This window comes from Tursiops truncatus, chromosome 14, assembly GCF_011762595.2.
Source record: "Tursiops truncatus isolate mTurTru1 chromosome 14, mTurTru1.mat.Y, whole genome shotgun sequence".
In the NCBI taxonomy this organism is placed as follows: Eukaryota; Metazoa; Chordata; class Mammalia; order Artiodactyla; family Delphinidae; genus Tursiops; species Tursiops truncatus.
In genome coordinates this window covers 58,383,030-58,527,208 of record NC_047047.1, presented here as the reverse complement: position 1 = coordinate 58,527,208, position 144,179 = coordinate 58,383,030, and the positions used below count along the sequence as shown (strand labels likewise).

Here is a 144,179-nt window from a genome sequence, read left to right as displayed (position 1 = left end):
GAGAACCTACTAGATTATATTATGTTCATTCCTATCCCTGTGCCTCTGTTCATGCCGATTTCTTTGCCTGGAATTTCCACCCTGTTTCTCATTTAAGGTCCCACTACACGTTCAATTCCTTCGTGAATCCTTCCCACAAATTCTTGCCCACAAGCCTCTCCCCTTTTTCTCTTTCTTAGTATCACTAATTACTATAACGCCTTCTTTAATACTAGATCATACAGTAAGTTTTGTTTTAGTACATATGGCTCTCTTTTTCCCCCCAATTATTTTTTAAGTGTTTCTAAGGCCAGAATTTTTTTTCCTTCTCTCTAAATCTCTCTCCTCCGGACCTCTCATTCCTGTCTCTCTCTTAATTTTCTGTGCTAGGAAACTAATGATAACAAATATTTCCTACCTATGTACTATGTACCAGTAAATGTACTAAGTGATTTACATGCTGTATCACAGAATACATGTAGGATAGTCACCAAATTAAATTGAGTTTAGTTGAGAAAATTTAATATGGTTTATACGTCCTTGGTCAGTGAATCACTTGCTCCAATCTTCAACAGTCCTCTTCCTTTCCCTTCCACTACTCTGGGAAGTAAGTGTCACCTCCAGGGATACTTCACAATCCCACCATCAATATCTCAGGGATTGCAGTTAGGGCAGCTCAAAAGAAAATCAAATTCAGTTATTTGAGTACCAAGTACATGATAGCAAGATGACCTTCTGACTGGGATGGTCATTAGGTTCTGGACTAAACACCCCTCAGAGAAAACAATAAGAGAGAATACCAAGTAGGTGCTGATATCCAGTCTATGACATGACAAAGCAGCCACTCACAATTCAGCTCCCCATCCTCCCTTCCCAAGCCATTCTTGTCTTCTTCGTACACCCTCACCTGGTTTCCCCTGACCCTAAGTCCTAAAAGAAGCCTAATTCACTTCCAGATCCTGCTTCCCTCCATGAAAATAAAGGACGAGACAATAACTGTATCTAGTTCTTCTTTAAGATGTCACACTGACTTGATTTCCAGCTGAAATGAAAACTGGCCAGATGAGGTGGTTTTAAGGAAATGTTAATTCTTATTTTGACCACCAATTCAGCACAACAGGCCACTGTATATATAAATCCACCCAAAGTCAGTCAGTTAAACAGACAATGCCTAGAGCTATAGAACACTATCTACATGACTCCTTCAAATGAACCTTTATCCATTTGTTTAGTCTATAGCAGAAAGCCAACTGCCTTACTTCAGTTCAGAGGGGGAATGCTGAGATATTGTACAAACTACATGCAGTTTTCCAAGCTTCAGGAAATTTGAACTGAAACATGGACTAAAAAAGCCCATAGTACATTTACATGTTGAGCTGTTGTTTAAACCCTTTTCATATGTGATGAGCTCATATTCAAAATGTTTTGACTCAACATTCATAAGGGCTTGGCAAGGACTCGTGGGGAGGAGTGCCCTGTCACGGGAAATAGGAGAAAAACAAGGCCGCCTCAGCACATTCCCAGGCCTTCATGGGCCAGGGTTTCTGTTATTAAAAAAAAAAAAGTCAAATAGAGACTCTCTCCTCTCAATCCAGCAGTAATTCCAAGGTTACAATAAGTCAACAGTCACTATTCCCATGGCTTCCCACTACAGAGTGTCTCAACAAAGTATATACTTAGTATATTAATATATTAATATATGTTTTAAAGAGTAGAGCAGTTAGACATTAACTAATATCTGTTTTGGTTATGCTAAAGTCACACATGTTTTAAAAAGCCACCATTTCAGAGTGGACCACATGCAAGATACACATTGCCTTAATAAATACATTTAACTTCTGAAAGGGATTCACATTTTCCTAGGACGCACAGTTCTGAGCGAGTTTATAAAGGCCCAGAGTTGTTAGCTCTAAGGGTGATAGGTCTGGTATTCACCAGCATATATGCCCCACAGCTTGGGTCCAGCCACAGATTTACTCTCAGATGCCAACACTTCTTGCAAAAGTCTTTGGAAGGGACTATCAACACAGTTCATGCATAAAGTTTTCACCCTCAAAAAGACTTTCTGTTCTTGTGTTTCAGTTGAACCTGTAGGTAATCCAAGTTAAAGAGCTAAAATGGCTGCAGTGAATGGACCACATGGAATGCCATGCTGAGCGATATAGACTTCATATTTCCATTAATGGGGCATCCAGTAAAGTTCTAAAAGTCTGTTTGAGGCTATTAATCCAGCAAGAGTAGGAAGATGGATTCAAGGGAGTAGACGCTCTGGGGAGATGTAGGGAGCAGATCAAGGCAGAAGGGATGCTTAGGAAGAAGAACTGAGAAGCCCTGATAACTGAGCAGATATAGAGCATAATGAAGAGAGGTGGAAGGACTTCCCTGGTGGCTCAGTGGTTAAGACTTTGCACTCCCAATGCAGGGGGCCCAGGTTCGATCCCTGGCCAGGGAACTAGATCCCACATTCATGCCACAACTAAGAGTTCGCATGTCACAACTAAGGAGCCCTCAAGCCGCAACTAAGGAGCCCACGAGCCGCAACTAAGGAACCCTCCTGCCGCAACTAAGACCCAGTGCAACCAAATAAATAAGTAAATATTTTTTAAAAAATAAAAAAGAAGAGAGGTGGATGGGATACAGGGATGACATCAAGGTTTCTATCCAGAGAGCTGGGAGTGTGATGCAATCATTGATAGAAACAGCAAACCAGGAGTAGGAGCCAGTTGGCAATGAATTAAGAAGAGGGTTGAACTCAAAGAATCTTAAAGCTGGGACATATCTTAAAGGAGACACCAAGCCCAACTTTCTACTTCCTCTATGTACCGATATTTCAGAGACAAAACTGAGGCCCAGAGTGGAGAGCATAAAGACTCGTTGAAGGTTTCACAGCCAGTTGGCATGAAGTACACACTAATACCGACTCTTTGGTCTCTTGGTTCTTTCTGCCCTGTGATCGTTCAATTGTCCTGTGCAAAAGCTAGAAATCTTTCCGTTGCAAGTGATAGAAAACCCAACCCAATTTGACTTGCACAAATAAAGAAATCTATAGGCTCATATAGCTTTAAAGCCCAGAAGCTTCATGTGACACTTGGTTCAGCAACTCAACAATGTCACTAAGTACCTAGTTTCTTTTTGTCTAGTCTCTGCTCAACATCCTGGGTGGTTCCAAGATGAGTGTGAACAAGTCCCTGGGCTGTGGGCTTACTCATTCATATCCAGCAGGAAGGAGAGCAGATATTTGTTCTGGAATTCCAAGTAAAAGTCTTGAGACTTACTCCGATCAGATCTGCTTACTCACCTGTCCACCCAGAACCAATCACAATGACCAGGGAGTCAACTATGCTGATCTGGTTCACATGCTTCACCCCTGGAATCAGATTTCATAGAGCCAAATGGATCCCCAAACTGAAATGAGGGCTATAAAGAAGAAAATGATAGGACCAACCAAAAATGTCTATGACACATTGGTTGTCTAAATCTCTCTCTTTTTCTCCATATCAAGTTTATAGCTTTTGTGTTAGATACAATGACTAAGTGGTTTGCTCAAAGTTTCAAAAATATATTATACAGAAATCAGAATCTCCACACTCACCACAGTATTGAGAAAAGGGAGCAGGGGTTTAACAAATATGTTAAAGGGAAAGAAAAGTAATCAGAGTCATTAGGCTCAAACTCTAGGCAAATGCAGCCAAGTCTTTCCCCTGAGATACATTTTAGGCAGCATTCTCTAAAGCCAAGTAAAGTCTGAGGCGGCTGTGTGCTGGGGCCTTTTCCCCTCACTTCAGTTGTGGGCTGGCTTGTTGATTGGTGACCCTACAATATGAAGCCTCTTGTCACTCTGACATCAATGATGAGTGGTGTGGCAAGCCTTGGTATACCTTTGGTAATTACTTAAAAATGACTCTAAACTACCCAGTTGTTTTTTTTCCTACACCATTGCCTAAGGAAGTCTTTAGCAACCACTGGTACATGCTTCTGAGAAATATTTGACCACAAGTATCTTAGATTCAAAACACATTAATATGTATGTATTTATGTATTACGTTTGGTTCCCAAGCCCAGTATCATAGAGGTAAGAGGTGCTCTGGTCCCAGGCTTAGACTCCTGATAATGACCCCACGTGGGGAAGAGCATCTTGCAGCTTCTGACACGGGCAGTTCTTACTTGGTGAAGGGTTTCTTTTTCGGGAAGCCAGAGCCACTATTCCGTGGCCTCTGAGGCACCATTCAAGAATGGGAGGTTGATTTTATGGTTGGTTTGCTTTCATTTGTTTTCATCTGGTACCTGGCACCATAGCCATCATTCCATGTTTGTCTTGGCTCGTGACTCCATCCAGTTCTTTGGGCACCAGTGGTTTCTGATGTCTTTCTCATGTCATTTCCCAGTATGGCTCAAACTGCCTTGTGAATTAGCAGAAAGAAGAAATGGCCCCAAGGGACGTGATCTTGAAGCCCCATGAGGAGAGACACAGCCACATGATTCCCTGTAAATGAGGTGTGAATGAGGCCATATGTTCAGAAGAGGGAAAGCTAGCATGGGTCTAGCATGATCAACTGCTTTGTATTCCAAGGTGAACATGCAGCTGTTGCAAGAAGGGAATGCTACCATGTTACTCTCTGAGTGAATAAAGTTCACTTTTGCAGGAAAGAAGTTCAGTGTGTATTTAGGAATGAACGTGTGTGCATGGATGTGTGGGCACATGCGTATTTGCTTAATTTTTTTTTTATTGAATTGTAGTTGATTTGCAATGCTGTGTTAGTTTCTGGTGTACAGCAAAGTGATTCAGATATATAGGTATATACACATATATTGAGTATCTAAAATAATATATATTATTCTTTTCCATTATGGTTTATTACAGGATATTTAATGTAGCTCCCTGTGCTGTACAGTAGGACCTTGTTGTTTATCTATTTTATATATAGTAGTTGGTATCTGCTAATTCCAAACTCCTAATTTATCCCTCCCCCACCTTCCCCTTTGTTAACCATAAGTTTATTTGCTTTAAAATATTAAATATTTAAATTATTAATATTAAATTATTTTAAAATTAAATTATTAATATTAAATTAAAATATTTTCTGTTAACTGCTGACAACAGCAATCCCAGAAAACCAGACCCCCTGTTTCTGCCCACTTGGAAATGGCCTGTTTGCCTCCTGGAGCAGGGGCTGAGGTGTTCCATAGGCTCATTTTTGTCCTCACTGGCCTGGCCTCCCCAGTCTCTGAAATCTGCATGTCCTGAGCCTTCCTTCCCAGCTTCATCTTCCCAGACTCTCTGCTCCTGTCATGCAAAGTTACTCAACGCCCAATAGTGGCTGTTCCCGCCATGTTCTCTTTGTGCGTATGGGCCCCTCTGCACTGCCACTACGCGGCAAAGAAGGGGAAGGGGCTCCACGTTTACATCCCCAGCCTTGGGAACCAGACCTTCCCCCCTCCCCTGCCTCGCACCAACCCTTGCTGGCCGGCTCGCTGTAGTCCAGCACGTGCCATTTCTCCTCTTGGCCAAATTTCACGACACAGACTCTACACAGTTAGAAATATCAAGAGTAGTGCTTCATCTGGTTCAATCCACTTCAAGCTTAGATTTAAATCTACCAAACCAGCTCTTCTTTTATCTTTTATCTGCTTTATTGTTAAGATCCTTTTCTCTTCGGGGCCTTTGTTAATACTGCTTGATACGGTATACGAGTCAAGCCTTGTTTATGACAGTCTGATTTACCGAATCTTCTTTTATTTTCTCCTCTGTGAAATAGTGATAATGCTGACTCACTGTCTGCTTCCTGGAGCTGTTGTGAGGAGTAAGAGAAATTACATGTGAAATTCCTCACTTGGAAACTGATTCATAACTGGGGCTCAATAAATGTTAATAACACTCGCCCGCCACCACTAACCACGTTTACTGTGACTAAAGTAGATTCAGATTGGCAAGTCACACTCTACAACAGTGCTTCTCAAGCCCTGGTGCACAATGCAATCACCTGGGGAGCTTTAAAATTACTTGTGTCTGGGAGCCACTCTCCTGTCCCACCTTTAAATATCTGAAGCGTTGGACCTCCTTATTTCTTGGTAGGTAATATTTCTGCTGCCACACCAGACATGTGGTTTTCTCCCTCTGGCTCCTCTCATTCTTCCCTTTCCACTAAGCTTTGGGGAAGTTTGTTACGCAGCAATAGAAGCATACCTCAGAGATATTGTGGGTTTGGTTCCAGACAGTCACAATCAAATGAATCTCACGGGGTTTTTGGTTTCCCAGTGCATAGAAAAGTTACGTTTACTTTATACTGTAGTCTATTAAGTATGCAATAGCATGATGTCTAAAACAACATTGTACATGCCTTAATTTATTGCTAAAAAATGATGACCACTGTCTGAGCCTTCAATGAGTCATAATCCTTTTGCTGGTGAAGGGTTTGACATATTACAAGAGTTACCAAAATGTGACACAGAGACACGAAGTGAGCAAATGCTGTTGGAAAAATGGCGCCCATAGACTTGCTCAATGCCGGTTGCCAGAAACTTTCTATTCATTAAAAAATGCATCATTTGCAAAGTGCAATAAAATGCGGTGTGCCTGTAGATAGCTAACATACTCCTCTTATCACAGCACGGCACTGCTATGTCCCTCACTTTCAGATAGATTTTCATTTTTGTGTGACTTTTTTCTCAGGAATAAGGTGGTCATTAAATTCACACGACTGGATATATTAGTGGGTCCCTCTATGACTTTGATATATGTCCCTTGTCTGTTAGCTTTATTAAAAATGACTGTCTTCTTTATTAGTAGTTTATTCTCATTGGTGGGCCCATCTTGAGATTCCATCTCTGAAAAAATGAAAGATTACCTCCCCTCCCTAGGATATTGGATAATTCATCAGTGTGGAACACATCCTGGAGCCCTCCTGTTCACTAACCCCTTCCTACCTCATCATTAAACATGATCACAGAGGCTGATGAGTCCTTTCTGTTCTTGGAACAGGTTCTACTTTTTCAGGGACACCTTGCTGACCCCCAGGTCCCTGTGTTTATTCTCTCCTGCTTGGGCAGAGAGGAACAAATACAAGTCAATACTTTAAAACAGACATGTATTTAATATTTTTAAAAATAATACCTACATATTGTAATATACTCTTCTATTCACCTTTCTTTTATAACTATATTTTTATGCATGTATTATTTTGGAGTATTATTATGAACTCATAGCCTTTCACACACTCACCCTGTACCAATTTGCCATAACTGGTTTTATTAGTTGATATTCACATCTGCACATCTAGGCTAATAGAAATTCCTCAAGCGTTGCTCTGATAGTCTTGAAAGATCCTTGTTTTTAGAGCACAGCAATGAGATGTTTCAAGCCTGACTGTTTTTCCTGTCCCAAAACTGGAATCAACTAACTTCCAAGAAATTCTGATTGCTTTGAGCATTCATAAAAGAATAGTATTAGAAATGACAATCCAAGCTTCTCGCTGGTGCGTTGTAGAGGGGAGAAGTGCTAGGCCCTTGGCCATTGCTGCTTGGGGCCTGTTCTGTGACAGAGGCAAAGAAGATGTTTTTTAGGGTAGGAATTCATACTGATTTTCCTGATACAATGTGTTATGTTGCTATTCCTTGTTCTAGAAAAATAGAGTGAATATTCCCAGAAAGCCTAAAGGTAGGTCGTTTCCCAGCCGGGCAGTGAGGCGGAGGCCCCCAGAGACACTGGCTCCTCAGGACAAGGTTACACAGCTTTGTCCTCAGGAGAGGAGAGCTGTGGGGCTCACAGCTTCCTTGATGGCAGCGCCTGGCCACCTGGTTCCTTCCCAGAACTGCGTTTCTTTTTATCAGAATTAATGCTTCATCTCCAATTTGCTTCTTTACTCCTCCAAGTTCTTTCTTTGACTCCAAGCAGCCCCACTGCACCACTATACGGTGCCAACTGCCCGGTTTGCTGAAGACTGAGAGGGTTTCCAGGAGGCAGGACTTTCCATTTTCAAACCAGGATAGTCCGGGGCCAACCAGGATGAGTTGGTCTTCCCATCGCCTGTGGGCAAAGGACCTTATCACTTCTGTACAGAGTGAGAAAAAGATGCTTCGAACTCTGCTCAGTAGAATCTTAAAGGATGGAATAAAAACATGTTTAGGATTTCCATGTAAGGCAATATTCATGTGAATTTAAGAGTCAGGCTGCAGTATTCCTCAGCACATACAGCCAAAATAATTACATGAAAAACTGGAAGAAGCTGAGCTGGTTAAGCTGGTAAACACACAGCTGTGAACAATCTTCTTATTCAAAAAGCCCTGGTCTTTGGGCTGCAGAGCCTGGTTTTCCTTCCCGATCTCAGAGGGCCCTATAGAAGGTAGGTGTGAAAAACCAGTGGGACAGAGCAGATTCTCAAGGGGGGAAAGGTGTAGAGAGTAAAGCCTTTGTAAGTCCATACTCTGAAATTGGGCCCCATGTCAGTGGTCAAGAGTTTACGTGAAGGTATATTCCACTGTACTCTCATGAATATTGGTCTTACAAACAACACTGCACTCAGAGCCTTGGCCTGCCCAAGAGCTGAGTGTGTTAATTAACTCTGAGCAGCTCCCAAGAGGGCCAGAGGACAGCTCCTGGGGCCTTGTATGAAGCACAGATAGCTTGAGTTGGAAGAGCCCCACCCTCTCCCACCCCTGGGATAACCTGGTCCAACCTCCCCTTACAGATGAGTAAACTGAAGCCTAGAGAGGTCAAGAGACTTACCCAAAGGACATAGCTGGACACTGTTAAAGCTGGAATTTAGAATCCAAATTTCTTGACTCTTTCCACTAAATAAATCCCACTGCCCTCCTGCTGCTCCAAATGTGTGTCTCGTCTGTCAGAGAATTCCGATAAAGGAACCAAAGAGAGTTTGAATACTGGACTTCTAATCTCTGAAGAACACATTTTACCAAAGGAAGAGAATTTTGAAATCATCTGGTCTATTACATGGGGCTTCAGTAAGATTCAAATAATTTCAGCTGAATTCTTGCTAATCAACAGTACAGCCTTGACCTTAGCAAACACATCAGGCAAATTGAGTGGATTCAGTTACACAGTTATCTCCTCTTTGGTTTCTTTAGGCGTAAATGAAAGGAAATTGCTTTACCACCATTTCTAGTGAGGAAATTCACATCACAGAGAGACAGAAGCTGCCACTCTTTCTAAACTCTGCACGTATTCTCATCTTAGGATCTTCGCTCTTGCTGTCCCTTCTGCTTGTTTATCCCAGAGCTTCAGATAGCTTCCTCCTCATCTTTGGGTCTCAACTCAAATACTCTTTCTCCAATAAGCCTTCTCTTGTTGCCTCAATTAAAGCAGTTCTGGGGCTTCCCTGGTGGTGCAGTGGTTGAGAATCTGCCTGCCAATGCAGGGGACACGGGTTCGAGCCCGGGTCTGGGAAGATCCCACATGCCGCGGAGCAGCTGGGCCCATGAGCCACAACTACTGAGCCTGCGTGTCTGAGCCTTTGCTCCGCAACAAGAGAGGCCACGATAGTGAGAGGCCCGCACACCACGATGAAGAGTGGCCCCCGCTTGCCACAACTAGAGAAAGCCATCGCACAGAAACGAAGACCCAACACAGCCAAAAATAAATAAATAAATAAATAAATTTTAAAAAAAGCAGTTCTGTGCTCAGCCCCAGTCACGCAGCATCTGTAGTAGGTTGAAAGTGTCCCCTCAGAATTCATGTCTAACCAGAATCTCAGAATGTGACCTTGTTTGGAACAGATGTAATTAAGGTAACTATTGAGATAAGATCATACTAAGATGAGCCTTAAATCCAATGAGTGCATCCTTGTAGGAGACAGAAAAGTACACACAGAGACACAGAGAGAAGGTCATGTAAAGATGGAGGCAGAGACTGGAGTGATGCTGCCACAGACCAAGGAACACCAGGAGCCACCAGGAGCTAGAAGGGGCAAGGAGAGAGTCTCTCCTAGAGATTTTTGATAGAGTGTGGCCCTGTCGACATCTTGATTTCAGACTTCTGGCCTCCTGAAATATGAGAGAACATCCTATTGTTTCAAGCCACCAAGCTTGTGAAAATTTATTACAGCAGCCCTAGGAAACTAATACACCATCATTCTACCACCCACATTATCTTCTCCACAGCCCTTAACCACTCGTGGTTTCTTCACAGCTGTTCCCGTCTTCCATCTCTTTCTTCTTCATAGAGACTCCTGCTTGTTTGGGGTGTTTATCCATCCTGTGTGTTCAGAGAAAATGAACCCAACCCTGACCTGGGGGCAGAAGAATGACTAGTCTAAATCCAGTATAGTCATTTCACTCCTCTGACCCATGATTGATTTCAACATGGGCGTAAAATAAACCCCTGGACAAGCAGTAAGAGGAAGTCTGTGGTGAGGCCTCTGATTGTCTTAGTCTGCTGGGGCTGCCATAACAAAATACCATGGATCAGGTGGCTTACATAATAGAAATTTATTTTCTCAAGATTCTAACAGCTGAGAATTCCAAGATCAAGGTGCCAGCTGGTTTGGTTCCCAGTGAGGCTTCTCAACCACCATCTCACTGTGTGCTCACTTAACCTCTTCTCTGTACACATGAAGGGAGACAGAGAGAAAGCAAGCTCTCTGGTGTTTATTCTTATAAGGGCACTAATCCCATCCTGAGGGCCGCAGCCTCATGACCTCATCTAACCCTAAGTACCTCCCAAAGTTCCCGTCTCCAAATACCACCCCCATTAGGGTTAGGGCATCAACATATGAATTTGGTGAGGGCATAATTCAATCCATAGCAATGGTCATAAGAGATGCAATGAGGAGAAGCAACCATTCCTGTTTTGGACATAACTATGTGAAGAGGTGGTACTTGGAGCTACAGGAACCAAACTGGTTCATGAGAGATAACCCCAAGGAGGAAGCCAACATCCTAAGGGTGGCCGTGCAGTGGATGGAAGAGCTAGGTCTTCAGTTACACTGTTGGGTCTATGGATTAACCATCTCTGGAATGGCCCTCTCTGGGTTGTTTCTTGTTTGGGAACGCGTGTGTGTGTGTGATTATCGTTTAGGCCACTTGTAGTTGGATATTTTGTAACTTGAAATCATCCTAAGTGATTCCTTGGTATCTATAGTTATGGGATATTATCTATCTCATTTCTTTGTGTGTTTCTTGTTCCACACGTTGGGGTGTAGGCTCCTCAACAGCAGGGTTTATCCGCCTTGCTCCTAGGACTCTCTAGTTTTTAGTCTATGCTTAGCATGTAACAGATGTTCAGAAAATATTTGCTGAATGGTCTTACTTTGACAATTCTTCCTAAATATGTTCCCTTATATTCCACCATCACCTTAGCATATCTCTATTAGCCCACACCTGGACTATTGCTAAAGGCTTCTAACTCATCACCCGCCCAACTTCTTCCCACATAGGAGCATATTAAACTCCTCTATTAGATTAACTTTACTACAATCTCCAGTGGATATATCTCTTGCCTTTTTGGAAACATTTGGTGGCTCCCCAGCGCCTGCAGAATAAAATCCCCAATCCTTCTATCTTCCTTTAAACCCTCCATGACGTGACTCTCATCTACCTGCCAGCCTTAGCTTTGTGGACTGTCTACACTGACCGTCCACTCCTGGCAAACTGATCTTTCTACTGCCCCCAAACTTGGCTTTCACTTTTCCTCATGCATGTCTCTGTCACATCCATTTCTCTGCTAGGGAGCTTCTCCTCCTCGCAATTGAACTTGTCCACATTTTACTCATCCTTCAAAGTATGGTTCCCATCACAAAAATCTCACCTCTTCCATGGAGTCGTTCCTGACATGGCCCCACAGGACGTAATGTCAGAGAGACTCTAGCACCATTATTTGCACACATACTCATGTTGCCCTGGTGTGTGTGTGTGTGTGTGTGTGTGCCCCCATTGGGATTGTGTGCTCCTGGAGAACAGGAGCCATGTTTCAAAGTTGTTGGTTTTTGTTTTGTTTCGCTTTTTAAATTTATTTATTTATTGTTTTTGGCTGCATTGGATCTTTGTTGCTGTGCGTGGGCTTTCTCTAGTTGCGGCGAGCGGGGGTTACTCTTTGTTGTGGTGCACGGGCTTCTCATTGCGGTGGCTTCTCTTGTTGCAGGACACAGGCTCTAGGTGCGCAGGCTTCAGTAGTTGTGGCACTCGGGCTCAGTAGTCGTGGCACACGGGCTCTAGAGCGCAGGCTCAGTAGTTGTGGTGCACGGGCTTAGTTGCTCCACAGCATGTGGGATCTTCCTGGACCAGGGCTCAAAGCCGTGTCCCCTGCATTGGCAGGCAGATTCTTAACCACTGCACCATGAGGGAAGTCTCTGGTTTGTTTGTTTGTTTTATTTTATTGAAATATAGTTGATTTACAATGTCATGTTAGTTTCAGATGTACAGCACAGTGATTCAGTCATATATACGTGTGTGTGTGTGTATATATATATATATATATTCTTTTTCAGATTCTTTTCCCTTATAGGTTATTACAAAATCAAAGTTTTTGTTTTGTTTGTCTCTTTATTTTAGTTTTGTTGTTAGTGTCGACTTTCCGATTTATCCTTCCAGGGCCTTGAATGATATATAGAATAAGTGACGATATGTGAAATAAGTGACAGATTGCCTGTGTTACACAAATAGATGCACAGCATGCTTCTCTGCTGGCTCTGACCATAAAGCCTCCCCCAGTCCCCCTGGGAGTCTCCCCTGGAACTTAGGTGTGTTCTTACACAAGTCCTCTCAGCCACCACCCACTGGAATGCAGTCATCATGTGGCTTCTTGGACAACATTACCAAATGGATTCAGAGGTAGAGAAAAGGGCAGAAGGTGGGTCCAGGTAGGACTGAGATAATTTGAGAAGACTCAGGAGATACCTCTTTGGGACTCCCAGAAACAACTGGGGAAACATTTGGATTGTCCCACACAATCAAGTGAGGAGAGTCAGAAGAATATGCTTTCTTACTTTGGGGTCCCCACTACTGCCACCCTCACTCCAGGACTTGTTTCCTGCTGTTGGCTGCCTGGAGTCACAGGGAACCCAAACCATATGTCACTGACCTACCTCTGCAGACAGAGAGCATACACCTTCTACACACACACAAACACCTAGATCATTCTCTGAATCAATAATCCTAAGCAGGGCTTAGGTCCTCCCAAAGTCTCAGAGATTTTGCATAACCACAAATTCAGTTCTGTGAGCTGCACCTCTGCCCCAGGACTCAGATGAAGCCAACAAGTGCTGACTCAGAATGAAATCTAGCCCAGACGCCTTAGTGTCCTGCATTCCTCTGCCCGTCCCTTAGAAGTTATCTTCTTTACCCCCAAACAACCTCCCTCCTTGCCCCAAACACCCTACTTTCTCTCACCTTTGCATGCTCACAGGCCAATCAGTCATTTCAATACAAGACTTATTTTTCACTTTGAAACTTTAAAACTTGAAACCCAGGGATCAAATGTTTACCCACTGTCAGGTTGAATCTGTTCACTGCGAGATGCTGCACCACTGAATTTTGCCCGTGCAACCATCTGGTTGAAATACAAGTGAATGTGAACGTTCTATCTAAAATACTTCTTCAGGGCTTCCCTGGTGGTGCAGTGGTTAAGAATCCGCCTGCCAGTATAGGAAACAGGGGTTTGAGCCCTCATCCGGGAAGATCCCACATGCCACGGAGCATCTAAGCCCATGCGCCACAACTACTGAGCCTGTGCTCTAGAGCCCGCGAGCCACAACTACTGAGCCCGTGTGCCACAACTACTGAAGCCTGGGCACTTAGAGCCCGTGCTCTGTAACAAGAGAAGCCACCGCAATGAGAAGCCTGCTCACCGCAACGAAGAGTAGCCCCCGCTCACCGCAACTAGAGAAAAGCCATGCGCAGCAACAAAGACCCAGTGCAGCCAAATAAATAAATAATTTTTAAGTGGGTAGGTTTAAAAAAAATAAAATAAAATAAAATACTTCTTCATGAAATACTCAAGTCATCAAATAATTGAAAGCCTAGACTGCTGATCAGGTTGTAAAACTGTGAAATTCTCTCAGTTGTCAGAAGTAGTTTGAAATTAAACTGAAAAACGTCTTATGGTCTCTAAAGAACAGATGTTAATTGTGGGAAGAGCTACAGAGAAAATGATGTCCTCCTGTAAGGTGCCAGCATTCTTCCTTAGAGTTCTTCCAAGGTCAGAGGGCTGATCACCTCTTTGCTGCCATCCATCGTCCCCGTGTGGCTGTGAAGAGCTCGTTCACCACCGAGTTTATTTCCAAATAGTAGTTTACCATAACATACATAATTTTATTTTCTGAAAAAATACTTCAACCTTGTATATTGACCCAAGCTAACTATAAACATACCAAAGAAAAAGGTCCCATATAATTTGGCCATTTATGGACATAGTACCTGGGGGGTAACTTTAAATTGTGTCATAAATTAAGAAATTTCTCTATAAGAGCTCTTGTTGAATTACAGCTGACAACAGTATGAGTAGCACAGTCACGCCACTGAATTCTTTCCAGCTCCAGCTCCGTAATTCACCCACTCCCACATGTCCTCCCTTCTTGAACTTAGAAATTTTTTCTTAATAAGTGTCACTTATGTGATCCTAATGGGAGATATAAGAGGGGAAAATTTCAATAGCTATTCCAAGACTTACAACATTGTAGGGAACAAATGCTGGATTTAAAGACTAAAAATATAGGATTGAGTGCAGCTTCCACCAGATACTGGGTGTGTTACCCTGGGAAAGTCACTTGCCCACTTTGAGCTTCAGTTTTCTCATCTGTTAATTGTTCATAGGTTCAGTCATTCGCAATCATTTTTGTTATCTTCTCAAGTCCCCTTCAGCTATTGTGATAGAGAGAGAGATGACTGTATAGATAGATAGATAGATAATGGGTGGAAGAGATGGGAAGGTAGATGGAGGGATAGAAAGCATTACGAGCTGAATTGTGTCCCCTCAAAATTCATATGTTGGAGTCTTAACCCCAGTACCTTAGAATGTGACTGCATTTGGAGACAGGATCTTTAAAGAGGTAATTAGCTTACAATGAGGTCCTTCGGGCGAGCCCTAATCTAAAATGACTAGTGTCCTTATAAGAATAAGAGGTTGAGACACAGATACACACAGAGAGAAAGCGGCCACTTACAAGCCAAGGAGAGAGTCCTGAGAAGAAATCAACCTTGATCTCAGACTTCTGGCCTCCAGAACTGTGAGAAAATAAGTTTCTGTTGTTTCGGCCACTTGGTCTATGGTAATTTGCTATGGCAGCCCTAGCAAACTAGGATAGATTGATGATGATGATAGATGACAGATAGATAGGTAAGTAGGTAGATACATAGATAGATAGATAGATAGATAATCTGGACCAGATAGAACAATCGTAATTAAGACTCTGGTGTTCAAAGTGAGCAAACCCAAGTAAGGAGCATCCCTTCTTGTAATGCTGTTCTGACAGAGTCAATAGTCTCTGTGTGGATGTGCGATAAATTACAAAGACTTGGGTTGCATTTTCAAAATGTAAAGAGCTAGAGAGTCAGAGGAGGACTCCAAATCCACATTTTTTTTAATCCATCAACTGCTTCCAAAGGCGCGTGGGGGAATTATGAAGACAGATGGCTCCAAAATGATGTAAATTCCTTGCTGCCAACTGGACCTAGGGCCTGAGCCCTAGCCGTGCTGATGTGGGCCAGACATGTAAACAGGGAGGACTGCTGTTGCCCAGAAGGCTTGAACAGCCCAGATCAACAGCAGCATAGTAGCCAACTTGGCCTCTTCCCTATGGTTCACACTCTCACCTTGGCGGGGGTGGGGCAGCGCGCTATGGTCTTAACAACTTGGAAAAGGAAGGAACGATGAACCCAGGAAACGAGAGGAAAGAGAGCTCTTCTCCCTGAGGCTGACAGCAGCTGCTCCAAATCATCATTCCCTGTGCCCTATCCTATTCCTGCCTGGCCTTCCCAGAACAAGACGCTCCCCCATGTGAAGCAGCTGCATGCCCTTTGTACTGCTCCAGAGGCCTGGGGAGTAGGACTCCAAGTGGGAGGAAAACGATGCAAGAAAGAAAAACCAAAGAGTCAACAACATAAATATATAAGCGCCTTTAAACTCCCCTAAAATCTCAATTGTATCCTGTCCCTGGATGTGGGTCACACGCCAATTTCCCAACAATGGAGTTGTGATGGGGGGATGGGGAACAGAGAAAGTAGTCTGGAAAAAGCACTTTATGAATGCAAATAAGAAGGCATAGGGCTTCCCTGGTGGCGAAGTGGTTGAGAGTCCGCCTGCCGATGCAGGGGACGCGGGTTCGGGCCCCGGTCCGGGAAGATCCCACATGCCGCGGAGCGGCTGGGCCCGTGAGTCATGGCCGCTGAGCCTGCGCGTCCGGAGCCTGTGCTCCGCAACGGGAGAGGCCGCAACAGGGAGAGGCCCGCATATCGCAGAAAAGAGTATGATAATAAGGTATAGGACCTCAGAGCCTGGCGCTAACTCGTACTCTTACCTCTCTTCTGGTATCTTATTGTCCTGTCCATTCTTTGTATCATTCTTTCTGTGTTGCCTGAAGTTGGCACCCTCAGTCCATTTTTGCCATTTGAAGTCCTCTGGGAATAAGGCTGGGCTTCATTCACTAGTGATTGTCAACAGCTCCCAGCCCAACACCTACTCATAGAACAAGCAGGTTAAATGTTTGTGGAAGGAAAGAAGGAAGAAAGGAAAAAAAGAGAAAGAGAACTTCTTCTGGCTTTCTTCTGGAGACTTCTTATTATACTTATTCAAGGAAGAATTAAGTTTCAGTTATTATTGGTCATACATTCTGAACTCTTCACCTCACAACTGCCATACGTTTATACTGTGGACCAATCCAACTGAAACAAACTTACATTTTAAATGTGTCATTTTTCAGAGCAAAGAATAAATCAGCAAGGGGCTCTCAGAAACAGGCCATACTGCGGCATCACCAAGAGTGATTATTTCAGCAGCAGGCCCTAGGGTCTCTGACATTGCATGTCCTTAATTTATTGGAGGGGCTTTCCCAAGTGTTATTTTCATAAACAGTCAGATTAATATAGGGGCTTTTTCTTGCATTCATTTGGAAAAATCTTATCCTGATGTAAAACATTCAAGCTCCACTGCCTACAAAGAAGCTAAAATCTTTCTTCTGAGTTGTTGCCCCTGAGACTTCAGTCTCATCTTGTCTGAAGCATAAAATGCAGGCTTAATTTTGTTTTGTTTTCCTTAAAATGTAGAAAGCACTTCAGGTCAAAGAACTGGAGAGAATGTGAATGCTGACTCTATATTATGCTTTTAGTTATTTTTGGTTTCCTTCTGTCCCTACTTTACTGTGGACTTTTTCCCCATTCATCCCCTTACCCCCTGGGTATCGTTCTGACCTTGAAGGAGCAGCTTCTTAACCTACCTACAGCCATGAGAGGCCCACCAGATTCTCACTACTGTGGAATTCCATCAGGAGTCAAGATTTCCCAATCACAAGTCCGAGGGGCCTTCCTGGGTAACTTGAGCTCCATGCTGCCTCCTCAGAGGCCCCCATGAACCACCCAAGATGGCTGGTTGTCAGTGTCACCCTTTTCCTTTTCCAGCCAACTATCTTTGAAAGAAAGGAAAAAAAAAAAAGACCTCTTTGAATGCACCCATTTCTTTCCCAAATAATTCTGTTTAATGAATTCCCTATTAGGCCAAATCCAATGCGCTGAAATTTCTGCCACGCGTGTCATCCTGCACAAAAGGGGTTTGAAAATAGCCAGAAGCTAGTTCGAGGAGAGAACATGTGAAGGGACTCGACGAGGAGTTTCCCATCCATGGTTGGAGGTCCACCACTGCCTCGCTGTGTGCAGATTTGGGCTGAGCTATGATCACATTGTTCCCGTAAAGAAAAAGCAACTGTTCTCCCCTAGCGCCCCTTCCCTGCTCCGAATGGCTGCGATCAACAGCCCCAAGACCCTAATTGCCACAGCCTATTAGAAATAATGAGACTTACATGGCAGAAGCCAAAGGTAAAAGCGACATCTCACAACACAAAAGGTTAATATCAACATATACTGCTAGTGAGTGCAAAGGGCACATCAACTGGTGACTCATTACTGGGGGTTGACCCTTGGGGAACGTGTCATTCAGCAGAGAGGCTTTCTCAGGATGTGGCAGCAAAAGTTACAAAAGATAAGGACTTGCCTGTGGAACACGCTCAACTAATGAGAGCTGAAAATTGTTTGAAATATCCCAGTGACCTCACAGATGGGGGATGCTGATTAAGGTGGCTACATGAGGCTCCTTTCTTGTCTGACAGCCCATTGAGAAGCTTTGGTGAGATGTGACTAACAGGCCGTGAAGGTGTCTCCATCTTTTCCGACATGGTCCACGCCTTGGGGAAAACAAACACGAAAAATAAGTCCAAATTGACACGCATGTTTGAGTTTAGTTTCTAGAGACATGTTTTGGGAAAAGAGCACTGGTGGGGCCGTCAGCTAGGATTTCTTTATGGCCAAGGGGTTTTGTGACTCCTTGCGTGACTAATCGCATGACTGCGCTGGGGGTGAGCCAACGGCAAATTTAGGTCTTGAACACTCGACAAAACAGCCCCACTGTTCTGTGGGTGAGATTCTGTGGAGCTTCATGTGTAATTAAATGAAAGTCCCACAAGGGTCTACACCTTAATCATCCTCAATGCTGATATGTGGCACAAAGGAAGGATTTTTTTGCCACATCAGAACGCTTCCATGGCACAATGGAGAAATGGAATCAGATTTTTGTTTGCTTTGTCCAACATTTTCTGAGACAGAGACATTTCACAGAAGAAACCCTGAAGTTCTCTGGGTCTTCATTTAGTGCCTGGGACTTTGAAAAGAGACCACTTTTATGGATGCCCTGCCCCTATCTCCTGATGAGGACGCATCTCAGACTGTTCATCTCAGCTTTTTCTCCAGCAAAACCAGAAGTAATACCTGCTCATTTGCCACCTCATTTAAAATGATAAGAATCACTCATGTCTTGCAAAAATAGTCACATCATCTCATAAAAAGAACTTATCACTGCGTTAAAGAAGATTATACAAGGGTTTTTTTTTTTGTTTTTGGGTTTTTTTTTTTTGCTGTACGTGGGCCTCTCACTGTTGTGGCCTCTCCCGTTGCGGAGCACAGGCTCCGGACGCGCAGGCTCAGCGGCCATGGCTCACGGGCCCAGCCGCTCCGCGGCATGTGGGATCCTCCCGGACCGGGTCACAAATTCGTGTCCCCTGCATCGGCAGGCGGACTCCCAACCACTGCGCCACCAGGGAAGCCCTATACAAGGGTTTTTATAATAACATTTAGGAAAAAAATTCTCAAGCTTTCCTAACTAGTTGTACTAGTTATCAATTGCCTCATAACAAATTATCACAAAGCACAGTGGCTCAAACAACAATTAACTTTTATTATCCCACATAGTCTCTGTGGGCAACCTCATAAGGTTGCAGTCAAGATGATGACCAGGGCTGTGATATCATGCGGAGGCTTGTCTGGGGCTGGAGGATTCACTTTCAAGCTGGCTCACTCACATGTCTGGCAAATTAGTGCCTGCTGTATTACAGAGGCCACAGTTCCTTGCCGCTCAGCCTCTCCGTAGAGCTGAGTGAGTGTCTTCAGGACATGGCAGCTAGCTTCCCCCAGAGCAATAATCCAAGAGAGAGAAAGATGGAACTTCCATGTCGTAGCCTCAGAAGTCATGTACCATCATATCCACAATATCCTAGTGATTACACAGGGCAGCCCAATTCGATGTGGGAGGGGACTACCTATGGGTGTGACTCTCGGGAGGCAAGAATCTTTGGGTACTATCTTGCCTCGATAGTTAAAATATTAAAAGTATACCAGCCTGGGGCTTCCCTGGTAGCGCAGTGGTTGAGAATCTGCCTTCCAATGCAGGGAACAGGGTTCAAGCCCTGGTCCGGGAAGATCCCACATGCCACAGAGCAACTAAGCCCGTGCACCACAACTACTGAGCCTGAGCTCTAGATCCCATGAGCCACAACTACTGAGCCTGCGCGCCTAGAGCCCACGCTCTGCAACAAGAGAAGCCACCACAATGAGAAGCCCGGGCACCGCAACGAAGAGTAGCCCCCGCTTGCCGCAACTAGACAAAGACTGCTCGCGGCAACGAAGACCCAACACAGCCAAAAATAAATAAATAAATAAATTTATTTTTTAAAAAATGATATGAACTGACTCCTCACCAAAGAATAGATGTAAATAGCCAATAAATACATGAAAAGATGTTCAATATCGTTAGTCATCAGTTGTGACATATGTATAACAATGCAAATTAAAACCACAGTGTGATACCACTACACACCCATTAGTTTGACTAAGATTAAAAAGACTGAACGTATCACCAAATGAATGAATATGAAATGAGTGAATATGTTAAGGAATTGAAACCCTTATACCCTGATGATAGGAATATAAAATGATATGAGCACTGCCAAAACAATTTGGCATCTTCTTAAAAGTTGAATATACACCTATCATGTGACAAAGCCATTTCACTCCTAGGTATTTAACCAAAAGAAATAAAAACATATATTTACACAAAGATTATCCATGAATGTTCTTAGCAGGTTTATTTGTAAAAGCGAAAAATTGGAAACAATCCAAATACCTATCAACAGGTTAACGGGTTAGTAAATTATAGTCTATCCATACAGTGGAGTACTACTCATCAATTAAAGGGATGAATTAGCAATGCATACGACAACATGGCTGGATCTCAAAATCACTATGCTGAATAAAAGAAACTAGGCAAAAATAGACACCTGGGCTCAAGTCCCAACTCCACTTGGCTATGCAACATTGAGCAAGTGACTTAATACCTACCTGCTTAATTTTCTCACCCATTAAATAGGAATAATAATAACTGCTACCACTTACTGAGTTCTTACTATGTTTCAAGGCCTTTACTTTCAATATCTCATTTAATCCTCTAAACTCCATCATATTTGAGATAATGCACGTTTAGTACTTACCATTATATGCAATAAATTGTAGTCATTATTATTACTTTCTTACTAATTTCTTATTAATAATAAATAAATGAATCAATATATGTTGATATATGTTTAACACAATAGATTAGTTTTTTCTGTTTTTGAACGTAAATGGAATCATATTTATGTATTTTGTGACTGCCTTTTTTCATTCATCATGTGAAAGACCCAGTGGAATGCCCTGTAGAGAGATAAAAAGATGAATAAGACAGAGTCCCTATCTTCCAGAATCTTATAATCTAGAATTGGAAACAAAACATACACAGATAACTATAGCACAAGATAGCAATAACTAGAAGCAAATATGGTATTATAAGAGAGGGTCGTGGAAAAATCTCATAGAGAAAATAGTGCTTAAGCTGAGCCTAGAAGGATGGTGGCATCTCACCAGGAAAAGCGGCTGGAGATAAAGAAGCTCTGGATATAATAGCACAGAGAAAGAAAGCAGGAGCGTTGAGAACAGCAGATAGTGCATCATTAGTGGAGCACAGGTTGTGTGAAAGCACGTGTGAGCAAGGAAGGTCAGATCCTGGAAGGTCTTGGATAGCAGGCAAGGAGTTTGGACTTCATTCTGAATACATTAGGGTACTTTGGTGTGTCTTGAGCCAAGGAGTGATATCGTGTTGTGTGTAAGCAGGATTACCATGGCAGCGATATGGCCAAAGGAGAGCTGAGAGGTGGGAAGAGTGACTTAGAAGCTTTTGTGATGAGCTAAGTGGGGCCTGAACAGAGATGGTGGCTGAAAGAATGACAGGTCTGTAAGAATTGATTTTAAGGTAGCATCAAATTAATATAGGGACTAATTAAATTGGACCAGAGGAGAGAAACAAATCAAAGGGACTCCAAAATGGCAAACTTGCTGGACTGGAAAAATGGAAAGACCATTATTAGAAATACAGAAGTCAAGAATAAAAGGACATTTGAACAGGATAAAAGGAGTGATAACAAGAAAGGGGGAAAATGAATATTTGGATTACATTAAAATTAACAGTTCTGGGCTTCCCTGGTGGCGCAGTGGTTGAGAGTCCGCCTGCCGATGCAGGGGACACGGGTTCGTGCCCCAGTCCAGGAAGATGCCGTGGAGCGGCTGGGCCCGTGAGCCATGGCCACTGAGCCATGGCCACTGAGCCTGCACGTCCGGAGCCTGTACTCCGCAATGGGAGAGGCCACAACAGTGAGAGGCCCGCGTACAGCAAAAAAAAAAAAAAAAAAATTAACAGTTCTGTTCATCCAAAAAACACCATTAAGAGAATGGAAAGCAAACCACAGAGTGGTTGAAATATCTAACAAAGGAATCATCTCCAGGATATATAAAGAACTGGTACAAATCAATATGAAAAAAACAAACAACCCAATAGAAAAATGGACAGAAAGACATGAATAGGTACTTCACAGGATGCTTTGCAAATGGGCAGTAAACATATGAAAAGTTGCTTAATTTCATTAGTCACTGGGGAGATATAAATTAAAGCCTTAATGAGATAACATTGCACACCTACCAGAAATAACTAAAATTAAAAAAAAAAACAGCCAATACCAAATATTGGCAAAAGTGTGGACCAATTGGATTTTCATACATTGCTGGTAGAAAGGTCAGTTGGTATTGGTATAGCCACTTTGGAAAACTGTTCAGCAATATCTACTAAAAATGAACACGTATCCAGAGACCCAGCAATTCCATTCCTAAGCAGAACAGAAGAGAAAAGCATATGTCCACCAAAAAAACTTACAAGAATGTTTAAAGCAGCATTATTCATATAACAGCCTGAAACTGGAAACTACCCAAATGCTTTTTAACAACAGAATGGATTTTAAGAAATACGGTATATTTGCATAATGGAATATTATTTATTAATGAGAATGAATAAACTATCTCTACATGTAACAACTTGGAATGATATTATAAAGATGATGCTGAATGAAAAAAGACAGTCACAAAAGACATAAATATGATTCCATTTAAGTTCAAAAACAGAAAAAACTAATCTATTGTGTTAAAAATCAGGATAGTCGTTATTTGGGGGTGTTTATTTGGGGTAGTGACTAGAAGCAGGCAGGAGGGGCATATCTGGGGGTGCTGGTAATGTTCTGTTTCCTGATCTTGGTGCTGGTTACAATGGTGTGTTCCCTCTGTGAAAATTCCTTGAATGTGAATAAACTTCTGTTATACATTAATAAAAAATGTATTCCTACAAAAAGCAAGTTTGGGGGTTAGATGATGCAGTCAGAATTAGAAATGATAATTTTTGCGGAAATACAGATATTAAACAAGGAGGAAATGTGGATCTATGTTAGGAGTTGACAGGATGTTACTGGAGATAAATGCATTTGTCACTCATTACAATAGTCATAGATAATGATAAAGAGAAAGGAGAGAGAAAACTAAAGAAAGAATCTTGGGGAATGTTTACCCATAGGTGTTGGAAAAAGAAAAATAGAGAAGAAAACAGATAGAAAAGGATAAAGAAATGAATGCACATAAGCCAACCCAGAAGAATGCTTCATAGAGAGAAGAGGGGCAGCTGATCAGCAACTACAGATGCAGGACAGGGAATTCCCTGGCGGTCCAGGGGTTAGGACTTGGTGCTTTCACTGCTGTGGGCCCAGGTTCGATCCCTGGTCAGGGAACTAAGATCCCACAAGCCACGTGGTATGGCCAAAAAAATTTTTTTAATAAAATAAAATTTTTTTAAAAATGCAGCACAGTGGTTAAGAGCATGGGCTTTGGAGTCAGAGTTTCTGGGTTCAAATCCTCCATTTCCTTGTCTGTAAAATGGGGCTACAAATGGACATTACCTCATTGGGTTAATGCATCTGAACAGTGGCTAACGGCCAGTGATCCGGAGAGCTCCAGGAGGATGAGAAAAGTGTGAGAAAAGGCTGTTTGACTTAGTAGTTAGGACTTGAGATGTTAGCAGAGTAATGGCAGGGGGAGGGCAGAAGATTCCAAAGTATGGTGAGAAAATAGATTTCAGAAAGAGTGAACCAGTGATGAGCAACCAGCAAAAGGCCACAAGTGGATCCTCCAGCTTTCTAGCGCAACACTACTGTCAGCCTCTCCAGTCCCCAAGTGTTCATTCACTCACATTCCAGCCAGGAGGGTGGAGGCCAGAGGTTGGCCAGGTTTCCCATTAGGCAGAGACCTCCAGGCATGTGGCCCAGAAAGAATCATTGGTTTTCTCAGTTGCCTGGACGTTTGAAAGCAGCCATAACTATCCTACAGAAACGATGCTTGGGAAGAGTTCCTGTTTCTCAGATTAAGAAGCCTCCCCAACAAAACCCACCCGGGAAGGAGAGAAGAGCCCTAGACGATTGTCCACAAAACACCAACTCAGCAGTTCCATCTCAAGTTTCTTTTCCAGTGGGCCACTGATTGGCTGCCCAAGGGATACAATGCATATATGATTTGGCAAAAGACACAAACCCACTTCTGAAAAATAAAGACAAAAAAAACAACCTTAAAAGCAGCCAGAGAAAACTGACATTTTATCTATAGGGAGGAAATAATTAGGATGACAGCACACATTTCTCTCTTCAAAAATCATGGAGGCCAAAAGAAAGTGTTACAATATATTTCAAGTGTAGAAAGAAAAGAATTGTCAACACAGAATCCTATATCCAATGAAGATGTCTTTCAGGAATGAAGGGAAAAATAAGACACTCTCAGATGAAGGAAAACAGAATTTGTTGCTCAAAGACCTATACTAATGGATAGATAAAGGAAGTCTTCTTAACAAAAGGGAGATGGGGAAAAAAAGGAAACTTGGAACATCAGGAAGGCAGGAAGAACTCAGTAAGTAAAAATGTGGGTAAATATAATAGATTTTCCTTCTTTTGAGTTTTCTAAATTGTTTGATATTTGGAGAAAAATTATAACACTGTCTGATGAAGTTCTAGATGTACATACAGAAAATATTTAAGGCAATTATATTATAAGAAGGTAAAGGGACATAAATGGAAGTAAAGTTTCAATACTTCACTCAAACTGGTAAGATGACACTAGTAGCCTGTGATGCGTTATATATACATAATGGAACACCTAGAACAAGCCACTTTAAAAGAGAGATACTTTAAAATACTACATATAGGGCTTCCCTGGTGGCGCAGTGGTTGAGGGTCCGCCTGCCGATGCAGGGGACGCGGGTTCGTGCCCCGGTCCGGGAGGATCCCACATGCCGCGGGGCGGCTGGGCCCGTGAGCCATGGCCGCTGGGCCTGCGCGTCCGGAGCCTGTGCTCCGAAACGGGAGAGGCCACAACAGTGAGAGGCCCGTGTACCACAAGAAACAAAAACAAAAACAACAAAAAAAATACTATATATAAATCAATATAGAATTCTTTAGAATATTCAAGCATCTCAAAATGCAAGAAAATGAAAACAAAGACATGAAAAACAGAGAGAATAAGCAGAAAACAAAATGGCACATTTAAGCCCTAAAACATCAATAATTCCATGAAATGTAAATGGTTTAAATACACCGATTAAAAGAGATTGGCAGAGTAGATTAAAAAACATGACCCAACTGTAATCTGTCTACAAGAAACTCACTTCAAACATCCTATAGACAGGTTGAAAGTAAGTCACACATGGGGTGTCACTACACGCCTATCAGAATAGCTAACATAAAAAACAGCAATGACGCCAAACGCTGGCAAGCACGTGGAGAAGCTAGATGACTCACGCTCGTGGGAACGTAAAATGGTACAGCCACTCTGGAAGACAACTGGACGGTTTCTAAGAAACTAAACACTTAGTTTTCTTGTAAAAACTAATCTATCATAAACCTCAGCAATCGCACTCTTGGGCGTTTATCCCAAAGAAATGAAGGCTTATGTTCACACAAAGGCCTGTATACAAGTGTTTATAGTAGCTTTATTCATAATAGCCCCAAACTGGAAACAACTCAGATATCCTTCAATGGATGACTGCTTTAAAAAACAACAACTGTGGTACATCCATATGATGGAATACTACTCAGAAATAAAAAAAGAATACACTACTGATACCCACAACAACCTGGATGAATCTCCAGAGAATCATGTTGAGTGGAAAAAGCCAATCCCTAAAAGTTACATACTGTGTGATTCCATTTATACACCATTCTGAAACTACAAAATTATAGAAACGGTGAACAAATTAGTGGTTGCCTGGGACTAAGGAGGGGGTGAGGGTGAGAGGGAAGTGTGTGTGGCTATAAAGGGGCAACATGAGGGATCCTCGTGGCGATGGAAATGTTCTGCATCTTGACTGTGTCACTGTCAGTGTCCTGGTAATAGGATTGCATTGTAGTTTTCAAGATGTTACCTTTGGGAGAAACTGAGGAAAGGGCACATGGGATCTCTCAGTATTATTTCTTACAAGTGCATGTGAATCAATAATTGTCTTAAAAAGCATTTCTTATGTCACACTCTTTTTTGTAACAAACACTTGATACTGAGGATAACATATCCAAACCTTCAAGAATCCCCAAATATCAGAAAATGGATGTGTACCTACAGGCCTGCTCCCATATCACACTTCCTCTGGAATCACAGGTCCGCTGGAACATCTTCAGTTCACCTCACTACATTTTCAACTTTTGCTGGAGTTTTACCCTTCTCTTTATGTTTATTTCCACGGAGCCATCCTTATTTCCCAGAGTCACTGCACCCAAGGATGAATCAAGAGCCATGGATCTGCTTCAGGGGGCAGCAGATGCCAGGTCTTGGGATGCTCAAATCTTGGCAGAAAATTCCGAATTGCTGCAAGCATTAGTGAGGACCATAGTGCCAAATCTGGAGATGTCTAGGGCAAGCCACGCCACTTTCTCTTTTCTGCGTGAAAAAGAGGGGTCATTAATATCTATTCAGAAGTGCCAAAAACACATATGATGGCAGAGAGCAATTATTCAAAAGTGAAGATAATGAAGGCCTTCTGTTTATGGCATGATTCTCTCAACCTGAAGTTTGAATATTTCAAGGTAGTGCTACATCCTAGACCTTCATCTCACACCATTCAACCTGCAAGTTAACCGTTAATCACACCCCGCTGAAAACATTTATGTAAGGTGTTGTCTTAGTCAGCTCGGGCTGCTAGAACAAAAATACCATAGACTTGCCATCTTATCCACAAGAGAAATTTATTTCTCACAGTTCTAGAGACTGGAATTCCAAGATCACAGTGCCAGCATGGTTTGGTTCCAGTGAGAGCCCATTTCCTGGGTTATAAACAGCTGTCTTCTCACTGTAGCTTCACATGGTAGAAGAGGCTAGAGAACTCTCTGGGGTCTCTTTTATAAGGGCACTAATCTCAGCCCGCTTTCTAGATATTTATTTTTATACGAGAAAAACCAGGATCTGTGCCTTGCTGCTGTCAGAACCTCACCATAGCATCCAGAGGGGTGATACTTGCTGGTGGCAATAGGGAAAAAACTGAATGGTTCTCCCTCCTGACTCACACTGACTGGGGGTGGGGTTCTCAGCAGGAGCAGGCTCAGGAAGACTGCTTAGCGGGCACCCGGGGCAGCTGTTCATGGGGCCCCATGGCTGTTTCTGAAGGCCCTCTGAGCACCTCCCCAGCTGAAGTCCCAGCTGGACGCCAGAGCTGTTTTTTTAACCCTAACAAGATCTGTCATTAAACGTTACCGGAGCCTGACTTTGCCTCTTTCCCTCCGGGCCTTGCTAGTGGAGGTCAAAGGTCACATCATCCTTCCACACAGACTCCTGGGAATCCGGCTTTTGTTTGCCAGACCTCATAGTGATGACCAGCAAGCATCTTGGTCCTTGGAAGACACACAAGAAACCAGCGAACCATGGTCTTTAACGAACGGGGCCCCTCCGAAGCCAGCCGGTAACAACCACTTATGATATTTACAGCTTTCTGTCCGTGCAGATTAAACATAGGGAACGAGAAATGGAACTCTTTTGTCTGGTAAACTTACGTCATTCCTTGTTAAGACAAATCGCGAACAAACCTAGATTTTGTTGGGAAACAACGTTTGCTTCTAAAGGCAGTCTTGGATGACGATGGGAGTGTTTCTGGGGACGAGGACATCCTGTACAATATTATTCTTAAGTGACAGTGTTTTTTGATAATTTCATAAACGCTTTAGCTGTATTGTTTTCTAGCAACAGACTATATTTTGGCCAAGAGCAATATTTCTCACTCGTTCATTGGCAATTATTGTTGAAACAGATACCTTTTGGGTGCATTCCTCAGCAGAGAAACACCACCAGAGCAACAAGAGCTTGGCAGCCTGAGTTATCACTTTTTGTTTGAATTACGGACATTTTTCTAAAGATAAATCAGCACTTTGGGTGCTGAGGTCGAGGAAAGTGTTCAGTTTACTGTCTTTGCAATCTGAGAACCACGGAGTTAAGGGCAATGGATTTTGGCAGAGAAACTTTGCTTTTTTTTCAAAGAAGGCATATGTGCAAGCCCAATATGTCAATTTAAACCCAGAAGTGCTTTGATTCAAACCAAGTAGGAGACTAGAGTTCACCTGATCAGAACCCTACTCCTCATGTCCACCCGAACCCACTGTCCCACCAATGGGGTCCCCCAAAGAGGCTCTGTAGAGTATGGCTTGAAAACCACAGGTCTGTCAAATGTGCCTGCACTGGTCGCTTGAAGACCTTGATGCCTAACAGACCTTCTGCAAAGCTGTGTGAGCTCGGGGAAGCTCCATGGTCTCACTGTGTCTGGCTTTCTCATCTGGTAAATATGGATCCCTTATTGCACCTGCCCATTGGGGCTGGAATGGATTTGGAGTAGAGAGGAAAATCTGCCCATAAGCCCATGACACCCCACCACTGCCCATAAGGGTTGTTTCTTTATTTTCTTTTTTTGGCCACAGCGCTCGAACCCATGCCCCCTGCAGTGAAAGCACGGAGTCCCAACCACTGGACCACCAGGGAAGTCCCTTAATGGTTGTTTCTTAAAATAACTTTATATAAGTCACCCATTGAAAGAATACAACTCAATGGTTTTAATATATTCACAGAGGTTTACAACTATCACCACAGTCAATATTAAAACATTTTCATCTTTGCTGTGCAAAAGCTTTTAAGTTTCATTAGGTCTCATTTGTTATTTTTGGTTTTATTTCCATTTCTCTAGGAGGTGGGTCAAAAAGGATCTTGCTGTGATTTATGTCATAGAGTGTTCTGCCTATGTTCTCCCCTAAGAGATTTATAGTGTCTGGCCTTACATTTAGGTCTTTAATCCATTTTGAGTTTATTTTTGTGTATGGTGTTAGGGAGTGTTCTAATTTCATTCTTTTACGTGTAGCTGTCCAGTTTTCCCAGCACCACTTATTGAAGAGGCTGTCTTTGCTCCATTGTATATTCTTGCCTCCTTGGAATCTAAAAAAAATAAACGGTTCTGAAGAACCTAGGGGCAGGACAGGAATAAAGACGCAGACATAGAGAATGGACTTGAGGACACGAGGAGGGGGAAGGGTAAACTGGGAAGAAGTGAGAGAGTAGCATTGACATATATACACTACCAAATGTAAAATAGATAGCTAGTGGGAAGCAGCTGCATAGCACAGGGATATCAGTTCGGTGCTTTGTGACCACCTAGAGGGGTGGGATAGGGAGGGTGGGAGGGAGATACAAGAGGCAGGGGATATGGGGATATATGTATACATATAGCTGATTCACTGTGTTATACAGCAGAAACTAACACAACATTGTAAACCAATTATACTCCAATAAAGATGTTAAAAAAAAGAAAATATTTTTAAAGGAAAAAATAAATAAATTAAAAAAATAAAACATTTTCATCATCCCCAAAAGAAACCCTGCTCTCATTAGCAGTCACTCCCCATTTCTCCCCACCTCACATGCAGCCTCAGGCAACCTCCAATCTAATTTCTGTCTGCACAGATTTACCTATTCTGGACATTTCATATAAATGGAATCACATAATAGAGAATCCTTTGCGACTAGCTTTTTCCACTTAGCATGTTTTCAGGGTTCATCATTAGTTCATTTCTTTTTATTGAAGGATAATATTCCGTTGTATAGATATACCATGTTTTGTTTAGCCATTCATCAGTTGAAGGACACTTAGATTGTGTCCATGTTTCAGCTATTTTGAATAATGCTGCTCCGAACATAATTGAACATTAAAAACATGTACAAGTTTTTTGGTTTTTTTTGTGGACCTGTATTTTCATTTCTTCTGGATATGTACCTGGGAGTAGTTCTATGTTTAACCTATGGTAACTCTATATTTAACATTTTGAGGAGCTGCCAGACTTTCAAAACAGCTACACCATTTCACATTCCCACCAGCAGGATATGAAGGTTCCAATCTCTCCACATTTTTGCCAACACTTGTTATTATTTGTCCTTTTGATCATAGCCGTCCTAGTGGATACAAAGTAGTACCTCATTGTGATTTTGATTTGCCCTTCCCTGATGGCTAGTAATGTTGAACATCTTTTCATGTGCTCACAATGAGTCTTTATTTTTTAAGATAGTGGCAGGAAATTTAATAGTGTAAGATGTCAAGATAGATGAAACTCTGTAAGCATCAATTGTTTTCTATGTCTGTCAAGTGTACTTCTCATTTGAAGACTGAAAATATTTTTACTTAAGTTATGGGAACTATCTCCCCCAGCGCTCCCCACAATTCACCTAACTTCATTACTAGGCCCTGAACTGAGCCAAACTCTATTGCAAAACACGTATTTCTACAAAACTCTGAAAATCAGATGAACTCCAAAATCGTGCCAATAATTCACTTTCTCAATAAATCCTAGCATGCCAGGTGACTTGAATTTCACAAGGCTGACGCTCTGCAAAGCCCTAGAGTGCCATTCACAATGTGCCTGGAGCCCCCTGGAGCTGGGCAGTGCCCACCTTGTGAGGCAGCCTTTCCCAACACACCTCTAACAGGAAATGTCCTTGAGAGTTGCTCTTTAGTCAAACATGGGAGTGATTTGCACTGACCTAAGGGGCATCTGCAAAATGGCCAAGTCGGGTGAAAGGCGGAGTGAGATCTGTTTTGTTCATCTAACTGTTGATTTCACAGCCTTGCTTGGAGCAATGGCCACCCCAGCATCCTCAGAAAGCTCTTTCTCAGCCACAGCCAGTTACTAAAGGCAGCTCTGTACAGAGGTTAGGAGAGAGCACTGGCTCTGGTACCCAATGAGTCGATGAAAGCATCTACCACCACCTGTCAGCTCTGCGATCTTACAGAGATTCCTTCATCATTCTGAATCTCAATTTCTTTATCTGTACACCTAATAATACATTGCTCAAAGAGCTGTGCCAATTAATAACACAGTGTATATACAGAATTTTGCAGCATGCTTAGGACACAGTAGGTCCACAACAAATGTTGCTATTATTGTTATTTTTATTACCAACAGTCCATTAATGCATAAGGATTTCTCACTTCCAGGTACTTACTTACACTTATGGTTTCTTCTGTCCAATATACTGTCCCATACACTTTGCCCAAGTAATTCGTGTTAATCCTCTGACCTAGGTTTATAGGTACCTTCCCTGTACCACCAAGAGTAGGTGCCCCTTCCATGACCTCACAAGCACCCAATCTTACTCATAGTACGGTCACTATTACCCTGTCTCCAATTGCCTGTGTGCTCGTCTGCATCCTCCACCAGACCCTGGGCTCCTGTACTTGCTGGGAATTTCATAAATATTTGTCCAGTTTCTGCCTGTGTCCGACTCTGAGTTACGGTCTCTTTGCCATCCTCAGTACCTCCATGAAAGGAAAAGAAAATAACAGTGATTGAGTTCACCACGTGCCAGTACTGTCCATATGTTAGTTCATATAATCCTAACAGAAGACTAGGTGAGGCAGGTGTTCCTTCCTCTAAGGATAAGGAACGGTTGGCATGGGAGTTAATTGACTTGATTAACTCACCTTAACTTGCCTAAGGTCCCACAGGCACTGGGCTGGGGTTGGCATCCAGAGTGCGTGCTTCCTGCACTGTCCCCACAAAGATTCTCCCTGTCTTCTTTAAGATCTAGTTCCCAGTACTCCACAGGGCTCAACTCAGCGACTGCTGGTTTGGTGCTGAGGAACCAGGAACCATGTTGTGGGGTGGGTGGAAGAACACATTTTTTCCCTTTATCCTTTATTACAAAAACACTCAGTTATTTACTAATATCTGTTCCATTTGTTTAACTGATTTTGAACGTTTAGAAGGAGGTGGAGCAAACCCTCTCTGGGGCCCTTTCTCAGGGAGGAGAGCTCGGGTAGGGTTAGAAAGGGGGCTGAGGTCCGGAGATCAGGGATGGCTGCCTGGGGGCCAAAGATGGGGTGGACTGGCCAGAGGAAGGCAAAGGTTTGGTAGGAGACTGAAGACAAAAGCTCTGGTTGTGCATCTGACCAAGCCTGCAAACCCCACACCCATTTTCTGAGAGGCTTCGTGGTTTGAGACGATCGCACATCTGTGGGTCTGCATGCCACAGCATCCTGGGACCTTCTCTGTGCTGTCCCAGCCCTGCTCAGCAGACAGGACTGTGCACGCAAAACTGCATGGAATTGTAAAAGCCTGGGGTTCAGGGGCAACCTCCCCTCCTTATCTGGAGACCCTTGTAGAGGTGGCTCCTCCCAGGGAAAGACTGTGGATATAAACAAGGACTCTTTTTTTTTTTTTGGTCAAAATGAAGGACTCCAGAAGCAGCACATCAGTACATCTATATTGGAAGCACATCTGCTACGAGCCAGCATCTGCTTTGTGCGATGTGATTGTTCACGAACTGAAAAGGATCCTGCTGCTCTTACTTCCAGGGCACAGGAAGCAAAGTGAGGAATTTATTCGTTCCTTAGTTATTTTTTCAACAAATCCATATTGAGCACTTCCTCTGTGCAAAGCAGAGAAGAAAACTGGAATTAAGTTATGGTCTGTACTCTCTAGACCACGTGGGAGGAAAGGCCATGTGGTTGAGGAATTATACCGTTGATGTGTCTCATGCATGTTGAGCTCTCAGCAGGGGAACTTATATTCTGCAAACTATAAGACATCGTTGAGAGAATTTATAAGATCTAAATCAATGAGAAAACATCCATGTTTATGGACTGGAAGACTTAATATGGTTTAGACAGCAATAGCCCCCGAAATGATCTACAGATTCAATGCAATCTCTATCAGAAACCCAGCTGAATGCTAAAAATTCACATGGAAACAAAGGAAACCGGAACAGCCAAGACAAACTTAAAAGAGAACAAATTTGGAGGACTTACACATCCTGATTTTTAAATTCATGATCAACAGTAATCAATACAGTGTGTTACTGGCAGAAGGACAGCTATATAGACGAATGAAATACAATTGAGAATCCAGAATTAAACCCATGTATCTACACAAAAACTTGTACATAAATGTTTATAGTGGCATTATTTACAATAGCCAAAAGGTGGAAACAACCCAAATGTCCACCAAGTGATGAATGGATAAACAAAATGAGTTATATCCGTACAATGGAATTTTCTTTGGCCATACAGAAGAATGAAGTACTGATACATACTATAACATAGACGAACCTTGAAAACAATACGCTAAGTGAAAGGGAGAAGTCACACATAACAAAACACATATTATAATATTCCATTTATATGAATTGTCCAGAATAAATAAATATAGAGAGACAAAAGTAAATTAGCTTAGTGTCACACTTAGCTTAGCAAGAGGAATGGAGAAACTGAAGTGTGACAGCTAGCGGATATGGAATTTAGTTTTGAGTTGATGAAATGCTCAAAAATTGATTGTGGTGATGCACAACTCTGTGCATATACTAAAACCATCGAATTGTACACTTTAATCGAGTCTGTGAATTATATCTCAATAAAGCTGTAACAAAAAAAGCCAGAAATGAACATTGCCTTAGAGCACTTTATGCTCTTTTTAAAAAATGTCTTCAAATCGCATCTAGCTAAATTGTACATTAGGACCCTCACATCCCACAGAAGGACAGAAGTGCACAACTGACTTCTCCTGGCTTCTGTACCTGTAAAAGGGGTGAGAAGAATGTCTGCACTACTCTGACTTCACTACCCAGAGCCTTCCTCAGGGTTTATCCGTCACACGCAGTGGACTCCTGAGAGTCCCTGTTGTCTTGGGTGAAAAGTGTAACAGGGTATTTTTGTGGCGTCACAAGGACTGCTGTTCCCAAAACACACTGCTTGGTACAGAGCTCTGGGGGAAGGAGATGGGAAATGTTAATGGACCCAAGATACTTCTAAGGAGGAAACTGACCAAGACTTAACACCTGTTCCCTCGAGAAGATCAATGATATTAGACCTGTGTAACACAATGGGTTTTAACAGAGGTTCTCTGTTAAGAAAGGAGTCAAGAAAGGACACCAAAAAGAATCTCAACAAGAAGGAAGGAGAATCTAGAACAGAGACTGCCTCAAGGGCAGGCTCTTGGTTAGGGTAGGGGTAGGGGTGCTTGTAGAGCCCATCCAGGTATCCCTCACGGCCCCAAGACAGGAGCAGGCAGAATGATAAAGAACACCCAGGGTCATGGGCCTATAAGGTAGAGGGAGAGTCTGAAATTCCTTGAGAGGGAGAGTCTGGAATTCCTGCCCAGAATACACATAAGTATATTGTACAAAATGGTATAACTGGATTAGGATATGGTATTGCTGGTTTAGGATATTGAGATCTCACACTTAAGGAAAACTCTGTCAGCAGGCAATTCTCCAATGCTGATTTTAATAAGGTGTTACCTGCTAATTATGTAAAGATGATTGTCTTCCATTGAAGACAAATTAGCATTGTGATATTACTGGAAGCAGCATGAAATGGATATCAACTTCATTATTTCTGGGACAGAAATTAGAAATGGAATTAAAAGGGTTTTTTAATGTGGTCATTGCCATGACCACTACAGCTGTCGTTATTGAGCTGCAGCAAGTCAGCACATACACAGACACACACATGGGCCCCCAACATGAATCCGGTTCTGTCTACTTCAGGGCAGGTTCTTTTGCACGTTGCATGATTTGTTCTCAAATTTCTCATGTGCTTATCCAATTCACTCTCCAATTTTTTACTTTCAAATTCCAAAAAAACCTAATTTGAAATCTTCATTTGACCTCATGAGCATAGACACAAGCACTGATGCTGATATCATGTGATCATAATCAACTAAAGATCTTCTAGAGCAAAGGTAGTGAACTCTTTCTGTAAAGTACCAGATGGTAAATATTTTAGGCATCGTGAGCCATACACTTTCTCCACTATTTTCAGCTCCACCATTGTAGCATGAAAACAGCCATAAACATTACATAAACAAATGAGCATAGCTGTGCTTCAATAAAACTTGCTATACAGGGACTTCCCTGGTGGCGCAGTGGATAAGACTCCGCGCTCCCAATGCAGGGGGCCTGGGTTCGATCCCTGGTCAGGAAACTAGATCCCACATGTGTGCCTCAACTAATATTTCGCATGCCACAACTAAGAAACCCACATGCCACAACCCGCCTGCTGCAACTAAGGAGCCCACATGTTGCAACTAAGACCTGGTACAACCAAATAAGTAAATATTTTTTAAAATAAATAAAAATAAAACTTGTTATACAAATAAACAGGTAGAGGGCCAGATTTAGTCCATGGGCCATAATTTGCCAACCCCTGTTCTAGAATATCCTTAAACTATCCTAAATTTTATGTTATAATTAAAATGGTAACATGAAATTTTAAAGTGTTCTTGGAGAACTGTTGAGCTCTTGAGAATGTAGATCTATGGACTTGTTTGAGAAAAACTTGCCTGAGGAAGCCAGAATATAAACACACAGACCAGGAATGGGGAACCCTGGCAGTTTGAGAGACAAAGTATACACCATGAAAATAACCTCAGGGACTTCTCTGGTGGCGCAGTGATTAAGAATCTGTCTGCCAGTGCAGGGGACGCAGGTTCGACCCCTGGTCTGGGAAGATCCCATGTGCCGAGGAGCAGCTAAGCCCCTGCACCACAACTACTGAGCCTGCGCTCTAGAGCCCACAAGCCACAAATACTGAAGCCCACGTGCCTAGAGCCCGTGCTCCGCAACAAGAGGAGCCACTGCAATGAGAAGCCCATGCACCGCAACGAAGAGTAGCCCCCGCTCGCCGCAACTAGAGAAAGCCCACGCGCGGCAACGAAGATCCAATGCAGCCAATAAAATAAAATAATAAATAAATAAATTTATAAAAAAAGAAAGAAAATAACCTCAGATGGTCCCTGAGGATAGAGGCTCGGACTGGCTATGCCTGTGTCCCACACTAGATTAAGTATAATGTCCTAGCAACAGATAGTGCTCAATAAATGACCATTAAGTGAATCAAGTGAAAATCTAGAGGACCTTCTGGTTCAAACTCTGACATTTAAAGAGCTTGAAAGTCATCAGTCCTGTACTCACAACAAGAAAAAAAACCTAAGCAAATTGAAAACCAACAGCTTTTCTTAGGAACATCAGAGAATTTAAATCACAGGACAAACTACCATCTTGAAATCTGGAGAGACAGGTGCATATGGAAAATGAAAGCTGAGATCAGCTTACCTGAAGCAGAAGCCACTAGAAGCAGTGACCAGTAGGAACACTTTAATGGTCATTTTGAGGAATTAATGGAGGCTGAGTGTGGACAATTTGAGATTTAGAAACCCTGGTGGGGGTTGGGGGCAGATTTTGGGGGAAGGAGGTTAGACTACCTTTTCATGGTTTTTACCTCAAAGATTCCTACCAGGTTCTCACAGTGAAGATTGGAGGACAATTCCCTCCTGTTTCCAGCAGAGGGAGGAGGGAAGTAACAATTTTTAATTATACCAGGGGAAAAGTAACCCTTGTGACGTAAGTCCAGAGCATTCTCCATAAGTAAGACCTGTACTCTAACAGAAATTGACCTAAGAGGGCTTCCCTCATGACGCAGTAGTTAAGAATCTGCCTGCCAACGCAGGGGACACGGGTTCAAGCCCTGGTCCGTGAAGATCCCACATGCCGTGGAGCAACTAAGCCTGTGCGCCACAACTACTGAGCCTGCGCTCTAGAGCCCGTGAGCCGCAACTACTGAGCCCACATGCCACAACTACTGAAGCCCACGTGCCTAGAGCCCTTGCTCCGCAACAAGAGAAGCCACCGCAATGAGAAGTCCACACACTGCAACAAAGAGTAGCCCCAGTCACCACAACTAGAGAAAGCCCACACGCAGTAATGAAGACCCAAGGCAGCCAAAAATAAATAAAAATAAATTAATAATAAAAAAAAAGAAATCAACCTAAGAAAAGGGAAATTAGCCACCTCTAACCCCCTCTAGTCTTCCTGTCTCATATGAGGGGAGGGAAAAGGCTAAGGAACATTTCTGAAGGCCACAGCCCAGGGACTCAGGCCCACTAAAAACCTGACATTTAATCATAAAATTATAAAACACCTTCCCCCACCCACATCCAATCACACGAGCAGGGCTCTACTACAATTACAGTGTCATACAACTGAGAGCTGCAAGACACAGATTCTATTTAAGAAGTGCTTAGGGAGACATAAAGACAACACGAGAAGGAAAAACAACAAGGAAACCAGAAGAAAATGGAGCCTCTGGCACCTACAGTGGCAGAAGACATTAAACATAACACAGCTCATGCTAAAAGCCTAATTATCTCAGTTTCTTTACCCAATATATCATGTCCAGCTTTCAGCAAAAAAAGGAGATGACATTCTAGAAAACAAGGAAGAACATAGTCTGAAGAGACAAAAAAAGCATAAGAGACTCAGGCATAACATAGTTTTTGGAATTATGAGATAGGGAGTTTAAAACAACTATGATTAATATGTTAAGGGCTCTCAAGGAAAATGAGACAACATGCAAGAACAGATGGATAATGTAAACAGAGCAATGGAAACTCTAAAAGGAATCAGTGAGCTTGAAGATATGTCATCTCTAAAAAGAAAGGCAAAGAGAAGGAATGATTTTTTTAAATGAAACAGAATATCAAGGAACTGTGGAACAAGTACAAAAGGTAGAACAAATGTGAAGTGGAAATACTAGAAGAAGAAGAAAGAGAGAAAGGAGCAGAAGACATATTTGAAGTAGTAATGGCTGAAAAAGTCTCAAAATTAATGACAGAGACCAAACCACAGATCCAGAGAAGCTCAGAGAATACCAAGGAGAATAAATACCCAAAAAATCTATATCAAACTACAGAAAGCCAAAGAGAAAAAAAATTTTTAAGAAAAAAAGAAACCTGATCTGTAGAAGATCAAAGATAAAAATTACATTGGGGGCTTCCCTGGTGGCGCAGTGGTTGAGAGTCCGCCTGCCGATACAGGGGACACAGGTTCGTGCCCCCGTCTGGGAGGATCCCACATGCCGCGGAGCGGCTGGGCCCCTGAGCCATGGCTGCTGAGCCTGCCCGTCCGGAGCCTGTGCTCCGCAACAGGAGAGGCCGCAACAGTGAGAGGCCCGCGTACCGCAAAAAAAAAAAAAAAAAAATTACATAGGACTTCTCTTCAGAATACATGCAGGCAAGAAAAGAATGGAGTGAAATATTTAAAGTATTGAAGGAAAAGCCATCAACCTAGAGTTCTGTATCCAGTGAAATTATCACTGGATATACAAAGAACACATAAAACTCAACAATAAGAAATGAACAACCCAATTAAAAAATAGGCAAAATATCTGAACACACCCCTCACTAAATAAAAATACAGACTTTAAATAATACATGAAAAGATGACATCATGGATCATTAGGGAATTGCAACAGTGAGCTGCTAATACACATCTATCAGAGTGGTTCAAAACAAAACAAAACAGAACAAACTGACAGGACCACATGTTCCACACTAATGCGAGATGTTAATAATAGGGAAACGGTTTTGGTGGGGAGGGACTGCATATGGGGACTCTCTGTATTATCTGCCCAATTTTTGTGTAAATTGAAAACTGTTCTAAAAACTGAAGTCTCCTAATTTTTAAAAACCAGTACCGGGTAAGTTGAGGATGCATGGAAGATTCACAGAGTAAAAGAATGACAAAGATCAAACGGGTTCAGAGCTAGAAGAGACCTTAGGATTGGTCATTCGTCATCACATATTTATTGGACGCTTGCAGAGTGTCACTCTCTGTGTGAGGCATGGCAAGTTCAATGAGAAGAAGACGGCCCCATCGCAGTAGAGTACTGAGTGAACAAGGTCAAATTATCCCATTTTGATACGTGTGTGTGTGTGTGTGTGTGTGTGTCAGGGGTGGAGGAGAGCTTTGAGAGGATGGTCACTAAGACATTAACAGTAGTTATTTCTGGATGGGCTTTATTTCCTTTTACTGGTTCATCTGATTTCGTAGTGTTTCTATGATACGCATGCTTTGCCGTTGTAATGAGAAAATAAAATAATAAAAGTAATTTTTCTTTTATTCTAAAGATGCCACTTTACAGAATACTCCCAGGCAAAGGTGAATTTGGAGCCAGGATTGTGAAAACTTACGAACTGGAGTGGGGTGAGTGGGTGGGTGGAGAAAGGTCATTTCTTGCAGGGAAAGTACACAGCGAGAGCCCTGGTACTGCACAGATCTGTCTTTGGTGGCCCCAGAGGACAAGCCCAGTGGCTTCTGCAGTGGATTTCACTCAGTGGCAGCAACCTTTGACCACCACTAACCACAGCCAGCTTTGTGATCCTGAGAGTTTTTAACACTTGATAATTTCCACTGAGTTTCCTCTACCCGTGATTTCCAAAGGGTGTTTCACAGAAAACTAGTCCCCCAGGTATCAGTAGGTGGATTTCCATGGTTAGAGGCTTTTGACAAATGCTAGATCAAACAAAGAAGAGCACAGTTATTGAGAGCAGAACCTATCAAAGCCCTTTTTATTCTATGATACAATATGTAACTCCAAAACAGAGTATACAGTATTTCCCAAATTTATTTGAGAAAAAAATCACCCTCTCTACTTTGTTTGTTTGGGTGGGGGCGAGAGAACTTTACGGAATGGGCATCATCATTTGTTACACGCTTTGAGAAGTGTTACTCTGCCATACGTCACATCAGTGATTCATGTGCCGTGATTTTCTGCTTTGTCTCTATATCCCCTAGTACCTTCAGCACCAAGCACAGCAGCTAGTACACAAAGACTCTCAAATATTTGTTAAGTAAGTGAATGGATGAACTTCATTAAGAAAAACTGACTTAACAAAACTCTACACCTTCTGTTTCCCTTCCAGATTTTACTTACACTTCCCTACAGAGGCCATCCCAACTGGAGCAATCCACATAGGCGTGGAAGAATTAAAAATCTAGACCCTTTCATCAGGACTGTCTTTCCCAAGGGTTTCTGTCCCTGACAAATGAAATTCTCTTCCCAGCTGAGAGTTACGGACAAATCAAGGAAGATGGGTCTGTGGTCCATCTTACGGCTCCCCCTTCAACAAATTCAACTTGCTTCGCAAGAGTCAGCTGGGAATGGCCTCCGAAGAAAACAACCAGTTGGATTATATGAATTCATGACTGTCAGAGCAATAAAGCCTTGCTCTTTCCCCTTCTCCTTCAAAAGTTTAGCAAGGACACGCTTTCCCCACATAGCCTGCATAGCCTCATAACAGCTGTCCCAGAGGATGGATTGCACATGGATTACAACGAATTGGGGTCAAGAAGAGATTGCCTACAGTTTTGCCCAGAGCTCTTCTTGGGCTGAGAAAGTGTGTGCTCCCTCAGATATTTTCCTACCCCCTATGGTACTAGTTCCTACCTTCTATGCATTTCTGTCATTGAACAACTAAGAAGCTATTAATTTTATTTCTTCTAAGGACTGAAGGAGCTCCTTAGTCCCTCAAAATACAACAGAGGAAAAATCTGTTCAGCCTAAATTTAAAATCCAAACATTTGAGGTGATCATGATGTCCACAAGCTACAAAATACAACTTTCTTTTAAAAAGAAAATCCTGGCGATTGTACTGTTTTACGTAGAATGCTGTTCAGTCTAGAGCCATTTCAAACTCTCAAAACTTGATACATGCAAGGAAAGCAAACTGAAAGTGAAAGTCACTCAGTTTACTCTTATTTCTAAGATCAGTTTCAACCTCCCTGGTTTTCAACACTCATGCCAGTGTCCAGACTTGCAGCCACAGCAAGGGATTTCCTCAGTCACATAGAGAACCTGGAATAAATTACTCTGGAGGAATGGGTGCTATTTCTAAGTTTGTGGTCGGCTTCACTGTATTTAAAGTAAAGGTTATTAGACACTAATGCTGCACAGATTTCCTAAATACTTTGTATTGCCAATGGCAGAGCCAGATGTGAACCATATCAGGAGAGACATGCATGACAGCGTTTTCCTAAATGCCCGTGATGAATTATAATTTGCAAAGGGGAAAATTGCAGCTGTGTGGTGCCAGGGTAATTTCCTCCAAATACCACTCCCATCAGGTCATTTTCTCATCAGGGAGAGCTAGGGCTCTCTTTTGTGTGAAATCTAAAGGCTGGTATTAAAGACCTCAGTCGTCTGCCTGCCCTACCTTGAGACCAGCCAAAAGGATCCCTACACCCCAGGACGACCTCTTTATTCTCCTCCTTTATACTTTGCTTGGGTGGCTCCCTCTGGAATCCATAGCTCCAATGTCCATCAGAACCTGGCTCAAACCTCATTAATGTCAAGGCGCCTTCCCTATCCAGCCTGTCTCCGTGCTGATCCTTCTCCTGTACTTGGCATTCCCCGTAGTTATCTGTAAGTTGTCACTATGACTATTGGTGGGGCCACTGGAAAGCTTAGCATGGAATATGTGCTCCCTTAAGGCAAGTGTGTGGAATGGACTCTCTGGTGTGCATTTTTCTGCACTTCCTCCTTACCACCTTCACTGAAAGCCTCACCCTTGATTTTGCTTTGCTTTTTCATCACTTCTAAGTTGTTACTTTGCTTTCATTTATCTATTTTTTTTTTTTTTTTTTTTTTTTTCGGTACACGGGCCTCTCACTGTTGTGGCCTCTCCTGTTGCAGAGCACAGGCTCTGGACACACAGGCTCCAGACACACAGGCTCAGCGGCCATGGCTCACGGGCCTAGCCGCTCCACGGCACGTGGGATCTTCCCGGACCGGGGCACGAACCCATGTCCCCTGCATCGGCAGACGGACTCTCAACCACTGCGCCACCAGGGAAGCCCCATTTATCTATTTTATGTGGTATCTTCAATCTTTTCTGGATCAAAGCAGAGTGTCAATGTGAATTTTTGGACCTTATTAGCATGTGCTTTTCCCTTAGTACATGTCCTCTTGGAGGGTCTTACCTCCCACTACTTCATATGCTCCTCTGAGGAAAAAATTATCTCAGAAGCAAGTTATCATCTTCTATTCTAGTTTTTTGTTTGTTTTTTTTCTAAGCATGTTAAACACGAGGTTTATTTTAAGTACGAGTCCACTATGTGCTATACTGACAGTAGATACAGGGCCAGAATAAGTTTGTAAATATTCATACACGTGTAAAAAAGACTACAACTTACACATACTTTATTTACTTGATTGAAAGCCTTATTGGTACATAAAAAGCTTTCTATAGTTGATCTCAGCTTTGTTCACACGGAAGTGAGTTGCATCTGGGTTTTCTGTGCTCAAGACTGCTCAATTGCTGTTGCTGCCGCTGTTGTTTTCTTTCAGGATCAAGGTGGGTACTTTCATATAAAATCTTGTTTTTAATTCCTTCTCTGGCAAGTCTTTCCTGGATTCTTAGCTTTGCATAATTATACCTACAATGGAACCAGCGTCCTAAGGTCACCAAGATAAATCCTCCTACTCCAACGTCACATGACCTAACTCTACCTTCCCCGTCCGGGGCTCCCCGGGCTCTGGCGCAGCCGCCATGGGGATAGTCGGCACCTCCGCCCCGCCCCGGCACCGCAGCTCTGTTCTAGTTTTTTGAAACTAACATTTTTTTTTTGTTCTTCCTTTGATTAAAATATTATATGTACATGGGCTTCCGTGGTGGCGCAGTGGTTGAGAGTCCGCCTGCCGATGCAGGGGACGCGGGTTCGTGCCCCGGCCTGGGAAGATCCCACATGCCGCGGAGCGGCTGGGCCCGTGAGCCATGGCCACTGAGCCTGCGCCTCTGGAGCCTGTGCTCCGCAACGGGAGAGGCCACAACAGTGAGAGGCCCACGTACCGCAAAAAAAAAAAAAAAAAATTATATGTACAAGATCCTTTAAGTATATTATCTGAACCCAGAATTATCATCTTTTGTTATACTCGAAGAACCACGTAATCAGGAAAATTAAATCGTTGGCCCAAGTCACCCAGCTAATAAAGACCCAGACTCAAACCCAGGTCTGCCTGACCCCATATCCCTTGGCTCTGCATGCCCTGAAACTGCCTAGCCCCACAATAGGCACTCAGGGCTCTGTACTAATTGATTTTTGACGTACCACCAGGAAAACATGGTCTAGAAGGCAAAGCTATGGAAAGTTGAACTTGTAAAACTGAGTTGTAAAACAAATCGGCTTCATAAAAAGACTGAAGAGACCCTAAGCAGGTCTCTCTGGGAAAGACAAGTCAGACCTATGAAGGTAACCAACACGTAGGCTGTGGGGTGAACATAATACTGAAAGAGATACCATGTGCTGATGTCCAGGTTTGGATACAGAGAAAAGAAGGGATGGGGCATACTCGTTTGGGTCCAGGGCAAACTGATCCCACCGTGCAACCATCCCAAAATTTCTAGGGTTTCAATGAGGGTAACCTTGGTGGTTATCTCCTGAGGGGGTCTGACAAAACGGGATAGACAGACTTTTACATCTGAAGCCAGAATACAGAATCTTTGTTCACTGAGAGCCTTCATATATGTTATCTTCTCTATAACACTTTCCCTAGCTCCTCCATGTTTCATGTTTATATAATATTTACCACATGGTTTTATACCAATGTGTCTGTGTCTGTCTTCCCCACTAGACCATCAGCTATTCAAGGACTGTAATATAATCTTTTGGAAACCTCATACATATGCACTTCTCCCCAAACTGCTCTAATGATTGGACACAGTGCCTGTAAAAAAATTCAGATAGAATTGTTGAGGAATTGGACCAATAATTCTCAAATGTATGTGGGGAAGCCAAGATCTAAGAGTAAACAAGGCACTCCTGAAGAGAAATATCAAGACTTATTACAAAGCTGAAGTAATGCAGACAGTGTTTGCTGGCACAGATATAGACAAACTGCTCACTGGAATAGACTAGAGAACCCAGAAACAGCGACAGAAAGAGGAGATGGGGGTGGGTGCTTGAGATATGATGGAGGAGGCACTGCAGATCACTAAGGAAGCAACGAATTCTTCAGTAAATGGTACAGGATCCACTGGTTACTATATGGGAAAAAAAAAAAAAAAACCCTGTAATTAGATCCTGCTTCACACGATACAGAAAAATCAAATCCTGGTGGGTCTTCAGACTCAGATGTAAAAGGCAAAACTCTAAAATATTTGAAGAAAATGTAGGAGAGTATCTTTAGGACCTCACGGTGGCAAAGATTTCTTAAAACATGAAAGTACAAACTACAAAAGAAAAAAAATTATAAATTTGGCCTCTTTCAAAGTAAGAATTTCTGTTTCACAATAGATCCGTGATGAAAGTGATCAGAAAAGCCACAAACCAGGAAAAGATATTTGCAGTATGTATGACCAATAAAACATATGTAAAGAGGATTTCTTTTAATCTTCAAAGTCCAATAATTAAATGAATAAATACAAAGCCAACAGCCCAGTAGAAAAATGGGCAAAAGACAGAAACAGGTAGTTCACAGAGTAGTAAACTTGAGTAGTCCATAAATACATCAAAGAACACTCAATCTCATTAGTAATCAGGGAGACAAAGTAAGACACCAGTGAGATACCACTTTTCGCCCACTGGGTTGGCAAAAATTAAGAAGTTGGACACTGTCAAAATCTTGGAGAGGGTGTGAGTCAATCGGAATTTTTATACACTGTTGACAGGAGTCTAAACTAGACCAACTCCTTTGGAAAACATAAATTGAACGTTCACATACTTTATAGCCTAGTAATTCTACCCTAGAGAAACTCTTGCACACGTGCCTAAGGTTCGTTTGATTCTACTTCTTTCTCAGTATAAACTCTAGAGAAGCATTTGCACAGAATTTATGTATAGGAACATTCACAGCAATATTGCAATAACAACCAGACAACCCTTGTCCAAAGTAGCTGGAGAATGAGAACAATTATTTATCCATACTTGTGCAATAAAATGTTACACACCATAGCGAAAATAATGAACTCCTTGCCACATGGGTGAACCTTAGAAACATTAATACTGAGTGAAAAAAAGCAAGTGAAAAGAAGACTGGGTATGGTATAGTATAATATCATTTTTATAAAGCAAGCAAAATTAAATAGTATATTATTTCATGTTGTACATGTATGGGCTTACTTTTTAAAACCAGGAGTTTATAGAAATAAAATTCAGAATGCTGGTCACTTCTTGGGGTAGGCAGGGCGTGGTACAGGAAAGGAGCCCACAGGCTGAAGCAATGGTATTGGCTGTGATCTCTAAGGCCCACAGATCTTCCTGTCGCTATTCTTGTTCATCATTACCTGTGTGATAGTTACATTCTTTTGCCAATATCAACTATGACATAATAATTATAAAAGGAAAAATCAGGTGGCCAGGCTTTTCAGAGAACATGGAAACAAGATTCTTCCAGTAGGGCTTCCCTGGTGGCGCAGTGGTTGAAAGTCCGCCTGCCGATACAGGGGACACGGGTTCGTGCCCCGGTCCGGGAAGATCCCACATGCCGCGGAGCGGCTGGGCCCGTGAGCCATGGCCGCTAAGCCTGCGCGTCTGGAGCCTGTGCTCCGCAACGGGAGAGGCCACAACAGTGAGAGGCCCGCGTACCGCAAAAAAAGAAAGATTCTTCCAGTAACTGATGATTTTGTCGGTGCCCACAGGCTTGCCAACATCTAACGTTAGAGGTAGACAGGGCAGCGAGGTCATCTAGGCCTATCACTAACTTTACAGATGAGGAAACGGAGGCTCAGCAACCGTAGGCGACTGTTCTGTGATCACCTGGCAGAGGCAGGAGCCACATCCAGCTCTTCTGACACTTCCTGCCTTGCACCAAGTCCCCAGGCCATTCCTTTGGTCTGGTGGTTAATAAAAAGAAAAGGAAGCTCTAATCTCCTTTATCTTTGCCTCTCTAAGACATGAAACAAGGCCTGACAATTTGTTGGCTCTCAAAATATCTGTTCACTGGATATTACGGAATTCCTGACGGATTGTCCACAAGGTGTCTCTCAAGTGGTGAAAGGTAATTCTCTCTCCTGGTTCAAGAGCTTCAAACCAAAAAAAAAAAAAAAATTCCTGGAAGCAAAACAGAAGAAACCCTCAGTCCTGTCATTAGCAGGCATTCCCGGAACTCACATGTGGGCACACGGGAGGAGGCATCTGAGGGAAGGGAGGCCAGAGATCTCAGCAGTAGCCATGGATGGGTTTCCCAGCTGGTCCCAGCAGGCCAGCCTCGCGTGACTGACTTCTGTAGCTTGAGGTGTGGATTTCAGAAGAAAGAAGCCAAGCCCTGTGAATGTGTCTTTGTTGCCTCAGAGGCAAGGAGTTGCCAGGATCTGTGGTTTGGCTGCGGAATGAGCAGTGGAAGCACTTTCTCTTCCATTAGATCTGCAATAACAGCCTGGCTGATCCCAGTCCTGTAAGTTCCTGGCAAGGCAAGCATTTTCCATCTTACTTCACTGATGGCTTCCCTGAACCTCGGGTTTCCCCAGTCCCAGAAGTCTGTGTGGTGAAAGTCCCCTCAGGTATCATCATCATTATACTTTTTCTTTTTTTGGAAAAGGTTTATTGAATACTCACCTTTTATTCATTCACTTAAAATATTGTTGGAACCCTACTATGTTCTGTATGTTTTAAACGTTCATTTGTTAATATGATTACAACCTCACGTTGATTTTACCCACACATTACAGATGAAAAGGCTGAAGCCATGTGAGTTGTGATAAGAAGTCCGCAGCTGCAGAGTTGAACCAGTTACTCTTGCTGTGGAATAAACTGCCCCGAAATACAGAGTGTTAAGATAATAGAAACACGTTAAGCTTAAAATTCTGGGCATCAACAATTTAGGATGCTTTCACAGTGTTGGCTAAGTTCTGTTGTACATTGGTGGTCGCTCTGGGTTGGTTAGGCAAGAAGCTGAATGGTTGGCTAGCTGGTAACTGGAGTCCCTCGGGTCTCCTCCACAAGATCGCCTATCTTCCAGGAGACTGACGTGGCCTTGTTTTCACTGTGGATGCAAGAATCCAAAAGCAGATCAACCTAATTCAAGTATCATTATTCTTCCTCCCCTGGTTTTCCCAGACCTTTCCTTTCACCAGAAGGCTGAGCCAGGATCCTCGTTTGTGGGGACTTGGCAGCCTCCTGCTCTAACTCAGCAGAGGCTCTTAAAGGCTCTAACTTCCCGTGAATTTTATTTGGTCACTTACACCTGTTTACATTTCAGCAACTTTTGTCATTGCACCATGTTTCCCCCGATCTTTTGTATCTCTACCTTGGGCTCTTGATTACTCTTGAAATTAATTCCAAAATGTTTTGTCATAATTGTTTAAAATAGACTCTATTTTTTAGAGAAGTTTTAGGTCCACAGCAAAATCGAGTGGAAAGTACAGAGAGTTCCCTTATACCCCCTGCGCTCACACATGCGTGGCCTCCCCACCGTCAACATCCGCAACCAGAGTGGCACATTTGTTACAGTTGAGGAACCCACCCTGACACATCATTATCACTCAACGTCCTTAGTTTACATTAGGGGTCACTGTTGGTGTTGTACGTTCTGTGTGTTTTGACAAATGAATGATGGCATGTATCCACCATAATAGTATCATACAGAATAGTTCCACCACCCTAGAAATCCACTGTGTTCCATCTATTCATCCCTCCCTGCTCACTAGCCCCTGGCAACCACAGATCTATTTTTTACTCTCACCGCAGTTCTGCATTTTCCAGAATGTCATAGTTGGAATCATACAATATGTAGTCTTTTCAGATTGACTTCCTTCACTAAGTAATAATATGCATTTAAGGTTCCTCTAAATCTCTTCATCGCTTAATTGTCCATTTCCTTTTAGCACTGAATAACATTCCATTGTTGGGATGTACCACATCCATTCACCTACTGAAGGATGTCTTCATTGCTCCCAAGTTTTGGCAATTATGAAAAAATCTTCTATAAACATCAGTGTGCAGGTTTTTGTGTAGACATGCGTTTTCAACTCATTTGGGTAAATACCAAGGGGCACAATTGCTGAATCGTGTGAAACTGACCAACTGTCTTCCAAAGTGGCTGTAGCTAACTGAGTCACCTTGCTGTAGAGCAGAAATTAGCACAACATTGTAAATCAACTATACTTCAATAAAAATTTTTAAAAAATGGCTGTACCACTTTGCATTCCCATCAGCAATGAATGAGAGTTCCTGTTGCTCCACACCCCGTTCAGCATTCTGTACTGTCAGTGTTTCGAATTTTGGCCATTCTAATGAGTGTGTAATGTTGTTTTAATGTCATGATTTTATCAGCTAGACTGTAACATTTTTCTGGAGCTTGTACTTTCCTTGATATTTGTTTTTCCTGTCCCTTTCCTTCTTTCCTCTTATAATATCTTTGTACATTACAGGATGTTATGGTGGTTCCTTTTTAATTTCTTTTTATAGAAGCAGGTGATATTTTCCTGTATTAGATTTTTGCTTTCTTATATATGTTACTTGCCTGCATTAGTCCACCATTTACGCTGAAAATGGTGACGCAGAAGGAAGAGGAGAGATAAGGCACTTCCATAGTTCTTTTCCTTTCAGTCCTTCCTTACTCATCAGGAAGGTGAGAGTGTAGGTAGAATGTGTGCATATCAGAAGTAAAGTGAGGTACTTCCCTGGTGGCGCAATGGTTAAGAATCCACCTGCCAGTGCAGGGGACACGGGTTCGAGCCCTGGTCCGGGAAGATCCCACATGCCGCAGAGCAACTAAGCCCGTGTGCCACAACTACTGAGCCTGCGCTCTAGGGCCCGTAAGCCACAACTACTTAAGTCCACGTGCCTAGAGCCCGTGTTCCACAACAAGAGAAGCCACTGCAATGAGAAGGCCGCGCACCGCAACAAAGAGTAGCCCCTGCTCACCACAACTAGAGAATGCCCGCGTGCAGCAACTAAGACCCAATGCAGCCAAAAATAAATAAATAAATAGATAAATAAATTTATCTTTAAAAAAAGAAGAAGTAAAGTGAAAAGAGCTGAGCTCATCGTGCGCAGTGTTTCTACTGTTCTGGTAAAGACCAAATATATCTGCATGTGTGAGCTACAAAATATGAATTGTGTAATTTCAGTGATTGTGCATGTAAGTTAAATGCTCTTATATTTAATAACTTAAAACATTGCACAATATAAGGATGAATGGTAAAATTCACGCTAATAATATTAAATTTTAACTTTACTTACAAAAACATTAACTAGTAAATAAAAAAATCGTAAGTCGAAAGACAACACAGGAGAAAGGAAAAGCTTTATATTTTAGGACCTTTAATGGCACTTTTCCCCTCATTTTTGAACAAGGGTCTTGCATTTTCACTGTGCACTTGGCCCAACAAATTAGGTAGCCAGCCCTGCATAGGAGGTTAGTGCTGAAAAGACCCTACAGATTATCTAGCTCAATCCCTTCACTGGACAAGGAAGATGAGGCCCAGAGAAGTGAAGTGACATCTTGCTCAGGAAATGAAAAGAGAAGGGTAGGTTGGGAGGAACTTCATCCATCTTCAGACCTTGAGGAGTGAGCTAGGGGTTTACTGAAACACGCTAAATCCAGAGGGACCCACATCTCCCGATCTGTCCTTGTCCAGGTTTCCTGATGCCCACCGGCTCCCACATGATCCGAGGGTTCCCAGAGCCAGCCTTGTCTCCAGGGTTCAAGGGCAGTGGAGCCAAGCTCCCAGCATTCTTTGCAGCTCTGCGTATTTTGGCCACATTCTGCCCATCCTTGATTCCCCCACTAGGCATCACTCCCACACATTTAATGGCCAGACAATATCTTACACCACCAATTGTGTCCCGCCAACCCTGGGCACCTGGGGACTTTCAACAGACATGTGTTCTGTTCTTGGGAATGTTAGGCTTCTAGTAAGTCCATAAGGCTTTTAAAAGTTTGGGAAATGCTGTATAGCACAAGGAACTCTTCTCGATACTCTGTAATGACCTATATGGGAAAAGAAGCTTAAAAAAGAGTGGATATATGTATATTTATAACTGCTTCACTTTGCTGTACAGCAGAAACTAACACAACAGCGTAAATCAACTATACTCCAATAAATTTTTTTAACATCTTTATTGGAGTATAATTGCTTTACAATGGTGTGTTAGTTTCTGCTTTATAACAAAGTGAATCAGTTATACATATACATATATCCCCATATCTCCTCCCTCTTGTGTCTCCCTCCCTCCCACCCTCCCAATCCCATCCCTCTAGGTGGTAACAGAGCACCGAGCTGATCTCCCTGTGCTATGCGGCTGCTTCCCACTAGCTATCAATAAATTAAAAATAATAATAATAATAAAATAAAATAAAATGGATACTTAAATGAATCGTTCAAGGTGGGGTTTAGGGGAGAACAGGAAGTCCTGATGCAGTGTCCTGAATCTTCCTCCCCTGGACAAATGTCTTCTTTTCTATGAAGAAAAAACAGTAGGGGAATGAAGAGAGTGCTAAGAGGACTGAATTGGGAAAGATGTGAAGCCTTTTCCTGTTTTTCTGGTAAAATCCTTGCTATGAGGCTCGGAAATGCTGATTTTGAAAGATTTAACAATTACTTTGCTGGCAACTGATCGAATAACACATGTAACAGGAGCCTTTTATCAGATGTCACGTCATATGATATTCCAGCCGGCACCACACACACACACACACACACACACACACACACACACACACGCACACACATTTTGTTTCACTTCTACAGGGAATAAGAAGAAAATGGACACTTTCCCTCAAATTACAGTGAGATATTTTTACCCTCCCCTACATCCCTAGAGCCCACGTCATTCCCAAAACACAGCAATGTTTGAAAGGACACCATGTACCATTTCATTCCTTTGAGGGGAAACATGGTTTTGAACTCCACCCGGCCTTCCCTCCACCTTCATTAAAACTCTAGAAGTACATTTTCTTCGAATGATATGTTTTCTGGGATTTCTTGATGTTGCCTGAAAACTACTTCTTTCAAAACGTTTTGGCCCAGGCCACGGCTAGCATGCAGTGACAAAGCCAATTGGGACTGGGGTTGCGTAGAAGGGAAAAGGGCCTCTTCAGGGGCCATCACACCCTCTCTCAGCTTTCAGGCTGCTCATACTTTCCTGGGAAACGTCCTTTCCAGCCACCACCAGCCACAGGGTTTACAAACAAGCTCACAGCCTCTGGCTTCCATGCTGGGGGGATAGCTTCAGGCTCCACCCCTGACCCTCTGGCCCTGCCTGGATCGCACCTCTGCCACGCAGCCCTCCCACCAGACCCCTCGCTCTGGTCGGGTTCTTTCTGTCCACCGGCTCCAGTGTGCTGGACTTCAGGATTCTCACTCACTTCCTGAGCTTCCTCACCAGGACTCAGAATTCAGTCCTCCGCCCAGTTCTCCTCATGCTCTTGCAAGAACCAGTTCAAGGTAATTCCCTGGCTGTCCAGTAATGAGGACTCGGCGCTTTCACTGAAGGGGGCCCAGGTTCGATCCTGGTTGGGGAACTAACATCCCGAAAGCTGCCCAGCGTGGCCAAAAAAAAAAAAAAGGAACCAGTTCAAATGCAATGGCCCCTCCAGGCCTCCCTCATTGCTCCCAGAACCATCCTAGAGCATCTAAGCAAGGCCAGGATTCTAGCAATTATCTTCACCTCATCTTTGCTTCTCCCACTCAGGCGCAAGGACATATTTTTCTCTGCCTCCCCGTCCACCCCAATGCCTAGCTCAGAATATGTACGTAGGTGCTCAATAAAGACTAGCTGTACACTACCAAATGTAAAATAAATAGCTAGTGGGAAGCAGCTGCATTGCATGGGGAGATCAGCTCGGTGCTCTGTGACCACCTAGAGGGGTGGGATAGGGAGGGTGGGAGACACAAGAGGGAAGAGATATGGGGATATATGTATACGTATAGCTGATTCACTTTGTTATACAGCAGAAAGTAACACACCATTGTAAAGCAATTATACTCCAATAAAGATGTTAAAAAAATAAATATAAAAAGATAAAATAAAATTAAAAGATAAGCTGTACAAATTAAAAGTTCTCCACTGCAAGCGCAGAGTTCTTTAACATACCTGCACAAAAACTCAGTAAACATGCGTGGTGGGAACTTCGATTTCAGTTCGATAAATGTCTCTCAGTTGTGTTCTCAGACGCACCCACCCACTCCCCCCAGCATCACTGCAAAGGCCATCAGGGAGGTTGTCACACCCCTGAGACCTGAAAAGTTACGTGGGCTGCTCTGCCCAGCTGTAGGGCGCTCAGGGCTGCTGGTGAGCTTTGAACAAATCCTGGGATTATTTATAATTGAACGTCAGTCTCGGCGAGCCTCCAGAGCCATGAAGGAGTTTATTATTCTCCACCCCACAGGCTTCCCTCTGTCCTCTGGCCTCCCCCTCCGGCCTGACATCCTGCCGCACTCACAGCAGGCTCTCTGGCTTGCGGGGGCCTCAGGGCACCTGGGCTGGCCAGCGGCCACCTTCCCACCGGATTGTTCCAGGAGTCCGGAATCGCAGACCACCCGGGGCGCCCACACATACCCTTCCGACTGGGATGGGGCATCCAAGGATGAGAATGGCCAGCTGAGGCGGAAACCCCACAAGACTGACTTACTCCAGGCTTATCTCAGCGGGGGCCTGCAGAGTCGGGACAGAAACGGACGCCGCTGGGAGGGCCTGGGTGGGAGCTCGCATCCCCTGGGCCTGGGCCTACCCCGCCCGTGAACATAGCAAGCTCTTAGGCCTGTAACGTGAATCATGCCCAGGCCAGGGGACTAGGAAAGTGAAACCATAAAGAACATTAGCCCTGGAGAGGCAGGTAAAGATCCTCTAAGAGGGTGAACGTAAAACTATTCTAGCTGCAGAGCCCTTTCTTCAAAAGAATCTTACCAGAAAACGCAATGAGCAAAACGGATGAAACCCCAGGAAGAAAAGCCCTCCACTTTCGCGTCTATGGAGCCCAGGTGTTTTGATTTTATCTCCCTTCCATCTTGACCAGCTGGGGCCCCTGACATCTCGGAGCCCGCCTACGGTGTGCCCTCTGAGACTGTAAAGCCAGGCCGGCAGGCAGCCTTCTCTTGCCCGTGCAGGAATGGTGTTTATGGAAAGCCGTGTAAGATGGGCACATTGATGAAAGCGTTAGAATGTTCTCTCTTGAGAGTAGTAGAAGCCCAGTACAAACAAGCTTAATTAAGATGCAGCTTCGTTGTAAAGCTCCTGGAGCATCCAGACACATGTCTGGGCTTTCGATGCCTAGAATTGGGCCTCGACGCCATGAACACCCCTCTCTCCCCGCCTCCCCTCTCTCCCCGCCTCCCCTCTCTCCCCGCCTCCCCTCTCTCCGCCTCCCCTCTCTCCCCGCCTCCCCTCTCTCTCCGCTCCCCGCTCTCCTTACCGCTACTCGTCTTTATTACTCCAGTGAAGACGAATTTTCTCTGCGTGACTTAAAACATAGCCTGGGGGGCTCTAGATTCCCAAACATCCCTCCAACCTCCCTGAGTTAGGATGACTTCACCACTAGCTCTTAGAACAGGGCCTCTGATTGGCCCAGATTCTGCCATCCCTGAACCAATCACTGTGGCCCAAGGGATGGGTACACGCCTAAGCCCTGGCCAAGAGCGTGGAGTTCTGGGATTGGCAGCCCCTCAGAACCACAGGGAAGGGGGACTGGAGAAATAGTTCCCCAAAGAAAGTGGGGGCCCCTGTTAGGTTAATGATCGTGAACAGCCCAGATTCTCAACATTTGTGACAAAGACTCTCTTGGAAACAGGGCCCTAACCCCAAGGAATGATCCCCATGAGTTCAACTTCAAGCATTAGAGACCGGGGCAAAGAGAGCCTTGCAGAGCCCCCGGGACCACCCACAGAGGGAGCCCTCTACCCTCTCTGCCCACACCACCAGAGCTAAACCCAAGCATTAGCTGGGAGCATGTGTGTTACTTTTCCATTTAAACTTAATTCAACTTGAAAGGACTCTTCATCATATCTTGTGCAAGTGAGCAAGGGAGAGTGTTGGTTCAGTGGTGCAATAAATAACCTCTCGTTATGAGAAACATGATGCCTCAGTCCCTAAGCCATTTGGTAACCATAATCTGATATTACAGAAGCTTTTCTTGTGAGACCAGAGATATCTGAGCCACTTCCCTTTTCAAACAACTTCAGCTAATGGCTTTCCATGCTATTAGTGGAATGAGTCCAAGCTCTCTTTGATTTGTGGTCACTTGTTTGGATCCTGAAAGGGGAGGCTCAGATTTGCAAGCAGGAATAATTGCCTGGGAACACTGCAGAGTTATACAATTCCTGTGGAGTTGGAGGAACCACTCGTTTGGAGAAACTTGACTCCTCTACAGAGATGAAAATATTTGTCAAGGTTCCTCACTCCCATACTGGCCCCTTCCTCTCTCTGACAGCTCACTTCAGCCCTCTCTCTCTCTCCCCAATGTTCCTGATGCTGAGAATGTTTTCTTAGAAAGGAGGGGGCTCTTCTTGGATCCTACTACACAATGCCAGAAGCCATTTAGAAAGTGATGCAGCGGCACAGCCTGGCTGGCAGGTCCAACCACCGTATCCTCAGGCAAATGTCAGTCCTGGGAGTGCACCTAGAACTCTGCCTCTGAATTTCAAACTCCAGTCACTGTAGGGCAGGTAGAGTGGGAGCACAGCAGTGTGTGTGGCCATTAAACAGTTTCTCTTTCTAGTAGAAAGAGAGACACCATTTTGTAAAGTTGCCTGACACCTGCATGCTTCTGGGCTAAGCCGCAGGCCCATTTGAGGAGTCCTTGGTCCCATTTGATCTGAAAGAAAATGATAGTAGAACTTGACACTGTACTAAGTACACTTCACAGGGCGGGAGGGAGAACACCAGTGGGACAGCATTTGTTTTGACATTAGAAACCTGGCTTCATTTTCTGAACCATAACAACCAGAGGTTATCTCAGGCCTGGAAGGGACTTTTTCTTTTTAATAAGCTTTTGATTTTGGAATAAATTTAGATTTACAGAAAAGTTGCAAATGTAGTGCCAACATTTCCCATATACCCTAAGCCCAGTGTCCACTAATGATAACATCTCTCCTGACCGCGCTGCATTTGTCCAAGTTAAGAAATTAACATTGGTACCCTGACATCAGCTACACTCCAGACATTAGTCAGATTTCACCCATTTCTCCATTAACGTTCCAGAATCCCACATGGCAGGCAGTCATCATGTCTCCTTCGTCTCTTCCAATCTGTGACCGTTTTTCTGTGTTTCCTTGTTTATCATGACCTTGACCATTGTGAAAATTACTGGTCAGGTATGTCATACACTGTCCCTCGATTCAGGTTGTCTGATATTGTCTCAGAATAGACTAAAATTATGGGTTTTGAGGAAGAGACCCAGAGGTGAAATACCTGGGAGGAATTTTTTTAAAGAACAGGTAGCTCAGAAGTTACAAACGAACCCGCCTTCAAATCAAATCATGTTTTGCTCGTTCTGTCTGTATCTTTGAGAAATTTTGTGCCAATTTTGTGCCGAAGTTTTTCAATTTAGATTTTCAACTTCTCTTAAAAAAATAGAAAGAGCTGGTGACTGCAGGCTTCCATGACGGTTAGAGGTGGGTGCCAGGAAGCTACGGCCCGCCGTGGGATGCGTCCTCTTCAGGCGCCATCAGTCCTGTGGCCTCCCCAGCTCTGAGCCTCAGCATCAGCTGCCATTGGTCATCATGTCCACGGTGTTGATTTTCTTATGGTAAAGAGGTGGCATCTATGTTTCTACTACAGCAGAAATGAACCCAGATGGCCCCATGCTTCAAGAGAAAGAAGGCAAGAGCAAGAAACGTGGTGAGTCGAATCTCAAAGAAACTGCATGTTTCCTAATGACAGGAAAGGGTGTGAATGCACACCCTGAAAACTGCCTGTGATCCTCTGTGACTATCGTCACAGCCCTCACCACTCATTCGGCAGCAAAAAGCAGGGGTGTAGGTCAAGAGGGAAGCCAGGGCTTCCCTGGTGGCGCAGTGGTTGAGAGTCCGCCTGCCGATGCAGGGGACGCGGGTTCGTGCCCCGGTCCGGGAAGATCCCACATGCCACGGAGCGGCTGGGCCCGTGAGCCATGGCCGCTGAGCCTGCGCATCCGGAGCCTGTGCTCCGCAACAGGAGAGGTCACAACAGTGAGAGGCCCGCGTACCAAAAAAAAAAAAAAAAAAGAGGGAAGCCAGTCAAAAGGCAAGTAGATATATGAAGGGAAAGGATGCTGCCCTGGGTTCCCTTCCCCAAGGTCAAATTCATGTCACTGCCCAGGGATGGCCCTGTTAACCTACTGGACACGGCCATGCAGTAGGGTCTACGCAGCTGGGCCTACCCTGGGCAGGAATTTCCAGCACTGCCAATTCCACCTCAGAAGAGGTCCTGCTAGCAGAGAGAGGATCTTCCACATCTTTTGTGCCCTCCCTAAACTATGGGCCTGCTGGAGGCACAGTGAGGGTCTGTCTGCTTATCCTCTACACTCCACCCTGCTGTCTGTGAGTCAGACATCCTCTGGCACATCACCTAGAGTTCTGAGCCCCAGCCTTCCCTGACCCCTGACAGGTCCCCCAATCCCTCCTGCTTCTCCTCCTCCCCTTTCCTGTCCCACCCCGTCACCCCAGCCTTGAAGGCTTTAGGATCTGAAGAGTGTGACCACACCAGGTGTTGAGGTGGTGACCAAACCAAGTCTCCAAGCGCTCCACTAATGTGCTGAGTCCTACCTGCTGCATCATCAAAGCAAACCTGGGGGGAGCAGGACCTTGAGTGAAAGGAGTGAGCACTGGACCAGGAGTCAGAGGATCTGGATCCAGTCTTGATTCCAGTGCTGTGCAGTGTTGGGCAAATCACCTAACCCCTCTGAGCCTGAGCTATCTCAGCTATCAAGTCCAGTGACGTTTCTGTGATGTATAAATATGATCCAGGGACTTCCCTGGTAGTCCAGTGGTTAAGACTCTGTGCTCCCAATGCAGGGGGCCCGGGTTCAATCCCTGGCCAGGGAACTAGATCCTGCATGCCACAACTAAGAGCCCTCATGCCACAGCTAAAGATTCCACATGCCACAACTAAAAAAGATCTTGCATGCTGCAACTAAAGATCCCGCATGCTGCAACTAAGACCCAGCGCAGCCAAATACATAAATAAACAAACAAACAAACAAATAAATAAAGATGATCGAGCCACAGAGTCAGTTTCATGACTTGTTTCCTTTGCTCTCAAGCCCAAGTTATACCTTTCTCTACATGTCCAGAGCAGCCCAACTTTCTCCACCAGTGCCCCAACCTCACATTCCCTGCACCCCTACTCCTAATAGAACTGCCTGAGGACAACATATTCAGATTGGAGCATGGGGCCCAGCTCATACATGAGGACTTGCCTGAGGCAGGGGTAGGTCTGAAGGCTCTTTTGTGGCCCAGGACAGACCCTAAATCCCAGAGTTGACAGTGGGAGTGGTGTCTCCCTAAGCTGACTCAAAGATCCTTCTCTCAGATGAACAGAGAAGACTGAGCCATAGGCTTTAAAAATATTCCAGAGAAATAAACCTTCATTGTTATCGCTGTGGCCAGATCAGGAGGCCTCCCAGGACTCTCCGTGGACATGGGCTGCCTCTGAAGTGCTGGGAACTTACCAAACCAGGAGAAGGCAAGCTCACAATAGGCAAAAGGGCAAACAAATCATATGAGCAAAGTGACAAAACCAAGAGAGGGAGACAAAGCCCACTGTGGGACTGGCCAGTGGGATCCTGGTAAGAAAAGATTCCTCGTCCAGGAACTCGGATGGTGTTTGTCATAAGATTATGAAACACTGTGGAACTTGTTGTTCCTGTAATTTGCCTGCTTCAGAGGAGCTAATGTTTATTGATTTTCTTCTGTAAGAGGCAGAATCATCAATTTGGGTTGCCACTGTTGAAAGTTCTCAGGTATCTGGAAGAAGCTTGAACAAAAAAGAATTAGGCATCTCTATACTGGTTTTATTCTTAATCACAGAGGTTGCTATTGTGACAGGCTTCGCAGACATCCAAATCCTTATTCTTTTTCAAATTCTCAGAGGTTGAAAGTGTCAGAAGGAATTAACATTTGTGGAACACTGAACATGTGTCAGGCACTGAGCTGGGCCCTTTAACAAGACCACAGGAGGACTTCCCTGGTGGTCCAGTGGGTAAGAATCCGCACTCCCAATGCAGGGGGCCTGGGTTCGATCCCTGGTCAGGGGCCTAGATCCTGAGTGCCGCAACTAAGACTGGCGCAGCCTAAATAAATAACTATTTAGACACTCGGGATCTTCGCTGCGACATGTTTAGTTGCGGCATGCGGACTCTTAGTTGCAGCATGCATGTGGGATCTAGTTCCCCAAACAGGGATCGAACCCAGGCCCCCTGCATTGGGAGTGCAGATTCTTACCCACTGGACCACCAGGGAAGTCCCAGTAAATAAATATTAAAAAAAAAGCAAGACAGCAGGGAATTTAATCCGTGCAGGATCTCCAAAAATTATTATTATGCCTATTTCACTGAAGAGAAAATTGAATTGTAAAAAATTAAATAGCTTGCCCAAAGTTCCACAGATAAAATGGAGCCAAAGTGAGATTCTGATCCACGTCTGTGCGTCTCAAGTTCCTAATCTTTCCTTGGCTCATACCGCCTCTTTGTGACTGGTTTTTCTCCAACATTTTACATATTTTATTGTCCTATTGCATTATTTGAAACTTCCAAAACAACACTAAATAATGATACAAGTGGTCAATGCTATTTGTTCCAGGTTTTAAAATGGCTTCTCTATTCCATAGTTTGATACAGTCATCAGCATGTTTAAAGTTTTATTCTATCCCTAACTTACATGGAATTTTTATCAGTAATTGTTGCTAGATTTTATCAAATGCTTTTAGTTTCTACTGCTATAATAATACAGGCTTTTTCTCTTTCAATCTAACACAGTAAATTTTTTTGATGAATTTCCAAATTTCAAACTATCTTTATAAACCTGAAATAAACATGGGCTTAATTTCCTTTCTTTCTTTTTGTAACTTTCACTGGATTGTGCTTACTAATTTTTGTTTAGTATCTTAGCTTCTACATTCATAAGTGAAATTTTCTAGTTTTCTTTTTCTCTCCTCATCAAGTTTTAATATTGATATTACTTGGGAGCTATTTCCACCTGTTTCTCTGGCCTATGATGGTTTAAATAGTAACCTACAGCAGTTTCATGGATGCTGGCACGAAACTCCTGGATCAGAGACAAAAGGCAGCTTGTTACTCACAGCAATAGCAGCAGAGACAGATCAGCGTTTTGGTGCCAATTTCCTAAGGGCAATGTGAAGAGGACCAGATGACACCTGCACATGCAGTGGTTGGACTACAGGAGAGAAGAACCCTGGGTTTAAGGAACCTGATAATTTCACAATGGGCACTAAGCATACCTGCCATTTGCTCCATTGCGAGACACACTCTGTCTTCCAAGGTCATAAGTAACCTGCCCTTTATTCTGAAGGGAACCACCATCTCTACCTTCCACAGTCGTTCACCATCCAAACACCCTGGAAAAGATGGCCCAGTAGTTCACTCGCAAATGCACAAAAAGGTGAGAGACCCATGGAGAACTATTTCCCAACAGTGGACAGCTGAGACCAAAAGGACAAAACATTAGTACTTGTTTATTCTTAGACAGTGGGCATGTGAAAGTCATTACATTCTTTTCTACATTTTTTAAACACCCCTTGCCAAAAAAAAAAAAAAAACAAGGAAAGAAAGAAAGAAAGAAAAAGAAAGAAAAAGGAAGAAGAGCTTTCTCGTAATGGAATCACTACTTCAAGATTTGGTGAGTGTTCCAGCAGAATAAGGTGACTTCCCTTTAGGGACGTTGCAGAATTCCTGAACTGGATGGGTGGGGCAGGGTAAGGCCCTTCTAATTGAAGGAATCTACAATATTAGGTCAACTTCGAAGGCATTTCAGAACTCCTTAGCTATTCTTACTCAGTACCTCTGCATTTCGTCATATTCATAGGTGAACAGGGACAGATGATTGGAAATCTCTCACACACACATACACACACACAATTTCCAAATAACTCATGGCTGGGATTACCCACGTTTCTTAATCTCTTTAGTCTTTTCTTAATGAGGTCAGTGGAAGGGCTGTTATTTTTGCTTCTAAAGCACTGGTGTATGAAAAATGTCATGGTCACAGGAAAGTCAGTGGTGAACAAGATAAACATGACCCTGTCCCACAGAACTTACTATGTACAGGAGAAGAGAAATAATTCAACAGAATAATAAGATTTGATTGGCTCTCAGATTCACTAGAAATTGATTTAGCCCTCTCCCCTCCCACTTCTACTCACCCACTGGCTCTCTAAGGAGCCTTTGCCAGAGGGAGTTGGTGTAGTTTTCCTGTGTTTGTCCCGTAGAGAGTAATAGAACAGGAGGCCCAGGGAAACCATAGATTAATAAAAGATCCAGTAAGGTGCTGGTTGATAAAAGGTATCTGCTCAGGTAACTCTCCTCTCTTTAGCTCAGATTTTCCTTTTCATAGGAAATTCCAATGTCTAGCTTCACAGCTCAGCTGAATACTTATTGCTTTAAAGGACCCAGCAAACCTAACATACCATTAAAAAGTCCAAAATTAGGATATTCTCTCGACGCCTTTGCCCAAAATGCAACACCCCACATCCTTGGTCCTTTCCTTTATTCTGCCCCTCTGATGCCATTCTTGTGGCCATAACAGTATGTCAAACACACGCGCGCGCGCATGCATTTGCTTTCTCAACATTTCTAACATTTCCTCTTAATTCACTCCAAAAGGATGTAAGAGTGGCTACTATTTCTGAAATAGGAATAAGATTAGCTAATGAGGATGGTCTTTTTACCCATCCTCTCGGCAAAAATCAAAACACAGCTACAGTTCAACTTAAGCAAATACTTAAATGAAAATTCAAATTTATAGAAAATATTAAATTGAATTAATGTTAAATCCATTGAATAGTCTTTATTTTTGAAAGCATTCAGAGTAGAATTCCTTTACTTAGCAAGCGTCCCTCACAGCTATTTCCCAAATATATTTACTCTGAAAGAGAAAATGTACCTGCAGTTTGGCTTTTTCCCAGATTTGATACCAGAGATACCGGAAGTCGGATAAGCAATGAGCAAAATGCAAAACCAGATTCTAGTTTCCTTCAAAAACTGAAGTGACAATTCTAATCTGCTGCCATCTAAAATGCTGGGCTGCCGCAAATGATTTTGAAAGATGGGCTTTATCTGCCCCCTGCTGTATTCTGGGTAAATGACAGGCCATCCTAATTTAGCAGCAGGAGACAGAGCCAGACGTGGTATGTACCAGCACCTCTTACTAGAATAGAAAGGCTATGGCAAAAAGACCGTGCCTGGGCTTCACCACTGTGTCTCCAGAATGGAGTGTAGCTGGAATGCAGCAGGCATGACACTAATATGTGCCGAATGCCTGCACATACAGGAAAGGAAGTTGTGCTTATATACTCTGTTTGCATAAGCATAATACCAAGTGCGTATAGGCCCAAGGGGAAAAAAGATATTTTGCAATTCTCTGTTCATAAGTGTTTGAAATAAACTGGTGGCAATTGGGCATGACTGACGTCCTCTAATAATTCCACTGGGCTAAACAAAATAATAAATTGGAATATTCAGACTTAACAATAAAGATAGATTTTCTAAATGTTGCTTACTGCCAAGAAATAAATCTTTGAGAGCTTAGGATCTAAAAGCCACAAGGTTAAAAGACCATATGATTATTTCCAAGATGGAGGACTGGTTGAGATATCATAAAATTCGCTGTGTTATCTCTTTCATCCCTTTCTCCAGAGACACCTGCTGCTACCAGCCCTCTAGTCATTATCCGTATATCTCTCAAACACTAGTGAAGGCAAGGACAAAAATAATAGGCATCTTCCTTAGTTGGGGGTGGATTTATTGAATACGAAAGAAGTCACGTTAGGGCTAAGATTTAGACATTTGATATACCACCATACCTACCCTGAAGGTTAGGCTTCTCCGATCACTCAAAAAATCAGTGTATGCAGAACAGTTCTAAAGGGAAGATAATTAAGTGCCAATGGATGTGATATAGAAAATGTCGAAAGAGAAATGTTTCCACCAGGGGAATCTTTCTACCAGTTGAGACTGGCACTTGGCCATTTCAGGTTCCTTGCACCACGCCACTAAACCAGCAAATAAGATGGGGTGCAGTGGGGAGTGCCGACCATTTCAGCTGAGGCCGTTGATCTTGGGTGTTAGGGAAAATAGGAGTGCTTCCTTAGACAGGCCGAAGCAATGTTCACAAACTGAGGGGTCCTCCTTGTACCTCCCCATGGAATGCTGCAAGTTAGCAGGACTAGAGCAACCGTAGAGAAGTAGAGGGCCACCAAGAACTCAGATGCTCAGGAGTGAAGGTTAGGGTCACTCCACCAGGTAAAGGCAGACCAAGTTGTGGCTGAGGGCAAAGGGAACGTGGAGTGGGTAAATATCAACTATAGCCTTATATTTCCCCTTGCAGGTGAGTTACGTTATATAAGAATATATGTTAAATTTTTCCCCTCTCCCTTCCCCAGATATATAGTGTATATAGCCTCTGTGGATTTATTTTACAATTTATCCATGGCTAACAGGGCATTAAGAAAAGAGTGTGTTTAAATTAGAAGAATGAACATCAAAATTCTGAATATGGAGCTGAATGCAATCAACTGAAATTTGGGGCTTCCCGTTTTGAGGACAGAGTAGCATATTTTGTATAAGGGATTGTTGCATTGTGTTCTGCAGGCTAGAGACTTAAGGATGGAGGGAGGGTGTACATTGATGTTGGGCCTCCAGAGGGTGACTGCGGTGGACATCTGTCCCTACACCAAATCTTTCAAACAGCTTCTTCTCACTTGGATAATTCTCCAAGTATAAATCCTACCTCCCTCATCTGGAATAACTTTTTAAAAATACATTGAAATTTTGAAATTAACACAACAGGTGTGTTAGAGTCTACCAATCAGATATACATGTGTAAGACTTTGTTTTGAAAGTGAATTTTCTGAGAAAACAGAGAAGGTCCAGGCCAGCAAAGGCAGCCAGTTCTGAAGTCAAGTGGTGACGGGACTGTCTCCAGCGTCCACAGCAGAGTCCATGTGTTTTGGCTGGGCTCCGTTACATGGTCAAATCTGAGGTGTGGTTCTGAGAGTTGTTCCGAGAAGCTCAACCTAGCTTCTCCAGAAATTCCACAAATTTCTAATAGCCTTTGTGAATCCCTTCCCATGTAGACTAGCTAGAGAGGATTCTACCTTAGAACTAAAACGTCTGATTAGAATAGAAAAAGCTAGTAGCTATGTGCCCAAGGCAGTTTGCTTTGCCTCTCTCAGCCTCAGCTTTGTCATCCTTGAAAACTTTCAAGCACTGTTGTAAAGACCAGAAATAATACAAAATGTCTTACATGTAAAAAAACTCTATGGAGAACAGTATGGAGGTTCCTTAAAAAACTAAAATTAGAACTACCATGTGACCCAGCAATCCCACTCCCGTGCTTAATTCAAAAAGACACATGCACTCCAAAGTTCATTGCAGCAGTATTTACAATAGCCAGGACATGGAAGCAACCTAAATGCCCATGAACAGAGGAATGGATAAAGAAGATGTGGCACATATATACAATGGAATATTACTCAGCCATAAAAAGAAATGGAGTTATTTGTAGTGAGGTGGATGGACCTAGAGTCTGTCACACAGAGTGAAGTAAGTCAGAAAGAGAAAAACGAATACCGTATGCTAACACATATATATGGAATCTAAAAAAAAAAAAAGTTCTGAAGAACGTAGGGGCAGGACAGGAATAAAGACGCAGACGTAGAGAATGAACTTGAGGACACGGGGAGGGGGAAGAGTAAGCTGGGATGAAGTGAGAGAGTAGCAGCTGCATAGCACAGGGAGATAAACTTGGTGCTTTGTGACCACCTAGAGGGGTGGGATACGGAGGGTGGGAGGGAGAGGCAAGAGGGAGGGGATATGGGGATATATGTATACGTATAGCTGACTCACTGTGTTATACAGCAGAAACTAACACAACATTGTAAAGCAATTATACTCCAATAAAGATGTTAAAAAAAGAGAAAAAGAAAATGGGGTTAGACTAGGTAGCGGTTCTCAGTCCTAAGTGCACAATAGAATCACCTGGGGAACTTTTAGAAAATGAATAACCGGGCTTCCCTGGTGGCGCAGTGATTGAGAGTCCGCCTGCCGATGCAGGGGACATGGGTTCGTGCCCCGGTCCTGGAAGATCCCACATGCCACGGAGCGGCTGGGCCCGTGAGCCATGGCCGCTGGGCCTGCGCGTCCGGAGCCTGTGCTCTGCAACGGGAGAGGCCACAACAGTGAGAGGCCTGCGTACAAAAACAAACAAACAACAACAAAAAAAAAAGAAAATGAATAACCAACAAGGACCTACTGTATAGCACAGGGAACTCTTCTCAATGTTATGTGGCAGCCTGGATGGGAGGGGAGTTTGGGGGTGAATGGATACCCCCATTCATGTGTATCCACATGATACACATGTGTATGTATGGCTGAGTCCCTTTGCTGTGCGCCTGAAACTATCACAACGTTGTTAATTGGCGATACTCCAATATAAAATAAAAAGTTAAAACAAAAAAAGGAAGAAGGTATCAGTGTTTATCTCCAAGAAGTTCAAAGTATTCAAGATAATTGGTTTTTATATCTTCTAAATTTCTTGCATTTTATAATGAAAGGAAAAAAAGATGTTTTTATTTAGGGGGATTGTTTAAAGAAATGAGTTTACAATATAGTCCCAATTCCCACTGTTCACAAGTGGAATTTGGTCTGTCTGACCCAGTCTGTTTCTGGTGACAGGAGCATGACATAGGCCTTGAAGTATTAAGAAAAATCATCCAAAACTTGGAAATAACCAAAGACAGTTACAGCATGTCCTTTCAAAGTCATACTGGTGCTTTGTTTAACATGCCTGCCAGGGTATTTCTTAATCTAGGGCAGTGGTTCTCAAAGTGTAATCTAAGGACCGCTGAGGGTTCCCAAGACACTTTAGGGATTTTGTAAGGTCCTCCCTTTCCAACTACATAACTCTGTGAGGCCAAATTTTCCTCATATACTTCAACCAAAAACAACATATTGCAACATATGAACGCAGAAATTGATATAAGGATTCAGCTGTCTTCTGATAAGCCAATTAAGTGTTCTATTTGCAAAAGTGTAAAACAATGCCTCTTTTCTCAAAATATATCTGAAGTTATTTTTCATTAAAAAATGTTAACATATAATGGGCTTGTTATTTTTATTTTTAAAATACAGTTGACCCTTGAACACACGGGTTTGAACTGCGCAGGTCAACTTATAAACGGATATTTTCCCTTAGATACCAACTGCTGTGCTACATGATCCATGGTTGGTTGGACCCAGAGATGTAGAACCCAAGACAAAGGGCGGACGGTAAAGCTATTCCTGGATTTTTGACTGTGGGAAGGGTGGGTAACCTTAACCCTCACCTTGTTCAAGGGTCCACGATAACGAATACTTAAACATTTGTGTTTTAGTTTCTAATAAGGTTAATATTGATAGATCATTGGGATCCTCAGTTTTTAAGAGTATTAAGGGATACTGAGAACAAAACTTTGAGACTCGCTGAGCTACATGCCTGACTTTGCTATTCATTTTGGAGGGCTCAGATCACTCAGCACACTCATTTCAAAACACCCTTCCTGGTAGACCGCATAATTCCTGTTCCTCCGATTCTGCTTCAAACCAGCTTTGCCATCTTATCCGTTTCCTCATTAAGGAGGTGAATAAATTTGACTAATACTCATTATATATGTATAACAGTCAAGTTTGATCTTTTGAAGATTATACTTCGATAGGAGGTGTAATCTCTGCTGATTCATAAAGACATTTACGATTTAGCCCTGGAGTTCTTTTCTTTGCATTCAAAGGTGGATGAAGCAAGGAACACTATGAAAATCTTACTCTTAAACATTTCCCTAATGAAATGAAATAAGACAACTGTGATGATCAGCTGTGCCTAAAACTACTTTGTTCCTCGAGGAAAGTGTTTAAGAGAGAACCAGTCCAAAGCTTGGGAAGCAGAGCGGCAGGGGTTTTTTTTTTTTTTTGTTTTTAATTTTATTTATTTATGGCTGTGTTGGGTCTTCGTCTCTGTGCGAGGGCTTTCTCTAGTTGCGGCAAGTTGGGGCCACTCTTCATCGCGGTGCGCGGGCCTCTCACTGTCGCGGCCTCTCTTGTTGCAGAGCACGGGTTCCAGACGCGCAGGCTCAGTAATTGTGGCTCACGGGCCCAGTTGCTCCGCGGCATGTGGGATCCTCCCAGACCAGGGCTCGAACCTGTGTCCCCTGCATTGGCAGGCAGATTCTCAACCACTGCGCCACCAGGGAAGTCCAGAGCGGCAGTTTTAAAAGAATGTCTAAGGTTAAAAATGGGTCTGTAATTTGGGAGAGACAATATTCACTTTAATATGGAAGAATATACTTTTTAAAAAATTTATTTTATTTTTGGCTGTGTTGGGTCTTTGTTGCTGCGTGTGGGCTTTCTCTAGTTGTGGTGAGCGGGGGCTACTCTTCATTGCGGTGCATGGACTTCTCATTGCGGTGGCTTCTCTTGTTGTGGAGCACAGGCTCTTGGTGCGCGGGCTTCAGTAGTTGTGGCTTGTGGGCTCTAGAGCGCAGGCTCCATAGTTGTGGCGCATGGGCTTAGTTGCTCCGCAGCATGTGGGATCCTCCCGGACCAGGGCTCGAACCCGTGTCCTCTGCATTGGCAGGCAGATTCTTAACCACTGCGCCACCAGGGAAGCCCTGGAAGAATATACTTTTAATCTACTGTTAATAGCTGTCCTTTCCAACACAGGCTCCACCTCCCTCTTAGGTAAACAACATAAGAACATAATTTCAGCTGTCTGCAGAACTTTCCTAGTCAGTATAAAATCAGCAGAAATTGATCACCCTACTACCCATTAGGAAACACTTCTCAAATCCTTCAGCTCCAGGGTGCATCAGAATGATCTGAGAGGCCTATTAGACACACAGATTTGAGTTCATCGTACAGTGTGGGGCGGGGCAATACTGTGCATTTAAAACAAGCACTCCGGGTGATTGATTTAAAAATACATAAAACCACACTTTGAGAAATTATCTAGACAATTAAAACCTGCTGAACTTCCATTTTTCTAAGAATCACCGTGTATGCTTAACATCTGCATGCCAAGTCTGTCTACAGGGTCCGTAAGGCACTTCACAATCAGACTGGTGTCTCACAACTTCCTCTCCCACCACTCCATCCATCTCTGCCCTACAACCCCCTCCCATCCTGGAGCCCAACTGGCCCACTGCTGCAGTCCTCCTTGCTGTTGACCTCTTTCCCTCTCCCTTCCCCTGCCTGTGCAGGACTGTTTATTTTTCACAGCAGTGCAATAGCGTGGACAGTTCCTGGCTATTTGGACTCTAAAGCCAGTAGACCTGGCTTCCAATCCCAGAACCCTTTGGTAAAAGTGGCCGACCCTGGGGGCGCCTGCCCCTACATAGCCATCGAGTCCCTGTACAGGAAGCACTGTCTTGAACAGGGGAAGCAGCAGCTGGAGCCGCAGGAGGCAGACCTGGCTGAGGAGTTCCTGCTCACTGACTGCAGCGCCATGTGGCAGACGGTGGGAGAAATGGGCCGCTTAGAAGTGGAGGCCGAGGCCAGGATGGAGAACTTGGCGAGTGGCAGTTCCAGGTCAGTTCCTAGCTCTGACTGCTGCTGGTGGCCCAAAAGCCAGCCAGCCAGCTTATCACCATGGCAACGGACCCTACAATGATGTGGATATCCCCGGCTGCTGGTTCTTCAAGCTGCCTCACAAGGATGGTAACAGCTGCAATGCTGGCAGCCCCTTCGCCAAAGACTTCCTGCCCAAGATGGCGGACGGCACCCTGCAGGCTGGCCCAGGAGTTGCCAGTGGGCCCCGTGCCTTGGAAATCAACAAAATGATTTCTTTTTGTAGGAATGCCCATAAATGTATCAGGTCCCAGATGGTGGTGTGGCTGCCCAGGTCAGCTCTGCCCCGTGCTGTGACCAGGCACCCAAACTATGATGAGGAAGGCCGCTATGGGGCCATCCTGCCCCAGGGGGTGACCGCTGGCACCATCACCATCTACAGCCCATCACGTGGGCTGTAGAGCCCACCTGGCTCATTGCCAGCAACGCCCGACCTGACCGAGTAGGCAGTGAGTTGAAGGCCATGGTGCAGGTCCCACCCAGCTACGCCCTCGTGGGTGCTGACGTGGGCTCACAGGCGCTGTGGATTGCAGCTGTGCTTGGAGACGCCCACTTTGCTGGCGTGCATGGCTGCACGGCCTTTGGGTGGATGACACTGCAGGGCAGGAAGAGCAGGGGCACCAATCTACACAGCAAGAGAGCTGCCACAGTGGGCATCACCCATGAGCACACCAAGGTCTTCAACTATGGCTGCATCTATGGGGGGGGTAGCCCTTCGCTGAGCGCCTCCTAATGCAGTTCAACCACTGGCTCACGCGGCAGGAGGCAGCTGAGAAGGCCCGACAGATGTATGCAGTCACCAAGGGCCACTGCAGCTATCGGCTGTTAGATGAGGGCGAGTGGCTGGTGAGGGAGTTGGACCTCCCTGTGGACAGGATGGAGGACGGCTTGGTTTCCCTGCTGGATCTACGCAAGATCCAGAGAAGCTTCTAGGAAATCACAATGGAAGAAGTGGGAGGAGGTTGCTGAATAAGCCTGGATGGGGGACACAGAGTCAGAAATGTTCAATAAGCTGGAGAGCATTGCGATGTCTGACACACCAGTACCCCGGTGCTGGGCTGCTGCAGCAGCCGAGCCCTGGAGCCCTCTGCTGTCCAGGGGGGCGTTTATGACCAGCTGTGTGAATCGAGCGGTGCAAAGCTCCGCCGCGGACTACTTACACCTCATGCTTGTGGCCATGAAGTGGCTGTTTGAGGTGTTCGCCATCGATGGGTGCTTCTGCATCAGCACCCATGATGAGGTTCGCTACCTGGTGCGGGAGGAGGACTGCTACTGTGCTGCCCTCGCCCTGCAGATCGCCAGCCTCTTGACCAGGTGCATGTTTGCCTACAAGCTGGGTCTGAATGACTTGCCCCCAGTCAGTCGCCTTCTTCAGTACAGCCGATATTGACCGGTGCCTCAGGAAGGAAGTGACCATGGATTGTAAAACCCCTTCCAACCCAACTGGGATGGAAAGCAGATACGGGATTCCCGAGGGGGAAGCACTGGATATTTACCAGATAATTGAACTCACCAAAGGCTCCCTGGAAAAATGAAGCCAGCCTGGATGGTAGCTCTGCCTGGAGGCTCTGTATTTGCTCCCGTGGAGTTTCATCGGGGCGGTGCAGGCTCCTAAACTCAGGCTTTCAGCCGTGCTTTTTACAAAAGGGCTTGCCTAAGGCCAGCCATTTTTCAGTAGCAGGACTTGCCAAGAATGATTGCCTCTAATTGACGGTGCAATTGAGTTCAGAACCAAGATGCCAACGTTGGTGCAGGCTGTAGGACAAGGGGGCATTGTTGCTTGTTGGGTAAAAAGCAAGCAGAAGCCCCAAAGTTCACATTAACTCAGGCATTTCACTTCTTTTTCCTTTTCTTCTTGGCTGGTTCTTTGTTCTGTCCCTCATGCTCTGATGCAGTGCCCTAGAAGGGGAGAGAAGTAATGCTCTAAATGGAATAAGCCTGCTCGGAGGCAGTGGAAATAAAAACAAAGACCCTTTATCTTCTCACCAAAAAAAATAAAGTGGCTAACCTCTGTGAGCCTCAGATGACTCCTCTATCAAAACGGACATTAAAATACCCACCCCAAGGTTATTATTACACCAGCATTGGCGGTATTTCGTTTAGATGCTAAATGTCTTAGTTTGGGGGTTTTGCCTCCTGTAAAACCTTCAATCCTCCCTGGAAGAACTGCTCTCTCCTCTGTTCTAAGCAGTGCTAGCATTTCTAGAGATACTCGATGTATAAAAAACCCTTATCTCCTTACTGCACAGGTCTATAAACCCAATTCTGTTAAGGACTTAAGAGCAGATACTTAAGCTGCATTAGATCAAATACTAAAGTTCTAAAGATAATCCAAATCCTTAAGGGTAACCTAACCTCACTCTACCCCAAAGTTATTATAGCAGATACTTTTTACTTAATGATCATGTTCCTTCGCATCTTGAGGCCAAGGGGAAATAATGCAAAACATTGATACTTTCGGGCCCATAGCTGCCACGTAACCACCTCGCTCATGTATAGCGGACAGAAGGTGGGTGAAGGGGATGAAGTTGAACAGTCCAGCCCATGTTAAAATACTCTGAGGGCTTCCCTTGTGGTGCAGTGGTTGGGAATCTGCCTGCCAACGCAGGGGTCACGGGTTCGAGCCCTGGTCTGGGAAGATCCCACATGCCATGGAGCAACTGGGCCCGTGAGCCACAACTACTGAGCCTGCGCATTTGGAGCTTGTGTTCCACAAAGGGAGAGGCCGTGACTGTGAGAGGCCCATGCACCGCGATGAAGAGTGGCCCCCGCTCACCACAACTAGAGAAAGCCCTCGCACAGAAACTAAGACCCAACACAGCCATAAAGAAAGAAAGAAGCTTTCATTAAAAAAAAAAAAAAAAAATACTGAGCATTTACCATATACAAAAATACTAGATAATATGAAAGATTAAAAGATGCATGAAGTATGGTTTCTTCTTTCCAAGGAGCTTAATCCAGTTGAGGAAAAAAGAACTTACTGATACTGCTTTTCTCCATAGACAAAATAACAATGACCACCACCCTCCAAGGTTCATCATGTTTTTTCTCTTCAGGAAGCAAAGGGTGTAAAATTAAGTACGTATGGTTTGGAAGGATAGATGCACGTTTCACAAGTATCATCCCCATAAAAGGGATTCAGAAGAATGTCTACCAGGATGTTGATATGTGTTTTCATCTCATCCTCCTCACAACCCTGAGAGGTAGGTATTATCTCCATTTTATAGATGAAGAAGGTGAGGCTCAGCTGTTACCTAAGCGTTTGCCCAAGTTCACAAAGCTTGGAAGTGGTGGTGCTGGGAACAAAGTTCCGTTTTAACTCCAAGGTCCATCTCCTTTTCCTGGAGTTGAAATTCAAGTATTCTTCCAGTTCTAGGTTACGTAAGTGTTTACGGAGTCTTCACGTTTTGTGTTTGGGAAATCTAAACTATGCCATTTTATATGACCTTTCTTGCTTGCTCTGTCAGTAGCTATAGACCCATTTTCCTCCACAATGACCGTGTTGTTTGCCATATAAACGTATTTGTCAGAAAGCTTAAAAATAACTGTTATTTAAATAACAGTCCAAATTACTCCCATGCCCCACCAAAAAAAAAAAAAAAAAAAAAAAAAATCGTTACGGACAAGCTTCAGGAAGTAGTTATCAGACAGACTATTGGCCAAATAGAGCCAGCAGATGGAGACTTAAGACAAGCAAAACTGAGTACAAATTTTCTATGCTACTTGCTTCTTTTCATATTTGATTCTCTCACCAATCCTGTGAGAGGGCAGGAATTGTCATAAAAAGTAAGGAAACTGTTAGCAGAGATCCAAGGTCTAGTGCTCTCTCCTCAAAACCCCTCTTATCCTCAGAAGGGTCAAAGCAACCATGTGAGCATTAAAGAATTACTTAATGGCCTAGAATGTCAGTTATATGAAAAAAATATATCACGTACAGGGTAATTCTATTTTTGTGTAAAATAAAAATTGAGTATGTTTTATGCAGTATAGTGACGTGTCAATAAGCACAGGGAAAGATTTCCACAACACACACACCAAATATACGGTTACCTCTGGGGTGTATCAAAAGGACCGGAAGATTTTCACTTCTTGCCTCATGTGACTTGTGTTTTTAATGTAGTATTATGGGTAATTTTCACCTTGTTTCAGTATTAACAGAATCTTTTTTCTCCACATTTAGTACTTTTCAGAATGCAGCTAAGACAGAGCTTTGAGTTAGGAATGTTACTCATCTGTGTCTGAAACCTTCCACTGACCCAAACCCTTGGAGGTGTGGAGTTGCAGAATGCTGGTTTGCAAGCCTGAGATACCTGAGACACCTTTTTTGATAAAGTGGTTTCCTACCACACGACTGTTGTACAAAAAGTGCTAATGTATATTTAAGTGCTTGACTGAGCTATGCAAAGGCTACGATCCCCTCTTCTCCTAAGCTTTTTTACAATCTTTAGGCACTTTTGACCTGGTCAACTGCTAGCTTTGGCACCGAAGAATCGAAAAGGTCACAAACCTAAAGAGAACATGATAGGAGCTGTATCGCACTCAAGTATGTCAAGGGTAGATCAATTCTTCAGCCTAAATTCCAGCAAACTGCAAATCTGGAGAGAAAAATTCCTAGGATCTGATAGAAGACTTAGGTAGAGAAGGTGGCATTTCTCTGTCCTGCTTGGGAAAGCTCAAATGTAGCTTTGTTTGCCCAAAAGCCAAGTGGAAGGATTCTCTCTGACAGAGGCTCCAGACTGAATCCAAGTAAGACAGTCATTTGATTAGTAAACTGGCCAAGTAAGATGGCTGCCTGGAACAGCTGCCAGCTCTCCAAGCTGGTTCTCACCATCACCCCACAACCAGGACACAAATGGAAAAACATTTAGGTGCACAGATCAATTATGGTCAAAGTACGGGAAAATTCAAGCCAGGAATGAAGCTGCTGAAACCTAAAAGTGTGTGCAACAGACCCAAGCAACCCGCACTAGCAGAGAAGCAGCTCATCAGAAAGCTTTCCATAAGGCCGTTTGACCTCAGTGGACCACTAACAGCAACGTCAGTGTTTTCTGAAATTTCATGGTATATTTTAATAGGTTCTTAACCAAGTTAAGACCAAAAAACAATTTTTTTAATCCCACAATAATGAAACAATGTAACTAACACCAGCAGCACTCACGCCTACAGCAAGGTCAAGTCCCTAGTAGCTAGCCCAATTGTGGGAGTAAAATAACTAAAGGAAGCCCTGCTCAAAGTTCATCGAAAATATAACCCTCAAAAATTAAATACTGCTCTTCAGCTTCACAAGTAGAATACGTTCAGTGAAGCAAGGATGACTAGCTATCTTCATGAGAGACATACAAGGCATACTCAATAGTAGGGTCACAAATGACTGTCCCTTCCACAAAAGTAAATTATTTATGTCTTAATTAGGAAGATAGACTGTTTGTTATTGGGTTTCTTTTTTAAAAACCTACCTTATAATATAAATTACTAAAAAATTATACCACAGAAAATATACTAACACAAAACTTATTTCAGCAAACAGTTTTGAGTTTGTCTTTATTCCCTTTTATTGCTTCCTGTGTAGCAATATTCAGAGTCTTCCAGCTGAAACCAAAGTACTTTCTTAGAATCCTTTATAGAATTGTATCTTTGGGGAAAACACTCTTTCCAACAAGAAATACTAAGAAATCCAATGGTTTAGATTTCACAGCACTTTTGCTTAAAAATAAATAAATAACCAACCTGTCTTTAATTTCAGAAGAATTGCTATTATACAACAAACTTTTTATTTTTTCCATTCATAAAAACAGTCTACGGCATTCATAAAACAGGGTGGTAAAAGAAATAAAAAGAGACACATTTCAGGTGGATTCTGTTTAAGAACAGATGAGTTGGTAGCAGTTTAATACAGATGGAAACAAATACAATCCATATAAAAACAGGATCTGAAGCAGGAGGCGGATATATCAACCAAAGTAAAGTTAGAGCTTTCGGCCATGCAACTCAACACCTGAGTTCTCTTCACTTAAAAACCAAACTAGACGCTTTAATAGGTGTTCATAGAGAAGGCTACAAAAGTATTACAGAATGTTAGCCTTACGTACACCACAAAAAAGAGAGAAACAAAATTAATAAATCCCCTAGGCTAATCACAACAAGTTTTCCCTAACAGAGACAGACACAGAAAAATAACTTTTTACAAGCTTAGATTCGAGGTATGAGGTACGATACCTTACAGCTCTCACTTGGGTGTTTCCCACTCATGCTCTTTTCAGTATAAACAAATAGGTTTATGTAATGGAATACATATTTGAAGAATTCCTTAAAAAAAAAATCACAAGTTCCATTTTATATATACAAATTTTTAATTATGTACTGAAAATAAATTACAGGAAGGAACTTTAAAATGCAACAGAGGACAAAGTCACGATAAACATTCCCATTGAATTCCCCTGGGGGGAGGGGGTGGGGGGAGGGTGGTGAGACTGCAGTGCTCAAGAAGATAAATATCACAAATATATCAAAAACTTCAAATTGTCTATGCATTCACACACTGACATGAGCCACAAACATTCCTTCACAGGGACTGTACTCATTAGCCTACCACAGAACCAGATTTTGTCATAAACTACAAAACTTTTAATACAAAATCGTATTTATATATTTATAATTCATATACATGCCCTACCTGTGATTTTAGAAAATAAAAGCTACACACTGTATAGACACTCTTAACTCATAGCTGTAGGCAACATTTTTGGATGGAATTTCTCCCCCAATAAATTAACGGCATATTTTATGTACATGAAGGCTAAACTGCATAAAGACAGTTCAGTTTCCCAGATATGCATCTCCTTTTAGGGCAGGTTTATAAATTTAAAAAGGCAAGACAAATGTACACCTCAGAATCACTTTCTTAGCTACAAGAGTTGTCATGTAATTTCTGTGAAGTTTCTGATACATGCATTTATGTAATACTGGTATTGAAGGCAGTAAAGCAATATATACTTTTAATGTCGTGGCTCAATAAAGGCTTCATTGTCATTCCAATCTGATTCTTGATACAGTGATTCATAACTTCTCTAAAAATTAAAATTTCAATGGGACACTGTGTTAAAGAGACTCTAAATAGATTTCTTAAAATATTTCCCTGAAATATCCTTTACATAAGACAAATTTCACTAACATTAGATTAAGTAAAAAGGGGAAAAAAAGAATTAAACATGGTACAAGTGTGCATGAAAACTAATGCTCCTCAGCCAGTCTTCATGCCTTAGGAGCCATGAACAGAATGCTTAAAACCAACAAACAATTTCACACTCTGTGGCAGCCATCTGTGAAGCCAGTTATCTAAACTACTTCTACAGTTGATTGTAAACTTTGGTTTATTTTTATTTGAGTTCTCATTGTACAGCAAGCATGAAAAAAAGAAAGAGTGGAGTCCATGAGGAGATGAACTGTCAGTCTGTCTTTAATCTGGCATGATGAGACACCTGGTCAGTCAGGCCTGCTTTGATAGAGTTTGTTACAGACTGCCTTATGTTTTCCTCCATCAAATTATCACCCAGGGGCTTCAATACCTGTGGTATGAGAAATGTGCAAAACAAATAAAAACATGAGGTAAAAAAAGAGTTACATATAAAAATATATAAAAATTCAATTCAAAGCAATGAAGAAAATAACCAGGAATGTGGGAAATAAAAAGGTGCTTCTCCCAAAAAAAGTTATGATGCTACAAATAATGCAGTTAGACATTTTATAATGCAACAAAAATTACTTTCCTCCTATTCAAACCATTTACAATTCCTATGAGATGGATGTGCAATTCCATACCCTATATGCAGCATCAAATCTGGTATGTATACAGCATTTATGCAGACCGGCCCAGACGGTCCTGCTTATTGTCCTACATGTGTAAGTGTGAACACTTCGGATAGAGAAAAAAGTTAAAAATACTGTCTAATTTTTCTTCTTGTTATTGTTGGATGACAGTCTCTGTCGCTGTGCTGATGAAAGAGCACGATGAACCATTCGACGTCTAGTAACTTCAAACAGTTTGGAAAACACCTAAAACATGGAGTGATTCGTTAGGAGAATGACTCAGAGTGCCTTGAAGTTAAAGAACTTAAGACTACAAGAATTTGAGACTTTGTAGGTTTCTCACCTTCCTGGGACTCCTCTGAAGCAAAAGAAAAGAGAAATGCAAAAAAATTTAGACAAGTGTTGACACAGCACAGATCTTCTGACTAGTGATCATCTTACCTCAACTATACTGAAAATAATTTTACACACTTTAGATTCTTCCATTCACTTGTTTTGTAATAATGGCACTTCTAAACTCCTAGAATCAATGCTGCATGGGAGATGAGTGGTTTTCAAAAGAAGACAATGTACAACTATCGAAATTCATGTTGCACAAAATTAGTAATGGTCCAACATTTTTAAAGTAGGTAATATTTTAAGTGACATTGTGATAGCTTTTTTTTTTTTGAGGTTGTGATAGCTTTTAATCCATCTTCGGTCAGAAGATGTCAAAGGAATATAAAGAATGAGATTATTTTTGATATAAAAATTTAAATTTTACAAATATCCAGACACAAGCTTCCAAATCAGATCTGAATAAATAGAGCATTTCTATAAAGAAGAAATATAAAATCCAAATTAATATAGTGGGTCACTGTATAAAATAATAATGACATTATTAATAGAAAAGTCAACATCCAATCAACTTCAGTCTTTGAATTTAAAGCCAAACCAACATGGACCTGCATATCTTAGATCTTCAAATAAGCCCAATACTTCATCAGCCCAGAAATGGTATCTGAAAACACCTTTTATAACTGTCCATCGGTAATAACTGTAGTTTTCATTCTGGTCCTTGACATGATGCTCAAGTATTTCACGATGATCATTTTAATGACAACATCCTTAAATGAAATTTTTTGAACACAGGCAATTCCAGACAACAGTTGGCTGATATACAACAAGGCTTTCCTTAGTAGATACTTGTCAGGCCCAACTTTGAATTCTGGTTTGAGGTAAAAAATCATGATTTGAATTCTGGTTGAGATAACGGATTATGATTAAGAAAAGCTGGTTCTCTGTTTGTGGTGCTTTGCTTTGTTCATTAGTATTTCCACAGTATAGAGGTCAAACAAAGTTTCTTTGATGTAAAGAATTCCCTATAAGATTGTTCCTTGTAGTACATCAGTAAATCACTACTAACTTCATGGAAGGCAATGAAGACACAATATTTTTCCTGGAATATAAGCATGCCTTGGTTCTTGCCAATATTAGTAAGAAACTTCTTTTGCTTTCCTAAAGCAAAAGAATTACACTTCCAAACTTCTTTCCTTACCTTCATAACTCTTGCACTAATTATATTTTCTTTTCTTAAAAAAAAAATCCTTAAAGACTCTGGCCCTGCCCACTTGTCTAGTATAATCAGGCCTATGACTAAGAATCTATCCAAAGGATATTACAGATGTAAGCCAACCAAAGCACACTATAATTACAACTTTAAAGGGGAAAAAAAACCAGTTCATACTTTATATTCAAATTATGCATCTAAACAAAAAGGAAACTATCCTTTTACCATTCTCCAGATAAAGGAAAAGTAGGTGTGCAAATACTGGGGGTGGGGAATGGGGGACTGGAAGGAGGGGTGGGGAGTCACAGGGATAAGATTAGTCACTGAAAAACCAAAAGACAGATACCAACCTGTTCCCATAGTGTTTCAGCAATCTGATCAATCATTGTTCCAATTTCTCTGAACTCCCCAGAGTATTTAACATATGCCCAAGTACAAAGAGACGTCAGTGCTAACCCCATGACAAGGTTACACAAGACGGCTATAGAGTTTAGGCCAACGAAGCCAGTCAGTCCTGAGATTATATACATAGCAAACATGACTGCAAATAGTGTGGCAGGGGTACGAGCAGCATAGAAGATATTTTTGCCATCATTGTGCTTTATAAAATTTGCATAGGTTTCTTCTATTTCAGCCTCAAGCTGGTCCTGATAACGACGGCAGAATTCATCTCCACCCATTTTTTTTACTGAACAGAACTGTTTAATCGCCACTTCCTTGAGATTCAGGTGTCTTCGCTCCAGATCTGAAGGTGCAATGTAAGGCTTGTCCCCACCACATACCTGTAAAGGCAGGGTTACATTAGGACAGATTACATGCTGGAAATAATTCACACTTGAAAGAAATTCCCTGATCATAATTTTTAATCTCAAAAAGTCAAACCACCTACATGGTTTAGTTTTACATCTGTTCATAATACTTCACACATTATCATAACCTACTTATTTCTTATATGTTTAACTGACTCAAGCAAAATAAACTTTCCAAAATTAATTATATTGGTATTAATTATATACCAATAAAGACAAAAAGAATTACACTGCAATCTGTACCTGACTTCACCTGACCCAGCAATACACCAAAAGAGTACAAAAGACTGCTGACAAGAAAGTGGGTAAAAGATAACATAAAAAAGGTACTTTAATGTTTGAGTTAGCAAGCTTAGCAAAGAAGCTGCTATTGCCCTTAAGCTGATGTTGCTTGCGTCAGAAGCTACTAATAACAGCACTCTGAATCATGTGTCAGAAAATATTTCAGTGTGGTCTATGTAATAACTTACTACCCATATCCTGCACTCTAACCATGGGAATTATATTCTTAGTTTATTTCCAGCAGAGATGATAAAGGGAAATTTGGGAATGATGTAACATGACAATGTAAAAGGAGCACAAATTGGTTCAATTATTTTAAATATAAAAATCTTCTATCTTACTCTAGTGTTAAATTTAGATTTTAGTTACAAACCTGCTCCATACTTTTGCAATAGATCTCTCTTGCTCCTGCTACTGCAGCAAGATTATTAGCTTCAGCTGTTGCCTAAGAAATAAAATAAAATGTGCCAATTTTATGTGAAATACCTGATAACTATAAATTCTGATTAAGACAATAAATTATGTACAATGACCAAGTCTGAAAATGAATCAGAGAAAATATTATCAACTTCCAGTTTCCCTTTCTAATTGAAGGAAACACCAGTATAAAGGACATAATAATTGCTTCTAATAGGACTACCTGCTTAATCTTGTTTTGCTTAGGTTTGTTAAAGTGGGTTTGTAGAAAATACCACATATGCCCAGGAAATTACAGAAAATTAAACATATACAACCCTAAAATGTGTCAAGTCCCCAGGTGCAAAGAATCAAGAATTACTCATATGGTCCTCTCTCTCATAATCAGTATTACACACAAGATACATTTTTAAATCCACAAAACTGCTTATTGGATGGGTTTTATGAAAAAACAGTTTAATCCACTATAAAACTGAGAAACTGCCCAAAGTAGCAAATTTTTTAAAAAATGAATTAGGTTGGGCTTCCCTGGTGGCGCAGTGGTTGAGAGTCCGCCTGCCAATGCAGGGGACACAGGTTCGAGCCTTGGTCTGGGAAGATCCCACATGCCACGGACCAACTAGGCCCGTGAGCCACAACTACTTAGCCTGCGCGTCTGGAGCCTGTGCTCCACAACAAGAGAGGCCACGATAGTGAGAGGCCCGTGCACCGCGATGAAGAGTGGCCTTCGCTTGCCACAACTAGAGAAAGCCCTCGCACAGAAACGAAGACCCAACACAGCCAAAAATAAATAAATAAATTAATTAATTAAAAAAAAATGAATTAGGTTAAAATAACATTGTCCCTAAAGAACACCTTTTTTAAAAAAATAAAAACAGAATCTATATTCACTAGAACCAGACGTGAATCATTAACATCAAGAGAAAATAAGCCTTATTTCAAACAACATTCATTGTCGAAGACTCAGAAAGCAGAAGCAAGGCTCTTGGTTTGGCAAGGCCCATATGAAGCTATCTTCTGAAGCAGAAATTCTCCTACACTTTTTGAGCAACTGAAGAGAAGGCACCGAGGACCCTCACTTCTGGTGTGCAAGGTGTGCAACCTGTAGTTACAAAAACCCATTAAAACTTCAGGACCCATGCCTTAAGTATCTAAAATGTATGCGCATGGAAAGAAACACTACCCCATTTCCAGCATTTATCTCTAAAGCAAAGATTTTTTTTTCTCCTTCGTAAATAAATGTATGTACAACACACACACTACCTGAAGCATGGACTTTGGATGTGGAAGTTCCTCTCCTTGATAAATTTTAATGTAAGCCTAAAAATACAGAAGACTCATTATATTCATACGTTATGCAAGTTGGCTCCACATCCCCAAAGAAAGAAAAATCATTAAATAGAAAAATGATTCACACTATTATAAGAAAAGTCTAGGCTTTAAAAATCATATACTCTCATTCCAACAGAGTTAACCCTATTCTCAACATTATTAAGTGTGTATGTTGCTAAATAATATCCTAGAGAAATGTCTCTAAATATAACTCCAACTTGGCATAAAAATTATGTCTCATATTTAAAAGTTATATATAAAATGCCATCTACTTTATGAAAAGAAATCCATAATTCTCCCCTAATGCCAACATTTCAAATAAATATGTAAGAAAATATTTTAACTCAGTATTTTACTTTGACCAGCTTAAAATATACTTCAGTTCAAGGGAAAAAAAATTACTGAATTTGTGGTTTAAGAGTAAGAAAGAAAGATGAACTTTTTTTTTTTTTTTTTTTTTTTTTAAGATGAACGTTTTTAAGTAAGTTCTATATAGGAATCTTTCACCTCAACTTTCTACTGACTCTAAATTAATTCATAACTGAACAAAGATAGTATGAAAGTTATCAAGTGTCCATTAAATAATACAAAAATACACTCTTAGTTAACTGTATTTCCCTTCTGTCTATTTACAACTACAATGAATAAATACAAACCTCTACAATAGTCTTGCTCTGGCAAGCAAGCTATAAAGACTAGAGAACAGGGCTTCCCTGGTGGCGCAGTGGTTGAGAGTCCGCCTGCCGATGCAGGGGACACGGGTTTGTGCCCCAGTCCGGGAAGATCCCACATGCCACGGAGCAGCTGGGCCCGTGAGCCACAGCCACTGAGCCTGCGCATCCAGAGACTGTGCCCCGCAGCGGGAGAGGCCACAACGGTGAGAGGCCCGCGTACCGCAAAAAAAAAAAAAAGACTAGAGAACAGCAGAGGGGGAAAAAAAATCTATGCATAATTTACTTGAGCTCAAACCCAGTCTGGATACTTTCAGCTGCTCTTATCAAGGCCCAGACTCTGAGAGAAGGCTTTTGCGAGAACTCAGGATACAGAATTATGCTCCCAATACCTATTATCATTCTCAAATGATAGAGTGGTATTGTAATATTATGGTGAATGGTTCTTCTTTCCATATCAGAGCTGGAGAAAAAGTAGGATAACTCTACAAAGAATAAAATCACTGTCTAGAAGATACATGTTGTCTGCTACAATCTTAAATATTCTTAAATACTGATACATCCAATTCAAGGCAAAAAAATATAAATTTTACTTTTTTGCTTTAAAATAAAGGTAAGAAATTTCTTGTACATACAAATGAGTTTTAAGTCAGCTATATTTCTAACTTAGACAAAGCCATTTAATGTAAGAATTTTCCTACCTTAAAGTATTCTACAAGATCTCTACAAGTGACTTTAGATCCACTTATCTCTTTTTCTACCAAATTTTCTGGGGCAAGCAGCAATGGAACCAGATTTCGAAGCTCTCGTTTAAACTCTTCATCAATATCTAGTGGACATGAAATTAGTCAATATGTTAGTAAAAAAAAAAAAAAAAGTAAAGTCCCCATTGGTAAGAGTTAATAAAATTCTATTTCATAAATTAAAAATATGCTACGTAAGTGTAGATTCATTTCAAAAAACTCATCCAAACACATCACACTGTCACATCTCCTAGGAAAAAATATAACCACCCCTCCACTCTACTACCCCACTTCCGTCATCTCCCAATAATTCTTTCAGCCCAAATAACAAATAAAACTGTGGCCTACCAGAACAAATTCCACATCAAGTATTTTAACTAAACTATCCTTTCCAAATGGCAAGCAATTCATGAAATTGTATTAAATTTTAATACTAAATTTTGTTTCTCCAGCCATACTGTTAAAAGTTTTGTCAATCCTCAAGCCTTTTGCCATCATGCTCAAAATAATCCTAAAACATACACAAAAAATTACACCATCACCCCCGAACAGACTTAAATCTAATTACATCAATATAATATATTGGTGATGCTTTTTAGCAGAGTGCAATCAGATGAAATACTGAAATGTTCTTAGCCTTCAGTATTTTTAGGACATCAGTGTTGAGCAACAGACCACCTTATAAAATGTTAATCAATATGCCAGGTGTTTGCAAGAAACCAATACATTACAATCACACCATTAATAATGCATTAAAACGTCCTCCAGTATAAAAGAAAAAATTTAAGGAACCATGTATTTTTTTTAACTTTCAGCCTCTAAAACTTAAGTTCTGATTTTAGCAAGAATGGGAATTCCCACCTTTCAATCTCCCATCAAAACTAGGATTAGTTGCAACTTTAAGACCAGGATGTGGCAAAAGGAAGCAACCAAGATTTGAGAAACAATTGTGAATGTGCTTCCTTACATTCTGTAGCTCTTCATGTTGATTTTGTTTTACCTGGGGACAGAAGGAGACAAGGTGAAGGTGCAAACAAGAGAAAAACACATTTTTTTAAGAAAACACACATACGTACTCACATGCACGCACATTAACTCAGATGCTAGTCTAGGTGTGTGTTTCTTGACAATAAAATTTTACTAAAGAGCCATTTCTAACCATTTGATAAGACCCCACTCTGTCTTAAACCAAAAAAGACTTTTTTTTCCCCATGTTAGCTGCCAAGGATATGAATAAATACAAATAATAATTAATCATAATATCTAACACCAGAACAACAGATGTGGTTGTGATTTATAAACCAGTAAATAAATTAAGAATTTGCCTTTAAAGTACTTATAACGGCAAAGAGAAAAACAAAGTACTAATTTGCCTACGAATAAAAAGATCAGCCCCTGAGCAAAACAACAGATAAGGCGAAAAGCTCCAATGCAGTCCAAAGAGCCTTAAAAATTTATTAGGATTTTGGCACTTACTCCAAATGATTATTTATGATTTATGCTAGTTTACCAGTGTTTTGCAGAAGAGAGACTGCTATGTATTTTCTGGAAGGAAATCCTAATGTTAGATTTTTAATAACTACTTATCCCAATATAACTCACATATTCTCCCAAACTCGTCTCAAAAACCATTCTAAAAAACATGCACCATTCGTAATCAACAAAATCTGGAAACTACCTAAATCTCCATCAAAAGTAGAATGGAAAACCTGTTGCCTGTTCATACAATGGAAGACTGCATAGCAATGAGAATAAGTGAACTAAACTACATGCAACAATGTGGATTAATCTCAGAAATGTAATACTGGGCAAAAGAAGCTGGACACAAAAGAATACATACTGTATATGATTCCTTTCATAAAAAGTCCAAAAACCAAGCCTGTTGGAGGTCAAAAGAGTAATGAAGGGTTTGGCAGGGGGGGGTGGGGGGGGTTGGGGGGGGGAGTTAGTGGATACAGGCAGTTGCTTCTGGGTGGTTACATGGCTATGTTCAATTTGTACAAACTCCTCAAGCTGCACACTTACGATCTGAGTACTTTTCTGTATGGCTTCAATAATATATTTAAAAACCTCCTTATCTTTGAAGTACATAATTCTGAATTTAGTTAATATGCCTGATGTGCTGTGGGTTAATTTCTTCTGAACAAACCAGAGAAAACGCTGATGAATGAAATTATCTCTGACAAGTCTAGAAATGCCTTTCAAATAATCCAAGAAATGAGGAGTTGGTTTTGATCTTATTTTAGGATTAAGAAAAATTACACTATACCCTAAGTCTTTGAATGTGGCTGCGAAATTAAATGCATTTTTTCATAGGAAACAAACAAAATTTTATTACCCCAAAGAGCTAAACCTCCTACTTATGAATAAAGGTATTTTTATGTATCTTTTGTGGACGTCAGTAGGTAGGTAGTATCTGACCTGAGGGTTTCCCAAAGTACTTCCATGTTATTTCCAGGAATGACTTGGTGTGGCATTTGCACAGGCCAGGCCAGGAGCTTGGACTTTTGGGTCCTACTCCCAGTTATCAATAATTAGTTAAGTGACCAAAGGCAAGTCACTTTTCTGGGTCCCAGTTGTGTGTGTGTGTGTGTGTGTGTGTGTGTGTGTGTGTGTGTGTGTGTGTGTGTGTGTGTGTGTGTGTGTGTGTGTGTGTGTGTGTGTGTGTGTGTGTGTGTGTGTGTGTGTGTGTGTGTGTAAAGGCTATACTAGATAATGTTTAAGATCCCTTTTTTCTCTATATGCTGCCACTCTACGAGATAGTATCCTTGGAAAGAGAGTCTCACATCATCTGTGTTCAATGCATCCACACTAGATTATCCAGCCTGTCCCAAATGCTCAGAAGCTCAGCTGGGCCAGAAAGAGAAATGCATGCAACCTGAGCAGATCAAAAAGTTAGTCTACTTCAAACTTTTATCCTTTGAATATTGATTTACTGAAGGGGCAGTTGGCTCTGGAGAGAAATATCCATTCGTTAACTTCTACTTGAGGGCATTTCTATTGTCCTCTTTCACAGGAGTGCTACCAATTTACTTCTCATCAATTATGTATGCAGTTATCTGGGTTAACTTGGGATACTCAATTTGTTCCAATGACACTCAGAGGTTGGTAGTCTAAGCAGCAGTCCAGACAGTCCACACCTTCACCTGGGGCTTGGTGCTTATGCTCTCTTCTCTAAGAAATGGGGGCTTACCTGCAATCTCTTTTCAAGGAATTGTTTTCCACCTTCCAAACCATATGAATGTTCATAAGGATAACTCCAGTCTCGAATCAAAAACATTAGTGTCTACAGAAAGAAGGGGAAAAAATTGAAATCATTTCTTATAAAACTTTACCAAAAATTACTACTTTAATAACTGAAGCACCCCTTACTCCCCAAAAACAATCCTTATCAAAAGTTATAGTAACCAAATGGCTTAATACTACTCATAGTTATAACAAGAGCCTACATAAGCCAACAATACTCCCAGCTCCTATACCAAGAAACTACCTCCATCTGAGAACCTCACTGTGTATAAGAGTCACCACAAGCAATAATACAGGATATTTTAAAAAGAAACAAAAGACATATCAGGGTATACAGATCATAATTTTAAGTCAAGATTGTGTAACTAGAAGACCAACTAACCTAATTCTAGACCAATTAGTTCTTTTCATAGAATTTTTAATTCCTATATGCTTAAGTTCCTCAACTCAGCACTACTGACACTTCGGGTCAGATAATTCTTAGCTGTGCATGGCTGTCCTATATTTTGTAGGATGTTGAACAGCATGTCTGGCCTCTATAAACTAGATGCCAATGGCATGAACTTCCTCCCCAAAACTGTGACAACCGAAAATGTCTCCAGACACTGGTAAATGCCCTCTGGGTGGCAAAATTACCCCAGTTCAGAAAAACTGATAGAGGCCAAATAGAGTATATTTCATCACATACACAAAATAACACCATAACCTGCCCAAATATTTCATAAAAGTGATCACCTGAGCCAGACAAGACTGAGGCAGAATCAATGTAACCCACTAACAGAATCACCAGTGATGCTATCACACAGGAAGGACTTCACACACTGATGAGCAAACAGGGTGGAGTCATTCTCACCTACTATAACACAACTAACCAAATAGTACAATGTCCACTTACAAATTACACTTGTTTCAAAAAAGAATCTATCTGAAATTAGCTCTGCTTTTTAAAAAATCTCTAATGATAAGACTCCACAGAAGCAAGCAGAGCATATGCTTCTCAAATCAAGGTTAATTTCTGACTTAATATTCTGTACCTAGCATTTAAAAGTAATGAAAAAACACATGGGGGAGAGATATAATAAATTCTGAAACTCTTCTATTTGAAACAAAAATAAAGAATAATAGGTCTAACCTCAACTTGTAATATACCACACACACACACACACACACACATGTACAACCAATAACATTTTCTAGTAGTTTATCACATATAAAAGAAATTTACATGACTATCTCAAGTTTTGGAAGTAATATCCAGTTAAAAGAAATGTTATTAACCTTTTAAGTAAAAGTATTAAGAACGAGTCTATATTCATTTGTTCTATTTCCTATCCTGTAAGCTGCTACTGATAAGATGGTGATGACATTACCATAAATTAGTTTCAATTCCACTAGATCTGTTGCTAAAAATGAGTTTCGCATAATGTCCTCATATCTCCAGAGATACAAGATGATAGCTTTTCATAGATAAAATTTTTTTTAATGATAAAATATTTATTTACCTGAAATGGCTTCTGGTAGATTTCTTCCATTGCAAGTCTGCCGTATTCTGTAAATAACTATTAAATCAAATTATTTAAAATAATGCCCCCGAAAAGGTTGAAAGAAGACCTCTGTAAAGCTATTCTATATCAGACGACTAGATGTCAGAGCCTTTAAAATCATTTGAAAGCCAAGCATTTAATTTTTTAAGACTGCATATACTTTAAAATTTCTTCTAGTTAAGAAGTCGTACATCTGTGTAAAACCATATAATAGTCAATCTTCTTACAATATTACAGGTTCTTGGTGTAAAGTCACAACAAAGTGGGAATTAAACTTTCAACACTTTGGCATACATTCTTTGAGACATACATACTTGCAAGTGTTGAAGATCATCTTCTTGAATATTTTGAGACAAATTATACACCTGTTAAAACAAATTTTTGTTTTTATTAGTGTTTTACTTTGAATACCCAGCTGTGTATAACTTTACTTGTGGAAACGAAGGCTATTTTACACCTGAGCACAAATGAATGACTCAGTCACTATCTTAACCAGTGGTCCATGAAAAGAAATTTCTTTTTTCCTAACAGTTAGGATAAAACATTAAGGGGGAAGCAGCGGTGGTAAACTGTGTAAAAATCATGAATATACACATATGGGGCCAAGAAGGCAGCAGACATTAAAAAAAAAAAAAAAAGTATATTACATAGTAAGTTTCTTTAATGTTATGACATGATTTTTTTTTTAAGTGAAGAGTTCCCCCAACTACCCAACTGTTTTTCTAAGTCAATGAACGTGAAGGGCATAGTTCTATTGGTTTGGCCAAAAAGTTCGTTCGGGTTTTTCTCTGTAAGATGTTACAGAAAACCCAAACGAACTTTTTGGCCAATCCAATACAAAGATAAATTCCTCCCTGGAGCATTCATAGTATATAGTTTATGGTTTATTCAGTGGGTGCCTCAACTAACTTGACTGTAATATTATGGTTATCGTTTTACTTAAGCAAAGTCAGTCTAAATAACTTAACATGAACATTTTACCCCCCCCCCCCCCCACACACACACAGTAGGTAACACTCTTCCACTTTCCAAGGCCCACAGACCAGAGCTGGTAACGCAAACTTCACTACTCTCAAGAAACAGTAATTGGAGAAAAGATTCGCTAGGTCCAATCCTTCTGAGTCAGGTCTTTAAAAGATGACCTGGACCACCAAAGGACAAAAGTGGATGTCCATAGTTGTCACCTCTGCTAGGAAATAACTTATATCTAAGAAAATAGGGTTACTCCAAATATAGAACAATTTGTTCTAACAGCAAATAAGTGATAATCTAACTTAATCACTTGGAGGTCAAGAATATAAACAGCCAATATAGCCTGGCAAACCTAAAATGATATTCTCAGTTGACTAATTCCAAACAGGTTCTTAAAAAGTAATTAATGATGAGGTGATTAAACTCTAGATTTAAACTTAAAAACTGAAAGAATAACCAACCTATTCTCACTCATATGGGCCTTAGCTTTTAGAAAATAGGACCAGATCCCTACATTGTCAGGGCCAGGTTGTAAATAGCAAACAGAAAAGATTTGTTTATTGTAGATCATTAGTACTTAGCATATTGTGTTGTACTTAATAGATGCTCAGTAATTATTTTTTGAAAGAATAAATGACAAAGGGATCAATTTGTTATTGATCCATCAGCCAGATAACTTATGTAAGGAAGGAGAGAAATCTAGCCTCAAGAATCAGGAAAGAAGCAATAATAAAAACTAATTTTAGGGACTTCCCTGGTGGTCCCTGTGGTTAAGACTCTGCATTCCTGGGGCTTCCCTGGTGGCGCAGTTGTTAAGAATCCGCCTGCCAACGCAGGAGACACAGGTTTGAGCCCTGGTCCGGGAAGATCCCACATGCCACGGAGCAACTAAGCCCGTGTGCCACAACTACTGAGCCTGCGCTCTAGAGCCCGTGCTCTGCAACGAGAAGCCAGAGAAAGAGAAGCCCGCGCACCACAACGAAGAATAGCCCCCACTCGCTGCAACTAGAGAAAAGCCCACGCACAGCAACACAGCCATAAATAAATAAATTTTAAAAAAGACTCCACACTTCCAATGCATGCAGGCATGGGTTCAATCCCTGGTTGGGAAACTAAGATCCCATATGCCGCACGGTTCGGCCTTAAAAAAGAAAAAAAAAATTAATCTTCTTGATTATTTAGTTTACAAACCGCTTTCTTATGCATTATCTCATTTGTATCTCATTTCTGACTGCACACAAAACCACATGTGAGATAGGCAAGATGGGCAAAATCTTTGTTTTACGATAAGAAAGTGGCTGAATGGCTTTACGTGGTTGTCCAAAACCAGTTCTCTTGCTATCATAAAGTTGAATAAACAAGAGAACACCACGGTATAAGTTTTAGGACAGAGAACTTATAATTTAATGCAAGCCACAGAGCCAGCTAATCTGAAGGGCTATAATGCGATAATATAAATACAAAGATGTGGCTTCTGCTCGCCTCAAGAAAATGGCAGTTGTGCTGCCCTGCAAGATCAGAGAAAAAGAGGTGGGACAAACTGAGAAAAAGAGACTCTGAGAGTCCCCAGTAACATCACTTAGTTTGTAGTGACAGATATTCCCATCCCTATAATAAAAAGAAGCCACTTCTCTTTTATCTCATAATAATTCCAAAACTTGTTTCCACTCTGACAGCTAGATACTTCAAATTGAGGAAGAAAGGAAATGGGAACTTTAATAGAAACTGGTCACACATTCCAGATATTAATGGAAAGCACAAAAATTCCAAGACACTGTGACGGTATCACCTATAATCTACCATCCATAAGAAATATTTACCTCAGGAGAAGCACATACTTTTTAAAATATTTGCAAATACACATCTTGATACATCACCAGCTGGATCTAACCACCATACTTCAATAATTCATTTTTCAGCCAGAGAAGTATCAACCACAGATGAGCTCAGGAAACAGAAAGTAAAGAAATAAAAAATGACCTGTGGTGGTTTAATTCAGTGCAATTAGTCTAAATTATACAGAAAAGAGATGGCCTAGCTTGAAGAGACTAGAACTTGATAGAACACCAAACATAACTCTAGGGTACAGCATAAGTGAAAAAACAGAAAGGATTTCACCCCTTTCTAAATGAAACAGATGCTTTAAGTCCTTAGTTTATTATATAAACATCATTAAGGTTTCCTAAATAAGAATTATTATGCCTCTACCTCCATTAGTTCAAATAATCATGTACTAGCTGTCATACATATTGAGTAGAAAACTAAATTTAATTACTTGGTTTTGTTGTTTGTTTGGTTGGTTCAGCCAAAAAATAAAGAAACACCCTATACTTTACTGTATATGACTGAATTCAATTGAATTCAATATCAACTGAATATCCTTGAATTCAATTAAGGATATCATGCAATAATATATATTCCTTTAAAAAGAAAAAAGCATAGATGCTATGATGAAATACCAAAGGGATTGGCTATTGGTTCACTGTTTCCCTGGTAAGCACTAAAAGTATGAAATTTCACATTGTAAGCCAGAACAGCAAGCATAGAAATGTAAGTGACCAATACTAAATGTAAATAGTTTCTCTGATTTTAATCCTTTTTTTCCCTTCAATCAAAAGGCATTTTGAGGAAGAGCAAAGGTATTAGGGTTGTCTGACCTGATCATACCGCGTCATCTCTGTATCTCACCTGGACAGAGCTAGTCATAGTGCTCAGAGCAAACACTGTTGCACAATCTTTGATAGTTGACTGGCTATCAAAGGCACCCTGGGTATCCATTAGCAGCACAGCCACCTAGGAATTTAAAAGTTTAAAATACTAAGTAAAAAATTCACCAATAGTGACTATAAAAGTCAAATATAAAATGGTTAATATCAAAATCAGTAATTAAGTCAAGAAAAGTCCTCTAACTTAAGTATCTCACACATTTTGACATAATAATCCACATATGTTAAAGTTATCAGATATTAATAGTTCTGTGTTGTTTTGATCAAGAAAGAATATGGAAGAAAAAAACCTAGTTTTTTTAGTAAAAAACTATATATATATATATATTTTTTTACTATATATAGTAAAAAACTATAAAGAGAATCTCACTTTTGTTCCATTAGGTCTGTCGATCACAAACACTTCATTCCAGACTTGTATGCCTGTAGTTTCTCTTTCGCAACCACCTCTCCATGTAAAGCCAGTCAATGGTTCATTGCTTCCACCAATCCAACTTTGAGAATCCTGTTAAAGTTAAGAATAAATAGAAAATAAAACACACAAAAATAAGAACTCAAAAGGAATATAAGAAATCACCCACTCTTCACAACACTGTAAATCAATTACACTTCAATAAAAATTAAAAAAAAAATCAGCCACTCATTTTATAGATGAGGAAGGTACATCCAGGGAGATAAAATATACTGTAACATTACACAAGTAGTTACAAAAACAGTCCCAAATCCCATCTAGGGTGTTTTGACTAAGAGAGATGTGGTCTTCCCCCAAACCTGAACCTTCTTGAATAGCTCACATTTTCATACTCTAGGCTTCTAGATAAGTGGGGTCACACCCACTTCCCCATTTTGGAAAGATTTCCTATGTTTAAAAATCATAAAAAATAGATACTAGCTATTTCGATACCTCCTTGTACAAAACTAAGTTCCAGACAGAATGGCTGTCAAAACAGCATTGCTCTCTTAGAATAGCTTATACTAAAATGTTTTCACACTGCCTTAATTTTCTCTTTAAAAAATATCAACTTTAAAAATAACCACAAGACTTGTTTGAAACCTGATTCAAACAATCCAGCTACATAACTCTTTTTCGAAACCAAAAGGGAAATCTGAATCCAGACTGGGTATTATATTAGATGGTGTTAAGTTGGGGTAAAGATGATTGCTTGGTGTGATAATGGTTTTGTGGTTGTATTAATAATAATAATAAAGTCCTTAACTGTTAAATATTCGAGTATTTATGGTGAAAGAATATGCTTAGCATTTGCTTTAAAATATTTCAGAAAAAAAAAAAAGAGTAAAAGGGCAGAGAGAAAAACAGATGAAACAAGACCAGCAAAATGTTGATAGGTATACTGGGGTTCATTATACTCTAGTATTTTGGGATATATTTAAATTTTTCCATAATCAAATGTTTTAACGTACCTCACAGGGCTAGACTGTTATAATTAAATATCATAAAATTATATTAAAGTTACTATACCATAAGGTAATTTATCTAGAAAATTAAATCTGGAATATAATAAATGAGTTAACTTTGACATATATTAAGAGCCCTAGGGACTTCCCTGGTGGCACAGTGGTTAAGGTGCAGAGCAACTAAGCCCATGCGCCACAACTACTGAGCCTGTGCTCTAGACCAGCGAGCCGCAACTTCTGAAGGCTGCATGCCTAGAGCCCGTGCTCCACAAGAGAAGCCACCGCAACGAGAAGCCCGTGCACCACAACGAAGAGTAGCCCCCGCTCGCCAAAACTAGAGAAAGCCCGCGTGCAGCAACCAAGACCCAACACAGTCAAAAATAAATAAATAAAATAAATAATTTTTTTTAAAAGAGCCCTATACTTTAAGTATACTTAAAGCCCACATACCCTTTTCTCAAAGTACCTCCCCCCACAGGAAAAATTCCTTTGTTTCAGAAATATTTCTAATAAGCTTTACTATATAGTCCAAAACAGATATCAAAGCTCAAATTAGGGGTGGAAAAAAGATGGGTATGGTAGGCTCAATGAGGGATGAAGCAATTTATGAAAACGAGATACAAGGTGGGGGGAAAAAAGTGTTGTCCAGACGATCACTACCTAATGTGAAGATCCGTCTTAAACTTCAAACATCTATAATTATTATTATCCCACAAAACTCCCATCCCCAGTAGGTTACCAATCCTATTAACCACAAAATTCTCTTGGATTCTCTTCTTCACTTTCAGTATCTTCAGCTTTTGACCCTCATCCCTCTGTTGGTCACAAGGCTGCCTGCCACATGGCACAATTCTATTCACATTATATACTATGGACTTGTGCTTCAGGAGGCACCCTTACAGGGATTATGGTCTTGCCCCTGGGCTATACTTTAGATGCCCCAAGTAGCCTGGAACCTCCGTGTCGTACTCTCAACCCATCCTTCCCATAGTCACTTAATTTTCTCAACAAGAAATGTAATCTTGCCACTGTCCTACTAAAAAGTCATCTGCGGCTCCCCATTATTTACAGGACCATCTAGAGACCTGCTGCATACAATCCACCTTTAATTTACTTTTTCTATCTCTGCTCCTGATACTACTCATAAGTTCCCCCAACACACACACACACACACACACACACACACACACACACACACACACACACACACACACACCCTCTTCCAGTTTCTACCACTCCAAAAAGGTCACTATTCCGAAATACGTATGTTGTTTAGCATCTCTATACTTTTGTTCCACCCACTGTCTGCCTAGACTGAGCCAGCTGTCAGGAAACTCCGACTTTTGTGGACTCTGAAAGCATATTACCGACACTGCAGGTGGTTATCTTTAAATAGCTTTGCACTGCAGTTCTTGTGTGAATACTGAGAGCACGGGCTGTAAACTCCATTTTTGTTTACAAAACTGTTCCTACCGAAGTGCCTTGCCCTATTCTAGGCTCTCACATGTGGCATCTCATTCCCCAACAATGTCAAAGTGGTATTTAATGAACTGATTATTTTTAAAAGGTCCAACCTACAAAAGTAACTTAAGAGAATCTACCCTATTAGAGAAATCTGTTTTTATTCTACATCTTGTTTCCCTATCTCTCCTATGAGAATGTAAGTTCCATGAAGAAAGAAAGTTTTGTCTTTTTTTTCTCTCAAAACATAGAATAGTACTCCCAGAAGAGAGAATGGTGCCTGGCTTGCAGTAGGCACTCAAAATATTTGCTCAATAAATAAATACATTAAAAATTTTAATTATTAAGCTTCAGTGTGTTCCCTTTTGAGCATGTGTAAGAGATACCTAAGAAATATGATCCTTTTAGGGACTTCCCTGGTGGTGCAGTGGTTGGGAGTCTGCCTGCCAATGCAGGGGACACAGGTTCAAGCCCTGGTCTGGGAAGACCCCACATGCCTCAGAGCAACTAAGCCCGTGCACCACAACTAGCCCGTGTGCAGCAACAAAGACCCAATGCAGCCATACACACATACATAAATACGTTTACTAAAAAAAAAAAAATATGATCCTTTTAATTATTCCTAGAAACAATTACATGAACAAGAGAGTAAAAATAAATTTTAAAAAGTATAGATGACTGATATCATAGGCTAAGATGTTTGTTAACCTTACCCTCTCCAAAGAAACTTTAAAAAGAACTGGTGTCTCATTTAAAAAATCTATTGACTATATATCATCTCTTCTTAGTTTACCCTGTAATGGAAATGTTTACTAAACTGATTAGTCAATAAAAGGACGAAAGAAAAAGTAAGTCAGAGAACCTAGCTAATTAAAATCACTAAGTTTTGATATTTCAAAACATGAAATTAAGAAGTCTTACTATTTCTCTAACATATTGAATACCGATAAATTTAATATATTCATATATACTCATTCAACAAATATTTATTGAACCCCTACCATGTGCCAGCCACTGTTTTAGGTTCTAGGGATACAGCAGTGAAAAAGAACAAACATTCCTGCCCTCAAGGAGCATTCAAATGAATTCTAGAAGCAGCCTTGCTGATAACAGATACTATTTGCTGTCATAAGTTAGTAAAAGCAAACTTAAGAACTTGAAAAACAGTAATCTGATACCATTTACTACTGTAGGGACAAAACAGGCCTTAAAACTCGAAATTTCTAAAATGATTTTAATCCTCCAGTAAAATAAAAAAATCTTATTGAATAAATCTCAGTTGCAAAAGGCAATATGAAAACACCTGAACTTTAAATGTAGTCAAATATTATAGTGAATAAACATAAACTCTTGCCAAGAAGACTTACCAGTGTAATATAATTGTCAACAATAAAGAACCCGGGCTTCCCTGGTAGCACAGCGGTTAAGAAACCACCTGCCAATGCAGGGGACACAGGTTCGAGCCCTGGTCCAGGAAGATCCCACATGCCGCAGAGCAACTAAGCCCGTGAGCCACAACTACTGAGCCCGCATGCTGCAACTACTGAAGCCTGCACGCCTAGAGCCCGTGCTCTGCAACAAGGGAAGCCACCGCAATGAGAAGCCTGCACACTGCAACGAAGAGTAGTCCCCCTCGCTGCAACTAGAGAAAGCCCACGTGCATCAACGAAGACAACGAAGACCCAACACAGCCAAAAATAAAATAAACAAATAAATTTTAAAAAAATTAAAAAAAAACAATAAAGAACCCCTACCTACTCTAAATAATAAGAAACAAATTCTTATTTCACCATAGGAAAGATAACATTCTCTAGCAACAAAGTGAAACAACAGCTGGTAAACTTGAAACACAGACTTGGTGGTCCAACCAGGTCTACATGTATCAGACCATACACCCTGTTCCCAGTCTTACTGACTCCAACAATGGGCAGGCCAGAAGAATAAAGCCCCATTCAAAAGCCATAGTAACTCATCACAGCGAGGAGGAAAAGGGACAAAAAGGATGAAATTAAAGACCCAAGTAACTGTACAATGAAAGAGCAGATCCTTCCTAGTTATGAAACATTCCCCATAAAAACATAACAGATGGGACTTCCCTGGTGGTGCAATGGTTAAGAATCCGCCTGCCAACGCAGGGGACACAGGTTCGAGTCCTGGTCTGGGAAGATCCCACATGCCGCGGAGCAACTAAGCCCGTGTGTCACAACTACTGAGCCTGCGCTCTAGAGCCCATGAGCCACAACTATGGAAGGCTGTGTGCCTAGAGCCCGTGCTCCGCAACAAGGGAAGCCACCGCAATGAGAAGTCCGCGCACCGCAACGAAGAGTAGCCCCCACTCAACGCAACTAGAGAAAGCCTGCACGCAGCAACAAAGACCCAACACAGCCAAAAATAAAATAAATTAAAAAAACATAACAGGGCTTCCCTGGTGGCGCAGTGGTTGAGAGTCCGCCTGCCGATGCAGGGGACATGGGTTCATGCCCCGGTCCGGGAGGATCCCACATGCCGCGGAGCGGCTGGACCCGTGAGCCATGGCCGCTGGGCCTGCGTGTCCGGAGCCTGTGCTCCGCAACGGGAGAGGCCACAACAGTGAGAGGCCCGCGTACCGCAAAAAAATAAAATAAAATAAAATAACAGATGAAAATCTTAATCTGTATAAAACTAGTACCTAATTCTGGAGATAGGTTATTAACATTAAACACACAAATCAGTGGACAGAATGAGTTAATATAAACATTCTGACCACCAAACATAATTTACAGTTTTCATTTGAATATGTAAGAATACTCTACAGGTCCTGGAACAAATTAAGCAACATTAGACTCTTAAAACAGTTTTAAAACTGTCTAACATCTTAACCACCCCCATGTCCAACTCCTCCCTTTTGGGGCTGGACAAACTGATAACATTATGACTGACCCAAGGCACTAGCTCAAACAAGGACAACTATATCAACTTAGGTACACACCAAAGAAGTGTAAATAACCTTTTTTTTAAGGCTCTGGCTAAAAGGTGACCTTGACCTGGAAGACATTATGCTAAGTAAAATAAGCCAGATATAAAATAACAAAATTGTATGATTCTACTTATATGAGGTACCTACAGTAGTCAAACTCATACAGAAAGTAGAAAAGTGGTTATCAGGGGCTGGAGGAAGGGGAGGAATGAGGAGTTTAATGTGTACAGAGTTTCAGTTAGGGAAGGAAAAAGTTCTGGAGATGCACTGGTGATGATGATTGTACAATAATATGAATATACTTAATGCCACTAAACTGTACACTTAAAAATGATTAAAATGGTAAACTTTGTTATGCATTTTTTAACCACAGTTTTTTTTAAGTGTACTTGAGTGCTACTAGAACAGAAAGGCGAAACACCTCTAGTTACTAAATTAAGGTTTGGCATGGAGATTTGACTTCACAGTCTTCCACTGGACTTCCAGCCTCAGTGCTCCCACATATAAAGCTAATGTAAAAAGCACAGTGGCCTCACAACAAGAAAAAAGTTCAATACGAAAATCAACAAACTTTCTTTCTTAGATCAGAGAATTGAGGTCACAGGGCAAATTGCACACCAAAATCTGAGAGACAGGCAAATACAAAGAACCACAAGCTGAGGTCAGTTACCAAGGAGCAGAAGCTGCTGGAGCAACTGGAAGAAACACTTAAATGGTAATTTGGACAAACTGCTGGAAGCTACGAGTAGACTAGCTTGAGACCTAAGACCTCTCATGGAGGTTCAGGCTTCATAGGCCCCCACTTTCTTGGGTTTTACCTCAAGGAGCTCCCTGAGGTTTTCTTTTTTTTTTTGGCCATGGCACACAGCTTGCAGGATCTTAGTTCCCTGAGCAGGGACTGAACTTGGGCCACAGCAGTGATAGCACTGAGTCCTAACCACTGGACTGCCAGGGAATTCCCTGCAACCATTTTCAAATACACTCAGGAAAGTAAGCACTGATAGCAGTCCTCATTAACAAAGGCCTGCCCTCCAAGACAAACTACCTTATCAGAGCTTTATCTAAGCCTGGAAAGGGCAATTCATCAACTCCAGCCCCCTCTATCCTTCCTGTCTCAAGTAAGGGGAGAAAAAAAATTGTTAAGGCTAAGAAACACTTCTGAAGGTCACAGCCCAGGGACTCAGGCCCACTTACAAAACTGAGATTTAATCATAAAATGATATAGCTTTCCTCTCCCACACCTTACCACCACATCAACCAGGCTCCACTACGATGACAGTGGATTACAAATGAGAGAGCTGCAAGACACATTCTATTTAAGGAGTTCTTAGAGAAACCCAAGGATAATGGGGGAGGGGGAGAAAACTGAAGTCTCTGGGACCTAAAGCAGCAGAAAACATTAAACACATCTCTGAGCTAAAGTTAGATTAACATAACACCTCACACTAAAAACTTAACTGTCAGTTCCTATTTTCTGATATTTCATGCCTAACTTTCAACAAAAAAATTACAAGCCATGCCAAAAGGTAAGGAAAAACAGACTGACGAGACAAAGCAACCATCAGAACCAAACTCAGATATGATGCAGATTTTGAAATATGAGGTAGTAAATTTAAAATAACTAGGATTAATATCTTATGGGCTCTAATGAGAAAAGTAGAAAATGTGCAAAAACAAGTAATGTAAGCAGAGAGATGGAAATTCAAAGAATTAAAAGAAAATGGTACATATAAAAAACACTGTAGTAGAAGTAAAGAATGCCTTTAATATACTTATCCACAGACTGGACACAGCCAAGGAAAGAATCAGTGAACATGAATAGATATCAATAGAAACTTCCCAAATTGAAATGCATAGACAAAAAAGGATAAGAATAACAGAACAGACCACTCAAGGACTGTGGGACAACTGCAAAAGGTGTAATATAGGTGTAATGGAAATACCAGAAGGAGAAGGGAGAAAAGCATAAAAGAAACATCAGAAGTAATAATGGCTGAGAATTTTCTAAAATTAATGACAGATACTAAAAAACAGATCCAATAAAGTCAGAGAACACCAAATAGGATAAATACCAAAAGATCTATACCAGGCATATCACAGTCTAACTGCAAAATAACAAAGACAAAAAGGAAATCCTGAAAGAAAACAGAGACAAAAAACACTTTACCTGTAGAAGAACAGGAAGGATAAGAATCACTTTGGACTTCTCACACACAAACAGGAAGAGAATAGAGTGAAATATTTCAAGTGCTGAAAGAAAAAAGCCACCAACCTAGAATTCTGTATCCAGCAAAGTTATCCTACAAAAGTGAAGGAGAAATAGTCTTCCTTAGACAAAAACTGAGGGAGATTGTCACCAGTACACCTGCCTTGAAAGAAGTGTTCAAAGTTCTTCCAAGGGAAAGAAAATAATATAGGTCAGAAACTCAGACATATATATAAAAGAATGTCAAAGAAAGACAAGAAAGTAAATCTTTTATTCTTCTTTCTCTTAATTCATCTAATAGACAACTATGTGTATGAAGTGCTAATAGCAACAATGTATTGGGTGATTATGGTACATAACACAGAGGAAATTAACAACATCATAAGGCACAGGAGGGAGGAATTGGGAATACTCTGTCATAATGTACCTGCTCTACCCATGAAGCAGTATAGTAATATTCTAAAGCAGACTTAGACTAGTTGTAAATGTATATTGCAAACTCCAGGCAACCAGTTTTTTTTTTAATGTTTAGAGAAGTATAATAGATATACTAAGGAAGAACAGAATGTAGAATCATATAAAATAGTCAATTAAAGCTAGAGAAGGCAGAAAAAAATAAAAAACAAACAAGTACAACAAATAGAAAATTACAAACATAAGAAATAACAATCCAATCCTATCAAAAATCACTTTAGATGTGCATGATTGAAATAAACCAATTAAATGACAGAAACTGTCACTGTGGATTAAAAAAAAAGACCCAAATATTTGTTGTCCACAAAAAACCCAGTTTAAACATAAAGAAAAGGAATGGAGGAAGATATACCATACTGGCACTAATCAAACAAAAGCTAGAGTAGCTATATTAATTTCCGACCAAGCTGACTTAAGGACAAGGAAATTATCAGGATAAAGAGTGGTATTACATAATAATAAAGGGGTCAATTCTCCAGAAAAACTTAACAGTTATCTTTAATGTGTATGCACTTAACAACAAAGCATCAAAATACGTGAGGCAAGAACTGAACTGCAAGAAGAAACAAGACAAGTCCACTATTACACTTGGAGACTTCAACACCCCTCCATCAGTAATTGACAGGCCCAGAAGACAGAATATCAGTAAGGATATAGCTGAACTGAACAGCACCAACAATCAGGTGGATCTAATTGACATTATATTGGGTTGGCCAAAAGGTTCATTTGGTTTTTTCCATAAGATGGCTCTAGTAGTGCTTAGTTATCTTTAACTTCATTCGAAACAATTTTGTTAGATTGTATTGTGACAGCTGTCATACCAGCATGCCTTTAAAAAAAAATTTATCAAAGTTGGTGAATTTTTGTGTAGCCATTTTAATACGGAAGATGGAAGAAAAAAAGCCACATTTTTGGCATGTTATGCTTTATTACTTCAAGAAACGTTAAGAATGCAACCGAAACGCAAAAAAAGATTTGTGCAGTGTATGGAGAAGGTGCTGTGACTGATCCGACGTGTCAAAAGTGGTTTGCGAAGTTTCATGCTGGAGATTTCTCTCTGGATGCTCCACGTTCGGGTAGACCAGCTGAAGTTGATAGTGGTCGAATTGAGACATTAATTGAGAACCATCAACGTTATACCACGCGGGAGATAGCCGACATACTCAAAATATCCAAATCAAGCAATGAAAATCATTGGCACCACCCTAGTTATGTTCATCTCTTTGATGTTTACGTTCCACATAAGAAGCAAAAAAAACCTTCTTGACCATATTTCTGACGTGATTCTCTACCTAAACATAAGGAAAATGTTCCATTTATAAAACAAATTGTGACAGGTGATGAAAAGTGGATACTGTACAATAATGTGGAACAGAAGACATTGTGGGGCAAGCAAAATGAACCACCAACAACCACACCAAACACCATTCTTCATCCAAAGAAGGTGATGTTGTGTATATGGTGGGATTGGAATAGAGTCCTCTATTATGAGCTCCTTCCGGAAAACCAAACGAAAATTCCAAAAAGTACTGCTCCCAATTAGACCAAATGAAAGCAGCACTCGACAAAAAGCATCCGGAATTAGTCAACAGAAAATGCATACTTTTCCATCAGGATAACCAAGACCGCGTGTTTCTTTGACGACCAGGGAAAAACTGTTACAGCTTGGCTGGGAGGTTCTGATTCATCCGCCATATTCACCAGACATTGCACCTTCGAATTTCCATTTATTTTGGTCTTTACAAAATTCTCTTAATGGAAAAAATTTCAATTCCCTGGAAGACTGTAAAAGGCACCTGGAACAGTTCTTCTTTGCTCAAAAAGATAAAACGTTTTGGGTGGATGGAATTATGAAGTTGCCTGAAAAATGGCAGAAGGTAGTGGAACAAAACGGGGAATACGCTGTTCAATAAAGTTCCTGGTGAAAATGAAAAATGTGTCTTTTATTTTTACTTAAAAACCGAAGGGACTTTTTGGCCAACCCAATAGAATCCTTCATCCAACAACAACAGAATACACATTCCTCTCAAACTCATACAGAACATTCCCCAAAATAGGACATATACTGGGCCTTAAAACACACCTTAAAATAAATTTTAAAGAACAGATCACACAAAGTATGCTCTCAGACCACAACTGAATTAAACTAGAAACCAGTAATAGAAACATAGCTGGAAACCCCATAATACTTGGAGTTTACACAACACACTTCTAAATAACACACGGGTCAAAAAAGTCTCAACAGAAATTTTAAACTATTTTGAACTAAATGAAAATGAAAATACAACCCATGAAAATATGTAAAATGCAGTGAAAGCAACAGTTACAAGGAGAATTTATAGCACTGGGTGCATATATTAGGAAAAAAGATCTAAAATCAATCATCTAAACTTCTACCTTAGGAAACTAGATATAACCTAAAGAAGCAGAATAAAAATACAGCAGACACCAATAAAGCTGAACACAAGAAAACAGGATAACAACACAACAGGGAAAAAAAATTAATGGAACCAAAGCTGGTCCTTTGAAAAGATCAATAAAATTGATTTGACAGAGAAAAGACAAATAATAATATCAGAAATCAAAGAGGAGTCAAAACTACTAATTTCATGGACATTAGAAAGATAGTAAAAGAATATTAAGAACAATTCTATGCCCACAATTTTGATAACTTAGTTGAAACGGACCAATTATTTGAAAGACACAACCTACCAAACCCACACGAGAAAAAAATGGATCATCTGAATAGACCTGTATCTACTAAAGAAATTTAATCAATAATTAATAACCTTCAAAAGAGAATGAACCAAATTCAGACAGTTTCACTGGTAAGTTCTACCAAACATTTAAGAAAGAAATGATGCCAGTTCTCTCTAAGCTCTTCCAGGAAATAGAAGCAGAGGGAACACTTCCTAACTCATTCTATGAGGCCAGTGTTATCTTAATACCAAAACCAAATAGAGACATAACAAGAAAGGAAAACTAAAGATCAATATATCTCATGAACATAGATATAAAAACACTCAACAAAATATTAGCAAATTAAATCCAACATTGTATAAAAAGAATTATACACCACAACTAACTATTCCAGGGACACAAGGCTAACTCAACATTCAAAAAATTAATAATGTGATCCATCACATCAACAGGCTAAAGAAAAATCATATGATCACATCAACAGATGCAGAAAAAGCATCTGAAAAAATCCAACATCCACTCATGATTAAGAAAACAAAAACCCTCTCAGCATGCTAGAAACAGAACTTCTTGAACTTGATTGAAAAACATATACAGAACTATTCTACAGCTAACAACATACATAGTGTGAAAACCTAGATGCTTCTCCCTAAAGATTAGGAAAGAGATAAGGATATTTGCTCTTATCACTTTGTACTCAACACTGTACTGCAGACTCTAGCCAGGAAAATTAGCTAAGAAAGAGAGAGATAAGAGGTACTCAGATTGGAAAGGAAAAAGGAAAACTGTATTTACAGGTGACATGATCTTATATATAGAAAACATTAAAAAGTCCACTAAAAAACTATTGGAACGGGGACTTCCTTGGGGTGCAGTGGTTAAGAATCCACCTGCCAATGCAGGGACACAGGTTTGAGCCCTGGTCGAGGACGACCCCACATGCTGCGGAGCAACTAAGCCCGCACGCCTAGAGCCCGTGCTCCGCAACAAGAGAAGCCACCGCAATGAGAAACCTGCGCACCGCAACAAAGAGTAGCCCCTGCTCGAGGCAACTAGAGAAAGCCCGTACACAGCAATGAAGACAAAACGCAGCCAAAAATAAATAAATTTAAATAAATAAATAAATAAAAATTGTTCACTTAAAATGATTAAAAAAAAACTATTGGAATGAATAAATGGGTTGAACAAGGTTGCAGGATACAAGACCAATATAAAACAATTGTCTTTCTGTAAACTTGCAACAAACAATCTGCAAATGAAATTAAGAAAACAATTCTGGGGGGCTTCCCTGGTGGCACAGTGGTTGAGAGTCCGCCTGCCGATGCAGGGGACGCAGGTTCGTGCCCCGGTCCAGGAAGATCCCACATGCTGCGGAGCGGCTGGGCCCGTGAGCGATGGCCGCTGGGCCTGCGCGTCCGGAGCCTGTGCTCCGCAACGGGAGAGGCCACAACAGTGAGAGGCCCACGTACCGCAAAAATAAAAAAGGAAAATAAAAAAAAAAAAAGAAAACAATTCTGGGGCTTCCCTGGTGGCACAGTGGTTGAGAGTCCGCCTGACAATGCAGGGGACACGGGTTCGTGCCCCGATCCGGGAGGATCCCACATGCCGCGGAGTGGCTGGGTCCGTGAGCCATGGCCGCTGAGCCTGCGCGTCCGGAGCCTGTGCTCCGCAATGGGAGAGGCCAAAACAGTGAGAGGCCCGCGTATCGCAAAAAAAAAAAAAAAAAAAAAGAAAGAAAACAATTCTGTTTATAACATCAACAAAAAATGAATAAATTTAACAAAAGAAGTGTAAAACATACTCTGCAAACTACAAAACATTTTTGGAAGAAATTAAAGAAGATCCACATAAATGGAAAAACATCCCATGTTCAAAGATTGAAATGCTTAATATTAAGATGGCAACACTACCCAAACTGACCTTTTAGATTCAATCCAATCACCAACAGAATCCCAGCTAACCTCCCATAGAAACTGATAGGCTAAGTCCAAATATCATACGGAATTGCAAGAGACCTAGAACAGACAATCTTGAAAAAAGAACAAAATAAGAGAACTCACTTCCTGTTTTGAAAACTTACTACAAAGCAAAGGTAATCAAGACAGTCTAGTACTGGCATGAGAACAGACATACAGACCAATGCAACAGAACTGAGGGTTCAGAAATAAAGCCACATGTCTATGGCCAACTAGCTGTCAACAAGGGTGCCAAGATCATTCAATGGGGAAAGAATAGCCTTTCTAACAAACGGTGCTGGGACAACTGGATAGGCATATACAAAAAAAATGAAGCTGAACCCTTACCTCATACCATTATCATTCATTATTATATATTAATGTATTATATATAATTAGTGAATATATGTTATATTAACATATTCATAGAATTATAGCATTATTCATAAGCCAAAAGGTGGAAAGAACCCAAATGCCCACTAACGATGAGGGGATAAATAAAATGTGATATATGTATACAATAGAATATTATTCAGTCTTGGGCTTCCTGGTGGCACAGTGGTTAAGAATCCGCCTGCCAATGCAGGGGACACGGGTTCGAGCCCTGGTCCGGGAAGATCCCACATGCCAGAGCAACTAAGCCCGTGCACCACAACTACTGAGCCCATGTGCCACAACTACTGAAGCCCACACGCCTAGAGCCCGTGCTCCACAACAAGAGGAACCACTGCAATGAGAAGCCCACGCACCACAACAAAGAGTAGTCCCCACTCGCCACAACTAGAGAAAGCCCACACACAGCAATGAAGAGCCAACGCTGCCAAAAATAAATAAATAAAATAAATTTATCTTAAAAATAAATAACCGATTAATTCGAACATGACATGAAGGAATTTTATTCTAGAAAAACTTTTAATTCACTTCTCAAGTTTACAAAAGACTGATTTCTTTCCTTCTATATTTCAAGCAAAACCAACCTATTTTCATAATACAAGTAGCAGCTTAAGGAAAAAAAAAACCTGTGTAGGAAGCTATTTACTTTGCAAGAAAATGAGACCTAAAAATCAGAATTTCCCCTGTAATTTGGAAATGTTTGGTAACAATCTCAGAATATTCTTGGTTTTAAGAACTTAGCTACTGAAGTTTTTGTTTTTATCCAACAGAAAAGAGCTCACATTCAGCTTTGTTATGATTCCTTTACTAACTAATCAAAATTAAAACACATATCTATTTCTAAATCATGAAGTAAAATATTTACATTTGGCTCCTTTAGTGAACTGCTTTACATAAATTGACTCAAGTCAATACCGGAGACATACGAAATCAGTACAGTAGGTCCTCCCGATGTGAAACCCACAGATACAGTGGGCTGACTGTACTACGCCATTTTATATAAGGAACCTGGACATCCAGGGATTTTGGCATCCATTGGAGGTCTTGGAATCAATAGCCCCCCCAATCCCGCCCCCACTCTGGGATACCTAGGGACGACTGTATAAAGCCACTGTTATCTCCCACCTTCTTCAACTACCATCCCATCTTTGCAGGCATATAGGTTAATGAAATATTCCAAAACTATCCCACTGTTTTTTCTCCTTTACTTTCATCTCCTAGGAAAAGCATGACCCACCACTAAGTCAGTATAAGTAGAAGCCTGTTATTCCTCCAAATCAAACACTGTTTAATGTGATTTTCAATTGACAGAATAAGATTATTTACATCAGGAATCCTATATGGAAACTTTATGAATGAAAATTAATAAAGACATTTAGATTAGAAACCACTAACTAGGTGTGTAGCCTGAGGTCCTCCTTACCATTCTGTGGCTTCAGTATCTTACCCACAAAGGAGGAAATTCTATTAGTTCAGAGATTACAAATATACAACACATGTGGGCTGCTACTCGCCCTCTGAACAGCCACTACTAATTGATAAGAGATCAAATAAGAAATGGCACCTAAGGTGAAACTTGCTAGACAAGTGATCTAAGCTTCCTTCCCCTTCTAACATTCTGTCTGTGACCTACTTGGAATCAAATACATTTGCAGTGAACAGCTCAGACACAGATAGAAACAATATACACAAGCTAACTTAAGGAGTCAGAGCCTCAAAATACAGAAATTCTTTATCATCTTTAAATGTACAGACTTTCTTTTTTAAAGAATAAGTCACAAAAAAAAAGAATAAGTCACTATTTATACATTTCTCTATTTCAGATGTAGATTGCTGGAAAATAATCAAGTCTAAGTGGAAAAACCTTAAAATACTATATCTTTCTCAATTTCCAACTTGTGTCAAATAGTGTTCTTTACCATGAACTACATTCTTGATACTCAGGCATGCTTGAACATGCCTGAAGAGATCCCTATGGAAAGAATATTGAAAAGCTTCCTGAAAATCAACTAGGAATGTTTGCCTTATTACTTATCTCAAGTAGGATGCATATCCAGTTACAGATTTACACAGAACACGTAAAGGTGAACACCCTGACAGATGTTTAGACAATTACATAATTCTGTCAAAGTGTTATTTCTAGCACCTTCATGTGGCCTTCTGAATGTCTAAAGCCTACTCCTATAAAGCCCTTCCCCTTAAGTGCTCCACTACAAATTTCCAATTCCTCCTTCTTGGTTCCTATCAAACTCTCATTCCCTCAGCCCAACTTTCAACTGTTAGAAAACTACTCTGACTCAAGCGGGAAAAAAAAATTTTTTTTCTTGCTTTTGTTCAGGGGAGAAAGTCAAAGTCAGGGAGGGGAGGGAAATAATTGTCTGGTACCATCAAAAAGTGAAAATGTGTAGAGAAAGGGTGATTCATCAGTCAAAATAGAAAATAAGTTCTTACTATGGGCCAATTATCGTGCCAGGCATGGGAGATATGGTAACCAAGATAAAGCCCACTCCTGACAGTAAACTAGCCAGGAAAAATAAGTAACTAAAGTAGTATCAATGAAACATAGGACCTGTGCCATATGGTCATAACACAGCCTTAGAAACCAAGGAAGGCTTCCTATGAAAAAAGATTAGCCAACAGTACAGCAACATTTGAGAGATAACACGACATACTCGAGGAACTGCAAAAACTATAGTATACCTGACATACAGAGACAAGGGATGAGGCTCAGAGATCATGGAAGACCATGGAAGTCACTTTAAGGAACTGAACCTTATCTCAAAAAGTAAGTCTCTGAAGGAGACTTATTTGAGGAGCATAAGTATACCTTTACAGAAGTCTCTATCAGCCTACTTCACCCACTGTTGTAAAGGCGACTGAGAAGGGGAAGGAAATAACAAAAAGCGAGAGACTGAACGGTGCTTCAGAGACTTTAGCGTATACTCAGACATCTTAGGTTAGAGCTACAATGCTTGGAACACAGGTGCTCAATCATATGCCTCAATATGTACCACATGCAAAAAGGAATTATGGAGATGAAGAAGAATCAAGAGCTCAAACAAACTTACATTACTGTCTTAACTGAGAAGTCTTATCAAGAACTGTATTTTCGTAAAATTAAAGATACAGCTCTTACTGTTTTTTGTCTACTATTTTTAAACAATATTGGTTGGTAATTTTTGTTTTTAACTCAGTTCAATTTAAAAGACACTATTCACCTTGTTATACATATATCTAAGCATGAAGTCCAGTAGAAATGATTTCCCTTTACGAAAAGCTCCTGCCACGGATACCACTACTATGTTAAGATCTCGTATGTGCTCCTGTAGCAATATCTGCTCCAAAGCTTCTTCATCAAGCTCAAAGTTATGGTCATCTTCATGTGCAAGAACAATCTGTACTGGACATGGTTTCTTCATAACCTCATCAGAGTTTACTAGGTCATCATCTTCATAATTCTCACCTAGAGTTAAAAAAGAGAGAAACAGGTTACCTTAATTCCTGCATTCTAAACTTTTCCTAAAGGATCACAATGAAAGCAAAATTTCAAATAACTTCTCCTCCATTATAGGTCATTTGGAAATAGTTACAAAAAGTGATGCTCAAACACACACTGGATTTCTCACTCCCTCTATAATAGGACCAAGAATACCAGTCAGTTTCTTACTATATAGAGAGATAAGCAGGAATACTAAGTAAGGCCTCTATCTCAATCAGGTCTTAACAGCTACACGTGCGCAACAGCTGTTCTGAACACTGTGATTCTATAAACAACTTTTGCTACTGTATGCACATGCAAACCAGATGTAGTGAGTGGAAAATCAATTTCACCTAATAATTCAGATTCCAATTTCCCTATAGGCATCACCTGGAAATTACTCCAAGTTACAAAGATTAAAATATACATATAAATTGTAAACATTATTTTTCATTCTGAAACTTCAAGGGTTAAGGTCCTAAGAAATTTCCAAAAATGACACATGATAAAGCTAATGGTTCCCTAATTTAATAAGAGTTACCTAAAAGGATAGCATTCCTTATTAAAACAAAGCACAGGATTAATGTTTTAGTGGAAGACATAAGAAGAACAGTCAACGAGGTGCAGAGATTCATCTGTCTCTAGGGCCCTTTTTCACCAAACACCACAGACACCCCTTCAAAATTATATAGCTCCTAAAAAACAGCTATATAAACTCGTTTGTTCACCCAGCACACCAAAAGAAGTTAACCTTTGCAGAAGAACTTTACTGAATAGTGATGAAGAAATAACTATAGAATATGTAACAGGTGAGAGAGTTTTTTAAAGTTTAGGTTTGTGTTTTGTTTTCTGGTTTTTGTTTGCTTGTTTGTGGTACACGGGCCTCTCACTGTTGTGGCCTCTCCTGTTGCGGAGCACAGGCTCCGGACGCGCAGGCTCAGCGGCCATGGCTCACGGGGCCAGCCACTCCGCGGCATGTGGGATCCTCCCGGACCGGGGCACGAACCCGTGTCCCCTGCATCGGCAGGCGGACTCTCAACCACTGCGCCACCAGGGAAGCCCTGTTTGTTTGTTTTTAAACCCACTTAATAGCTAGTTTCAGAGACTATGTACCTTGTCTGCCTTTCTTCCCTATCAATTGCTTGATCCCACTAGCAACACTCCTGGGGATCTTATCCTCTCCCACATCAACATTTTTAAGACTCTCCCCTTGAGATTGTCTACTAAGTGCCAGTTTCCAATCTAAGGAGACATACGGTATCTACCGTGTTCAATGCAATGACAGCCCCTCCTCACCGAGGAGACAGCCAGTCCACTGAGGAGTGGCACATTATTAGTGCACCAATACCTTATCCACACAAACACTATTCTCAGCACGAAGATTATATACTTACATTAATGAATTTTTAATTTCTTTACAGAAAGAAACATCTAGCTTATTTGATTTGCAAAGACTATTAGAGTCTTTACCTTCACATCACAAGGCACATTTAACTGTACAAAGCAAAATCAACACTATTTCAAAAGCTGTTGCAAACAGTAACAATATAATGTAATATAAAGAGCAGTCAGTTTCAAAGGAGAATTTTTTAAAGTAAAAGCAAACAGTATTTAATTAAAAAGGATATTATCACTGCTTGTTTCAATGCTATACAGATATAGCCAGGTATGCTATTTGAATGCACAAAAAGTAAACCTTCCGGGAAAAGTACAACATAGTTAAATTCCAATTTAATATATTACCAAACAGTATGCAAATTGTGTGATTAAAACCTTCCAAACCTATTAGTGGTTAAGAATGAACCAGGAGGGGCTTCCCTGGTGGTGCAGTGGTTGAGAATCCGCCTGCCAGTGCAGGGGACATGGGTTCGATTCCCAGTCCGGGAAGATCCCGCATGCCGCAGAGCAGCTAAGCCTGTGTGCCACAACTACTAAGCCTGTGCTCTAGAGCCCACAAGCCACAACTACTGAGCCCACGTGCCACAACTACTGAAGCCCGCGGGCCTAGAGCCCGTGCTCCGCAACAAGAGAAGCCACCGCAATGAGAAGCCCGCGCGCTGCAACGAAGAGTAGCCCTCGCTCGCCGCAACCAGAGAAAAGCCCGCATGTAGCAATGAAGACCCAACGCTGCCAGAAGCAATAAATAAATAAAATAATAAAATAAATAAATTTTTTAAAAAAAGAATGAACCAAGAAGCAAAACGGCCTAGATGCGTGTCATTTAACTTCTCTATGCCTGCTTCCTCATCTGTAACATGGGGATAATAATAGCACCTACCACATTAAGTTGTCATCAGGATTAAATGATTTGAAATATGCTTGATACATCGTAAGCATTACAGGTGCTTGTCATTAAGGTGACAGTAATTCTAAAATAATCAATCCTACAGAAAAGCTTTTATTTACACCTTAAAATGCTAAAACTCTACAGTGACCTTCAATTGACCTGTGTAGCTGTGTAACAACATCACCATCTACCCATTTGCAGGCACAAACCTGAGGGCTGTCCATGATACATCCCTCCTTTTCCTTACCCCTAAATCTAACCAATAACGAAGGTCTTAAATTTGTCTTCATTCAAAATCTTCTGATACCATCCCTATTCTCATCATCACCACCATCTTATCTCACTTAAGGTGGTATCGAACTGGTCTCCCTTCTTGCCCCCTCCTCCAAACCAATCCTCACAGAGTAGAAACTGAATAATACGGTTAAATGTAAATGTGATTAAGTTACTCTCCTTAAAAATCACTGCTACAGAGCATTAACAACTAAAATCCTACATGTGCCTCATAAAATCCTGTACTCACTGCCAAATCTCTCCTGCCCCATTTGGTGCTATTTTCCCCTGTGTAAACTACCAACAGACAAGCTAACCTTTTTTTCAGATCCTTATGCTATTAAGCTCTTTCTAGACCCTTATTTCACCCATGATATTTCTCTGCCTGGAATACTCTTTCCCATGTTGTTCCCCTAATTAATTCCTTAAATCTCAGTTTAAACGTCATGTTCTCAGGAATATCTTCCCCCAAGGTTCCTAACCAAATTCAGTCCTCCTACACTCCCCCAATTTTAATCCACCCATCATTTGAATATTTATGTAAGTACTTATTTATTACATGTCTCCCCTCCTAGACTGCCAATCCTCTGCTTAAAACCCTCAATTAGTTCCCCACCATAACCAGAAAATAGAGGGAAAAAAAAAAAATCTTCTACATCCCTTACCATAGTCTCCCCAGTTCTGTGTGATCTGGCCCCTGCAATCTGCCCTTCTTGCTGTTCCTTGAACAGGCCAAACCTGTTTCCCACCCCAGAATCTTTGTCCTGTGTTCTCCCCTGTCTGGAACGCTCTGTCCCTAGAAATTTACGTGGCTTGCTTCTCCATCATCTAGGTCTCAGTGCGAATGTTAATCTCCTCCATGTGGCTTTCCTCAACCACTCAGTCTAAATTACAGACCCCTCTCCATCACTTTAACAAAACAGGGTTTTTCCCCACAGCCCTTTCCAGTATTTAAAATAACTTTTTTCATTTGTTTACATGTGTGCCTTATATCTCCCCCTCCATAGAAAATATGTGCCACAAAAATAAGGATCCCAGTCACCCTACTGACCACTCTCTTAGTACTTAGAACACGCTTGGCACCTAGCAGGTGCTTAATAAATATTTCTTGAATGAATGAAATTTACATATTTTACTCAGGAGTTTTACACATGTCCCTACCTGTTTTATAAGCAAATTTGACATTCACATAATTAGTTTGGGGAAATACTTCTAGCAACTCAAGAGTAGTATATTTATCACAAAATTACAATTAAAAGTATGAAGTTCTACCAAGTAACACATTTTAATTAAAAAGAACTCAAAATTAATAAGTGCTAAAGTATCATAATGACCAAATTTGGAGATTGCTGATTTTGTTAAAACCAACAAGTAGTCTTATTCTTAAATGTAAAGAAAGCATTAGTTGGTTTCTTAAAAATAAAAATAAACCATTTGGCAGGAAATCTTTGCTACCTTAAAATTTCACCTAAATTAACTGACTACAGTGGCCAGTTTTCTTTTATTAGCATGAATAAAGATAGATACTGCAGATATACAGGCAGCATATTTGTCACTATTTCTAGTCAACAGACCTCTAAAGGGAAGTGTAGCGAATATGTTTCACAGGTATCATGGAGTACAATGACATGATTCAGCTAAATTTACTCCCCCATCATAATTTCCCTACTAAATTTGGACGAACTACAGATAAAGTACTTCATTCATCAAACACTGATATAGGCCACCATATAAAAGAGAATTATATGCAAATTTCTTTAGAATACCTATAAATATTAATACTCTGTGATCACCTACAATTGGAAGTCTTTTTAAATTTAGCATTAAGATCTTAAACTGAAGTTAAATTCTATGTAGAGAATAGTGATTTTATTTCCACTCTTTAATGCCAAGAGATTGCTGGAAAAAGAGATTTCAGCCCTCCCAATAGATTTTCCTAATTCACTGTTCCAAGTCAGTTCTCCCCGACGTGGATCTTTCAGGGTCAAAGCTGAAAGGCACATACAGACAATCAACTCAAATATTTCTCCATACCTTAACACTAAGTATACTTAACCTATTTACCACAAGGCCTACAAAAAGACACCGTCTTGGTAAAGTGGGGAAAGAGAGATGACTAGGTGGAACACAAGAGGATTTTTAGGGCCATGAAACTATTCTCTATGATGCTAATGGTAGAGCTGTATCATCATACATTTGTCAAGACCCATAGAATATACAACCCCCAAAGTGAACCCTAATGTAAACTACAGACTTTGGGTGATAATCAGGTGTCAATGAAAGTTCACTGATTGTGACAAGTGTACCACTCTGGTGTGGGATGCTGACAGGGTGAGAGGCTGCAGGTGTGTGAGGACCGGGGGTGGGGGGGCAGGGTTGGGGGGTGTGCATGCGTGCGGCCAGACTCTACTTTGTGCTCAATTTTGCTGTGAACTTAGAACGGCCCCCAAAAATAAGTCTATTAAAAAAAAAGAAAAAGACACCTGTCTTTTTTTATTGCTATTTAATCATACTTTATCTTAATTCATACATTCAGCACACATTCCAACAGGAAAATTTACACTTCAGGACCAACCTAGGTATATTTGCAAACTTCAATCTTAATCATAAACTATGACAATAAAAAGCTGCTATAAATCTGCATTACAATGTTACTAACATTAGATTACATCAACCCAAAACTAAACTTGTAGAAAGAGAAACAAAAGTATTTCACTTTTATTATTCACATTCCAAATAAAAACTTGTAACAAATTTTTATGGATAGTAGCCTGGACTCAGTGCACTCAGTCTATCTATAAAAATTAGCTATTCAGTGCTTCCCTGGTGGCACAGTGGTTGAGAGTCCGCCTGCTGATGCAGGGGACACGGGTTCGTGCCCCGGTCCGGGAAGATTCCACATGCCGCGGAGCGGCTGGGCCCATGGGCCGTGGCCGCTGAGCCTGCGCGTCCGGAGCCTGTGCTCTGCAATGGGAGAGGCCATGGCAGTGAGAGGCCTGCGTACCGCAAAAAAAAAAAAAAAATTAGCTGTTCAACAAAAGCAAAGTGATATTTTGATGTCTGGTACTTGGACCTCAACATTTATACTCCGTAACAAAATGAAAATAGTATCTAAGTATTCAAAAGTTTAATCCAGCACATATTTTAAAAAGCCTTAAAAAGGTTATACCATGGTAAACCTATTTGTAGATATTTATTATAAGAAACAAAGATGCTAACACAGATATATAAGTTGGTTTATCAGTGTTATTTATGGTAGTGAAAATTAATGTTAAATGTCTTTTTTAATATTTATTTATTTGGCTGTGCCGGGTCTCAGTTGTGGCATGTGGGATCTTCACTGCAGCATACGGGATCTTTTTTTTCTTTTTTTTTTTTTTTTAGTTGTATCATGTGGGATCTAGTTCCCTGGCCAGGGATAGAACCCAGGGCCCCTGCATTGGGAGTGCGGAGTCTTAACCACTGGACCACCAGGGAAGTCCCTAATGTTAAACTTCTTAAAACTGGAAATTGGCCTAATATATTTTTTTAAAATAAATTTATTTATTTTTGGCTGCATTGGGTCTTCACTGATGAGCGCGGGCTTTCTCTAGTTGCAGTGAGCAGGGGCTACTCTTCATTGCGGTGTGTGGGCTTCTCATTGCGTTAGCTTCTCTTGTTGCAGAGCATGGGCTCTAGGTGTGCGGGATTCAGTAGCTGTGGCCCACGGGCTCAGTAGTTGTGGCCCACGGGCTCTAGAGAGCAGGCTCAGTAGTTGTGGCGCACGGGCTTAGTTGCTCCGCGGCATGTGGGACCTTCCCAGACCAGGGCTCAAACCCGTGTCCCCTGCATTGGCAGGCGGATTCTTAACCACTGCACCACCAGGGAAGTCCCGGCCTAATATCTTAACTACATGTTGACATATTATGCAGCTTTAAACCACATACACACATTTTAAAAATCAAAGATAGTCTTCAACTCAGTATAAAATAAGTGGGGAAAAGGCAAATCACAAAGTGGTACAAATCTTCCCCAATTCTGTTTTGCCTTGTTTTTAAAAGCACAGGTACACTTGGGAGTTGGGGGGGGAGAGAGAAACAACATTTGAGGCTTGTTCTTCCAGTCATTAGAGTAACTGCTACCAGACTGGTCCTCTGCCACAAACTATAAATCTAAACAAAATATACGAGGCACCTTTTTTCGAGCACTGGACAACAGGCAGAAGAGAGTAATCCTTGAGAAAAGGTCACACACACACACGCCTCCCAACCACTGCCACACTCTGCTAAGAACAATTTCCTAAACAGCGTGGGGAACCAAAGCACAAGCAAAGATCTGAGTTCAGGACTACTAAAAGCAGTTGGAAGCTGTGCAGCAGGACAGAGAAAAAGGAACTATGCAGAGGTAGAGCCCAGAAGTCCTTGGCCAAGGGCGATAAGCTTCACAGGTGCAGAGGAACACACTATGCAAGGCTTACCAAAAAGCAGCAACTACAGGGTTGTAAGAGGAACAGAGATATCAGAAGTCAAACAGTACTGGGACACTGTGGCATTTTGGCCCAGCCATGATGAATAGATGAACACTTCAGGCATCAAGCTGAAACACCAGAAAGGCCACATCTACAAATCAAAGACGATGTTCTAGAGTAAGGCCTACTGAAGATCCACCCAAACAAAGCCTAATACTAAGACTTGAAAAGAGGGGAGACAGTTTGGAGATTTAGTCCCCCCCCAAGTTAGGAGGATTGCCTCTAAGCTTCCCACAGATCCACACTAAAAAGTATAAAGCCAAGCCTCCAAAAGCTCAAGAGCAATTAGTAACTGAACTGCAAGTAACAACAAAAACTAGCTAGATAACAGAATCCAGAATCTCCACACTGTGTAACATAAAGTGTATGAACAGAAATTATTAGAAATGCAAAGAAAGAAGAAAATGTGGCCCACAGTAAAGAAAAAAAAGCAGTTGATAGGGCTTCCCTGGTGGCACAGTGGTTGAGAGTCCGCCTGCCGATGCAGGGGACACGGGTTCATGCCCAGGTCTGGGAAGATCCCACATGCCGCAGAGCAGCTGGGCCCGTGAGCCATGGCTGCTGAGCCTGCGCATCTGGAGCCTGTGCTCTGCAACGGGAGAGGCCACAACAGTGAGAGGCCCACATACCTCAAAAAAAAAAAAAAAGCAGTTGACAGAAAGCAATCCTGGGACTTCCCTGGTGGTGCGTCGTTAAGAATCCGCCTGCCAACGCAGGGTACAAGGGTTCAATCCCTGATCTGGGAAGATCCCACATTCTGCGGAGCAACTAAGCCCATGCACCACAACTACTGAGCCTGAGCTCTAGAGCCCGCAAGCCACAACTACTGAGCCTGCGTGCCACAACTACTGAAGCCCGCGTGCCTAGAGCTTGTGTTCCACAACAAGAGAAGCCACTGCAATGAGAAGCTCGCGCACCAAAGAGTTGCCCCCACTCACCACAACTGCAGAAAGCCTGCGCACAGCAACGAATACACACACAGCCATAAATAAATATATAGATAGATAGATAGATAAATAAATGCAATCCTGCAATGGCCCAGATGTTCAACTTAGCAGATAAAAGCTTTTAAGAAGACATTATAAATATGTTCAAGGATTTAAAGGAAAATAAGTTCTTAATAAGTGAATACTTAGGAAGCCTCAGCCAATAAACGGACTACTAAAAAACAAATGAATATTCTAGAACTGAAAAGTACAATAATTAAAATGAAATATTCACTGGATAGACTTAACAGCAGATTGTAAACAGCAGAACAAAGGGTCAGTGAACTTGAAATCAGACCAAAGTTCTCTAATTCAAAGAAGAAAAAGAAAAAAGAATGAAGAAAAACTAACAGAGTCTCAGGGACCTATAGAGCTACATCCAATATGCAGTTAGAGTCCCAGAAGGAGAACAAAGAGAAAAAATACTGAAAAAATATTTGAAGATATAATAGTCAAAATGTTACTAAATTTGATGACAGAGACTTACAGATCCAAGAAGCTCAGCAAACCTCAAGTAGGGTAAACACAAAGAAAACCACATCAGTCAGACTGCTAAAAACCAAAGGTAAAGGAAAAATTTTTAAAGAAGTGGTGTGGTGGGGACTTCCCTGGTGGCGCAGTGGTTAAGAATCCACCTGCCAATGCAGGAGACATGGGTTCGAGCCCTGGTCTGGGAAGATCCCACATGCCGCGAAGCAACTAAGTCCATGCACCACAACTACTGAGGCTGCGCTCTAGAGCCTGCGAGCCACAACTACTGAGCCCGCATGCTGCAACTACTGAAGCCCGCGCGCTGCAACTACTGAAGCCCGCGCACCTAGAGCCCATGCTCCGCAACAAGAGAAGCCACCGCAATGAGAAGCCCGTGCACCACAGCAAAGAGTAGCCCCCACTCGCTGCAACTAGAGAAAGCTCAGGCACAGCAACGAAGACCCAATGCAGCCAAAAATAAATAAATAAATTTATATTTTTTTTAAAAAGTGGTGTGGTGGAGGGAATAATTCAAATGACTGCTTCTCATCAGAAGCAATGGAAGCCAGAAGACAATAAAATGATATCCTTAGAGTGCTTAAAGAAAAAAAAGAATGTCAACTCAGACTTGTATATTCAGTGAAAGTATTATTGAAAAATGAAAGCAAAATAAAGACAATGAGCAAAAGAGCTAAGCAAATTTGTCACCAGCAGATGTGTACTACATGAGATGCTAAATGATGTTCTTCAGTCTTCAGGCTGAAAAGAAATGATACCAAATGGAAAGCCTCTTCATTCCCTCCTATAGTATGCAAAGTAGTAAATAAATGGGTACAAAAATAAAAGACTGGTTGTTTCCCCCAAGTAATTTCCTTAAAAGATAACTGATCATTTAGAAGAAAAATAATAGATTGTAAGGTGGGGTTTTTAAAAATTAAGACAAATGTTGTGGGACAAGTAATTAAATTCATTCTTTTTTTTTTTTTGTAATTAAATTCATTCTAAGGTTATTATGATTTTGAAGTGGAAAGTGGTAAAAACACTGATTCTAAATGGACTTTGATACATTAAAGATACATACTGTTAGCTCTAGAGCAATAACTAAAAAAATAAAGAGGTATAGCTAAATAAGCCAATGAGGAACCAAAATGAAATATTAAAAAATATCCAATTAACCCAAAGAAAAAACAAGACAAAAGGAACAAATGGAAAAAAAATAGGAAGATGGCAAATTTAAACCCAACTAAATCAATGATTACATTAAATGTAAATACACTAAACATTCAAAAAAGACAGAGATTGTCAGACTGGATAACAGAAGCAAAACTATATATTGGGGCTTCCCTGGTGGCGCACTGGTTGAGAGTCCACCTGCCGATGCAGGGGACATGGGTTCGTGCCCCGGTTCGGGAGGATCCCACATGCCGCGGAGTGGCTGGGCCCGTGAGCCGTAGCTGCTGGGCCTGCGCTTCGCTGCGGGAGAGGCCACAGCGGTGAGAGGCCCGCATACCGCCAAAAAAAAAAACAACAAAAACAAAATAACCCTACATACTGTGTATAGTAGGGGCACTTTTTTTTTTTTTTTTTTTTTTTTTTGCGGTACGTGGGCCTCGCACCGTTGTGGCCTCTCCCGTTGTGGAGCACAGGCTCCGGACGCGCAGGCTCAGCGGCCACGGCTCACAGGCCCAGCCACTCCGCGGCATGTGGGATCCTCCCGGACCGGGGCACGAACCCGCGTCCCCAGCATCGGCAGGCGGACTCTCAACCACTGCACCACCAGGGAAGTCTGAGCAGGGGCACTTTTAATATAAAGACAGAGATAGGTTGAAAGTAAAAGGTAGGAAAAAAGATACATATGCAAATAACCATAGGAAAAATGGTGCTGCTATATGAATGTCAAAGTAGACTTCAAGAGTAAAAGTACTTCTAGATATAAAATGGGTCAACATCAGAAAAACATAATAACCCTAAATAAGAGATTTAAAATACATGAAGCAAAAATTTAGACAATTAAAGAGAAAAATAGACAAATGCATAATCATACTTGGAGATATTAACAACCCTCTCTCAGTAACTGCTATAAGGAGACAAAAAATTACCACTAAGACTATAGAACAGATAGCCCTGTCCACATGATAGATGAGCCACATGTAACTTAGTTTTCCTTAGTCACTAAAAAGTAAAAAGAAGAAAACAATTTTAATATTAGTTTATTTATTAACCCAATATATCCAACATACTCTCATTTGGACTCAAAATCAATATTTTAAAATTAAGATATTTACATTCTTCTTTCATACTGTCTTTGAAATCTACTGTGTATTTACACTTACAGCACCTTTCAATTCAGACACTAAATGCTTATCAAAAACACATGATCACTTAGATTTCATAAAATTTACAACTGAAGAGGTAGATTCACATACACAAGTTGTTCCAAACATACTTAAGTTTTCCAATAATTGAATCAAACACCTAAAAATCATTTTCCATTGATATGTGCATCCATACTGACAAAATTACTTCTGTTTTTTAAATATAAACTAAAAATAAATTTAAAATTCATTTAATTAATTTATTTTTGGCTGCATCGGGTCTTTGTTGCTGCGCACGGGCTTGTTGTGGCGAGCGGGGGCTACTCTTCATTGCGGTGCGTGGGCTTCTCATTGCGGTGGCTTCTCTTGCTGCGGAGCGCAGGCTCTAGGCACGCCGACTTCAGTAGTTGTGGCACATGGGCTTAGCTGCTCCGCGGCATGTGGGATCTTCCTGGACCAGGGATCGAACCTGTGTCCCCTGCATTGGTAGATGGATTCTCAACCACTGCGCCACCAGGGAAGGCCCCATTTTGCTTTAACATGCATGTAATTGACCGAGGCTGACCATTTTTCCATGTATAATGTTTGTTTCCTCTTGTATGAACTGTCTATTCATAATCTAGGCAGCTTTAAGAAAACAAAGAGTGTAGTCCCTTTAGTCCCAGAAGTCCCTTTAATTCTATAGTAGCAAATTATTAAATGCTTAAACAGTGAATTTTGCAGATAGTTTTCAAAAAAAAATGATGTGCTGCTTGCATATTTTAGAGTACAGTGGGGTACCTTGTATACAATACATAATTTAATGCTGGAAACTAATCAAAAAGGTTTATAGTTCCTATATATTTGCTTACATAATATATCTATGATATACTTCTTAGAGAATGCTCAGTCAGGAACGTTTTGTTTAAGTTTAACATTATAAAGCAAATTGTGTTTTTCCTATAGGAATAACATGGTTCTCTCAACCGAATGGGGGTAAAAAAGCTGGAACTGCCTATAAACACACAACAGATAGCAAAACTGGTTAAAGCCCCATTGCTGCCTCTCTTATAAGCACAAACAGGCAAAGCCTCAAATTGAAATGGCTTTACTTTCAATAACCCTACCCTGCTTTCATGACCTTTATTACAATTAAGATTCCCACAATAAAGGTCAAAATTCAAATTTATAACTATAAACACTATGACCAACTCGAAATTAAGGATCATTGGCTAATGAGCTGACATTAATAATCGAGCAAAAAAATCTGGAGTCAGTGCTTAGCACAAAAAAATGTATTCTCTCTACCTTTTTTATATTTTCTTCAAATTTTGGAATTTTCCTTTAACTATGATCTCAAAAAAAAAGTATATCATCAAAAGTCAAAAAAAAATTTAAGTAAAAAAATTATCACTCTAGAAATAAAGCATGGCATTTTAAATCTAGAGAAGTGAGGAATAAAAGAGTACGGGTTATATTCCAGGTTGAATCTATCATGTTCAACGAAGTACAGTTGTGAAGACAAGAAAATATAACTGAAAGAAGCACAGATCTCTAGGTCAATACAATTATCAGTCATTTTTGTTAAAAGGGACAGATTGATTAACAATGTGGGAAAACTCTGATAGAATGTATGTATCAGCAAATCCATAAAACTCTGAACCAAAGAGAACATTTTCTTAAAGGCACTATGTACAGTCTTCAAAATGCTTAAAAACTGGGTAAGTTAGCTATCAAAGGAATAGGTTTTTAGCTTCAAAGATGATTTGAGAGGTTTAGAAAGAAAATTGATCAGCACTGAAAATTCAGTGGGAACTGTTAAATGCCATTACAGATGGACTGAAAAATTTTCCAGTAATGTTACCTGGAAGTTAAGAAGGAATTCACTATTTGAAATCACTATCAACAAAACAAAGTTTTTCAGGAAGTGAATATATAAGTAAAGCCAAGAGACAGCAATGCATCGTTTCAAGGCAAACTTGACCTAATTGTTAGAACCTCACTCAAAATAGTTCAGCAACAAGGCACTTTCAAAGTGGAAAAAGCAAGGAATCACTGAAGACAGCATTTGCTATTCAAAGTTTTAAAGTATCACCAAGCAAAATATGAACCAGATGATAATAACTTTGGATATAAGGTCTTTGGAATATTGTAGACCTCTTAAACTTGCTAAAGCAAATTCTACCAGGGAAAGAGGGTCTCCTGACTTGCATTTTTATCTTGCTCTTAAGAAGAGGCTCTAGGGAATTCCCTGGTGGTTCAGTGGTTAGGACTCCGAGCTTCCACTGCAGGGGGCACAGGTTCAACCTGGTCAGGGAACCAAGATCCCACAAGCCCTGTGGCATGGCCCAAAAAAAAAAAAAAAGAAAAGAAAAAGTCAATCAATTAATTCAGCCAATCTAGTTCAAGAAAAAAAAAAGTTCTTAAAAGGTTGTGTTAGTATTAAGTATATAATCATTACTAAGTAATAATATATTTATATTTATGCTAGATATCTAATTTATGCTCAATAAATGCCTGAAATTATCTTGTCCAATTTTGTCTTCATTTATTTTCAAGATCAAGCATGATATAGAATGAAATAGATCCCCTAAAACAAAACTCAATTAGAAACAATGCAAACTTACAGGAACTAATGATCTGACTTAACACTGTTTACCCAGGAACCAATTAAGTAGTAAGGTCTAAGGTCATGCATAAAGAGAATCCAGGTGGTCTTCACTCCCTAGAAATGGGGACTTCAAAAAGGCAGCAATGCACAATGGCTACGAAGACTACTGAGCGAAAAGCTGATGGGATAGATTATAATGGCTAGATTAACGCCTAACCTCCTCAATCAGTCTTAACATTACAAAGAGACAACCAAAAGTTTTGTGGCTCCTGATGTGATGCATCAGGAAGCACAAGACACCATCAAAGATGTATGTCTGAGGAAAAATTTTTCAAAACATGAAACTGATCAAGCCTCTAGATCTAACTATGGGAAAGGAAAGATAAGAGACACGTTCACCACCACCACAGAGATGGAGTCAGAAAACTCTAGAACATAGGAAATTCCACTGGACAAACAAACCTGGACAAATAAATTGCAAGAGCAAAGGGGGGAAAGCAGGTAAAAAAGGGGAGAAAGAGACTCAAGAGCCATATCAACCAAATGCAGTGTGTGGGCCTTGTTCAAGAAAATCAACTATTAACAAATTTGAAACAATCAGGGAAATATGAAGTCTGGATATTTGGTATTAAGGAATTATTTTTCTAGCATGATAATAGTACCACGGCTATGTTTTTAAAAAATCTTTCATCTTTTAAAGACACAAAACATTCATACAATCTGTTGTTTGCTTCAAAATAGTCTGGTAGGGAGGCTGGCTATGGAAAATAGATAAAACAAAGTGGCCATTATATTGATAATTGTTTAATTTGGGAGTTGTATATACACAGGTTCTTTATGTTGTTCTCTTTACTTCTGTACATATTTGAAAATTCCATAAGAGTAAGTGTGTGTTTTTTTTTTAAAGTGGTGAAGCTAACAAAGGCTTTATTAGGAAATGTAGATCTAAGTTCGAAAGATAGAGATACAGGTTACAGCTATTAAAAGCGAGAAAAAGTCTCTCAAATATTCTAGAACACTGCTTCTCAATCTTCCTTCTGCTTCCACAGCATTTTAGTGATTGGGAGGGGCAGGAGGGTGCTGTGAAGGAGCAAAACAAAATGTTTTCAAAATATACAAGGTCAAGTGACTATAAAATTCTGAACCCACCCCATCACTCCCCTCACCCCACTTCTCCAGAAATACAGTTCTAAACACATATCAATTCTTGCCTCCTAAAAGCTGGAAGAAAAAACCCTATTCTAAGAAATGTATTACTAGCTGGCTAACTAAAAGAATATACTCAGTCCTTAGAAAGGAGAACTGAAAAGAATCAGGTTTAAAATCAAATGCATTAAACCCCTAAAAAGAAAACTTTAGGCCCAGATGGCTTCACTGGAAATTTGGTGAACTACCAACCATTTAAGAATGAAATTATACAAATTCTACACAGACTTTTACAGAAAAAAAAGGAAAGGAACATTTTCCAACTCATTTTATGAAGCCAATATAATTATCCCAATATCAAAACCAGACAAAGACATTACAAGAAAACAAAACTACCGACCAACATCCCTCATGAATAGACATAAAAACCCTTAATCAAAATCCAGTATTCAGAATACATAAAGAACTCTTACAACTCAATAAGAACAATTTTTAAATGGGCAAGAGATGCTTCAAAGAAGATACGTGAATGATCAATAAGCACACGAAAATATACTCACACCATTAGATGCTAAGGAAATACAAATTAATACCACAATGATATACCACTACATACTCACTGAAATAGCTAAAATTTACAAGACTGACAAAAATAGAATTGGTGGGAAACAACTAGCACTCACATATATTTCTGGTGAGAGTATAAAACGATACAATCAGTTGAAAAAAACTTTCTGGCAATACATTATATAAAGTTAAACACATACCATACAACCAGCAATCACGCTCCTAGGTACTTAAAAGAGTACAAATAACTCAAACAAATAACAAATAACAAATATGACAACAAATAACTCAAACAAATAACTCAAACACATATGACAACAAATAACTCAAACACATATGTCTGTATATTGGAGAAGGGGACATTTTTTAACTCCTACAAGAGTTTTAAGTTTTAAGCATCAAGAGACTATGCATACACTCCTTAGAATGTCAAGAAATTTTAGAACATTCAAGTTCTAGTACAGATGCTTGAAAATTAGCCTCAATAGAGCTGGAAGAACTGAGGCCCGGATATTGCCCCACACCACCAAGGTGACCCAGCAGATCTGTGACAATGTGCCTGCTGTGAGCCACAATAGTGCTTGAGTCTCAGCCAGTCTTCCCAGCGTAAACATGGCTGCTGCTTCCCTTTCCACCTTCTAAATCTCGAATACCTTTCTCTTTCAGCCAATTCCAACTCAAATCATTCAAGGAAACATGCTTCTGGCTCAGCTGATCTCACACAACCCCAAGTCACCATAGTAGGTAGCAGACGTTACAAAATCCTATAATCCATACAGTCATAAATGTATATTTCTTTGAAGCTCATTGATTCCAGATAAACCTGGGTACTAATTTAGACTTTACCTCCAACCAGCATGTCAACTTTAGGAAGTCACTTCAACACCTTGACTTTAAGATATTGCACTGGCTAATTAAGGACATTTCAATGATATCTCTAAATTGCTTTCCAACTCCATTATGTCCTGACTCTAAGATCTACCTTCTTATTTTTTAATTTAAAAGAACTGAGTAAAGAAAATTCAACCAATAAACATGATCTTTGATCGTTGTGCATACCTGTATGTTAGTTCTAAATGTATGAAGTTTTACAATACTTATTTTTTAGAGATACATACTGAACTCTTTGTGGAGGAAGACATGATGTGTGGGATTTGCTTCAAAATAATAAGGGAAAGAAGGAAGTGCCAGGGAAGAAAGGGAGGAAACATGAAACACAATAGGCCATAGGGACTTCCCTGGTGGTCCAGTGGTTAAGACTCCACACTTGCACTGCACGGGGAGCAGGTTTGATCCCTGATCGGGAACTAAGATCCTACATGCCACACGGTGCGACCAAAATAAACAACAACCAAAAAGAGGCAAAACAATATAAAAGGTGAATTCTAAAGGGCTTCCCTGGTGGTGCAGTGGTTAAGAATCCGCCTGCCAACGCCGGGGACGTGGGTTCGAGCCCTGATCCGGGAAGTTCCCACATGCCATGGAGCAACTAAGCCCGTGCACCACAACTATTGAGCCTGCACTCTAGAGCCTGTGAGCCACAACTACTGAGCACACATGCCACAACTACTGAAGCCTGCGAGCCTAGAGCCCGTGCTCCGCAAGAGAAGCCACCGCAGTGAGAAGCCGTGCACCACAACAAAGAGTAGCCCCTGCTCACCACAACTAGAGAATGCCTGCGCACAGCAACAAAGACCCAACACAGCCAAAAATAAATTTTAAAAAAATCAATAGGCCATAAATTAATAATTGCTGAAGTTCATAATTGTTGAATGTGGGTAATGGGTTCATTACACTATTCTCTCTACTTCTGTGTTTGAAATTCTCCATAGTAAAGTGTTTATAAAAAAAATTAGCCTCAATACTTAAAATTAAATCTAATATATCACTCACAGGGGCTTCAGAGATTATGCAGCCAAATTCACTCTTTTTAAAGATAAGGAAAACACAAGACTAGACCACTGTTTGGAGGGAGAACTGGGCGTGGTCTTATTAATTTAATGTTATTTCCTCTACATTAGTGCTTCTCAAACTTTTAAAATGCATATGAATCACCTGGGGATCTTGTTAAAATGAATATTCTGATTCAGGAAATGTGGGATGGAGCCTGAAACTGCATTTCTAAATAACTTCATGGTGATGCCAATGTCCTCTGTCCTCTGAACAGAGTACCAAGGATCATGATATTTTACAGGTATTTAGTACATAAAGATTGTTCAGTTTATTTTACTTCATGTAGTTTCTAGTGATGCTACTGTTTTCACTGAAGGAAAAAAAAGTTTTCAAGCTAAACTATAATCCTCCATTTTTCCTAGGAGACTGCTAATACTCTCACAAAACTAAACACTCCAGTCGAAGTACTGTGGATTCTATATAAAGTGAAAAGAGGCAGTGTACATAGACATCCCTACTTTAAGAATATAAATGTACAAATTTGCTCTGGAGTCATCATCGGTCACCTGGGTGAGCTTTTAATAGCAGGCTTCCCTCTCCCTGCCCAAAAAGATGCCACTTGGAATAAGAATACTGACAAAGACACAAACTTGGACTTCAAAAAAATTTAAGGAGAGAAGCAGCTACTACAAGAAAGGGTTTAACTATTTGCTCCTATAAAATAATGTTATTAATAACTTATAAAGTTAAATTTCTCTCATATAAAACTGGAACTATGATGCAAACTGCAAAAATAAAAACTATAAAGACTCCAGAAGACCTACTAATAATGTCAGGTATCAGATACTTTCCCCCATCAGCTTTGCCCACTTGACCAACAAGACCATCCTGAATAACCAAGCTTTAAAAATACGTTTAAAGAGCATATAATGTAGTTCATATTTCCTTCCTCCATTACTATCAAATCAGGAGATAAACAAAAAGTTGTTTTCCTATAAGATTCAAACATTTTTCACTTGAAATGTACTGTTTCCACAGTAACCAGCACTGATGTCACAGAATCTTTGCTGTTCCCATTTAAAAAATACTGAAGAAAAAAATGCTTTTATGCATTTATCTAAACAGATGAAGAAAATTGTAAAATAGATTACAAAATATTTTTCCCGAAGTTTATCATCAAGTATTAACCAGCTCTTAAAGCATACATTTAAATAAGAAGTAAGTATACTCCATAGAATAAATAATGGCTCAGCAGACTCTAAGCAACAAGACAGAAATTCAGAAAAATTATATTTAGGTTCTGCAACTTAGAGTCCTCAGTAAGGTTCTTCTCTATTTTCTTCTAAAGGAAAGTCTTGCAGAAAATCTCACCCAAGTCACCCAAAGGGTCCGACATCTTTTGTACCTTTTTTCAAAGGGTGGGGAGACACACTCTTGTTCTGTCGTCCAGATTTTTAAAGAATTAGAGTACACAATACTGAAACTTTTTAAATTTAATTTTTAGACAAGTTTTTTATATGCTAGAGGAATTCCTACACAAATGCACAGAAGAGACAAGGTTCCTTGTTCACTGAAGTATTGTTTGTAACTGCAAAAAAAAAAAAAAAATTGGAACCTAAATATCCACAGATAAATAAACCATGAAATAGAGAATTAAAATTAATGAATACGATTAAATGTGTACACATAGATAAAACTCAAAACCAATGTTGAATGAAAAAACAAATCAAGCCACAAATACATAGTTTGAGCCACTTTCTAAAAATTTTTAAATATAGCACTATACCATATATTGTTTATGGAAAAAGATAAATATATATATTATAGGACTATTAAAAAATCAGGAAACATACATACTAACTTCAAGATAGGTGTATATCTAAGGAGGGAGGGAAGAGGAAAAAAGAAAGATGTCAGGAGAACACTAACTGTACAGTAACATTTTATTTCTTTTAAAAAAAGGATTCAAAACAAATATGGCAAATATTATGTATTAGATCTATGCAATGGGCACTTGGGCATCTATTATATTTTCCTCTGTCATTTTTGTAAGTTTGAAATACATTACAATTGTTTCTAATGAAGTATTTTAAGTTGCTTAAGAATTTACTTCCATAGGAAAGGAACCTATTTATTGAATGACTCTATAACTTTATGCTGGGCACTGTGAAAGGAATCCTCTCAACAACACTGTGACTTAGCAATTATCCCCATTTCAGAGAAGAAATTCAAAGAAGTTTAAAAAAAAAAATTCTTCCAAGATTCTACAGCTAAAAAGTAGTAAAGGAATCAAGATTTCTATTTAAGTCTTTTTATTAAGCCCATGCTGTTTCCTCTATACCAAACTGCCTTTCAACGTTACAGGATAATTCTTATAAAGATCAATCTTTGTTCCCCAGTGGTATAGCCATAGAAAGAAGATACAAATCAGTCCATATTTTTAAATGATGCTTATCACTTAAAGTAAATCCCTGATATTAGCTCATCTATTCTTATGAGTAAAAAATAACAAGTACAGATTATGTATGGGTTTAAAGGGTTTGGTTTTGTTTGGGAAAGGTGGACTGATAAGCATCCTGTATTTGAGATTTTAAGGTCTGGATTAAACTGGATTTCTGGACAAAAACTAGAGTAACCAAAATAATCAAAACTACAAAAATACATAACTATTCCTTGACATAGCAACAGGAAAAAAAAATGTTTGCTACAGAATAGCTGATTCATCTGAAATTTAATTATACATGGGTCTGAAACCAAGTTATACTGTCAATATTTAATAAGCTCCAGCCACACCGTAAAACAGTTAGTCCCATGCACTAAAGCTTAAAAGAACCACCTGGGTGGCTTGTTTGGAATACAGACTTGATTCTCATCTCCAAAGTTGATTCAGCTCAGATACGGGGTCCAGGAATCTACATCTGTAACAAGCACCCCACTAACAACCACCAAGGCAATTCTGATGCAGGGGTGAAAGGACTAGAGGTGGGGATGCATAAGCCTTTATTCCTTCAATATTCACTGAACACCTATAACATGGTTCTAAGAACTGCAGATTCGGTATCAAACAAAATAAACAACAAAGAAAATCCTTCCCTTAGGAATTTATTACATCCAAAAGGTGAGGAGATAGAAAACAAATATATGACATCAGCTGGTGTTAAGTGCTACAGAGAAAAATAAAACAGGTTAAGGGAAATGAAAGCCGGGGTTGCCATTTTACAAAAGAACATTCAGGCAAGCCTTCTCTAATAAGGAAACATTTGAACAGAGAACTGAAAGAAGTGGCTATCTGGGAGAAGAGGTGAAAACATTATTAGGAACTTTCTCATTCCTTGAAATAATTTATTGTATGAAATAATTTTAGGTGTTGTTCCTTTTACTATAGAAGAGAGAAAAACACTTAGAGTGCTTACTCTATACTAATGACTATATAATCCTCAAAATCACTTTGTGGGATTAGCTAAGAGTTTCCTTATTTGTATAAAGGAGGACACTGAGGTTTAGATTAAGCAGTGTGCTTAAACAAAATTTAACATTTTGTAAGTAATCGGATCACGACGTACACCCAGGTCTTTGTAATTGTCAGATCCATCATTTTCCAATTATGCACGTTCGTTAAACTCAGAAGTGAATTCTTATGTGCTCAAGATTTTTAGAGAGCTTAAAAAAGTTAACAAAAATACAGTTTGTTTAAAAGCAGAGAAGTTTATTTCACATCTTTATAACAAATCTTGGCAACAGCTATTTTTCTCTTTATTTTTTCCAAAAATCTCCTTGTCAAAACTTAATGATTTATAGTCAGCAAATCATTTATACAGTCCCCCAACATTTGGGAAACAATTTTTTCTTCATAAGCTATGTAGAAGGGCAGGTTTTAAAATTGCAGACTTTTAAAACATAAGATGCAATAAAATTATACTTTCCCATATTTAGTAAGATATGCATATATATGTAAATAAATGTGCAACTCGTTTCATATTCACTGATTCCAACAAGGCTCAGTACACCTATACAATGTGTCATGAATTGAGGAAGGTTCCCCACCGTACCTACTTCAAACTAGTAATCAGAGAGCAAGGCACTATGCTAGATACTAAAGTAGTACAATTTGCTACTAATAGTCCTTACTCTCAAAGTTCTGACACAAACAAGTATAAAAGGACAGTACAAAGAAAAAGAGCTATATTGGATTATTTAAACTAGGGTTATCAGTGAAGACACCCTGGAGAAGGCTGTATCCATGAGACTCAGATTAAGCTAACCTTAAAAGTTTAGGCTAAGAATGCTAGGCATTATCCTGAGGAGAGCCATGGAAAATTCTGAAGCAGAGTGATAGGATCAAAGCTGTGCTGCAGAGATAAACTGAAAGTGATGAGTGAGTAAGAAGTATAATGAGAGTCTAAAAACAGGGAAATCAGATATAAGGCAAATGGAAGAGCCTGAATGTAAGGTGAAAAGCCCAAAGTCAAGATGTGACAGTAAAAATAGAAAGCGATGCATGCAAGAGCTAGCTAGTTCAACATCCTTCTTTGGAGTAGGCAACAGATAACACTAAATTATTCCGTATACATTCTATTTTCTATAGGTCTTTATAAAGCGACAATGTACTAAATTTCCACTTCCAAAAGTATTGTTGGTATTGACTCCAAGGTTTTGTAACACAGCAATCGGGAATCCAACAAAACCAGAGTACATACGTTGCCTCGATTTAGGCAAATAGTTTAACCATTCTCTTTGTGGCCCCCAAATTAACTCTGTAGTAAGTTAAAAGATATTAAACTCATAGAAGAGCTATTGAAATTTGGGATAACCAGTTAACAAAGGAGTTATTTTTTTAAAAAATACATACAAGTTTAAATTTAGAATAGCGTTTTCATGACAAATCTCAAATAGGTATCTGCCAAGACTCTGGAAATAAGACACTAAGTTCCACTTTGCTCCAGCTCTCAACCTCAAATGACTTGTTACAGCTGCAGTTTAAAAAAGAAGGAAAGAAAAGTAGAGCATATACTCAAATCCCAACCTTGGCTCAATACAGGCAAAATTCCTACTAAGAGAGCAGTTGTAAAAAAGAAATAGTGCCAAAAAGAGACAAATAAACATCCTTCCAGCTAGATAAAATGTGACTAATTTGAAAAAAACAAATGGGATAAGAGAGTCAGAGGTTCTCACTATACTCTGCTTTTGTCCTTTCCTAAGTTTGGCAATTTTAGAGTACGTGTCAGGACTCCTTGTGCTCAAAAATAGGGGCAGGGAACACACATCTTTACAGTTTTTAGTCACATTTGGGGGACTATTCAGTTTTTCTAGGAATTATTCAGTTATTTAAATCAATTCTTTGCTCTACTTGGCTACAGGAAAACTCATATTCCTTTTTTTAGTAAACATGCTCTAACACATTTGATTTTTCAATTGTTTCATCTAATTGCTTTCAAATACTTTTTAAGCATCCCTTTTAGAAATATTCTTAGAAAGCAGGAACAAGGGCTTTAACTAAAGCTTCCCAACATACTGCCTATCTTTCTATCTTCAAACAAGTGGTATATCCTACAAACTCTGCTAAGACCCACCCATTCTTCAAGGATTGATAAGCCCAACCTCCCCCATGAAGTCTTGCTCAACAATATTCACACACATTACTTTCTACTTCTGAAATTATAAACTTAATGATAAACTTTACTCACAAATATGCATAAGGTCTATCTGATCTCCCATCTACATAAAAGCTTAGAAACAGGGATCTGTTCTACACTTTTCTACGTAGGTATTAATTACAAGCAACAGAGAAGAAGCCCTTTTACAAGGTAGGTGCTCAATACAGCAACATAACATCAAGGGGACAAAAAAGGTAGTTCTTTGTCCAAGTATGGTCCTCCATCTGCCTGTCCTACTCCATCTCTTTACTCCCAAAAGAAAACTAATCTCAGCCCCTTCACGTTCTCCTTTACCCTTGAGAAGGAATAACTTCCTTTGTACGCTCAATACACGTCAGGTGTTTTAAGACATTATCTTTTAACCTTAAATTTCTAAAGTAGATTTTTTTGTTAAGGAAGCCAAAGCTTGGTGGTGGTGGTGATTTGAACCCAGCTCCTCAGCTTGGAAACTTCTACCACACTACTGGGCACTGAAGCAGATGCCCATACTCTGGCATTATAAAGAGACAGTAATAAATATTCAACATCTCACAAAGAATTTAAAACAATAAAAACAGAAAAAGAGAAAAGAAACTCCCAACAGCATACCTAAATATTCAAAAGAGACTAGCACTAAGTTAATAAGTTGAGAGTTGCCAATTTATTTAAGAAAAACACCCATATGGAACCATTTTAAATATTTTTTAAAACAAACTATTCTATTTTTTATATACTAGTATACTATTTTTAAAATAATAAATATAATAATAAATATACCATTTTTAAAACATACTATTCATATGTTTGTTAAAAAACAGACGTAAAAAAGAATTTCTTGTATACAAAAGAGTTTTCACAAAGATAAGAGAAACACTGAGAGCTGGTCAAAGAATACAAAAATGCAATTTAAAAAAGAATTCACGTTCAATTACCATATTAAAATTTCAACATCAACTGTAATTGAAGAAATGCAAATGAAACAAACAGTGAGATCCCCATTTTTCCTATGTGTTGGCATTTATTTTTAATTAACACCCACTTGTGAACAAGCACAAATCTAACCTTAATGGAGACAGAATAAATGGATACAACCTTTTTGAATGGATTTGCTGATGCGTGTCTTCAATTTTGAAAATGTACAGGCCATCTGACCCAGGAATCTACTTTTAAGACCTTACCCTATAGGTCAAGGTTTATCTATAAAGATGCTTAGCTAGCATTATTCACGAGAAACAATTCCATAACCAAAAGGAAGATTAGTTAAGTAGTAGAATAATGCCATTTAAAAAATCATGTTGTAGAGATTTAATCATATAGAGAAATACAATATGAAATGAAAAAGTAAATTACAAAATTACAGTAAGATCCTAATCTAGGAAAAATTAAACTATGCATTTTAAAAAGGATGTATACTAAAATGTTAGCAGTGGTTACCACTAGTTGGTATGATTTCTACTCTCTTCTTTTTTCCTTTACTTGTATTTTCCAAAGTGTCTACAAAGATTTACTGCTTTTGGAATTAAATTTTAAACTTTTATAACAAAGCATAAATTACCATATTACTCAATTAGGTTAAGAGCTGTGATCACAAGTCCTGTTAAATCACAAGTTTAGCTGTAACTTAAAAGGCAGTAAATTTCTGTCTTAATATCCAGTTGTAAGACATTTGTTATCTGGTACATTGCTCAACCTTCACAAGGACTTTTAGCCTACTTCAGAATTTTTTGAGAAACAATATCCAAGTGTATGCAATAAAAAGCTTCTTGACTCTAAACAAAAATTCCACATAGCCTGCTCACATTGTCAAATCTATCTTAAAATTAAAGGGCTATAAAACAGCATTTTCTGATGATTAATAACTGTTTTTGTCAAAAAAACTAAGAAGAGGGGTGATTTTCGTGTCAAAATTTCTCTCCAACTTATCATTCAAAATTCAACTTCCCCCCCACCATTTCAATAAAAGTGAACTTAATCCAGCTTTTAATATCTCATAAACCCATTCATTCAAATACAAAAAGAGCAGCTCGCTGAATGTGCCAATTTCACCCCCTTTACAGAGTTTCTTTGTAGAAGGCTTTAAAGTTTCTAAAGTGCCTTCATAGATTATTATCTATTTAATAACCCAAAAAAAGACCTACAAGCTTGCTAGGGTAGATATTAACCATCAGGAAGGAAAAAATGTTATTCCATTCTGAAGGCCATAGGAAGTTTACAGTACTCAAAATTAAGTCTTTAGTTAAAATAAGTATGTTCTTATCACTACCCATGACTCTTCTATAAATGACTATTACATGAAGGGGAAAAAAAGCTTTTTATGGGATTCACGATTAGTGTGGTTTCAAGTCAATCACTTTTTTAGGCATTCTTGTGCATAAGAGACGTAAATTAGATTTTGTACCTTTACTGTTTGAAAACCCAATGTGCTCTACTGGAAAACTGCCATGACCTTAACTAAGAAATTAATTCACATTGAATCCCGTAACTGAAAGACTATTTTGCCACATGAGTAAATGATTCTCTAAAATGAAAGTTTATTAAAATAAAGATAGCTGAGAAGCATGAATGCTTGTTTTTATCTTATAAAAACTGAACAAAACGGACTTCCCTGGTGGCGCAGTAGTTGAGAATCTGCCTGCTAATGCAAGGGACACGGGTTCGAGCCCTGGTCTGGGAGGATCCCACATGCCGCAGAGCAGCTAGGCCTGTGAGCCACAACTACTGAGCCTGCACGTCTGGAGCCTGTGCTCCGCAACAAGAGAGGCCACGATAGTGAGAGACCCCCGCACCGCGATGAAGAGTGGCCCCCACTTGCCACAACTAGAGAAAGCCCTCGCACAGAAACTAAGACCCAACACAGCAAAAAATAATTAATTAATTAATAAACTCCTACCCCCAACATCTTCTTTAAAAAAAAAAAAAACTGAAGAGACCTTTTAAATCACTTATTTTAAAAATTAAATGTTTAGTTCAAAATCTCTTAAATAACCACATATTATAGTAGTAAGTACCATGAAATAGAATGTTTGCCATTGGGTTAAGCATTTTAATCACATTTAATACAATAACTCTAATCATGAACACGTTATCAGCATTTTACAGATAAAGTTAAAAATTTACCCACCATCCTCACCCACATTAAACCTTTGTCCATATTATAGGGAAAAAAAATTAGAAGAGACTTTCTGATTGCAAAAAAAAAAAAATATATATATATATATATATATATATAAAAAATAGAACAAGCAGTCAAACTGGCACATCTTACATATATATTACTGTGTCTTACACACAGCTCTACAATTTAAAAAACACTTGTACCCTATCACCACATTTGTTCCCCCTACAGCCCTTATGGGATTATCATCACTACTGTATGTGAGGGGTTTCAAGCTCAGAGTTTAAACCAAGTCACTCAGCTTTTGATTCCTCATTCTTTTTCCACTACACGATCTTGATTCCCTGTGATTAAAGAAACACTACCCCCACAATCAGAGTATTACACAATAAACAGGTAAAATGTGCTACAGAGCCTAGATAAATAACATCACTTACACATTTCCCCAAGTTATTAGTTACTGCTTATTTTGATGCCAATCACAGAAATACAAGTTATACAAATAATTTTATTAAACTGGTACCTTAGCAAGGGAATCCCCTAGATTCTACTTGTATTGCCCAGATTAACCCCAAAGCCTACTTTATTAATTCTTCTACTTCCTTCTACAGTATCCGTCTTTTGCCTTCCTACTTTAAAATTTCCCACTCCACTTAGTGACCCGCCCTATCTTTACTTTTTAACTGTCCCATCTTCTCATTAGTATGATTTCAGACTTCATTCAACAAAGTTTTACCCAGTCATCTCTAATGATATGTAATAATTTGCAATGAAGAAAGGCCCTACCCTCCTCCAAGTCTGGTGAGGAGCAGTAAGAGTACCTCTGAGTAGTTTCTGTGACTGTAGACCAGTCACAATCACTCCCTTCAATGGGAATAACTTAATTCCCTCACAGGAAGGTTTTAAGAATAAAATCAAAGCAAGGTGTTTAAAGTGCTTTATAAAGTATCAACTATTATCCTACTGACATATTTTCAGGTTGGTCTTTTTTTCTGGATATCCACTTTTAAAGCTATGAAGAAAACCCTCAATAGTTCTTCTGTATAATGGGTGGTGAAAAAGAGTAAAGGATAGGAAGAAACTTACATGAGTAATGAATTAATTGGGGGATCAAGTTTAGTTATTCTATATTCACATCTCTCTTCCTTAAGTTAAATAATACCCAAGAGAGTAAACAATACAACCCTAAAATGGCTAGACAATCAGAATATGTTTACACTTAAAAAAAAAAAGAAAAAAAGAAAAACTGTTTCCCTGCACCCACTCTGGAAAAAACTCCTTCTGTAAAGCTATAAATCACTATTACAAAAAAGTTTAACTTCTATTCCCATCCCTTACGTTTCTGGCTCTTTGACAGCCTGCCAAACAGTTTTGCTTACAATCCTGTGTGTCAAAAAGCTCTTCCAATTGAGCATAAACAACTTTTTAAAATGTATCTTACTACTAGGTCTCACAATTTTAAATATGTCTTGAACTCCAGCATCAAACTACATGACAGTCCTCCAGGTATACTCTTAGCAGCTGCTTAATAGCAGATGAATGGAAAAGACACAATTTTGGAAACAGTCTAACAATTTCAAGAAAGTTACTTTCACTTGTGAATACTCAAAAACTTTATCCTAAAGTTAAAACACAGAGGTAAACTAAAAATGAATCCGAAAATAGGTGCCTTGGACTTAAGGCCAGAATCTCATTTTAACTCATGGTTTATTTGCCCTATAATAAGTACCTCTTTACTGTAAGGAAGCTCTTTCTTCCCCAAATAAAGAATTTCAAAGGATTTCAAAACACTTTACTAAATACTTAATCACATCCACAGATTCTTAGCATCCGACAAAGTCATTAGAATAGAAGAGTTCATAAGTGCTTTATAAAGGTCTTACAATATAACCCTAGAAAGCGTAAGCACTTCTCTTTAAGAGACACAAAGCATCTTCCTAAGACTAAACTACTAGAGTGGCACCTGACTCACCCCAACTCAACTCTTATGACTTTATCCAGAAAGCAGAGGGAGACAAAGAGTTTCTACAGCCAAAATCAGATGAGTCCCTACTCATTCACAGCCTGTTTGCTCTTACTTTAAACACAAATCTCAAAAAGTTCACTTGGTTTTTAATGTATTAATGGGTGACTCAGAGCAAATGAGCAGGGAAAGGGACTATTTTAGGCAGTCGTTTGATAGGAATGGCTATCAAGTGAAGGACTAACTCCACACACACACACAAAGAAAAAACCTGTGAGTAGCAGACGGAGCATTTAATAAATGATGACCCCTATTTATCAAATCTTAAGAATAGCATCTTGGGGCTTCCCCGGTGGCGCAGTAGTTAAGAATCTGCTTGCCAATGCAGGGGACATGGGTTTGAGTCCTGGTCCGGGACGATCCCACATGCCGCAGAGCAACTAAGCCTGTGCGCCACAACTACTGAGGCTGCGCTCTAGAGCCCGTGCTCCACAACGAGAGAAGCCACCGCAATGAGAAGCCCACCACCACAATGAAGAGTAGCCCCCCTCGCCGCAACTAGAGAAAGCCCACACGCAGCAACAAAGACCCAACTCGGCCAATAAATAAATAAATTAATTAATTAAAAAAAGAATAGCATCTCTTCTCACTGTGCCACAGCCTAAAAACGATGTTCATAACCCTGAGTCATAAAGCAATGCTTTTCCTAATAAGGCAAACACGTAAAACGCTTTGAAACTACATCTAAAACGGCATAAGTAGATAAGTAAATAAATACGCACAACCCTCCCTCTCCAGGGTCCAAAAGAGCTAAATTAACCAATCCATCAGCATTCCAGAACAACTTATTACTTGAGAATTCCAACCAGAATAGGTCTAAGGCAAACCTCTCTCCTCTGGCAGCATTTTCTTCTGTGTAAACAGTTCTGTCAAGTGCTTTGGTTGGCAAGCAATAATAAAATCAGCTTTATTTCCTGTTCTTTTTCCCTTAGCAAAACTTACAGTTTGTCATCACCTCTGACATACGTTCCACACGTCCAAGGTCTACCATGAATGACGAAGTACATTTCACATAAACTTTTCTTTTAAAGTGAGTCTTTTATCAAAATGTTTTACATTTTACCTCACAAAACCTTTATCAGACTGTGGAGAGAAATTTGAAAAACACAGTTCATACTTAGTATAGTTAATAAACTCTTATCTATGCCATGGCCATACTTACCTAACCGTAGGCTTTTACTATTTATAAGCCTTGGAAAAACTTTATGTCTTTAAGTAACATCAAAATTCTCAATCAGGATTTCAGGCGTTCAATTCACACCACAGTGAAGGATCAAATGCTAAACTCCTAAAAATAGGGCGTTGTGAGTGAGAGGGACACACAACACTCCGCCGCCAAGGCAAATGCGTCTTCCAGGGGGCAGGGGCGCTCCTTGTACACGTACAGTAGGAGCTCACATTCAGCAAAACCGGGGAGCGAAGGATCAGGTGACTTCACACCACCGACACTTTCAGTCCGATCGGGCCTTACTGTGATCTCAATATTAGTAAACAGCTCATAACCCCAGTTTTGACAATTAAATCTGAACTTGCATCCTAAACACGCGCTATCCGCATGAATGGGTTCGGCAACCGAGGGTCCCCGGAATCCGAGCCCCCAGACACAACCCTGGCCTGCGGACCGCGGTTCCCTCCTGGAAGGGTGTCTGGAGAACCTTCCAACCTGGCAGCGAGGTGTCTCCTCCCCCCGCGAGCTGCGCGTCCTCCTCCTCTGCTGGGCCCATCACGACCTGGTTAACCCTTCCTCCCTTTCCGCGCGAAGGACAGAGAACAGCGAGTGCCGGCCGGGTGACAGGTCGCCCGGAGCTCCCTAGGACCTCCCCGCGCCACCGCCAACCTCCCCGCGCCCCGGGTCTGCGACCCCTGCTCCAGGCCGCCCCCTCTGGGGGGAAGGACGCCGCTACAGCCACGCGGCGGGCGGGAAGGCAGGGGGCCGGGCCGGGCGCAGACGCGCGCGCCGCCCGTGCACCCGACAGCTGCGGGAGCCGCGGCCGGAGGACCGCCCTTTCAGGCCGCGCGCCGCGAGAGCTCGGGGGCGCGGCGGGGGCGCGGCGGGGGCTAGGCGCGGCGGCCAGACGCGGCGGCTGGAGGAGAGCCGAGCCAGCGGCGGACGACGACCCTACAGCCTGCGGCCGGTGCCAGCGAGCCCGAGCGGCCCGCGCCCTCTCCCCACCCGGGCCCTACAGCCTACACCTCGCCGGCCCGTACCTAGGAGGGTTGTGGACGAGACGTGGTTAACCCCGGTGTTTGGGTCGCTGGTTCGCCTCCGGCGCCGCAGCCCCTCGTGCGACTGCTGCCTCCGCGCTGCCTCGTCCCCCTCCGCCATCTTGTACCGATTTAAAATTAACTCCCCACTGACGTCAAACGCCGCCGCCGCTTTATCAACCTCCCGGGAGCCGGCGGGGCGCCGGCGGGTCCTAGTGCCGCCCTCACCAGGGCCTCCTTTTCCTCCCCACGCCCTCCCTCGTCCCGCCCCTCGGCGCCCTCGCTCCGCCTCCGCCCTGCTTGCCTTGCAGCCTGCCGCTCGGTTTTCCCAGGCTTCCACCTTGGGGAGTAATTGGGCGGCGCCCCCACCGCAATCGTCTCACACTCCTACCGCCGTAAGCCCAGGACCACACCCCCTTAGCGCTGAGCGGGTCTGTGTAAAAACCGAAGGGCTCTCCAGAGAACCAAGTCCCTCCTTCCCAATCGAGTAACCCAATTCTCTTTGCAGCTCTTCTCCATAATCGTTGACTCGTGCACTGCACGTGAGGTTGCTTTCATGCTCCTTTCCTTCTCTCCTTTTTACCTCCTCCTCTGCTATTCTCCCCCCTCCCTCCTTCGCTACCCCCCCCGCCCCGCGCTCCCAAGCTATTGCTGGTGCCCTGCTTTTCCTTTTGATCTTTCTTTGCACAGGTCTCTAATATTGTTTCCCATCTAGAGACCATCCTATGCTTTGTTTGGCATAGCTTCCTTCTACTTATGAGGCCCTCCTCCTGTCTTCTTACTGTGCATACCCTTCCCCTGCTGCTCCTAGCCCCTTACAGGTTCAAACCAGAAAGCACTCTAATCAGAAAATGAATTGTAGCTGGTCCTTTCCTAACTGTGATGAACCTTCTTGTGGGGATCCAGTGACATCCTATAGAAAGTTCAGGTCACTTTTAAAAATAACTATCTGCCTGTGGAAGCTTCTGTGAAACATGGCCCCTATTCTTTTGGATTTTTTCCATTATCACCAGCTGCACTAGAAGTTCCTTCTCTCTGGTAAAGGCATGTGTCCAGGTGTCCAAACCGCTGCCTTGTGCAGGTCTTCTCACAGACTTTCATCCAGCATGACCTCTAGAAAAGCACTGTGTGTCACCAAAGCTTGCAAGGTGCCATTCTAGAGGGGTTTTGGGGGCTGTTTATTCATCTGTTTTCTGTATTAATGGAAAGGGATTTGGAACTCCTCCCGGACTTCCTAAGTCCCTGCATCCTGGTTTGATGCCCCGGGACAACCTAAGCCCCAAGCCATAAGCCCTGCTTGATGATGGATTTCCTTTCATAATCTCCCTATGAGGCATCTATTTAATATTGCCACAGTCTGCTTTATGCAGGGTATCATCTAAGGTGTGAGACAAGATGCAAAGATGAGTATTTTTGCCATCAAAGAATAAACTTCCAGTTACAAGTTAGCAGTTAACTTAGCCCTGAGCACACCCCATTAGGGACCCCCAGAGGGTTAAGGCTGCACTACTAGTCAAGTGACCTCCTAACCAGTGTCCGTTCCACTATCAGACAGTTTATCCCATATGCTACTACAGTGCCCTGACAGGTCCAAATCTCCTGACTCCAAGGAGTGTAAAGAAGCCAAACGCAAATACAGTCAAGAGATTGAGCGTTGTCCCATGGTCACCTCAAATCCCTATGTTTAAAAGGCCTTCCTCCATTTTCCCCCGTCAGCCATCCCTCTTCAATTTCTTATCACAGTGAAACCTCAGTGTTACTGCAGACTTCTCCCTCCCTCTACACCCATCAAGTCCCAGTGAAGTCAATTCTGACTTCAAAATTTCCCTCCAGCTCATCTCCTCTCCATCCCCTCAGCTTCCCTCTTGATTCAGACCCCATTATCTCCCACTGGACTTATTACATCAACCTCCCTGCTGTTCCCCCTTCTCCTGTGGGTCCTCCACACAGACTGGCTTGAGTTTTCTTAGATGCAAATCTATTCATGTGATTTCTCTGCTCAGGATAAAGTCCAAGCTCTTCAAACTAGTTGACAAGACCTTTCATGATTTGGGCCCTACCTATGCATCAAGCCTTGTTTTTCACTACTCTGTCATTTATTCCTTTATTCTTTCATTTAACAAATGAATTTTGACACTGTTGTGTGTGCTGAACAGACAAGGACAAACAAGACAGACAAAATTGGTTTCCTTGGTTTTTGTTTCTTTCCACACCCACACAGGCTGCCCCAGCACAAAAAAGTGAGCATCCAAGAGCTCAAATATCTGTCTTGTTCAGGCTATATCTCCAGCTCCTAAGCCAGTGCCTAGTACATAACAGGGTCTCAAAAAATAGTTGTGGAATAAATGAATGAATAAACGAATGAATGAATGGGTTACAACCTGATTCTACCACTGATTCACCTAATGTTTCTAAACTTCCAGGTCCTCATTTTTATAACTATATAACAGGATTCTTATGGGATCAAATCAACATATTGAGAGCATTTTCTTGGCTCTAAAATAGCCAACATTTATGGAATGTTTACTGCTCAAAGTACTTTACATATGGTAAGTCATTTAATCCTAACAGTAATCCTAAACGGTAAATGCTAATGCTATTCTCATCTTACAGATAGAGAAACTGAGGCACCAAGTGGTGAAAAACTTGCCTAAGTGGCAGGACTGGCATTTGAAGGCAGGCAATCTGGGTCCAGAGATTATGCTCATATCCACCCTAACAGTGTTCAGCTTATAGACTGTGGCTTTTTGTCTTTGTTCATTTTTTTCGGTACGCGGGCCTCTCACTGTTGTGGCCTCTCCCGTTGCAGAGCACAGGCTCCGGACGCGCAGGCTCAGCGGCCATGGCTCACGGGCCCAGCCGCTCCGCGGCATGTGGGATCTTCCCAGACCGGGGCACGAACCCGTGTCGCCTGCATCGGCAGGCGGACTCTCAACCACTGCCCCACCAGGGAAGCCCAGCTTATAGACTGTGAATTCCTGGAGGGCAGAATCCATAGCTTATCCACAGCCAGGTCTTTGGGATTCTGCTTTCAGTTAATGTAAATTGTATTAAAAGCTATTTCTACCAAATAAACAACTTTAAAATTTTTTAAATCCTGTTAATAATTGGGCAAAGACATCCACAGGCAATTCACCAGAAAGAATTATCAAAGTGGACCTTAAACATATGAAAAAAGGTTCAGTTTTACTCATAATAAGAGAAATGCAAATTAAAACAACACTGAGACACCATTTCTCACCCGTCAGGTTGGCAAAAATTCAAAAGCTTACGATTACACTCTGTTGGCAAGGGTATGGGGGAATGCAGGCACTCTCCTACATTGCATTCTCGCTGGGAATGCAAAATGGTGTAACCCCTATGGAGAAGAACTTGGCAACATCCTACAAATTTCATTCCCATTTACACTTCGACATGCCAATCTCACTTCTGGGCATTAACCCTGAAGATACAACTCCAATAATCAAAAAAAATTTTTTTCTGCAGAAGGTTATTCACTGCAGCATTATTTGCAGTTGCAAAATATTGGAAACTATCTAAATATCCAAGTGTAGGTGATTGGTTAAGTAAACTATGATAATTACTCATGATGAGCACTTTTTAACTGTAAAAAAAGAAGAGGAAGATCTCTATGAACTGATATACAGTGATTTCCAAGAGACATTCTTAAGTGAAAAAGCCAAACTGCAAAAGAGCCTATGTAGAGCCTACCTTTTGTGTGAGAGGAATAAGAAAACATACAATATCTACTTGCCTATCCAAAAAGAAACTCGGCGAGGTTAAATAATAAAGTTAGTGGCCTCCAAGGAGTTGGGAGTGGGGGGAATAAGACAGAAGTAACACAGAACACAGTACACCTTTTTATCTCGTGTTGACTTTTGGAAACATGTTCTACATGATAAAAAAATAAAATTAAATCAACAAGAAAGGGAAGGGGGTACTAAAACTGAAAGCAAACCAAATAAATGTTAACAGTATTTAAATGAATAACAGAACCAAACTGAAGAGGGAAGAAAAGAAAGCCAACTAATCCAAGTAACCTACAAACATAGTATTGAACTACAAATACTTCTTGGTCCTGGTCAGGGTGGAGGGAGAACAGCAAACAAGTCCTGAACTCTTTTTAGTAGGCTTGTTTTTGTAGATGTATGGGCAAAGCAATTCTGAACCTATTTTCAACATTTTATAGAAGTAAACAAATGAGTAAGTGTGTTTTATTGTTGAGAGCCAGCGTTCTTGATGGGAAAGAAGGGACATACAAATAACAAAAGGGGGAGGTAAGATAAACTACACGGGATGGATTAAATTGGAGGTATTGATACTGACCAAAGGTTTCTAAAATATGTATGAATATGTGTGTATGCAAGTGTAAACATTCATGTATATGTGTTGCATATGTACAGATGTGTGTATACATGCATATATTTCCTAGCTCTGTCCACAGAAAAGGCCTAAGCAAAGACACCCGGGTAGTAATGATCATACCTAGTGCCCACTCTTGATCTCTAATACTATTCCCTTCTAAAAAGAAGTGGAGTCATTGGAGAAACGGCTAGTTCCAGAGCTGGGGTAGGGTGGGTACAAGGCAAACCATGAGCATCATCTTTGTGGCAGAAATTAAGGAGGTAGTCCAAAGTATGATGGAGCCTATCTTTCTTTCTGAGTCTTCTAGGGAAGGAAAGCACAGGGTACTGGGGATATGAGATGTGACTGGAACAAACCCTAGGATCTTTTTCACCTTCATGGAAATGGTGTAAGATAGAAGGAATCTTCTCCCCTGTAAGAGCTAGAGATTTGGGTATCTATTAATGGAAACCATTACCTTGATTTAGGGGCATCAGATGGATAGGGCAGGGTTAGAGTAGGGGAACAGGTAAACAAATATAAAACAGTGACCACCATAGAAAAGACGTTGAATATTGCTGTGGCTAAAAGATAAAATGCTCTCTGAGGATGAAAAAGGTTGTGTTAGGGGCAAACTGCATCTTTGTAGACCTTATCCTTTCAGTGATGTGTTTACTGGAAGTATAATTTAAGGTAACCACCATGTTTGCATACCATTGCTCCTTTGTGTGAAGAGATGTGCTTTTTTGTCCAAGAATGGTTGACAGAAGATGAATGAGCCATTTCCAGGAGGCTATCTGAGACCAGATCTGGGCACAGGCAGGACTGCTTCAGGGGCCAGTAGACAAAAAGAAGAACAAAGCTGGGAAATTCCCTGGCAGCGTTGGGAGCACTAGTAGCTTAATCCAATCATAGGCATCTCTTGGTGGACTTTGCAGGCTCCTCTCATTGACCTCGGGGGCAGTGGTCACTGATTGATCCCAGAAGTTGTACAGTGACTGTGGCTAACAAACCGATTTGCCACATTGGCTTTGGCTTTCTTTGGAATTACCATTTTGAGGGAGGGGCCAAAGAGGAAATTTTTTTGCAAGGAAGGACGGAAATCAAGGTTCTTGCTGGAGTAGCTGTGAACAAGAAGAGGGACTCTGGGGCTTCCCTGGTGGCTCAGTGGTTGAGAGTCCGCCTGCCGATGCAGGGGACACGGGTTCGTGCCCCGGTCCGGGAAGATCCCGCATGCCGCGGAGCGCCTGGGCCCGTGAGCCATGGCAGCTGAGCCTGCGCGTCCGGAGCCTGTGCTCCGCAACGGGGGAGGCCATGACGGTGAGAGGCCCGCGTACCGCAAAAAAAAAAAAAAAAAAGAAGAGGGACTCTGAATTATTGATTGGCAGGGAAATTTTACTTATATACAAAGCTGATATGCCAGGGTCATTGAATTACATCTTATAAAGGAGATCAAATCATGAACATCAAGGGTTCCTTGAGGCTAATACTAGTAGCACCCCGGACGTGGGTGCCCGCCTCTCTGACACAGCCGTGCTGAACTCATGTTGAGAATTGTGGACATCTTGAAAGGCACTTGCTCCATATGGAACACTGTGGCCAGATGGGTTTCCATCCAGCTTGCTGCTTAATATTAGGTGTCCATTGTTCTCTGAAGCAAGGGACAGCTGTCCCTCATGAATGTGAGAGGGAAATAATGACCCTTCCAATCTATATTCATCCTCAGATGTAATTATCTGAACTGGGTACATGAGCATCAGTGTCACTTAGTGAAAAGAACACCAACTCTGGAGTTCAAACCCCAGCTATGCCACTTGGTTTTATGACCTTGACAAAGTTAAGTAACCTCTTCGATCCTCAGTTTCCTCTGCTGTAAAGGTCTCTTCCTAGCATTTTTTCATGATGATTACAGATAATATAGATAAAGTATTTAGCCCAGTGGCTGGCACATGGCAATAAATGATAACCATCATGATTATTACTCCAATCAAGTCTAAGAAGAAACTGAAGAACGGGAGCATAATTAAAAATGATAATACCTGTTCATAATTTCATTTAATCTATAAAATACCTCTATGAGGCAAGCATTATTGGTACCATCAGCCTTTTACAGAACAAGAAACTGGGGCTTTAAAAGGTGGCATAATTTGTTCAAGCCCACATGATTAGTAAATTGAGGAGTTGAGATCTAAATGCAGCTCTGTCTGCCTGCAGAGTCTATTTTCTTAACTGTCTAGCTCCGGATAACACATGGTCTAGGGGCTAGATGCTGGAAACGTTATAATCATAAGAACCATTTATGCTGACCACTAAGTAGCTAGAAACAGCTTCTGGATATCCAGGAAGCTGTTTCAGGTAGCTGGAGTGGAGGTAAACATCACTCAAAGTCCAACCCAAGAGACTTCCCTGGTGGCGCAGTGGTTAAGAATCCGCCTGCCAATGCAGGGGACACGGGTTCAAGCCCTGGTCCGGGAAGATCCCACATGCCACGGAGCAACTGAGCCCGTGCACCACAACTACTGAGCCTGCGCTCTAGAGCCCACGAGCCACAACTACTGAAGCCCATACGCCTAGAGCCCGTGCTCCGCAACAAGAGAAGCCACTGCAATGAGAAGCCCATGCACCACAACGAAGAGTAGCCCCCACTCACCGCAACTAGAGAAAGCCCACACGCAGCAACGAAGACCCAACACAGCCAAAAATATACATAAATACGTAAATAAGTAAATTTATTTTAAGA

The 144,179-nt window shown here is 40.9% G+C and overlaps 1 protein-coding gene, 1 non-coding gene and 1 pseudogene across 7 annotated transcripts; 2 read left to right on the top strand and 1 right to left on the bottom strand.

Moving 5' to 3' along the window:
- The first annotated feature begins 2,358 nt into the window (after positions 1-2,358).
- TRNAG-CCC (transfer RNA glycine (anticodon CCC)) lies at positions 2,359-2,431 on the top strand. Its single transcript has one exon. It is a non-coding gene; the product is annotated as a tRNA-Gly (tRNA).
- A 52,987-nt stretch (positions 2,432-55,418) lies between these two features.
- LOC101336918 (DNA polymerase subunit gamma-1 pseudogene) lies at positions 55,419-69,563 on the top strand (annotated as a pseudogene).
- ATL2 (atlastin GTPase 2) lies at positions 59,789-137,255 on the bottom strand. 6 transcript variants are annotated; one of them, XM_019942830.3, is made up of 15 exons: positions 137,099-137,255; positions 106,825-107,069; positions 90,416-90,550; positions 90,008-90,112; positions 86,662-86,712; positions 86,306-86,362; positions 84,751-84,843; positions 82,419-82,557; positions 81,516-81,643; positions 80,075-80,131; positions 78,768-78,839; positions 77,654-78,085; positions 76,098-76,112; positions 69,462-76,000; positions 59,789-64,539 (listed from the first exon to the last, which is right to left on the bottom strand). In XM_019942830.3, the coding sequence occupies exons 1-14, from the start codon at positions 137,214-137,216 to the stop codon at positions 75,893-75,895; spliced, it is 1,755 nt and encodes a 584-aa protein (XP_019798389.1). In that variant the 5' UTR covers positions 137,217-137,255; the 3' UTR covers positions 59,789-64,539; positions 69,462-75,892. The 6 variants fall into 6 exon arrangements, with proteins under 6 accessions (XP_019798389.1, XP_019798385.1, XP_073647540.1 ...); XM_019942826.3 differs by lacking the exon at positions 76,098-76,112 and having other exon boundaries at positions 69,462-75,513; positions 137,099-137,254; XM_073791439.1 differs by lacking the exons at positions 76,098-76,112; positions 137,099-137,255 and adding an exon at positions 136,554-136,702 and having other exon boundaries at positions 69,462-75,513.
- Positions 137,256-144,179: the final 6,924 nt, after the last annotated feature.

Coding starts and splice junctions, on each gene's coding strand:
- ATL2 (XM_019942830.3), bottom strand. CDS start 137,216: ATGGCGGAGGGGGACGAGGCAGCGCGGAGGCAGCAGTCGCACGAGGGG. Junction 90,113..90,415: donor ACAGACCTAATGGAACAAAA/GTGAGATTCTCT, acceptor TTAAATTCCTAG/GTGGCTGTGCTGCTAATGGA. Junction 78,086..78,767: donor ATTGCAAAAGTATGGAGCAG/GTTTGTAACTAA, acceptor CTGCCTTTACAG/GTATGTGGTGGGGACAAGCC.